Source organism: Sander lucioperca, chromosome 7 (genome assembly GCF_008315115.2).
Source record: "Sander lucioperca isolate FBNREF2018 chromosome 7, SLUC_FBN_1.2, whole genome shotgun sequence".
In the NCBI taxonomy this organism is placed as follows: domain Eukaryota; kingdom Metazoa; phylum Chordata; class Actinopteri; order Perciformes; family Percidae; genus Sander; species Sander lucioperca.
In genome coordinates this window covers 38219384-38363562 of record NC_050179.1, presented here as the reverse complement: position 1 = coordinate 38363562, position 144179 = coordinate 38219384, and the positions used below count along the sequence as shown (strand labels likewise).

Here is a 144179-nt window from a genome sequence, read left to right as displayed (position 1 = left end):
GTAACACAAGTTACAAATACCCTGGGGGCTAAGCCCCCCCTGTCTTTCAATCCTAGTGACGTCCCTGGTTGCTAGCAATGATGTGACGATTAGTGACGATTCTCTCTGACAAATCAGTCTGCAGGTTTTCCTTTTGGTATCGCCTCAGCTCGCTTGGAACCTCGACGGAGGTGATACTAAATAAAGTACCTGTTGGCAGGTACCAGGGACTTTTTTTCATAATGGAAAAACAGAAAAGACGAGTCGAGGCGAGTCGAGCAGGTACCATGTAATGGAAAAACGCCACTAGTGTCTGGAAGCGAATCAAGACTTATCAAGTTGACACAGAGATAAAGAAGGTAAAGTCAGCTTATGAGACTTTGGACATTTTGTGTAATTATGATAGAAAAGACAATATACAAGATTAACATTTAAAGATTAAAATTCAGTCTGTGTGTGATGTTAACTAGGACAAATATACTTATTGTATTCTCCACATAACATACAAAATCATTTCATTTCACAATGACCAAAATGTACATCCTAACAAACACATGAAGGCACTTTGAATATAATGGCAGTATCTTCTCCAGGTAGGGAATGAGTCTTTACCCCAAGTGAAGGAGTTCAAGTACCTTGGAGTCTTGTTCGCGAGTGAGGGAACAATGGAGCGGGAGATTGGTCGGAGAATCGGCGCAGCGGGTGCGGTATTACACTCAATTTATCGCACCGTTGTGACGAAAAGAGAGCTGAGCCAGAAGGCAAAGCTCTCAATCTACCGGTCAGTTTTCGTTCCTACCCTCACCTATGGTCATGAAGGCTGGGTCATGACCGAAAGAACGAGATCCAGGGTACAAGCGGCCGAAATGGGTTTCCTCAGGAGGGTGGCTGGCGTCTCCCTTAGAGATAGGGTGAGAAGCTCAGTCATCCGTGAGGAGCTCGGAGTAGAGCCGCTGCTCCTTCGCGTCGAAAGGAGCCAGTTGAGGTGGTTCGGGCATCTGGTAAGGATGCCCCCTGGGCGCCTCCCTAGGGAGGTTTTCCAGGCACGTCCAGCTGGGAGGAGGCCTCGGGGAAGACCCAGGACTAGGTGGAGGGATTATATCTCCAACCTGGCCTGGGAACGCCTCGGGATCCCCCAGTCGGAGCTGGTTAATGTGGCTCGGGAAAGGGAAGTTTGGGGTCCCCTGCTGGAGCTGCTACCCCCGCGACCCGTTACCGGATAAGTGGAAGAAGATGGATGGATGGATGGAAGTATCTGCTGATGTACTTGTTGACAAGATAATGAAATGTGACAAGATACTAAAATAACATCTTGATGGATAAAAAGAAATCATCAGACACGTAATAATAACAAAACATGCTCATAAGTCAATGTGAAAATAGAAAATAAACAAATAAACTACCCATTTTCTAGTATAGAAAGTTCTCTTAAATTAACGACACTCCTTCTTTCCTCCACAACCATCCTTTTAACCGTACCTTGAGATGTGTTAAAGAGGCTGCCTTCACAACACAATGACAGAAAACAGGTCATAACTAAACCAATGAGACAGGACTAGACCCCCCTGTGATGTGGCCAGATACACACATCCCCCCTCCCACCCATAAACATTTATACATTCATTCAGCAAGCAATATATCAAAGCATGTATAACATATTGTAGTTTTTTTCTTCTTTTTTTTCAGCCAAAGCAGTGAACCTCGTTGGACGTTTGTTTCTATGTGTTAACAGGTCACTTTACTGCAGCGCAAATAACCAGGCTTCAGATTATCCCACACTGAGCTGGACATGATTTTCACTTGGAAATGATGTGTCCACATGAGCATATTCAGGTTGCTTTTGTGAAGATTTAATCGACAATATATAATATTGGTTTGGTAGCAGAGTTATGGACGGACTTTCATTTCACAGATCCAGTAGTGTGACGAGTAACAGGGTGAATCATTCAAGCTGTTTTCTGAAGGGTAATGATATGTGTTACCACAGTTCTCCCTTTCCCCACCGTTAGGCTCCTCGGAATGCCAGTATCTGAAAAAAAGAGCTTTTATCAGAGAACACAACCCAAGAAGCACAAGATAGTGATTTAGTTTGAATGCACCAAATGGAAAAAATGTGTGAACCTTTTGGTCAGTGGAGTCCCATCCACCCATTTCCACGTCCCCTCTGTCTCTGAGTCAGTCAGGCCAATCCACAGTCTCTTCTGAAATGTTCTTGTGAAATCCTTGTTTAAAAAAGAGTTACAAACTTTAAACAATATAACAGAATCTTTACAACATTCACACCCATTAAACCAATGTCTATGTATCTGCCACCGCATTGATCTTTGCATTCATTCAACATTTTTACTCTTTATTATATATATATATATATATAAACTACATCTGACACACGCACGCACGCACACAGACACACACACGTACATGTTCTTCTTTGCTGTTGATAATCAGCAGGTCTGCACCCTTTTGAAGACAGTCATCTCTACTCTCTTGCCAGGTTTTCTTGATAGAAGAAATGTAGTAGAAACTACCGTTGAAATACTCCCATCTTTCTTGAGCTTAGTGAAAACAGAAAGAACCCAAGTGAACAACAAAACTAACAAATCTTTTTCATTGGACTTTTATTGGGACAACAAAAGGGCAATATATATTATTTAGGGGGAAATAAAAATGATTGTAAAGTCAACAAATGTAAATGTGACAGTGGTCATAAATGTTGCATGAGGCCAGTTTTATGAATTATATGAGAGCAAAACTGTTTACATTCGCAAAGCCAATATATAAATTATTAAAATCTATTGCACCATTCATTCTGTAGCTCGTAGTCTTCTTACTTTTGGACTTATGCTATAACTTACTAATGGAAGAATGAAAAAGGAAGGAAAATTGTTTACATATTTGAAATGCAGCACATTGTTTGTGACGGACTACATCTTTTGGCATTTACTGCATGATGATACTGAGAAGCACACTCTGTAATGTGCTGTTGAGTTATCATAATTTAGATCAGACAAGGGCATGATGATGATTTTGTTCCTCATTCACTTGAAACAGGAACTCTATTTATGTGTAGTATATCCGTCTTCTTCCCAGTAAAACATCAAAGTTCCACAGAAGTGATCAAAAAACAATCTTTTCATATATCAGTGTTTCCCATACATATTCAGACCCACCAAGGTAGATTAGGTCCGAATTACATTTTTTTTCCCCCATTTAACAATGTATTTTTATAATATAATATATATTTATTTCAGACTCACAAGTGAGTCCATAGCAGGAAATACACAAAAGAAATATCAAAAAATACATACATACATACAAAATACAACACGTGTCATTTAAAAAAAATGTGTGCAAGCTGTCATGCCAGTGTTTTCAGACCCAACAGAAATCTTTCAGGGGCGGGCAGTTTGAACATTTATGCGGTAGGGAGCAGGTGGTCCAAAAAACAAACAGCGGGTCCCAGCATTTAGGAGCTCTTCTCCTGATCAGTGCTTTAACCCACTGTTCATAGGTTGGCCTAGCTAGGTTTCATAAGAAAATCAGAAATCTTTATTAACACTCCTATATCTGTCTCTCTCATTTATTTCCCGACTTGGAAAGAAACTTTGGGACAATCATAATATTTACTGGGAACTTTACATGTAAAATGATCACCTGCATTTGCCAATTATTGGACTTGCACGCTTCTGGATCCAAACTCTGATTATTGAATTATTCATCATACTTACCTAAGTTATTCAGCTTCCTCTTCAGATCATCTCTCTCCTCAGTCAGGTTTTTGAAATCTCAACATCTGAAAAAGAATTCTCTATGAATGTTATCATAGCACAAGTTCTCTTTAGATAACAGAGTATCAGAAACTGCTGAATGTGACTGCTGTAAAGAAACTACAAGTGTGGATTACAATGTAGGTCCGTGTACGTTTTGATAGTTTGTTTTTTCGTTTGAACCACAAATCAAAATAAGGAGAAACCACCTGTTTTTCGTTTGTCGTTTCAAACCAAAAACAAAGAAATGGTAAAAAAAGATCCGTTCTCCCATTTTTGGTTTCTGAATCCAAAAACGAAAAACGACTAAACCAAATTCAAATAACGGTCCGATTTTGTTTTTTTGAAATTCCTTTTTTCATTTCTCCGTTTGAATATCTACATTAAAAGAAAGAGTTCTTAGGTTAACTATTACCAACTGTATTGAACCAAACAATGCGCTCATTAAACGTGACTGGTGATGTGTACGTGGATAGGCACGGTATTAAATCACTGTAATAAACTACTGTTGCTAACATATTTCTTTCGGTCCAGGTTTATATAAGCCTATTTATTGATTGATTTTTTTTTTTTCCCGTTCTGTTAGCTCAGAGCTCCACAGCCTAAGTCCACAGGTACAAATTAGTTTTGCACCAAATGTATCGTCAAGAGTGTTGTGAAAGTCGAGGTGCGCAGATTGGCCACTTTGTGATGCGAGAGAGCACATATGTGAAATTGCAGTGACAGATTCCAGAGGTTGTAATCACTGAGTTGTGGTTGTGATGGAAAATGAACCAGAATTAAAAAAAAGTATACGAGTAAATGTTGCATTATAAGTTTGCAGCTGTCATTGTGTTCATGTAAATATCAATCTACACATTTGTGAATATTTTTTCTGTAACTTCACATTCAGAATACAGGTGTGTGAACATTTTCTACAAGTGCAAATTTCAACTTACAAGTTCAGATTTTTTTTACAAGCTCTCATGTTTTTTTTATTTGTATGACTTCAAATTCAGATCACGTGTGTGAATATTTTTTACAAGTGCAAATTTTATTTTTACAAGTGCAAATTTTAACATACAAGTTCAGATTTTTTGTTCTGCAAGTTCTCACATTGTATTCTACAAGCTCTCCCTTTTTGCACCATATTTACCTTCATACAAACTCCCTACACGAAATTTAGGCGTAACATACTACTCACTAAACCCTGTGTAGCTGCTGCTCTCCCCAGTACGTTCTACAAACACGCTGAAGGGCGCTCTTTGTCATCTCTTCAGACGCTGACAGCCACTGTCCCAACGTCCGTATTTTACGAGTTCGGAGTGAGAACGGGTTGCCTCCTCCTGTTTCTATGTATCCCTTTCTGACTTTACCGTTTTCTATGGTTTATTCTTTCATCTTTTATGCCATGTTTTTTATTCTTGGTTCTTGATGTAAAGCACTTTGGATACCTGCTGGTTGCTGTGAAATGCTATATAAATAAATGTTTATTTATTGATTAATTGAACATTATCATCATTCATGTTTTAGGACGCTACCAATGAAAAGTCGAAAATTAGAATGGAAGTAGAGAGAGACTCATTGCTATGGAGTAGGGACGGGCGGATCGATACTGTGGTATTGATAGATCCATACATACTTACAACCTACTCATTTGGTATAGACTCATGTAAAAAAACATCGGTAATAAAATTACATTAAACAAAGCCGTGGTGTGTCCGCCCACTTCCTCATCAAACATGAGAGAGAGGCCAAAGAAACAACAGAGGAGAAAAGAAGTGTGGAGAAAAGACTGGTAGAAAGGAAACATAGCGTAGTGTGGTGCTAATTTTCACCTGAAGATAAAAAAACAGCAAGATGCACTATTTTTGACACTTTGAAAGTCATAAGGAGAATGTTAAAAGTGCACTTGTTTTTTACCGTGTAGGCTTAGAAGATTAAAACATCTTTACGATCAATCAAAATTAGGCAAATAAAAATGTAAAGATCTTTCTGTTTCGATTTCTGTAGAATGTAAGATTGTACTGTATTTATGAGGTCATTTGTATGTAGAAGTTGCTCTGGAAAAACTTGTGGTCTATGTTATAATTATTGGGCCTCATTCACCAACCGTTCTTACGAAGAAATGTGTTCTTAAACCCCACTTACGCACTTTTTACGAAGATTCTGACATTCACTAATGTTTTCTTTATCTTGGATTTGTTCTTAGCTAAGAACAAAATCTACGAACACTCAAGAGCACTCTTACGCACATTTTTGTGAGGACAATTTGCTCCACTGCAATTTACATCAGCAATTAAACTGATTAAATCCTGCGTTACTTGGTGATTGATCACGCTTTTTATAGGGCCAAAATGGAGTGGTTTTTACTTTGTTACATTTTGCAGCAATTATCTATACTTTCTACTCCACTACATTTCTACAACGTTCCGTTACATTTTCTGATCAGTTTTTCCCCCTGCCAAAACTTCTTCTTGATCGTGACACATTTGTCTCACCAGTGAAGTTTGGTTGCCATATATGGAGCACCGCTGATCCTTGCTTCCAAGCCGGCTCCGGTGCTCCAGAGCTGGGCGTAGCGCCGCTGACCCTCGGTAAGCCTCCGGTAAACGTGAAAATGAAAATGTTGTTTGTGTTTTTTATTATTCCCGTTTTTACATCATGGTGGCCTCTCCAAGGCGTCATTTACTCCTCCGCCAGGCAGCGTAAGACGCGTTAATATCTTATTTATTTGGCTGGACCTCTTCACATCTCCGCATTTTGCTGCTTCACACACTTTATTTGCTTACTTGCATGGTTAAAGAAAATAAAACCGTCTTAAAATACATCCATGAATAAAACCAACCGCATTCAGATTCTAACAACATATTTCTGTTTTATGCTGGTTAGGATAGGAACTTCTTTTAAAAGCCAGCTGGCCTTGTTTGTGGTAGTGGACATCTTCTACTTTTACTAAAGTAAATATGTCTCTGGTTATTTGAACTTGTACTTAAGTACTGAGATTCAGTACTTCCTCCACCACTGCAATGTACAAGTCATCTGCGACAATTATCTCCTGAACGGTGTCTCCCGCTTCCCAGGAGGTGCACAGGAAATGTCATGTCCTTATATGGGAATTTGCGGGGCGTTTTCTTATGCTAATTAGGAACAACTGGCACGCGCTATCAATTACGAAGAAAATTAGAAGAACATATTTAAGAGAAAACTTAGGAAGATATTGGCGAATGAGGCCCATTGTTTTTTTATTACTTCATCATAGTATTTCTTTAAAATACTGTACTATTGTTTACACTTATGAGCACCAACATTTTTATTTAATTGTACTCATATTTGTTTTTTTAATTAATTTGTCTTTATTAGCAAGTATGTGTAATGTGATTTGCCATTAAGTGTAATAATCTTTTTCTTCTAAAAAGGCCATTATGAAAAAAAATCACATACCCATTTAAGAAATGATCAGTCTCTGTATTGATATCGATGAGATTGTAATAAAAAGGATTGGTATCGTATCGAATTGAAAAAGTTTGGTATCGCCCATCCCTACTATGGAGATGATACGTCTCGTTTCATTGGTGTACACTACAGAATGCTGAAGACGGCTCATTGTTGTACACTACAGAACGCTGAAGACGGCTCATTGCAAGTAGCTGCAGGTTTTCACTCGTCTCATCATGAATCTTTGGTCTGAACTGGACTCCACAATCCAGTTCAGTACTGCAGTTTACTGGGTCTTTTCACACGTTTTCAAGAAGTATTTTCTTAAATGTAGAATGTGTTCAGAAAAATGTTACTGACTTTTTCTTTACCTGGACCTTAAAATAGAAACATTGCACTCCTATGAAAATGAAGTAAAACAAATAGGTAGTATGTTGGTTGTAAAAGGTAATACAAGATTAAGTTAAAATGCATAAATGGTTAATCAAAAGCAAAGATTTGAAAAGAAAATGACAAAAGCTATTTTCACATCTGTACTTAACCCTGAGATTGCTTTGCTACCACTGAATGTAGAAGATAAGATTACTACGGAGCCTCAGGAGGATCACAGATAGAAAATATATTATTGCATTGCCTCGATTCATTATTTCGTGGCCAAACGTTATTAGGCGTGGGAACGACAAAAGTGTATATAAAAAGAGCCAGCACAACAGACTTTTGATCTGAGTAAACCCATAGACGATGGTCACTAAATGTTTTAGAAGGGTAATTTCCTTCTTTTTTTTTTTTACTTGGCCCTTTTTTCCAATGTTTTGTGTGCAAGTGACTGAGGAACAACAATCTTTGAAATTGGTCCAGTGAGAAGCGTGAAAGCAGTGCCCAGCAGTCGCAGACCGGGCTGCAATGTAACCCTATGGGGCAAATGTGCTTCGTCAATTCCTTTCATTAAAAGTTTTGCCACTGACTCAGATTATTGTTAGATTATAAAGTGTGTGACAACATTATGGAAAGGATCCATACAGAGGTAGGCCTTTGTAAAACCTCATCTTTTTTTAAAGATAATTTTTTGGGCATTTCCGTCTTTAAAGGTCCCATGGCATGACAATTTCACTTTATAAGGTTTTTTAACATTAATATGAGTTCCCCCAGCCTGCCTATGGTCCCCCAGTGGCTGGAAATGGTGATAGGTGTTAACTGAGCCCTGGGTATCCTGCTCTGCCTTTGAGAAAAGGAAAGCTCAGATGGACCAATCTGGAATCTTGCAGAGCAAGGTTACCTGCCTATATGAAAGCATCATGTCATGTGACCTTTAACAGATAGGACAGCTAGGAAATTGTCACAGGTCAGACTCGAACCCTAGATCTTCTGCGTCGAGGAGTAAACCTATATGTGCGCTTGCTCTACCAACTGAGCTAACCCGGCCACACTTCCAAAACCTCTTTAAGAGACCAGAAACAGCTCTTTATTTACATGGAGTGTAGCGGACGCAATTTTGTGGATGTTTTTATGTTTAAAAAAGGATCTTACTCTTTAACAGAAAGGTCGACCGTCTTAGAAATCCTTTCCATAACGTTGTCAGACACTTAGAATAATAATCTGAGCACTTTTGTGAATGTAAAGAAGATACAATTGCCCTACAACTTTGTAGCATGTTTCGCTGTTAACAGCTGGCTCCTATCTTTAGCTCTAACGCTGTTATTGAATGAGTTGTGTGCGTCTTTACGCACGGTGGGTAGCCTTTACTTGGATTAAGACATATAGTAGTTGCTGTTGATAGTCTAACATCAATAACACATGACCACGACTTATTTATCTCATTCCCAGGCATTAATAACGCATGGCCACGCAATAATATTTTGTTCTATCTGTGATCCTTCCGGGGCTCCGTAGATTACTGTTAACATTGTTGCATTTTAAAACTGAACCTTATAATGGTGAAACAATAAGAATTTCTTTCTCACCAGACTCCGAATTCCTGTCTTCATCAGAGCAGATCTTTGATTCAACCCTCCTGGCTGAGAGATCAGGGACATTTCCGTATATATGATCCTCTTCATGGTAAACCATCTCCATATTTTAGCCACTGGAGAGTGATGAAGGTGTTGGTCAAAGTGTTGTCTTAAATGATGCTGATCTCTGATCAGACTCTTCTTTTATGTTTCTCTCTGCTTACACAGCAACTCTCTCTCTCTCTTTCTTTCTTTCTCTCTCTCTTTCTCTCTCTCTCTATCTTTCTCTCTCTTCTTCATTTTTTCAGTTCCTTTATCACTCAATTTACAACTTCAATTTATGACTGCCAGGGGCGGGGCTAGAAGGGGAGAACCGGCCCTCCCTGAAATATGACATACTTTTCTATTAACACAACAGTATCCCAACTAGAAAATAAAATAAATAAAAAATAATATATATATATATTTTATTTTATTTTATTTTATTTTATTTTATTTATTTCTTTTAATTTCTTTTCTAAGATTATTTTTGGGCATTTTAGGCCTTTATTATACAGGACAGCTGAATATTGAAAGGGAAAAGCAGGACAGAATCAAATCCACGACTGCTGCGTCAATGTCTGAGCCTTAGTCCATGGGATGCATGCTCAACCAGACTAGCAACGGGATATATTTATAGTCCACTCAGCTCAGACGAGCCAGGGAGCTAACGCTATGCTAGCAAGATTCATAGTCAAAAACATCGTGCACGGTTGGCAATCAGTAAATATAATTTGACAAGACAAGCTAGCTATCAGCTATGGCATTGTCCCAAAAATAATATAATGATTTTCCAACAATTATCCGCCATGTGTACTGTTGGTCGCAGCCTGAAGAAGCGACCTGAACAGGGAACGGGATGTGAGATAACGTTTTTCGCTGTGAAACAAAGTCAGTTCAGAGTGTAACTGACTTCCTGCAGCTGTGTGTTAGTGCCATCCTGTGGTGTTCAGAGGACACTCTTTTCGCTTGGATGTCCGTCACCTTCCTCTTCCTTTGTGTCCGGTGGATTCATGAGGACTATGGTTAACTGCTCCTCAGATCTCTGCAGGGTAAATCCAGACAGCTAGCTAGACTATCTGTCCAATCTGAGTTTAGATTTGCACCACCCATGACAATTGTGATTGGTTTGGACTAGCTAGACCCTCCTCTGCAGCACTGTGGAGGAAGGTCTGGCAATGCCAGACTACACTCAGTGTTGAAAATAACAGATTCACATTTTCCTTCTCTTGTAATGTAGCGCATTCATTTAGAATGGTAGACAGTCAGTTTCACCAGAACTCCTTTAGTAGGTGTCCTATAACACTTTTTATGGACACCCTGCAGCCAATCAGAATCAAGTATTCACCCAGACCATGGTTTAATGTTTTATAATCCCTAACCCTCTAATATGACCACCACCTTCTATAACTACATCACACACCACACCCACATTCAGTCTCTGCTGGTAGATCGTGATGCATAAATAACTTTTACAAATTGACATTATACTTTTGAACTGTATTTGTATAAATATTTGTACAAAAACAGTACAATGTCTTTTTCTTCCATGTCAGCAAAGTTAATCTGTACATACTGTTTCAGAGCAGCCACACTCAACAATAAGGTGTGAAATGTTGACCCTTTTTAGCTATGTCAACTTCTCGTTTTTGAAAATGTGTTTCAAGAGTTTCCTCTTTGTCAAATAGTAATGCTTGCTTTCAAACTTTGACAATAGCAGGGTACCGAAAAAGTGAAGGAAATATGAACAGACCTGGTAAAAATGGATCTCAGTTCGATCTGCACCTGTGTGGCTAGCTGCATCAAAAGTAATCATGTGAAAATTGCACTTTTCCAAACTGATGCCTGTGTTGTATCTGATGATTTATAACTTTGACTTATGTTTAATTATGCCTACATATATTCAATTCAAATGTATTCCATATTGTACTATGTTATTGAGGTTATGGTGAGAGAGTTGGGGCCCTGTGCATAAGAGAGGATGCAGATGCTGGGTCTGGAACAATGACAGGAAAGGGGTCCTGATAAGTATACGTCCTGGTAAATGTGTATTCTGTCATTCTATGGCGAATAACCAGTTTAGGCACAGTCAACTAATGACCTTGGAGAGGCCTACAGGAAACCCATATTTAACAGCGTATAGGAACATGTTTGTTATAAGATTATGCTATAAGGTTGATTACATTAGCAGAGGGGCCCCAGGAACACACATACACCCTCCCACTTTAGGTCATACAATGCATAGAATATATACCCTGTGTTAACAGCAGAACGGCAGAACGACTTTTTGGAAGATTGGGTTGGTCGTTCTCCAAGCTCTCTGCAGGAGTTTGTAAAATTGATGCTGAATCTTTGCTTGTAATAAACCTTTTTATAATCAAGAACAGTGTCGGCGGATTCCTCTTCATACCGCATCACAGCATTACTATTTAAGGCACCACACCTGCCAATGGCCCCTCACCACCAAGTGAAGCCATGAAGTAACACTTGTTAAGATGATGTTTTTGGGCATTTTCAGCCTTTATTTGGATAGGACAGTAGAAGACATGAAAGGAGAGAGAGGGGGAATGACATGCAGCAAAGGGCCGCAGTCGAACCCGGGCCCACTGCGTCGAAGAGTAAACCTCTGTATATGGGCGCCCACTCTACCAACTGAGCCTGACCACATTTATTCTCAATGCATTTTACAATTAAATAACGCACAGGAACAAAACAACTGAACAGCAGTAAAGCAGTAATAATAAACAATACAAAACCAGCAACATAAGACAATAACTGAAAAGGTTTGTCTGTGAAGGACGCAGAAAGGATGGTGTGCTATGATTGGCTGTAATATAATGAGTAGAGGTGGGTTTTCAATTTAGATTAAAAAATGTCAACATGTAGTGGGAGGCCATTCCAAAGATGAGGGGCACGGTAGGAGAATGCTCTATAACCAAAGATTTTTTGTTTACTAGGCGAATGACCAGGAGACCAGCAACAAGGAAGCGGAGAGAGCGTGCCGGTGTTCATGGTGTTATAAGCTCAGATAAATATCCTTATATGGGCCTTATATGTTTAAAGAAGAACAAAAATCAGCTCTAGCACTGGGAGCCAGTGAAGAGAGGCCACAACGGTTGTTATATGATCATATTTTCTAGTTTTTCTCAGGATCCTGGCTGCAGTGTTCTGAGCAAGTTGAAGGTCTGTAGTGGTACAGTTTGGAAAACCAGTAAAAAGGCGGGAAGACACAAATGCATGCATTACAGTTTCAGTGTCACAAAATTAAAAGATGGGTTGAATTTTTACAATGTTACTGATACAGAAAAGTGCTGTCTTGGTAATGGCCTTGATTTGAGACTGAAATGTCAGGTATGGATAACAAATTACACCAAGGGTTTTGATGCTTGAGCTTTCAGAGATAATACAGCCATCAATATTAATACACACATTCTTAAACAAGTGACAATGTTTGGCTGGTCTTACTACTAATAGCCCTGTTTTATCAGCATTTTACAGCAGAAAGTTCATACCCACCCATCTTTTAATGTCTGATACACATGCTTCTAAATGTATGAGTTGGGAAAGGTTGTTTGGCTCTATGGGTACACATAGCTGGGTATCATCAGCATAGTAGTGAAATTTAACATTGCATTTGCTAATAGCAAAGGGAAGCATATAAATAAAAAAAAAGAGCATTGGGCCAAGGACCGATCCCTGGGGTACACCATATTTCCCTCTAGAGGAGTCCGAGTTTTTATTGTTGTAGTTGACATGTTCAGTTGTGTTTGATAAATATGACTGAAACCATGAGAGGGCTGTCCCTTGTACACCAATATAATTCTCAAAACAGTGTAAGAGTATGCTGTGGTCCACAGTGTCAAAAACTGCACTCAGCTCAAGGAGCAACAGCAGAGATGTTGAGTCAGAGTCAGAAGTCATTAATAGATCATTAACTACTTTGGTCAAAGCTGTTTCAGTTGAGTGATAGAAACTGAAGCCAGATTGAAATTTATTGAAAAGATTGTTGTTGAATTAAGTAATTTGGCTCGCAACAGCCCGGTCAAGGAGTTTTGACACAAAAGGAAGAGATTGGCCTGTAATTGTTAAGAACTTGTGGTTCGGTATTTGTTTTTTTAAGCAGCGGTTTAATAACAGCGGTTTTAAAAGCTGAGGGCACAGAACCCACACAAAGCTTAGTACATATTCATGATATTTAGAATATATCTACTTAAAACAGGAAACAGCTCTTTAAAAGGTTAGACGATAATGGATCTAGTATGCAGGTTGTAGATTTAGAGGCAGTTACAGGACTGGCAAGGACCTCAGGGGAAATGGTTTGGAACCGTGAGAGAATGCAGTTGGTCTAGGTCGCAGTGCCAGGATCCACCAAAATACTGGAGAATTTGCAGCCTGGATTCTGAGATGAGTATGTGTCACGGGTCAAGTTGATTTTACTGAAGCATGCTTTTACTTTGGATTTGCTGTGTTTTTAGTATTTGCTGTGTTTTTATCTTATGTTGTTGCATGCTTTTATTTTGAAATGTGTGGTGTGTGTTTTTAAATGTTGGTTTTACTTCCGCCAGTGGACATTTAGTAATTATGATTTAAGGACTTGCACCTGGGAGCCAGAGAATGGATTGACTGGTTTTTAGATAAAAAAAAAGGACTGCCGCGCTAACTCGGTGGAGGTGTGGCTGTCTTCTTCCATGAATCCGTCATTTTTTTCCTCCTGCGTGCCGCCTCCCCTGCACACGCTCTGCATGCCAGCCCGCACGTGACTGTGTGCGCGCTCTGGTGCCGGCTCAACCAGGTGAATTGAATTGGGGTGATTAGTAGCTCGCGCCCAGTTAAAACAGTGTTTCAAATACGCACATCATTCATTTGACTGGAGTGCGATGGACAAAGAGGTCAGCAGAGGCACAAACGCATTCACTGTGAGGAACTGGGACTTTCTGATTATGACAGGCTATCGGTAAGCTCATGTGGACTCTTGTTTCATATAGATTTTCATTTGGATCCTTTGTCTGTTTTGTATTTAATGTGGTAAATGTGTTAAATGTTACAGGTAAAGTTTGAAATAAATTATTACTGCATGGTTTAAAGAGGTGTTAAACTGATAAGATCAAATGTTTAGATTGGTATAGTTTATATGGAAAATCTAGTAAAATGCAGGGTAAAAAACCAAGCTGTTGCCTGTAGGAGAAAAATGCATTTGACCTTTCCTGTGTTGGGAATATACCTGCTTATTTAAAATGCTTTTTGTGATTTCTTTTGTTTGTTTTTTTTCTCTTTAAAGGTTTTTCACCTGTTACTTCGAATCCTGATCCTATTACATTGCTACTTCAACTGATCAAAATAAATATTCTTCTGAGTGAAATCCCAAGTCTGGTCCTTTTCAAGTGTGGGCACCTTACAGTTAAAATACACTTGACAGTGAAAAACCGCCTTGACCAGTGAAGACTCCACAAAAAGCCCGCCACAAAGAGGGGAAGACTCCATCTGGGGGCCTGGAGAAAACTAACTATCTGCCGTCCACCTGTTCGTCCAACAGCCAGAAAAGCAACATGGCCGAGTTCAAGTCACTCGAAGAGCTGAAAATAGAGCGAACCACAGCAAAGAGACTTTTTTCCCGACTTACCAACCATATAATGAGGACCCACATGGAAATGTCTGTAGAGGAGCTTCAAACTAGCTTCAAAAGGCTCACAGCGGAGGGCACCAAAGTGATGGATGTAAATGAGGAGATTGAGGCTGCTTACATTGCGCAGTGCGAGAAGACTGATGGAGAGGATGCACCTGAGTTAAGCGACCAGCAGAGAGCCGACCTCGAGAAGACTGAGAAAGAGTGTGAGCAGAAGTTAAAAGAGGGAAAGCACCTAATCCAAGAGACGCTATGGACCTCATTTGGTGAGAGGGAACTGACCATCGCTCTAGAAACTGCAGAGGCAGAGTGCGAGAATGTCTCTTCCAATCAGCCTGACATGCCCCTGGAGGCATATGATTTTATGCTCCACCATTTAGAGGGGTTGGTACATAAAGCCAAGAAAGCGCACCAGACCTGGAATCGTTGGGCTCCACTACCCGAGAAGCAAGACTTCAATCATCGCCTAACGAAGCTAGAAACCCTCTTTCCCAAGCTGGTGTCAGGGAAGGCCACCCTGATTAGAGCAGAAAAAAATTAAAGAGGACACCAACAGAGTACCTGTTGCAGCCCACAGCGCAGCCCCTGTCGCTGCCATAAAGCTCAGAGCCACTGCTTTACCAAAGTTTACCGGCAGCCAGCGTGAGTACTACAGATGGAGGAAGGAATGGGAGGCTCTGCAGAAGCAAGGCGAACCAACCGGGTCCAGGGAGGTGAAGAAATTCCAACTGCTTGATAGCCTCGATGAAAGAGTGGCCAAAGATCTACGCCTGTCTACTTACACCTCAGCAGACGAGATCTTCAGAGTCCAGGAGAACCGTTATGGGAACCAAGCCACTATTGCCATCGAGATTGTCGAAGAGCTAAACGCTATCCCACCTGTCTGTGGTAACCAGCCGAGAAGAATTGTAGAGCTCATCCAGGCAATTGGAAAAGCCCTCTATGATTTAAATGAATTTAACAATGCAGATGCCATAAAAAACCCACTAGTAATAAAATCTATAGAAAGCAAATTGCCGGAGTCCCTGAAGAAAGACAGGCTAACCCACACTGCTGACCTGAACAACGCTGTGAACCACAAGAACCGCTTTGACAAGTTACTCGCATATCTCCAATCCCAAGAGTCCATCTATGAGCAGTTGGATCAGTTGAGAGACATTGACATTGCCAAGGAGAAGTTCAGGTTTCAAGCAAAGCACGCCCGAACAAAGACAACCAACTCCAGCAGTGGATCAGCAGGCTGCATTATCTGTGGAGACCCAAAGCACAAGAGAAAACTTTACATTTGCAGAAGGTTTAGAACCACCACAAAGCTTCGGGAGAAGAGGGACGCAGTGCAACAGCTCGGAGCCTGCAAGAGGTGCCTCGAAGTCCACGATGAACCCTGCAGAAAAACTACTTACCTGTGCGGAAATCCAGAGTGCAGAGACCAACACCACTACCTTCTCTGTCCCTTGCCCAGACATCTGTCCCAAAGACCCAAGTTCGGCCCAGTGAGAGCTGAGGGGAGAAGATGCACCGAGGCCCAGGAAGAGTTCCTCTCTAAACTTCCTCCTGAGCTAGCGCAGCAGGGTCGCGATGCCTTCTGCAACACCGCATCCCGAGCACACAACTCCACTGCAGCAAAGAGGGGCCATCTGGAGGAGGATGGTCTGCACGAGTACCCCGTGATCCTGATGCTTCTTGACGTCATCGCAAATGACAGGCGAAGAATAGGGACACTTATTGACCTGGCGTCTGACACAAATTATATAACTCATAAAGCTGCAAGCAAACTGAACCTCCGCAGTGAAGATGTCACATTGGTCGTCCATGGCGTTGGAGGGATGAAGGTGTCTGTTGCAACCAAGCGCTATCTCCTCAAGATCCGTATCAGCACTTCAAGAGGGACCCTCAAGTCTCACCAACTGATCTGCTACGGACTTGACAAAATTGCAGAAGTACACAGGCATGTTCCACCTAATAAGTTGCAGGAGATCTTCCCTGATGTTCCCCTCAAAGACCTCATTAGACCCAGAGAGATCCAGCTTCTGATCAGCCACAAAGAAGGCCAGCTGGTGCCCCAAAAAGTCCGCTCTATTGGCGACCTGGTGCTCTGGGATGGTCCACTCGGCAAGACAATCGGGGGCACGCATCCAGATCTCTTCGAGAAAGTCACCCTGATGGCTCACACGTCCAAGACTCACTTTGCGAGATCTATGAGAACTGCAGCAGTCAAATATCGAGAGCTTGCAACAAACTCAGCTTCCTGCCAGTATCGAGACCATACCGAAGCCCAGTCTAGCACAGCCATCAGCAGCAGAGACTTTCTGAAGTGGTGGAGGTGGGAAAGTATTGGAGCCGCTTGCCAGCCGAGATGTGAAGGGTGTCGCTGTGGGAACTGCCAGCCAGGGGGAAAAGAAATGACACTCACAGAAGAAAGGGAGATGGAGATCGTGAGAAATGGCTTGACGTACACAACTGGAGATGATCACAGCACAGAACCATACTGGCACGCTAAGTATCTGTGGGCAGAAGGCCCAGCAACTCTGCCAAACAACAAGAAAGCAGTAGAAGCAACATTCCTCAGAACTGAGAAGCAACTGTCGAAAGAACCTGAGTGGAAGATGGCTTATACTGCGCAAGTCCATGAGATGGTGAACCACAGAGCTGCAATAAAGCTATCCGAAGACGTCCTGCAGAGTTGGACCGGGCCAGTGTGGTACATAAGCTATCTCATTGCGCCAAATCCACACTCAGTCTCCGCCCCAGTCAGACTAGTGTGGAACAGCAGCCAAAAGTACAGAGGTCTCAGTTTGAACGACATCCTCATCAAAGGTCCTGACGTCCTGAACCTGATCAGAGCTGTTCTGCTGAGGTTCTGAGCCGGTGTCTATGCTGCCCTTGGTGACATCCGCAAGATGTATAACTCCATCTGGCTGGAAGATCGAGAGGTCCACCTGCACAGATTCTTGTGGCCTGACAAGAAGATACTGAAATAAAAGATTATGCTATCACAAGAGTCAACATCAGAGACAAACCTGCCGGTTGCATAGCCCAAGTCGCCATGCGAGAGACGGCAAACTTGCCTTCATTCAGTCACTTCAAAGAAGAGAGACGCGTGCTGGAGGAGGATGCCTACGTCGACGACATTCTGACTTCACACAACGACCTTGACCATCTGAAACGCCTCACAGCCAACATCGAGCACATCCTGAAAGCTGGAGGATTCTACATGAAAGCCTGGGTCTACTCTTTTCGGAATGGGAGGAAAGATCCCAAGAGTAAGATACCCAAAACAGGGCCAAATACTATGATCCTGCCAAACCAGCTGATGGAAGACGACAACAAAGCCCTTGGCCTTGGTTACACCATCGATGATGACAAGCTTCATGTCATGGTTGCAGTGAACTTTTCAAAGAAGAAGAGGAAGATGCGCCTTGGTCAAAACTTGTTAAGAGAAGAAGTTAGGAGTCAAACTCCTGATCCACTCACTAGAAGAGAGCTGCTAAGCCAAGTCTCTGGTCTGTACGACCCACTCTGCCCCAGGACCCCTGTCAAGCAAAAAGGTGCCATTCTGGTCAGGAGAGCTTTCCAGAAAGCCAAAGTAAAGTACCGCTTAGAAGACACGTGGGACGCTGCCTTGTCTGAAGGTCTCCGAGAAGACGCCATAAAGCTATTAGAAGAATATGCTGACCTGAGCCAACTTCGCTTCACCAGATCCCTGACTCCGCCAGATCACTGCGCAAAGCCCAGTGCCATCACGTTCTCTGATGGCAGTGAACATGCATACGGTGCGGTGATGTATCTACGATGGAGCTGTAGCCATGGTGTCGTTGTGAGACTGGTCGAATCCAAAGCCAACCTGACCCCTCTCGACCACAGAGGCGCTCCTGTAAAAGTTGAGATGTGCGGAGCCATATTTGCAGCCTGCCTCAAGACCTACTTCCTGAGACACTGCCGACTCCAGGTCGAGAAATGGTACCATCTTGTCGACAGTCAAACCGTCCTGGGCGCAATACAGCGTGAGAGTTATGGCTACCAGACCTTCTTCGCAAACCGTTTCGGCGAGATTCAGAGCTGCACCGACGTTCAGGATTGGTGGTGGATTCCAGGGCTAGTAAACATCGCAGACATCACCAGAGGGGCCAATCCAGATGCCCTAACTGAGGACTCCGACTGCCTGCCTGCCTCTCTCTGCGTTTGGGTTCACTATTCCCTGCCTCCTCGTAACATCTTGTTTCATATAGATTTTCGTTTGGATCCTTTGTCTGTTTTGTATTTAATGTGGTAAATGTGTTAAATGTTACAGGTAAAGTTTGAAAGAAATTATTACTGCATGGTTTAAAGAGGTGTTAAACTGATAAGATAAAATGTTTAGATTGGTCTAGTTTATATGGAAAATCTAGTAAAATGCAGGGTAAAAAACCAAGCTGTTGCCTGTAGGAAAAAATGCATTTGACCTTTCCTGTGCTGGGAATATACCTGCTTATTTAAAATGCTTTTTGTGATTTCTTTTTTTTTGTTTTTTTTTCACCTGTTACTTCGAATCCTGATCCTATTACATTGCTACTTCAACTGATCAAAATGAAGTGAAATCCCAAGTCTGGTCCTTTTCAAGTGTGGGCACCTCACAGTTAAAATACACTTGACAGAACAGCAACAGGACAGGAGCGAATGAGGGAGGACACAGAGTGCACAACAGAGACAGGCAGACAGAACGGACCAGAGAGGAGTGAGCGGTGATAGGGGGATGATGGGCTGGGGAGCAAAGCGGCCTGCGGTTGGTGAGTGTGATAGAGCTGTCTAATGTGTGAGCCTACCTTCCAGGGCATTCCTCTGGGCGCGCCACGACAGAGTTCATGGGGAAAAGGGAGGGTAAGGCCCCGTTCAACTACACCCTGGAGATTGCAGGCCGGCAACGCTCCCCAGTCCCCGCAACGGACTCGTCCCCCCTCAGGCCAGCCGTCACTCCGTATTTGCGTGTGTGTGGCACGGAGGACACAGAGAGCACAACAGCACACGAGGGAGGACGCAGAGCACAACGGACGGAACGGAGCAGACAGCGGGATGGGTGGTTGTCAAGCAGGACCACAGCAGCAGCTGCCAGTGCAGGGCGGGATGGGTGGTCGTCAAGCAGGACCACAGCAGCAGCTGCCAGTGCAGGGCGGGATGGGTGGTTGTCAAGCAGGACCACAACAGCTGCTGCCAAAAATGAACCACCTGAACTACCAAATCTGCGAGGCGAGAGAGTATAAGGACTCCGGGGAATATGCTTCCCAGAGCTAGGTTAGTAACATGCATTTATGGGACATGAATGCACACAGATGTAGAATGATAGGAGCTCAGTGTGTCATAGGAAGCTCCCGGGCAGTCTAAAACTATAGCAGCATAACTTAAGCTGGTCCAGGGTAAACCTGGCCAGCCCTAACTATAAGCTTTATCAAAGAGGAGTTTTAAGCTTACTCTTAAATGTGGAGATGGTGTCTGCCTCCAGAACCCAGACTGGGAGTTGGTTTCATAGGAGAAGAGCCTGATAGCTGAAGGCTCTGGCTCCCATTCTACTTTTAGAGACTAGGAACAAAAAGGTACTATGAACTCTTTAAGATATGTAGGTGCTTGACCATTTAGAGCTTTGTAGGTCAGGAGAAGATCAATCCTGGATTTTACAGGAAGCCAATACAGAGAAGCTAATACAGGAAAAATATTATCTCTTTTCTTAGTTCTTGTCAGCACACGGGCTCCAGCATTCTGGATCAGCTGGAGAGTCTCAATTGACTTGTATTGAGCAACCTGATAGTAAGGAATTGCAATAATCCAGCCTTGAAGTAACAAATGCATGGACTAGTTTTTCTGCATCATTTTGAGACAGGATGTACCTAATTTAGCAATGTTAGGGACTGTTCGTTATTTAATTAAGGAGCCACCAGAGGAGTTTTGTGGCCTCTAACCTAAAAAGACGTGACGTGATCAGTAACAATTTTCCTATGACCCTCCAAAATGATTTGAAAAAGAGGAATGACCCTCCCCTTGCGTGCAAGTTTGCACTTAGCAAAGAAGTATAGATACCATTTGATTTTTACATCCATGACATACAGGAGTTAACCTCTGCATTCTCATCTTACACATCACACTCACACGTGTGGTGGCCATTTCAGTAGATTTACTCACTAACATTGTTGTGGAAACACAGTAAGCACTGGAAACTAAATGCACACTTCATGCATTACTGCATTACTTCAGATACTAAGTTACTCCTCTAGTAAACTAGTATTCACATGAAATAAAACAAGAAAACATTGAGACCAGCAAAGGACACTGGGATATAGGCTAACCAATTCAACCAAGTGTATCTCGCTGCAGTCTGCGGGAAGGCACATCAAGCCCCGCCCACATCCAAGTCAGCCTTTTTTTTTTTGCTTACGTCATTCCCCATATGCTCGAACGGACCAAGACAGCCTGGTAGAATTTTTTTACTATGAAGAAAATTATTTGGATAAATGCCATGTTTTTTATTTTGAATCTTTTAATTTTATTTGAAAATGTTATATCTATAAATGTAAATGATCTGAAAGAAAACCTAATAGGCTAGTCACCAATTTAAAAATGACATGAAATTATATTTTAAAACTTTAAAAAAAGGACTGACAAATAAGAAAGCCATCCGGACTCTGAACATTTACAATGCCTTACAACCTCTTTAATGTAAATTTCATGCACCCCTTTTTCGTGTATGTATATATGCATTTAATGTTTTCAATGTGTTTATGGATCTGTACTTGAATGATAAAGTTTTTTGAAGAAAAAAAAAAAAAAAAAAAGACAGCCTGGTAGCGAAGCAGATATAGCCTCTTGATTGCTTGATTCACATTAGATAGAAACTGATGATGTAGGCAAAACACAAACGACATTTCATGCAACAGTGAAGTTTTCATGTAGTTACTACTGATTTCTGATTTTGAAATGATATCCAAATTTGAAAAATGGGTCATTTTAAACCTTGTTCATATTGATGACAATGTGTTCAAACGGCCAACGAGCCATATTTCATTTAATTTAGCCCTCAAAAGTAGAATGGTGTGTTGTTTCGTTATGGACTTTCATATTAACAGCAAGAATTCAGTCACAACCAAATGTACAAAGGGGCTATTTTGCTTTAACAATTAACAGGTGAACCAGAAGCATACAGGTGAAACTCGAAAAATTAGAATATTGTGCAAAAGTTCATTTATTTCAGTAATTCAACTTAAAAGGTAAAACTAATTATATAGACTTATTACATGCAAAGCGAGATATTTCGAGATATATTGCTCTTTTCTAACCCTAACCCTAACCCCCCCCACCCAGACTAAAAAATGTTGGATGACCCTCCCCTCAGCATAAAATAAAAAGACATGACCCTCCCCTATTTTCCTCCAGTGGTCTATTCCATAAATACCGAACGGTCCCTTATGAAGATGGAAGAAGGCGGTTTTTAAAATTGTTTTTTTGTGGGCGTTAAAGGATATATGCGGATCAAAAATAATTTGATTGATTGATTGAATGATTTCTGACAGTAGTGCTGGAGGCCAGGGCAATGCCATCCAGAGTAGCTATGTCTTTAGATAGTGAGCTTCGGAGATGTTTAGGGCCCAGCACAATAACTTCAGTTTTGTCTGATGTTATGTGCTCCCCGCCCTGCTCTCTTTTCCTCTCTGTTCCATCTCAGGTGTTCCTGATCTCTGATTGAGGGTGGCCTCGCCCCTGGATATAAGAGGCTGGGAGACAGGAATGCCTGAGGCAGTGACTGAAGCAGCTCGGATCGCCGTTGTTCCTTTTGTTACCTACTTTTGTCTTTCTTTTGTGTTTTATTGCTTTAAGGATGGAGTTCTGGGGTCCGTTTCAGAAAGCAGGTTTAGTGAAAACTCTGAGTTTATTAACCCTGAGATGAGGGAAAATCTGAGTTTTCCGTATCAGAAAGAGAGGTTATTCAAACCTGAGAGAGAGGGATAACTCCAGCCCGTTTCAGAAAGAGAGGTAACTTAACCTCAGAGTCAGTTATTATGGTAACTGAGTCTGTGAACCTAACCTGGTCGGGAGCAGGTTTTCTTCTCTCAGTCTCCTCCCTCTGACACAGCGCTCTTTCATTTCCTCATTCATTCATTCAGTCTGTATCAGGCACATTTTAGCACAGTTTGTTATCTGCATGAATAAAATAACAGGTTTATTAACCATGTTAGGCAGACTATAAAACATTTTTGTTCCGAACATGGCATTTCCTTTTGTCAACGATCCCGTTGATGAAGAAGCTGTATTACTTCGCAGGGAGTTAAACATACGTCGGGAGATGATATTGATGCCCCGACTATAGATGCATTTTCATTTCCAGATAACTACCTATTTGAGTGGTATGGTTTTTCTTCCCAGTTTATCAGTTATGTAGCCTACATAACCTTATCCATCCTCATATCACTAACGTCACCCATCGTGGACATGCTCAACATCCCAGCACATTATTTGTGTCGCATTATGTTTTTTTGCAAACGGCAGTTTTCTTTACAACACTGGTGATGTAAAGTAAAGCCACTGTATAGCAAAGGGCCGTCAGAAGAATGTGACTCACTCTGAAACGTATTTTAAACTTTTGTGTAGAGTTCCCTGCATGGACACAAACCAGTAAGAGACATTAAAAATAAATAAATTATTGTAAATCATAATTCTGTTAATGATGGTGCTGCAACCTCAGAATGGGATTAGTAGTAGTTTACTTTTTCGCCCGCAGGATTGCAGTTAAATGAAATTATAGGTGTACTATCATTCCAGTTTTCACCAGTAATATTATAGGTTACCTGTGATTAAATATGAAATTAATACACTATTAATACACTATTTCTCCCACACCAATTCTCGTTATTTTACGGCAGCCACTGTGTTGCTTGTTTTAACTAAATACATGTTCAACTTGCTGTATGTGCACATGAGTATTTCCGTTTGTTTGTGGTTGTTACCATGGTGAATCGTAGTATGATGGCTTCATTCATGCTGCCTTTTTATTGTGGTGGTGCACACGCTTAGCTCTGAGTCAACCTACTCCGTGTTGATTGAACCAACTCAAATCAGCTGTTCTGGAACCGAAAACTCAGAGTTTCCCATCTCAGGGTAAATCAACTCAGAGTTCAGGGTTAGACTCAGAGTTTGTTAAACCTCCTTCCTGAAACGGACCCCTGGTAGTCTAGTTTTCACGGCTTTGTTTCTGTTAGTTAGTTAGTTACTACTTTTTAGTTAGGTGGGGAAGTTCTGGGTCCGACGGCCCTTGATGGGTTGGCTCAGGCTTCTTCCCTTCTTTTGTTCTTTTTGGCCAGACCTCCAGACTCCCATAGTTTTGGTTTAATTAACTGTAGTTAAGTTGTAAATAAACTTTCATTTACTTTAATTATTCCTCGGGTTTGGTGTTGTTCAATATGTTGACGGTCACATTTAGCCTAAGTTGTGTTTGTTTGCTGTGGCCATAACACTGAGTTTAACATTAGAAAATTGTAGGTAATGTTGGGACCAGTAGTTGTGTTAAAACTGACCTCTGAGAGACAAGACACACGAGATCTGGGCCTAGGTGGAAAACCCACAGCCCTTTTCATCAAACTACTAGGAGAAGAAGAGTCACAAAATGGCTAGAGGGAGGGGGCTGCAGGAAAAGTTTGCACCTTCCTGTAACTTTGATTCTTCCCATTGGTTCAGAGGTTCCTCAAACACAGCATGGGGCCTTAAACTATAAAACCTTCTGACACACAGAAACCACTGTTCTTCTGTTTGATATTTTGTGTTTGACTAATGTAGCCTGGTTTAAAACTGAAAATGTTACATTGCTTTTCTCCCACTGGGAAGAAGTTAGCTAGCTAATGTACTGAATGAGAGGGAGATCACTGTCAGAACCTCGAAGATCAAGACTCTTTTCTTTTCTGTCTAAGTGTGTTTTTTTTCGCTCCTCTTTTACAGACTAACTAACACACACACACACACATGCCATTCTGTCCAGCGGGCCTTGCCAGCCGACATAGTCACGTACAGAGCGTAGCTTACACAGCTAGCACATAGCGAAGTAGCTTGTTGTGTATCCCCATTGTCTAGCTAACTGGCTAGCATAGCCCCATGGAGCTTGTAACGCAGCCCACTACCGCCCTCTTGAGGCTAAATAGTTTTGTGCAGCTCACAGAAGTAGCCATTTTGGTAGTCTTTGGGCTCCACGCACACTCACACACACACACTCACACACACAGACACAAAGCATGCTCACCACATGCCTGCTGTTTGTTTTTCTTTTGGTTGTAGTTTAAAAAAGGGTATATTGATTTTAATTGATCAAAAGATTATTGATTGGCCATTGATGATTTTGAAGTTAAATAAATTCTGTTATACCATAAATAGTAGTTGTCTGTGATTATTCAACCCAGTCTCACGGCAGTTCGTGAAATGGTCACGTTATTTTGATCTATTGATTCGTGTACAGGGAAACGATTTTCTACTTTGGTCTGGTCACCACGAAATTGGAACGTTACCATTTCACGAACTGCCATGCGACTGGGCTGCAGCTGGGGGAGATGGTGACAAGATGATCCGCGGTCTCTGGGGGACACAACAACGGGGAAATTAAATGCTGAACACCGGCGACAACTGCCATGACACTGGCCTGCTCTGGGGGATGCAAAACGGGGACGCCACACGCTGTAGACGGTGACAACAACGGCCGCCGGGACACAATCCGCGGTCTCTGGTGGACGCAACAACGTGGAAATTAAACGCTACACGCCAGCGACAACAACGGGACGTGCTACAACAACGGGACAGTTGTGGTTAGGAAAAAAAAGACTGGGAAAGGTTGTGGTTAGGAGAACAACAATGCGGAAAGGAACTTCCACACGCGGGACACGATCCCCGGTCTCCAGGGTGAAAGTCCTGTGTTGTTTGACCCATCCACCACCCTAACCAACCTCCTTACGAGGATTTTCGGCTTTTCAATACTACTTGCTACCATAATCGTGCTGTTATCACGTAATATGCTTCCTATTCAAATACATTACTTTAAAATTCATGCTCACCAACACGATAAAAAACAGAAAAACATGTCCCTGTACACGAATCAATAGATTAAATAATGTCACCATTTCACGAACTGCCATGAGACTGGGCTGGATTATTTGTGTACTTATTGTAATAACAAGCTGGTTGAACACAGGTCAGTGCTCGAATTCATCCTTCTTTCTGTTCCTTTAAAGAATACTCAGTAGATTAACCAAGTTAATTAAGATCTGTATTTTAAAGGGAACACCACCTAAATGAGACTGTTTCACAGTTTAATTATTGGTCCCTGGTTCCAGGGTGGTGCCCCGTTTTGATTGTTTGTCATTGTGGTGGAGTTATGAATACACATATTCATAACTTTATTAATATTGATAAAACATATTTCATAACTTGCCAATAATTGAATCTGTACCCTACCGATACCCGACAGTAATCTAGGATGTTATGTCCTTAATACATGTTTGAAATTTAACTAACTGATTGGTTTCATCTGGCTTGATAGGTATATTTGGGTGTCATCTGCATAACAGTGAAAGTTAATGAAGTGTTTCCTAATACTATTGCCTAGAGGAAGCATATATAAGGTGAAAAGAATTGTTCCAAGCACCGAGCCTTGTGGAACATCATGGCTAATGTTGGTGTGCCTGGAGGATTCCTCATTAACATTTACAAACTGAGATCGCTCTGATAAATAGGACTTAAACCAGCTTAGTGCGATTCCTTTAATGCCAATTAAATGTGCCAGTCTCTGTAATAGGATGCTATAGTAAATAGTGTTGAATGCAGCACTAAGATCTAGTAAGACAAGTATGGAGAAGTCCTTTGTCTGAAGCAATTAGAAGGTAATTTGTAATTTTCACCAGTGCCGTCTCTGTGCTATGATGCTCTCTAAATCCTGACTGAAATTCCTCAAATAAAATATTGTTATGTAGAAAGTCACATAACTTATTAGCGACTACCTTCTCAAGGATCTTGGAGAGAAAGGGGAGATTTGATATAGGTCTATAGTTGTCTAAGATCTCAGGATTGAGAGGGTTTTTTTAAGGAGAGGTTTTATCAAAGCTATTTTAAATGACTGTGGTACATAACCTGATAATAAAGACATATTGATCACATATAATGAAGTGTAAGTGAAGTAAGTAGCCTAGTTGGGAATTGGGTCTAAGCGACAGGTAGATGGCTTATCTGAAGAAATCTTTAGCGTCAATTGATGAAGGTCAATAGGGGAAAAGCAGTCTAAATATATTTAAGGTCTTAAAGCTGTTTCTAGTGGTCCTGTGTTTAAAGGTAAACCGGAACAAGTTGAGGGCAAGAGGTGACACATTTTATCTCTAATCGTTTAATCTAAATTTTATCATTAAAGAAGCTCATGAAGTCGTCACTACTCAGAGCTATAGGAATAGATGGCTCAATAGAGCTGTGATTCTCTGTCAGCATGGCTACAGTGCTGAAAAGAAACCTTGGGTTGTTCTTATTTTCTTCTATTAATGATGAGTAATAGGCTGCTCTGGCATTTCTGAGGCTCTTCTTATATGTTTTCAGACTGTCTTGCCAGTCTAATTGAGATTGTTCCAGATGGTTGGAACACCATTTACTTTCAAGTTTTTGCAAGGTTTGTTTTAATTTGTGGGTTTGGGAGTTATATCAAGGTGCTATTTTCCTTTTTTTCATCATCTTCTTTTTGAGAGGAGCCTAAGGAGTCTAAAGTCGTCCGTAGCAAGCACCTTCTCCAAAATGATCAATTTGGGAGGGACTAAAGTTAACATAGGAGTCCTCTGTTATATAAATGCATGGCATTGAATTAAATATCGTTGGAATCACTTCCATAAATTTAGAACTACCAGCTGGCACCTAGTGTAAAAACTTTTATCTAATGCCGTAAAGTTGGGTAATAAGAATTCAAAAGTTATTAAGAAATGGTCTGATAATAAAGGATTCTGTGGAAATATTGTCTTGACTTGACATTCATATGTGAAAAGAGATCTGTCAACAATTGTGTGGGCATTTCTTCTGTCTTCATCAGCTCTCTCCTGAGTCTTCAGATTGTCTGTCAGAAATCTTGCATTTTTTTTATTAAGTCCACCATGTCTTCACATTAATCAGGACAGTATCGGTTCTGTGTTTGCCACTGTTAATACAGTGCACAGTGAGCAGACAATTTTGAGTGCTGTGGTCTTTGGCAGAGTGTTTTGCAACCTGGCAAATATTACAAAATCCTTCAAACCTTTGCCTGCTGTTTTTCTGTTATAATTGACTGAGCGGCAGCTTTGAGAATGTGTGCAGAGCATGTGTAGCACTGTATAACTTCTGATTTCCTTCCATGTTTTCAGTTTTGAACAAAAGGCCGAAGCCCTGTTCAAGTAGCTGACACTGCTGTCCGTGTTCAATAACAGTAGAATAGTTTGAACTAGTGCCCAGCTGTAATCTGTTTTAACCTGATGTACTCCGAAGTTTCCGTAGGAACTGCATTAGCAAGAATGATATTGCTGGTGTAGAGTGTTGATGATTTGTCAGCATTTGACAGACTAGGAGGGGAGGTGCCATCTGACCACCTCCAGGAAGAGTCAGAGAGTAGTAAAGGTGTCTTTTGGTCTGAACAAGAACTTTGCATGCAACATTTCCGGAAGCATCTCGGTGTAAGGTCAATGGGATCTTCTTTCTCAGGTGTTGTACAACTATGCCTATTCCTATACCTGGCTACCACTGTCTCAACACAGCACAAGTTCATAAGCTGGAAAGTCCACCACAGTTGAACAGATATAGAATTTAGAAATCTGGTTTTAAACCTGCAAACTTCTACTTGTAACTGCTTTACATAATTGTATTTTCTTTTGCATCCCTATTATCCAAATGTATTTATCATATAATTTTCCAATTCTGAATGTTTTATTGTCTTTCTATATTTCTTATGATTGTGCTTTCTGTGTTGTTGTTCTGACTCAATGACACTGTAAATGAGGGTCAATGATCTCTCGAGGATAAATACAAGTTGAATGAAAAATGCATTCTGTATTTTGTATGGTATGACGTCATTTCCTTAATCACTTTGGTGACAAAACATAGTTTGGAGAGCAGGCAGTCTCATCTGAGATTCCTACTGGTGAACCATCTGGTAGTTAGTGAGTCCTGTCACCACTCAGTCATGTAGTCTAAACTTTAAGACTCACAATTACAACTGCAAGTTGTGTAGTGTGAACAGTACAGCAACCTGATAACTTAGTGGGAAGTTGTAGTAATATTGGTTCTTCAGTTTTCTGTTCCTTTTTTTGCATAGTGATGACTCACAATCAAATTAGCTAAGCTTCATTCATCTCTAATGACTTTTTCTGTTGTTTACTCATCAAATCCCTCACTCCAGTTCGATTTTTGGTTCATTTGATTCACAGTCAAAGTTATGATATAGTATAATTATAATGCCGACAACAGTTTAACAGTTGTACATATGGTGTAGTGTGGAAATATGGTAGGTTAAAGTCAAAGCTACTTCTTCAGCTAGGACCAGATGTACAAACCGCACGTAAACAGGAAACAATGCTTATGCCACTTCCTACTGATAAAGCGATCTTGATCTGACATTTATGAACAGAAATGCAACATGCATACTTCTATCATACTTAAGAAAATGTGCAAACACAAGAGAGTGAGCTGTGAGTGATATGATGCAGTGGATATTAAAAATTAAGTTGAGATATGTTGTATAATAAAAAAAAAACATGGTTCATTTCAGTTGTTAGCCAGTTTCACTGATTGTATGTTTTTTGTGTGGAGTTAACACAGTGATCTGTAACATTTTAATCCAAGGTTCATTTATATAGTCTACTGTACTCAACTTTCATCTCTTTTGTTTTATTCTTTATCCTCAGATTGGAGGCATTTTATTCTATCTATTCCGTATATTATGGTCTTTAGTTCGATTTAGTGTTTGTAAGGTACAATGTTGGTAACCAGGTTGTCCAGTACCAGTTTCCTGCGTAGTGTGTGTGACTGATGCTTTATTTGGTGATACACATATGTGGAAGTATCATGTATGAGTTTCTAATAGACACAGTTTCACCTAACACGATGTATATCATTACTCAGTTTGTTTTCTCTGTCTACAAATCCTTACACTCTGGCTCATGTCTGCTTTTATCAAATTTTTAAATATATATATTTTTAAGTATTTTATTATTATTAACGGGAGATGAAGTAATAGCATGATATAGAGCTTATTGTTTTCACGAAACAGATTTCAGTGTGAGTCAACTAGTTTCTTCTTTACTGTGGCATCACACACATTATGAAAGCCAATCACGGTCCAGTTTGCAAATAGAGATTGAAATACACAATCACCATGTGAGACTTCAAACCTCCAGGGACTTTTCAGTGCAGTTGGAGACATTTTTGAACATACTTTATCTGTACAGGTGAGATTATTAACTTTCAATTTACCAGTATTGACAAAATAATTAAATATTCTGGTCAATTTACTAATCTGTTAACTGTGAAGTAATGGGTTTTTAAGATCACGCTCGACGAAGACAGGGACCAAAAGAGGAATCTCAGGTCACTGCTAGACTGTGGTGGTTTGGGGTTTTTGTTTCCAGGTCTCTAGTTCTTTTGTGTGTTTCTCTGTTGGCCCTGCCTCTGTGTCTCCTGTGTTTTCCCTTCCTCCTGCCTGCTACTGCCAGCTGACTGCGCACACCTGGTCACCATTCCATATCACCGTTCTCCCGCCACGCATACCTGCCTGCCATCTACAATCCAGCTCAGTACTTCAACCCCGGCTCCACTCACCATCTTCGCTGGATCATTGTCTCTGCCGCTCTGGTGACACTAGATACAAGCTCACACTCTGAACATTTGTTGACATCTCTATCGTTGTCTTGTGCCTGTCCTCACCTCTCTCGTGTCTCTCCCCTGCAGCCATTGTCTCCATGCCTCATCCCCAGTCAAATGGCTTCACCACTCGGTTCTTTCCCCACGGCTCTCCACTTCATCCTACGCTCCCGCTTCCAGCCTTCCCTCCTTGGATTCTCCCTGTTCCCCAGACTTCTGTGTCTCCTCCTCGGTTTCCTCGGCCCCGGTTTCCCCTCGCTCCCCAAGATCCCTCGCCTTCCTATCCCAGTGAGTCCCTCGCCATCCTATCCCCTGTCTTCCCTCTCCATCCTAGCTTCTGCCCCTGAGTCCCTCGTCCTCCTAGGCTTTGCTCGAGTCCCCCTCGCCATCCTATCCCAGTGAGTCCCTCATCATTCTATTTCCTGCCCTCGTCATCCTTCCCCAGGCCTCTTGTCTCCGCTCCTGTTTTTTGGCATCCGCCTCCCCACACCTCCCCCCTTCCTTTGTTCAAAATAAACCTGATTTTGTTGTTGAACTTTGCGCTTGGGTCTGTTCTGTCCTTCCACACAACAGACCACACTGAACCTGACTTCTCACCAAATATCAAGCAGACACAGAGGATGCAGCAAATGGAGGTATCTGATTATGGTAATGAGTCACCGAGACCAAAGCAGAAAGGCAGTGGGGATGCAAATCAAACAGGTAATAAACTTTATCAGTTGATGGTTTATGTGTAGCCTACTGTTCAACAACACAGTTCTACTTATTGTACTCTATCAAGTGTTTTAAGCTGCACTAGTAGCATGGCCCAACAATCCTGTCCTTTAATACTGAAAAAGTTTTTACTGTTAAATATTTCATCAAAACCACGATCTTTGCCGAGTCTTAACCAAAGTGTTTTCATTGCATCATTTACATTAACACACACAAGGCTCAGGATGTGAACTCTAGGGCTAACTTACAATTATTTTCATTGTTGATTAATCTGTTGATTATTTCATCGATGAATCAATTCTTTGTTTGGTCTCTACAATGTCCAAAAATGGTGAAAATGTGGATCAGTGTTTCCCAAAGTCCAAGATGACGTCCTCAAATGTCTTGTTTTATCCAAAAGTCAAAGATATTCAGTTTACTGTTGCAGAGGAGAGAAGAAACTAGAAAATATTCACATTTAACAAGCAGGAATCAGAAGTTTTATTTTTTCATAAAAAAATTACTCAAACTGATTAATCGATTTTCAAAATAGTCGGCGATTGATTTAATAGTTGACAACTTAATGATTCACCATTGCAGCTCTAGTGAGCTCTAGTGTTAAAGTCCTGTGATGTACATAAATTGTTACATAACAGCAATCCTGTTTCTTGCCCTATTGGACGTCATTGTAGCGATGGCAACAATTATTTTGGGAGTAACTGACAGAGAAGATGGCCAAAGCTTGAAAAAAAAAAAAAGAGCCAAGATGTAATTATATGTAACTCTCCATTCAGCCAACCATTAGCATGCTAATGTAGGTTGGTTAGTTTGGTTAATTTATGTGATAATATTACTGAAAGTTGAATTAATTTATCATTATTTTAATGTGTCAACAGCACATGGCAGCTTCACATGGCTGCCAGAGTGGTTATACATTTTTGTTGGTGAGTCTGTGTTGGTTTTACAGAGAGAAGACTCTGCCAGGTGCTTCTCCTCAGCTTTGGGCTGCTGTGCGTCATACAAGCCATTCTCAATGTTTCTCTACGCCTGACATGTGAGTATGGTTTCTTTGTATTGTGTAAGTTAAAATGTGCTAATAATGTGGAATAAATAAACATTTTTTGAAAAGCTAATGCTAAATCTAAACTGGATTGCTGGTTAAAATGTGTAAGAAGGTGAAGTTGTAAGCAATGTGGAAAAGTGATAATTGTTTTAATTAATATATCTTTAAAAGTTGAATAATAGCCATATAGTATGACAGCCAATAGCAACTTCACAAAGTCATGGTTGTGTGTGTTATCATGTTCCAGAAGTCTTCCGCCCCCAAGTGGCCAGAAAATGAATAAAGGGAAATTAATGAATTAACCAGTCACATTTGTCAGCCAGTAAACTTTGAGTCCAGCACAAATTAGGTCTCAGGATGCTAGATGACATAGGGGCATATTAGAACCTGTAAAAGGTAACTGTTTACAAGTATTAAACTAACTACCTATAATTGATAGATGAATGAACTATGTAAATGATGTGTTAAAGTGAACTGTCTCTTTAGTTTCTAACTGGGATGTTTTGGGACCGATTGGTGGGGATTTGCCACTGCTTCATGTCAACATCCATCCATCTTCTTCCGCTTATCCGGTAACGGGTCGCGGGGGTAGCAGCTCCATCATGTCAACATCATGTTGTTCATGTCAACAGTTACCTTAATATAATACTGTATGAGGCATTTTCTTTTGCTGGGTGCAAATGTTTCACCAAAACAAGTTCCTTCCTGAGATGATTTTGCAGAGCCACGTTCCTCCAGAGTTTATCGCCTCCCAAGATGATTGTGATTGGTTTAAAGAAATGCAAACAACCCCTGACCATGTTTATTCCTATGTGTAGTGTATGTGTGGAGGGGCCAGACCTTCCTCCACAGTGCTGTAGAGATAGGTCTGACAATGAGAGACTAGGATTGATATGATAATCCACTGTTGGTGGTTTGAATTGATCAGATCATTTTAGACTATGAAGTGCAACTGGCTACTAAGCAGATTAAATAAGTGTATTAAGTGTAGATCACTTTATGAATGGTAACAAAGTGCCACATCATAATCCACACTTCTTTTTTACTTTGCAGTAACATTCAATGACACAGCAGTTTCAGTTCTCTGTTCCTACATTATGGAGAGGATGAGATCCAAAAACAAATCATCTCAGGATCACTAGTGATCACTGATATAGTTACAAGAAAGCTAATGATATGGTATTAGATGAAGAAGAGGAAAGAAACACCCTGTCATCTCTAGATTAATGCAACAGACAATGGGAATTCTGTTTCAGATGTTGAGGCTGGTTTCAAAAACCTGACTGAGGAGAGAGATGACCTGAAGAGGAAGATGAATAACTCAGGTATGTATTATGATAAATTCAATAATCAGAGTTTGGAACCAAAAGGGTGGTAGTCTTATAATGGGCAAATGCATGTGATCATTTTACATGGAAAGTTCCCGGTAAATATCATGATTGTCCTAAAGTTTCTTTTAAGTCAGCATCATTAAATCCCTAAAACCTAAAGCTTTAGAGCAATCATATGATAGAGCAAACATCCAGATGTGTCATTGACACCACCTTGGCTCTTTGTTTCTTAGAGAATACAAGAAGTTGAAATACATATTCGTCCTAGTTAACATCAGACTGAATTTTAATCTTTAAATGTTTAACTTGTATATTGTCTTTTCTATCATAATTACACAATGTTTCCAAAGTCTCATAAGCTGACTTTACCTTCTTTAACTCTGTGTCAACTTGATAAGTCTTAATTCGCTTTAAGACACTTTTTCCATTACATGGTACCTGCTCGCCTCGACTCGTCTTTTCTGTTTTTCCATTATGAAAAAAAGTCCCTGGTACCTGCCAACAGGTACTTTATTTAGTATCACCTCCGTCGAGGTTCCAAGCGAGCTGAGGCGATACCAAAAGGAAAACCTGCAGACTACTGATTGGTCAGAGAGAATCGTCACTAATCGTCACATCATTGCTAGCAACAGACGGGGGTGTCCTGAACAAACCCGCCATTTTTAAATAGTTTAGCCAGCTGTGTTTTTTTTGCTGCCTCCAGCTTCTTTTGAAACTAAATGTATCTTCTGTCTGTGGCAACAGCCACATGCCGAGAGTCAAAAACAACACACCTTCCACGTTCTGTGTGTCGCGTTAGGTCACGACAGTTTCCTGCGGCATCGCTATGACGACCAGCCACGCTCGCCTTACGCATGAGGTGCTACTAAATCTGCAATGGAAAATGGAGGACGGGGCACCGAGGACGGGGCACCACTCCGCTCTGCATCTGCCAACCTGCTTGCTGCCCCCTCACAACGAGGGACAACTAATCACTCAACGAAATCCCGACTGTTTGCTGTCCTGGCTCCTAAATGGTGGAATGAGCTCCCCATTGACATCAGGATACCTAAAAGCCTACGCATCTTCCGCCGAAGGCTAAAAGCACATCTCTTCCGACTGTACCTCAGATGAAAAAAATAAAAGAAATAATAATAAAAAACTGCACTTTCATATGGCTCTTTGAAGTTTTGTAGAGTTTGCACATTCAAGGTTGAATGCATTTACTTGAAAGTCGCTTTGGATAAAAGTATCAGCTAAGGCTACGTTCACACCGCAAGTTTTAATGCCTAATTTAGATTTTTTGCTCAGATCCGTTTTTTTTTTTTTTCTTTTTAGGCTGTTCACATGACCTTTTAAAATGTGGCCTATATCAGATTCCAGTGTGAACTGTTTGCAGTTTTGAAATGACCCGCATACGCAAAAGAACAATAACAATTTAAAATAAATAAAATCAGACGCAGCACGCTGTTACACTAAAGTTAGGGAGGTTATGGAGGAAGTCAGCATTTTCGCTTTTATTTCAAAATGTTTGTGTAATCGCAGCCATAACATTAATGAGCAGGTGCTGAGGAGGAGAAGAATGAAGAGAAAGAGAGCCAAATTGGCTATTTCGGCCTTTTGTGGAGTTATGGCTGCAAATTCATTACAGAGGTCTGTGTGACCGGACGACCGATTTGCACGTCAAGACCGCTACGGGCCTCCACCAGAGTTTCCTCTGGCTTCGCCCTTGCACGCGCTCACGCTCCACCTCCCCGACGGTGTGGGCGAGAGGGACCGGTGGTGCGCCCGACCCCGAGGGACCGGGATCCCACCTCAGCTGGCGCGCGCCGGACGTCACTTTCATTGCGCCACGGGGCGACCCACTGACTCGCGCGCACGTTAAACTCCTTGGTCCATATTTCAAAACGGGTCGGGTGGGTTGCCGACATCGCCTTTTTACGTGAGCCGATCCCCGCCCTGGTGACGCGACGCGGTTGGGGCACACTGAGGACAGTCCGCCCAGGTTGACAGCTGCACCGGGAGAAGGGGGCCCCGCCCCTCCCCGCGGGGAGAGACGGCGCAGCGAGGGTTATTGAGGTAAAAGTCGCATCAAATCCGCCTTGGTTGTTCACACTACGGCCGCATTGAAAAAAATAAGATCTGGGTCTGATTCAGGACCACATATGGAAGTGGCCTGAATCTGATTTGAAAAAATCAGATCTGGGCAAGATTTGAGTGTTCACACTACTTCTGAAGAAGTCTGACCTGGTCACACAAAAAATCGGATTTGTGCCACTTTTGCCTGCAGTCTGAACGTAGCCTAAATGACATGTAATGTAACCCAAATGAACAACAAAATTAACAAACTGTCTTTCAATGGGACAACAAAAGGGCAATTTGTTATTTGGGGAGAAAAAAACAATTGTAAATTCAGAAAATTTGAATGTGAAAGTAGTTATAAATGTCCTATGAGGCCAGTGTTAGGAATTATATGTGAGAAAGACAATTATTTGAGAGAAGAACAGGAGAGACAGTGACCTCTGGTGGACAGTGGACAGTGAACAGCAGCAGTAACAAGATGGAAGAGTTTGGGTTAGTTAAAAGGTTGCATGAGTTGTTGAGCTGCTGATCTCATGAAACAGAACAACAGAACATTGTTATAGCCTAGATCTTCTCATGACACAGCTACATCAGGATCGCCACCACCTCTACCAAACAAAGAGCCAAGGTGGTGTCATGACAAATCTGTATATTGGCTGTATCATATGAGGGATCACAGGCTTAGTAGGTTTTAAGGGTTTAATTTTACAATCAAGAACACAAAGCAGGAATTCCAAACAATAATGTCTGATCTTCTTCTACATTGTCAAATGAACTGTAATCTTTTGCTGAAACTTGATAATATTTACCGGGAAATGTTCATGTACAATGATCACTTTTATTTGCCCATTATTAGACTACCACCCTTTTGGTTCCAAACTCAACAAATTCATCATCATACTTACCTAAATTATTCAGTTTCCTCTTCAGGTCATCTCTCTCCTCAGTCAGGTTGTTATAACCAGCCTCAACATCTGAAACAGAATTCCCATTGTCTGTTGCATTAATCTATAAAATGGTGTTTCTTTCCTCTTATTCATGTAATACCATATCATTAGCTTCCTTGTAACTGCAACAGTGATGATTAATGGACTAGACAGGAAAGGTGGGAGAGAGATGGGGGATGACACGCAGCTAAGGGCCACAGGTCGGATTCGAACCCAAGCCACTGCAAAGGCTTCAGCCTACATGGGGCACACGCTCTTACTAGGGTGTTTCTTTCCTCTTCTTCATCTAATTCCGTATCATTAGCTTTCTTGTAACTATATCAGTGATGACTAGTGATCCTGAGATGATTGTTTTTGGATCTTATACTCTGCTCTTATACTTGTCGTCTTAAAATGATCTGATGTCACTGAAGCTGGAGCCAAACATAGTCATAATTACTTTTCTGCCTAAATCAATCTGATCTAATTTAGGTAATATAGTAAGTGCACTTTTTTTAAATAATTTTTTGGCGGCTTTTTTCCATTTATTTCAGAGTGACAGTGGATAGGAAATGAAAGGTGGGAGAGAGATGGGGGATGACATACAGCAAAGGGCCACAGGTTGGATTCGAACCCGAGCCGCTGCAAAGGCCTCAGCCTACATGGGGCGCACGCTCTTAATGGGTGAGCTAGAGGTCGCCCCGTCAGTGCACCTTTGCCACCAAATCAAACCACCAACAGTGGGTTATCATACAATCCTGTCTTCCCTGAGTGCCATATCTAACACTTTTAAGGATTGGATTTCCATCCCTTTGGATCCAAGTCAAGATTTAATAGTATTTCCATATAATCCTTTATTATCAGACCATGCAGGTCTATGCTAGATGGAAAAACATACATATACATACTATATTTATTTCAGACTCACAAGTAGGTCCAAAACAGGAAATACATAAAGGTAATATGAGTACTTGGGATTTAGTTGTGTTTAGTCATTACCACTTTGTATTTGTGATGTGCTTCTTTTTCCAAGAAACGCATATGACGATTGTGGAATCTGAAAAATTGTGTGGAGGATGGGTTGGATATTTGTTTCATAGTGTGGGGTCTAGCAGGAGTAAAGGGGTCATTACACTGATTATCAATGTCACAAGTCTGAAGTCACTGTGTGTGTGTGTGTGTGTGTGTGTGTGTGTGTGTGTGTGTGTGTGTGTGTAAGTGTGACTCGAGTCAGAGTCTGGAACTCGAGTCTCCGTCTCTGGTAGGGTAGGTTGCTCTGGGGTCCTTCTGGGAGTAATCTCGGGGTACAGGGGTTCTGGAGAAAGCTGCGAGCAGCAACACCAGGCCGAGCAGTGGCCCGTTCTGAATCATGCATCCAAAGTTCCTGTTCAGACCAAAAGACACCTTTACTACTCTCTGACTCTTCCTGAAGGTGGTCAGATGGCACCTCCCCTCCTAGTCTGTCAAATGCTGACAAATGAACTTTAATGTTGTTACCTCTCCTGGAGAGTCCTTTCTTAAGATTATTTTTAATGTTCAGGCTCCAACTTTGAGATGTATTCAGGATCTACTTTTTTGCAGCTTCATAGAATCTCTCTCTCCCTCTTCTTCCTCGTTTTTCAGTAAATGTTTCTTCTTATCCTGGAAAATGGAAGACTACAAACTAAGGGTGTTTTCACACATGAAAGTCCGAACCAAGGTCCGGACCAAGGTTCATGTTTTTGTTACATTGTATACATTTGATCCGGTAAGTTTTGGTTTCACACTGCAGTTATGCAAGCGCGCTAAAGATCTAAACGTGACAAAACTACGTCCTGCCGTCATCACATACGTGAGCTGCGTCTCCAGATACTTATAATTGATTGGTTTGTAGACGGGCTTCCCCGTCCTCTCGTCTCCTCTCTCTGTGTCAGAGTTTTTTCAGCTGACTGCTGCTCTCCCCTACTACCGCGGCTCGTTTTGTTTTGTTGTGATGTTGAGAAGCGAGACCCGGAAACTTTCTTTCTGGAGAATTTATTCAGAGACAAACGGAAACCTACACTGTACATTTACTACCACTTAACAAATAAACTGCTGATGTATTCTCTGCTCTGATAGCCGACAGCTGTCTGCTCTGAGCGCATCCACCGTCACTCTCACTCTCTCATGTAGCCTACACACTAAGCACCGAGCTATTCCTTAAAGGAGCTTCCCCGGTCTTGTAACACAAGGAGAGCCTGCCAGAGCTCCTTGTGTTTGGTCCGAAAGTCCGAACCATCCAAAAAATGCTTTCACACTATAAACGAACCGGACCATGGTTCTGTTTGGTCCGGACCAAGACCACCTCTTTTTATCGGACCAAAATTTGGTCTTTTGATCCGGACCGTGGTCCGGGGGAGGTTTCACACCTCTAATTTTGGTTCGGATCAAACAAAAAAGTCCAAAAGTGCGGGGCGGGGCAGGACAATCAGACAAGGCGGGAAAACACAGGATGCAAAACTAGACAAGACAAAACAGAAAACAGACTATCAAAATAAAACAGGAGACAAGGGAGGAAAACATGGGCTACAACAGAAAACAGAACAAATACACAACAATAACAGGAAACAAGAACAGAACCTCAAAACCAAACAGAAACTCAAACTCAAAACCATGACATTATGATAGAAAAGACAATATACAAGTTAAACATTTAAAGATTAAAATTCAGTCTGTGTGTGATGTTAACTAGGACAAATATATTTATTGTATTCTCCACATAACATACAAAAACATTTCATTTCACAATGACCAAAATGTACATCCTAACAAACACATGAAGGCACTTTGAATATAATGGAAGTATCTGCTGACGTACTTGTTGACAAGATAATGAAATGTGACAAGATACTAAAATAACATCTTGATAGATAAAAAGAAATCATCAGACATGTAATAATAACAAAAAATGCTCATAAGGGAATGTGAAAATAGAAAATAAACAAATAAACTACCCATTTTCTAGTATAGACATTCTCTTGAATTAACGACACCCCTTCTTTCCTCCACAACCATCCTTTTAACTGTACCTTGAGATGTGTTAAAGAGGCTGCCTTCACAACATAATGACAAAGAAAACAGGTCATAACTAAACCAATGAGACAGGACTAGACCCCCCTGTGATGTGGCCAGATACACACATCCCCCCTCCCACCCATAAACATTTATACATTCATTCAGCAAGCAATAAATCAAAGCATGTATAACATATTGCAGTTCTTTTCATTTTTTTTTCAGCCAAAGCAGTGGACCTCGTTGGACATTTGTTTCTATGTGTTAACAGGTCACTTTACTGCAGCGCAAATAACCAGGCTTCAGATTATCCCACACTGAGCTGGAAATGATTTTCACTTGGAAATGATGTGTCCATATGAGTATATTCAGGTTGATTTTGTGACGATTTAATCAGCAATATATAATATTGGTTTGGTAGCAGAGTTATGGACTGATTTTCATTTCACAGATCCAGTAGTGTGACGAGTAACAGGGTGAATCATTCAAGCTGTTTTCTGAAGGGTAATGATATGTGTTACCACAGTTCTCCCTTTCCCCACCGTTAGGCTCCTCGGAATGCCAGTATCTGAAAAAAAGAGCTTTTATCAGAGAACACAACCCAAGAAGCACAAGATAGTGATTTAGTTTGAATGGACCAAATGGAAAAAATGTGTGAACCTTTTGGTCAGTGGAGTCCCATCCACCCATTTCCACGTCCCCTCTGTCTCTGAGTCAGTCAGGCCAATCCACATGGACTTCTTGAATTTTGTTGTGAAATTCTTGTTTACAAAAGAGTAACAAACTTTAAACAATATAACAGAATCATTCCAACATTCACACATATTGAACTAATTTCAATGTATCAGCAACAACATTGACCTTTACATTCATTCAACATTTGTATTCTTTATTCTAAACTACGTCTGACACGCACACACACACACACACACACACACACACACACACACATACACATACCTGTTCTTCTTTGCTGTTGATAATCACCAGGTCTGCACCCTTTTGAAGACAGTCATCTCTACTCTCTTGCCAGTTTTTCTTGGTAGAAGAAATGTAGTAGAAACTACCGTTGAAATACTCCCATCCTTTTTGAGATTAGTGAAAACAGAAAGAACCCAAATGAAAAACAAAATTAACAAATCTTTTTCATTGGACTTTCATTGGGACAACAAAAGGGCAATATATATTATATGGGGGGAAATAAAAATGATTGTAAAGTCAATAAATGTAAATGTGACAGTAGTTATAAATGTTGCATGAGGCCAGTTTTATGAATTATATGTGAGCAAAAGTGTTTACATTCGCAAAACCAATACATAAATTCTTAAAATCTATTGCACCATTCATTCTGTAGCTCGTAGTCTTCTTACTTTTGGACTTATGCTATAACTTACTAATGGAAGAATGAAAAAGGAAGGAAAATTGTTTACATATTTGAAATGCAGCACATTGTTTGTGACAGACTATGTATTTTTATAATATAATATATATTTATTTCAGACTCACAAGTAGGTCCATAGCAGGAAATACACAAAGGACATATCTATACATAACACTCCAATCCAAAACACTTTATTAATGCTCCTATATCTGTCTCTCTCATTTATTTCCTGACTTGGAAAGAAACTTTAGGACAATCTTTACCGGGAACTTTACATGTAAGATGATCACTTGCATTTGCACATTATTAGACTACCACCCTTTTGGTTCCAAACTCTGATTATTGAAATCATCATCATACTTACCTAAGTTATTCATCTTCCTCTTCAGGTCATCTCTCTCATCAGTCAGGTTTTTTAAACCAGCCTCAACATCTGAAACAGAATTCCCATTGTCTGTTGCATTAATCTATAGATGACTGGGTGTTTCTGTCCTCTTCTTCATCTAATACCATATCATTAGCTTTCTTGTAACTATATCAGTGATCACTAGTGATCCTGAGATGATTGTTTTTGGATCTCATCCTCTCCATAATGTAGGAACACAGAACTGAAACTGTTGTGTCATTGAATGTTACTGCAAAGTAAAAAAGAAGTGTGGATTATGATGTGGCACTTTGTTACCATTCATAAAGTGATCTACACTTAATACACTTATTTAATCTGCGTAGTAGCCAGTTGCACTTCATAGTCTAAAATGATCTGATCAATTCAAACCACCAACAGTGGATTATCATATCAATCCTGGTCTCTCATTGTCAGACCTATCTCTACAGCACTGTGGAGGAAGGTCTGGCCCCTCCACACATACACTACACATAGGAAAAAACGTGGTCAGGGGTTGTTTGCATTTCTTTAAACCAATCACAATCGTCTTGGGCGGCGCTAAACTCTGGAGGCAGCGAACATGGCTCTGCAAAATCATCTCAGGAAGGAACTTGTTTTGGTGAAACATTTTCACCCAGCAAAAGAAAACACATCATACAGTATTATATTAAGGTAACTGTTGACATGAAGCAGTGGCAAATCCCCACCAATCGGTCCCAAAATGTCCCAGTTAGAAACTAAAGAGACAGTTCACTTTAACACATAATTTACATAGTTCATTCATCTATCAGTTATAGGTAGTTAGTTTAATACTTGTAAACAGTTACCTTTTACAGGTTCTAATATGCCCCTATGTCATCTAGCATCCTGAGACCTAATTTGTGCTGGACTCAAAGTTTACTGGCTGACAAATGTGACTGCTTAATTCTTGGGCTGTCAATCGATTAAAAAATGTAATCTAATTAATTACATACTCTGTGATTAATTAATCGAAATTAATCGCATACATAATTAATGGTGCCTGAACCGATACTTTTTAAGGAAGTAAAAAAAGAAAAGAAAAAAAAGGGTACTAAACAACAGTTGGTGACATTAAAGAATGGCTTGTTTATTGCTAAGGCCATATGGTCAAAATTAAATGATTTAATAATAATGTATAACAATAACTTATTTCACTAGTAAATTGCTGTTAAACAACAAAAACAACCACCAAATGGGAAAAGGACATTTACAATAACTTCAAATGCACCACGAAGCTGTAGTTTACCAGTTTCATTGAACGCACCGTCTGTGTTGTTTTTCCAACAGCAGCTGCAGATTGTTACATACTGGTGTTAAATCCTCTACAGTAAAACACAGTCACACTTTACACCGTTTAGCGTTAGCTGTCAGCATTTTAAGCGTGTTTAATCCAGCTACTAGCTAGCAGTAGGCTAACGTTAGCTGCTGTCGAGTATAGTGTTAACTAGCGTCACGTGCAGCTGTGTTTTTTGTTGCCTGTACCCTCCTTTATTTTACAGTCCAATGGTGGCTAGAACGGCTCGGGGTCAAACGTCAATATGGAATGGATTAATCTGCGTTATTTTTTCTCAGATTAATTAATCGAAATGAACGCATTATTTTGACAGCCCTAGTTAATTCATTAATTTCCCTTTATTCATTTTCTGGCCACTTGGGGACGGAAGACTTCTGGAACATGATAACACACACAACCATGACTTTGTGAAGTTGTTATTGGCTGATGTGTTAGCAAACAATTTCCTTTATAGATATGCAACAGACACAGAGCAGCATAACATTGATGGAGAGTAATGTATCTGTCCACATGATGAATCAAAGTCCCTGTTATCCACTCTTCTTTAGCTTTTTTCTGCTCCTGTTTATCACTTCAGTGTTCTGCCTGAGAAATCATCTCATCAGTCCTCACTGACAGGATTTAACTGGGATATTTCACATTATATTTAACACGCGTAACACAATTATTTACCTTGCTTGTACTTCCTGTGTACCCGTTAAGATCTAAACTCTGATTATTGGAGAAGTTTCATCATCGTACTTACCAAGGTTGGTTCTCTTAAACTCGTCTCTCTCTGAAACTGTCATTATGAGAGGAGAGGTTATCATTATTTTCAACAGAATCAGATTAATAGTAGTTTGTTTAGTTTAACTTTGGGAAGACAAACTTCTTGTATTCTCTAAGAAACAAAGAGCCAAGGTGGTGTCAATGACACATCTGGATGTTGTCTTTATCATATGAGGGATCACAGACTTTAGTGTTTAAGGGATTAATTTCATTTTAACAACCAAGAACACAAAACAGGAACTCCAAACAATAATGTCTGATCTTCTTCTACAGCGTCACAAACAACTTTAATCTTTAGTTACTTAATGTTGCTGATTTGGAAAGAAACTTTAAGACACTGGTATTTAACTAGGAACTTTACAGGTACATTTGCCCAATATTGGACTCTCAGTCTCTCTTCAGTTGGATTATGTGATTAAAGAGATCAAGAAATGTAAAACAAAATTTCCAAGATGGCTTTCTTGAATAAAATCTAATAAATTATTGTTCAGGACTAAAAATGATTAAATGGTTTACTGTAAGAATACGATGAGTAACTTTCCTGTTACAGAAGTGAGATGCTAAATTAGTAACAAATTCAGAATACTCACAGAGAGAAATAAGAAGGAAAATGATGAGAGCAGCTTGTAGCATACACAGGAGTCCAAGGATCACAGCAGCCAGCCTGTACCGTTTTATACCTGTATGTAGAACACACACACACACACACACACACACACACACACACACACACACACACACACACACTTAATAGAATCCAAGCAACTTTACTAATGTTCCTGCTATAAACATACATTTCTTAAAGTCCGCAGACAGGGGCACCACCAATATCCCAAAATGGTTGGTTGCTTGGTTCACGTCAACACTGCGTTATCGCTCAATACGGGACCAATTTCAAACATAAAAGGTTAATCAAATGAAAATATTTTTTAATAAAATGACAAAAGCTATTTTCACATCTGCACTTAGCACTGAGATTGCTTTGCTTTCTTTGGAGGACTTATTTCTAAAACATTTTTTTAATAATGCTTTGTATGGCCTGAAAGTTTCCAACTGAATGTAGAAGATAAGATTACTGTTAACATTGTTGTCCATGTCGCTTTTTAAAACAGTACCTCGTCTTTGTTTAACTGTAGGATTTGTGTCTCACCGAGCTCTGCAGCAGCCACTTTCCTGTCTTCATCAGAGCAGATCTTTGATTCAACAGTCCTGACTGAGGCATAATGGACGTTTTCATATGAATTATCCTCTTCATGGTAAACCATCTCCATATTTTAGCCACTGGAGTGTGATGAAGGTGTTGGTCGAAGTATTTTCTTTAAATGATGCTGATCTCTGATCAGATTCTTCTTTTATGTTTCTCTCTGCTTACACAGCAACACTTTCTCTCTCTCTCTCTCTCTCTCTCTCTCTCTCTCTCTCTCTCTCTCTCTCTCTCTCTGTGTCTCTCTCTCTCTCTCTCTCTCTCTCTTTCTCTCTCTCTCTCTCTCTCTCTCTCTCTCTCTCTCTGTGTCTCTCTCTCTCTCTCTTTCTCTCTCTCTCTCTCTCTCTCTCTCTTTCTCTCTCTCTCTCTTTCTCTCTCTCTCCTTTCTAATTTTTTTTTTTTTACTCAACTTATAAGTTGAAGTTTGGACTAATGCTCCAGTTAAAACCACTGAAGATCTGATCTTTGGGTAACAGGAAATCCTCACATAGAAGAGAGCAAACGTCCTCTCAGCGTTATCATTCATGTTGCGTGTTAGTGACACAAACTTCATGATTATATGAGTTTTCTACTTTCATCACAGAAAACAAACTTGTAAACTCACCATGAGCAACCTCTAAATTCATTCTACACTTTAGTCTGCAATGTGTTTGTTACCCACCATCTTTATTAAACCAGCATTCTTAAATTATACATACTGTAATGGAAAATTAAATAATGCATTTACTTTGATAAACTGATGAAACTGATGAGGTCCAGGAATTTTGGACCGGGATACATGATAACATATGTCGGACTGCAGGGACCCAGGTTCCATTCAGCCCAAGAGTATTAGTTCTGGGAAATGGATCAATTCTAAGAGGGATGGATAAGGACATAAGAAGCTGGGTCCAGACTAGTTCAATGGTAGCCAGAGAGATTATTTTAAGAGGATGGAAGAATGAAGGGGTGTCGTCTATCCAGGAGTGGGCTTGTGAGATGACTAGGGTGGGGGAGTTTGAAAAGATGTCATATAAACGGTTTGACAGATTGGATGTCTATACTAGAAAATGGGTAAAGTAGCTGAACTTTCTGGAGGGCTCCTAAGAAGCTTTGTTCTGGGGAGAGACGTGTATGATGGGCTTATGGTGTTGTCATTTAAACACATCTTCATTTGGTTTATAGTTTATTGTCTATTTTGTTGAATGGTCTGGAATGTTGTAGTTACTGTGTCTGTTAGGGTTGTATGTTTCTGTTTCCTGGTTTATTTTGTAGTAGTCTGTTGTTCCCTTGTCTTGTCTAGTTTTACTTCCTGTCTGTTGTTTTTTCCCGCCTGTTTGATTGTCTGATGTCTTTCACCTGTTCCCCAGCCCTAGTGTCCCCTGTTCCCTGTTACCTCATTACCCTGTGTATTTAGTCTCTGGGCATTTCTCAATCTGTGTTCTTCTATGGACTTGTGTTCTTGTGTCCCTGTGAAACGTCATCTTGTGTCGCCAAAGTACTGTCCCAATACACAAGTTCGCATTTCACCAAGAACAGTTAAGATTCCCGGATATATTCTTGACACGCCCATTTAACCGAGGATGCATTGGTTGGTTACTTGTATGAACTTCGCAGCACCCGTATCCCAACATTCATTTCGGCATTCAATGAGGTTCTGGTTTCCGGTACATAGACAGACCAAAAACAAAATTCACTTCTGAGAACGTTTTAGGCGAGAAATCAGTCTTGCATAAATCTTTGCCGAATTGACAATTTGCTCCAAAGTTTTCGGAGTTGAGAAGCTCCATAAAGTGACGCGGCAGCCAGCTTGCGCCTGCCGGGGCCGCTAGCTCGTCGCTCAGACAGTCACGCTCAGAGACCCTGCTGTAAGCCGGAAGTCTTTTAGACCGGTCTCGTAAATAAGAGGCTTTTATTTCGCCGTTGACTAATCGTTTGTTTAAATATCACAACACATGTCCATCATAAGATTAACGGGAACCTGTGGTTAACTGCCTTTTCGGAGTTAAACTCCACATGCACACACACACACACACACACACACACACACACACACACACACACACACATACGCACGGCCACAGCGCAGACCTCTGATACTCTCTGACCCATGTCACAACGTCACAACCAACTCCTCAGTTTGTGAAAAAAATGCCAAAACACATGTTGTGTATGTACACAAACAAAGCTACGTCTCTGTAAACAAAAACCTCAGCAAAAATCTGCTTATCCTTTTAATTTCCTGAAATGCTTCCTAAAACTAGTCCCTTCTTAATTTTGAAGGCTATATGGCTACAAGCTGTAACCATGGTGATTGATATGAGGATCATCTTCTGAATATAATAATTTATATGTTAGGCCTACCATAAATTGATATTTCAAAAAGTCAGTTATTTTCTCATTTTGTGTTTCTCTGTTCTGTGCACCATCCAGTATTACCAGGTTCATATTGTGGAATCTGTCCTGTATGTCTGAATGATAAATGGTGCTAATGAAAAATTTAACTAAAAAAAAGTTGTTTATTTAAAACAACTAATAATGCAGTGTGATGTTAAATCAAAGTAAGTCCCACACATACATATGCTCATGTTTTTTTTCCCTTTAGTCTTTGTTATTAATATTCATCAACCAGAAAATTAGAAAATTGCGTTTTTAAATAACGATGCATGGAAAATAAAATAAAAAATGCTTCTCTTTGTAAGTAGTTTATTTTTAAGAACAAGTCAAAACAAATGCTAATAGGTCAAACATAAGCATAAAACACTATTTTTTCATTATTGGTATATTTATTGTACAAATTCTCATGTAGGCTACAACGTGCAGCAAGCTTTCACAGACGCCGTGCGGTAATTACTGCGTCACTTCCGGAGTCTTCAGCTGATTTGATTTGTTGTCACAATACATGAGACAAATACATGAAACTGTATTTTATTATTATTAATATCTTCATTGTTTACATCCTCAAATACATTGTTAGACAAAAACATCAATATTACGAATATTATGTATTTTTTATCTTCTTATCCGCCGAGCGGCACGTACCACGTCACTTCCGGAGTTTTCCGCGGATTTTTTAAAACGTTATTACGGTGCATAACCTACTAGAACAAAGCTGAGCAACGTGTTGTTGCTGGTGACTAAACCACTGACTGTATACATGTATATTACATGTCGTTAAAGACCAGCAGATCGCTGCCCGATTCTGTGAATGAATGCTCGCATTGCATTGTGGGATATCGGCTTTGAATGCGTGTCAGTAGCTCGGATCATATTGTAATGTTCTGTATTACAGCATACTGTAATATTTCACCGGTAATAAGACAGAAATAATATTATTAAAATAAAGAAATGTATACTATGATAACATCTAAATAAATGTTGATAGATAGGTAGCGTTATAGTTTTAAAAATACCAATAAACAACAAAGCAATCCAGCTTCCCTGGCCGAAATAGACCGAAATAATAACATTAAAAGAAATAGAAATAAACCGTGATAAGATCTGGTGATTAAATGTTGATTAAAACAGCGGTTATTGGGCTAAAAATACCAATAATAGCAAATCTATACCGCTTCTCTGCTGCAGCCCAACTGGCAGAAAGAAATGTGCTGTGACCAGGGAATCTGTGCGTAGACCACGGATGATGCCTGTCATTGACTTACATAGGCATCGGATCCGTGGGCCCGTCACGGAATTTTCGGCGATTCCGTGAAACTGTCACAGATTTTGAGTTAAGGGGCCGTGTTCATTTCATGGAATTCTGTGAGACCAGGTTGAATTTTAAGCGTAGCCAATGGAGAAAGTCCTGTCCACATCTGTATCTTCCACTTAGTCATGTAAAACTGACATACGACACAGATTATGTTATATCTACCACATGATCTTCAATATCTGCATCTTCAACCCAGTCTCACGGCAGTTCATGAAATGTTCACATCATTTAATCTATTGATTATTGTACACGGACACGTTTAGCTCGTTTTTTTCGTGATGGTCAGCACGTTTTTAAAATAATGTATTTCATTGGGAAACATCTTTCGTGATCACAGCAATAAATTAAATAATGTTGCTTGAGGCTGCAGAGGTTGCGCAATAGCTTCATGATATGCATATAGGGTTGTGTGTAGGTTGCTCTTGTCACTGTTTGTGAAAGATGAGCAATAGATTGTGGCTGTGATGTGTCAGTCTGGCTACATTTCACTTTGTTTATGTTGTTTTTTATTGTATTGTCAGTTGTATGATAAAACAATATGTCAAGTGTTATGTGTGAAGCATTTGAGCTCAAGGCAAATATCCCTCTGGGGACAATAAAGTATCGCCTGCAAAGTGGGCTCCGTGATATGTACAAATTAAAACGTTGTCGTAGGACTATAGCAAACACATTGTTGCAACTAGATCATTTATTATAATTAGATCATTCCAGCTGTTTTCTGAATCAAAATAACGTATTTCCACAGAGTTTTCACTGTTATCATCATTAGGCTACTTGGAATCCCAGTAGCTGAAAAAAGAGCTTTTATCAAAGAACACAACCCAAGAAGCACAAGATAGTGATTTAGTTTGAATGGACCAAATGGGAAAAAATGTGTGAACCTTTTGGTCAGTGGAGTCCCATCCACCCATTTCCACGTCCCCTCTGTCTCTGAGTCAGTCAGGCCAATCCAGTCTCTTCTGAACTTTTCTTGTGAAATCTTTGTTTAAAAAATCGAGGTTAAGCCACCAGAGGCAGCCACACCACATCCAGCAGCCCACAGCGACACCATCCTCATGGTAGAGGAGCTCGAGGTGAGGCGTACGCTGCAGGCAGTCAACCTGAAGGTGGCTGGCCCTGATGGTGTCTGCGGACGCGCACTGAAGGACTGTGCGGACCAGCTGGTGGGGGTATACTAAGAACTTCAACCAGTCACTCTCCCAGCTCACTTTCCCATCCTGCCTGAAGTCCTCCATCATAGTCCCCCTGCCCAAAAAACAAACATCACCACTCTCAACGACTACCGACCAGTAGCAATCACTCCTGTGGTGATGAAGTGCTTTGAGAAACTGGTCCGTAGTCACATCATGTCATTCTATCCTCCCACCTTTGATCCACACCAGTTTGCCTACAGGGCTAATAGATCTACTGAGGATGCAGTGGTTACAGCCCTTCATGCTGCACTGTCCCACCTGGAGCAGCAGGGGAGCTATGCCCGGCTGTTCTTCATATACTTTAGCTCTGCTTTCAACACCATCCTCCCCCACAGACTGGTGTCCAAACTATCCGACATTGGAATACCACACTCCACCTGCCTCTGGATTAAGGACTTTCCAACAGACCGCACAGTGGGCCCCCATACATCCACGGTCCTCAGCCTCAGCACAGGTTCCCCGCAGGGGAGGCTGCGTCCCCTGCTCTATACTCTCTACACCTACGACTGCACCCCTGCTCACCACAGCAACAAATTCGTTAAATTCGCTGATGACGAGGGGGGATGAGTCCAGCTACAGAGACGAGGTGGAGAGATTGGTGGGGTGGTGCAGAGTTAACAACTTGCTCCTCAACAGATCAAAGACAAAGGAGCTAATCGTGGACTTCAGGAGGAAGAAAACGGACATCCAGCCGCTGCTCATAGGCGGGACCTGTGTAGAGAGGGTCTCTGACTTCCGCTTCCTGGGAGTCAACATCATGGAGGACCTGACCTGGGGCGCCCACACCACTGAGCTAGTGAAGAAGGCCCAGCAGAGACTCTACTTCTTGAGAGTTCTCAGGAGGAACAACATTCCCCAAAAACTGCTGGTGTCCTTCTATCGCTGCTCAATTGAGAGCATCATGTCATGCTGTCTCTGTGTGTGGTTTTCAAGCTGCACTGTGGCACGGAGGAAAAAGCTGCAGGGGGTCACAAAGGCAGCACAGAAAATCATTGGCTGCCCTCTCCCCTCTCTGGAAGAACTTCACAGCTCCTGCTGCCTCAAAAAGGCCAAAACCATCCTACAGAACTCATCACACCCCGGTCACATACTATTCAAACTACTGCCGTCAGGCAGGAGATACTGGTCCATTAGTAAAGTGGCTTAGATTCTATTATGTCTCCACAAAATGAATGTAAGTCAATGTAACCAAGGTTAAAAAGTTTGATCTGATTGTGTGTGTGTGTGTGTGTGTGTGTGTGTGTGTGTGTGTGTGTGTGTGTGTGTGTGTGTGTGTGTGTGTGTGTGTGTGTGTGTGTGTGTGTTCTACATAGTACAGGCTAGCTGCTGTGATTCTTGGACTCCTGTGTATGCTGTTATGGGCAGCTCTCTCTCCGCCCTGTTTTGGGTGTTTTTGTTCTCTGTTTCCATCTGGAGTGCTGGAGGTGTGTTCAAAGGAATGTAGGTCAAGGGGCGTAGCCGATTCAACACTGCACAGCGTTCTTCACAGCTGTAGCTCATCTGCAAGATCCAATCCAGCAATACTTAAACCCGGGTTGATCACCTCTTCTGCGCCAGTTCGTTATCTACCAACGTTTTATGGTGTGACTGCGCTTGGTTTCTGCGTTTGGAGAGGCATCTCAACAGACTGGAGGTCCAACACTGATTGTTCACTGTTACATTTTAGTTGAATTTAAGTGTCGGGGCATTACGCCAATGTCTGTATTGCGTTCCAAGACAGCTGTGCCGCGATTGGATTTCATAAGATCACACAAACAATTAAAGATGGCGCCGCTGTGTGTGTCTCGCCGCTTACCTCTGCTGGGATTATTGTTGATTTGCCTGTTTCTATTGCTTGTCACTCGAAATGTATCACCGCTGCTGGTGTATGACCGCCTGACTCTTTTAACTATATGTAAGTCTGCGGAGAAAGTTCCAATCTACGGCTCTGACGGTCAGTCAGGTACGCCGCCGCCGCCCTTCCTGGCGTCCATTCCTGCCTTTCTACGGCGTCAGCCCTGTCTGCCGCTCCGCAACAATCGCCGCAGGAGACGCGGCAAGAGAGGAGGAGTACGTGTCAGGCTCAGAGCGTACCAGGCATCATCCTCCACCTGCGATCTGGGCCATCCATATGTCGGGTTTCCCGCGGAGTTCATCGGTTGCAATCTGCGGCTTTCTCCGGTCCACAGTTACCGGTGGCTCCGGCCGACTGTACCGGACTCCGAGTGCCCGTCTTCTCTCAGTCCGAGTGCCCGTCTTCTCTCAGTCTAGCAGCATACCAGAAGGCTGTGAAGGTGGCAAAGATGCACCATCTCTCTTCCGTCATAGCTAGCAGCTGCCATGAACCTAGAGTGTTATTTAATACTATTAACTCTGTTGTAAATCCATGCACCTCTGCTCCGACAGATGTTTCAATCAGTACATGTGAGAAATTTCTCTGTTATTTTATCAAAAAAGTAGCATCTGTCAGGAAAAATGCCAGTGCTAATTTTAAAGTGTTTGTACCTGCTTCTCCTGCACACTTAGCTGTGTTTGAGGAATTTAAACCACTTTCACTGACGTTACTTAGTGAGGTTGTACAACAAATGAAACCCACTAATGGTCCCCTAGACATTGTTCCCGCCAGAATGGTGAAGGAGGTTTTTAATAGCACCATTGGGTCGAGTCTTCTTACTTTTTTTAATTCTTGTCTTAGTTTAGGTTCTGTCCCAGCTGCCTTCAAACATGCTGTGGTCAGGCCCCTACTTAAGAAGCCTAATCTTGACCCCACAGTGTTGTCAAATTTTAGACCAGTCTCTCATCTGCCTTTTCTTTCTAAGGTTTTGGAAAAAGTTGTTTTCATACAGTTAGAAGCCTTTCTACAGCAGAACTCTGTATTTGAAAAATTTCAATCTGGTTTCAGATCACGCCACAGTACTGAGTCTGCACTGTTGAGAGTACATAATGACATTGCCTTGTCTGTAGATGCCGGGAATCCTACTGTTTTAGTGCTCTTGGACCTCACAGCGGCTTTTGACACTGTGGACCATGCAGTCCTCCTCTCTCGCCTTGAGCATTGTGTAGGCATCAGAGGCACGGCACTTGAATGGTTTAGCTCCTATTTGGCTAATAGGAGCTTTTCTATCATGATTGGTGACCTCTTCTCGTCAGCTGCTCCTCTCTCTTGTGGGGTTCCCCAGGGCTCAATTCTTGGCCCCATTCTGTTCTCTTTATATATGCTGCCTTTAGGGGCTATTATAGGAAAGCATAAACTGTCATTTCATTGTTACGCAGATGATTTGCAAATCTATTTGCCTATTAAAGCAAATGACAGTGTCGCACTAAACTCCCTGCTTAGTTGCATCACTGATATTAAGCTGTGGCTTTCAGAAAACTTTCTTAATTTGAATGAAGATAAAACGGAGTGTATTATTTTCAGTACTTCAGGCACGCAAAATGGTCCAGCTTTGAGTTTGGGAGCTCTAGCATCCTACACTAGGTCAGCTGTCAAAAATTTGGGGGTTAGTTTTGATTGCAGCATGAAATTTGACAAGCAGATCAGTGATGTTGTTAGAATGAGCTTTTTCCAGCTTCGTCTCCTGGCTAAAGTTAAGCCTTTCCTCAACAGGCACGATCTAGAAAAGGCAATTCATGCCTTTATTAGTTCTAGGTTGGATTATTGTAATGCTCTTTACGTTGGTCTGAATCAGACCTCCATCGCACGTCTTCAACTTGTGCAAAATGCAGCTGCTCGCTTTTTAACAAACACATCTAGACGAGCACATATCACTCCTGTTCTCTACACCCTTCATTGGCTCCCTGTGCGTTTTAGAATCGATTTTAAGATTTTATTGTTTGCTTTCAAGGCCTTAAATGGTCTGGCCCCGGAGTATTTGTCCGAAATTTTAATTTTGCGGGAGCACAACCGGTCATTGCGGTCTTCAAACCCCTGATATCCGCACTATTACAGATGTAGCTCTTTTTAGGTCCAAACTTAAAACGCATCTGTTTAGTCAGGCTTTTAATACGTAGCAGTGGTGTGACGATTTCATTCTTCTGTTTCTCTGTAACTATTTCTGATTTTACATGTTCTTTCTTTATATTGTATGATATGTGTTTTTATTCTTGGTTTCGATGTTAAGCACTTTGGATACCTGCTGGTTGCTGTAAAGTGCTATATAAATAAAGTTTGATTGATTGATTGATTGATAAGGGCGAATTGTTAAATTGTTACAATGTAATTTAAAATCTGCTTTAAAAATAAACATGTGTTTTGGAATATAATGTTCAGCTTCGGCAGCTTTACCTATGTGCTAAAATATACAATGACTGAGGAAGCCTAGTGTCGTCACTAGGCTTCCTCAGTCAAAGGACACTGGGAAATAACAATTCACTGGGAAATAACAATTCAACACTGGTTGCTATGGACATGACACACTTTGGGGTTAAGGGGCTTGCTCAACAGCACCTCAGTGGTGGTAATGAGGGAGGGGTAAGCGCTGCTCTTTCACTTTCCCCACCCAGAATTTATCCTATCGGTCTGGGGATTGAACCAACAGCCCCCCGGTCACAAGCTTACTTCTTTAACCTTTAGGCCACCGCTGCCCAGAATGAACTATGTCAATGATGTGTGAACTGTCTCTTTAGTTTCTAACTTGGACATTTTGGGACCGATTGGTGGGGATTTGCCACTGCTTCATGTCAACAGTTACCTTAATATAATACTGTATGATGTGTTTTCTTTTGCTGGGTGCAAATGTTTCACCAAAACAAGTTCCTTCCCGAGATGATTTTGCAGAGCCACGTTCGCTGCCTCCAGAGTTTAGCGCCGCCCAAGACGATTGTGATTGGTTTAAAGAAATGCAAACAACCCCTGACCGTGTGTTTTCCTATGTGTAGTGTATGTGTGGAGGGGCCAGACCTTCCTCCACAGCGCTGTAGAGATAGGTCTGACAAAGAGAGACCAGGATTGATATGATAATCCACTGTTGGTGGTTTGAATTGATCAGAGCATTTTAGACTATGAAGTGCAACTGGCTACTACGCAGATTAAATAAGTGTATTAAGTGTAGATCACTTTATGAATGGTAACAAAGTGCCACATCATAATCCACACTTCTTTTTTACTTTGCAGTAACATTCAATGACACAGCAGTTTCAGTTCTCTGTTCCTACATTCATGGAGAGGATGAGATCCAAAAACAATCATCTCAGGATCACTAGTGATCACTGATATAGTTACAAGAAAGCTAATGATACGGTATTAGATGAAGAAGAGGAAAGAAACAGAAATGAAAGACCGTCCATAACTCTGCAACCAAACCCACCAGACAGAAAACTAAGGACGATAAATATATTGCTGATACAATTTAAATCTTCACAAAAGCAACCTGAATATACTCATGTGGACACATCATTTCCAAGTGAAAATCATTTCCAGCTCAGTGTGGGATAATCTGAAGCCTGGTTATTTGCGCTGCAGTAAAGTGACCTGTTAACACATAGAAACAAACGTCCAACGAGGTTCACTGCTTTGGCTGAAAAAAGAGAAGAAAAAAACTGTTATATGTTATACATGCTTTGATTTATTGCTTGCTGAATGAATGTATAAATGTTTATGGGTGGGAGGGGGGATGTGTGTATCTGGCCACATCACAGGGGGGTCTAGTCCTGTCTCATTGGTTTAGTTATGACCTGTTTTCTTTGTCATTATGTTGTGAAGGCAGCCTCTTTAACACATCTCAAGGTACAGTTAAAAGGATGGTTGTGGAGGAAATTTATTTTCTATTTTCACATTGACTTATGAGCATTTTTTGTTATTATTACGTGTCTGATGATTTCTTTTTATCCATCAAGATGTTATTTTAGTATCTTGTCACATTTCATTATCTTGTCAACAAGTACGTCAGCAGATACTTCCATTATATTCAAAGTGCCTTCATGTGTTTGTTAGGATGTACATTTTGGTCATTGTGAAATTAAATGTTTTTGTATGTTATGTGGAGAATACAATAAATATATTTGTCCTAGTTAACATCACACACAGACTGAATTTTAATCTTTAAATGTTTATCTTATATATTGTCTTTTTTATCTATTTATTACTTAGGCTGCTAACTTATTATGAATGTGCAATACGTAATCTGTTATCTTTAATGTGCATTGTAATGTGCAAGTAATTTTTTATTATTTGTACATTTTTAGTGTTTGTTGTGATTGTTGTGTTTTTTAAAAGTAGATCTGTCAACAATTGTGTGGGCATTTCTTCTGTCTTCATCAACTCTCTCCTGAGCTAAGAGGCTGTCTTCTAACTTTTCTATCTGTCAGAAATCTTGCATTTCTTTTATTAAATCCGCATGTCTTCACATTAATCAGGACAGTATTGGTTCTGTGTTTGCCACTGTTAATACAATGGACAGTGAGCAGATGATTTTGAGTGCTGTGGTCATTGACAGAGTGTTTTGCAACCTGGCAAATATAACAAAATTCAAACCTTTGCCAGCTGTTTTTCTATTCTATAATTGACTGAGCGACAGCTTTGAGCATGTGTGCAGAGCATGTTTAGCACTGTAAAACTTCTGATTTCCTTCCATGTTTTCAGTTTTGAACAAAAGGCCGAAGCCCTGCCCAAGTAGCTGACATTGCTCTCCCTGTTCAATAACAGTAGAACACTTTGAACTAGTGCCCAGCTGTAATCTGTTTCAACCTGATGTACTCTTAGTTTTGTGTGCTGTGGAAGTTTCCGTAGGAACTGCATTAGCAAGAATGATATTGGTGGTGTAGAGTGTTGATGATTTGTCAGCATTTGTGAAGGGAATGTAAAAACTGCACTGATGTTTAAATAAGGACTATTTATTATTTGGCTGTTAGTTTTAATATGTTAGCTCTTGAAGGCAAGGGTACAACAGGGATTCTTCTTTCTGAAACTGTACAACACTTTGGTCCATGGTTGCCTCAGTTTTGTTGAATCGTGCAGTGGAACAGTTTTTTGTCATTTCTTTCTATTCAGGGTAGTTGTACCCCTACTCTGGCCAGCGGTGCTCTTTCCCCACGCCACTGCTGTCCACTTCCCCAGCTCGGTCCCTGGAGTCTCGCCCACGGAGCACAACCACACTGCAATCTCAGCACGGACAGTATGTGTTATGTGTTTACTTCCTCCATGACCTTGGCTGGATGAGGCAGCACTGTGTTATCATCCAGCTGTTACGTCTCCCGTCATCTATGGAGACACAGAGTGGAAGTACTCCTCTGCCTGAAAAGGTTAGAGGTTATGTTGGTCACTGACCTGAATGAGACCTGGCTATCACTGTCTCAACACAGCACAAGTTCGTAAGATGGAAATCCCGCCTTCCGTCATCACCACCCACCCCGACAAAAGTCAAGAAAAGATGACACATTAACTATAGTATTCCAGATACCGTAATTCTACAAAATAGTAACAAAATAGTCAATAAACCATAAACCAAATAAACATATGTATAAATGACAACTCCATAAGCCCATCATACACGTCTCTCCCCAGCACAAAGCTTCTTAGGAGCCCTCCAGAAAGTTCAGCTACTTTACCCATTTTCTAGTATAGACATCCAGACTGGCAATCCGTTTATACGGCATTTTTTCAAACGCCTTTGTAGTCAATGAACCCGAGTAGACAGGGTATTGATCTGATAGGTTCGGAAACAAAAAGTAATATATCATCCGCATAAAGCATAAGTTTGTGCACTACACTTCCTGCCCACAACACCTGGGAAGTTAGTCTCCCCCTTTATGGCTGCTGCCAAAGGCTCGATGACTAAACAAAACTATCTTGCTTGCTAATCAGTGTAATGACCCCTTTACTCCTGCTAGACCCCACACTATGAAACAAATATCCAACCCATCCTCCACACAATTTTTCAGATTCCACAATCGTCATATGCGTTTCTTGGAAAAAATATCACATCATGTTTTGTTTTCTTAAGACTGGACATAACCTTCCTCCTCTTCATGGGATTCCCCATTGCATAAGTATACCAGGTGGAGAAACGTACAGAGCTTAAGTTACACAACATAACTAAATAATAAAATATCACAGCCATCTTCTGAGCACAAATACAAAGTGGTAATGACTAAACACAACCAAATCCCAAATACTCATATTTCCTTTGTGTATTTCCTGTTTTGGACCTACTTGTGAGTCTGAAATAAATATAGTATGTATATGTATGTTTTTCCATCTAGCATCATGTCATTATTTAATACAAAGTGTTTCCTACAGGTTGAGAATATACTTGTGGTGGTGGGTGGAGCAGGATGTGATGGCGCGGCGTGTGATGGCTGGGTTCAGTAATAAACTAGTCAAACAAAGGTTCATTAACTATTTATTGAAAACAATGACTACATAACATTAACAGATATTTAAAAAAAATACATAACTATTAACATGTTAAACAAACCAGACTAGAAGATGATACAGATGAAGTTACTAGCAACCTTAAAACTATGATCCATTCAGAAAGTTACATGTTATTATAAATCTCAACACTGTCTCCTCCTAACTCCTGTTCACTTCCTTAAATTTAGCTATAGCACTACCAGCTGGCATTTAATGTAAACACGTTTATCTAATGCCATAAAGTTGGGTAATAAGAATTTGAAAGTTGTTAAGAAAAGGTCTGATAATAAAGGATTCTGTGGAAATACTATTAAATCTTGACTTGGATCCAAAGGGATGGAAATCCAATCCTGGTTCTTTTAATTCTTAAAAGTGTTAGATATGGCACTCAGGGAAGACAGGATTGTATGATAACCCACTGTTGGTGGTTTGATTTGGTGGCAAAGGTGCACTGATGGGGTGACCTCTAGCTCACGTAGTAAGAGCGTGCGCCCCATGTAGGCTGAGGTCTGGAATCCGACCTGTGGCCCTTTGCTGTATGTCATCCCCCATCTCTCTCCCACCTTTCCTTTCCTATCCACTGTCACTCTGAAATAAAGGGAAAAAAGCCCCAAAAATAATCTTAAAAAAAGGTGCATCTACTATATTACCTGAATTAGAGAAGATTGATTTAGGCAGAAAAGTAATTATGACTATGTTTGGCTCCAGCTTCAGTGACATCAGATCATTTTAAGACGACAAGTATAAGAGCAGAGTATAAGATCCAAAAACAATCATCTCAGGATCACTAGTCATCACTGATATAGTTACAAGAAAGCTATTGATACGGTATTAGATGAAGAAGAGGAAAGAAACACCCTGTCATCTCTAGATTAATGCAACAGATAATGGGAATTCTGTTTCAGATGTTGAGGCTGGTTGTAAAACCCTGACTGATGAGAGAGATGACCTGAAGAGGAAACTGAATAACTCAGGTAAGTATGATGATAAATTCAATAATCAGAGTTTGGAACCAAAAGGGTGGTAGTCTAATAATGGGCAAATAAAAGTGATAATTTTACATGGAAAGTTCCCGGTAAATATTATGATTGTCCTAAAGTTTCTTTTTAAGTCAGCAACATTAAGTAACACAAAAGATTACACGCTGTAGAAGAAGATCAGACATTATTGTTCCTGCTTTGTGTTCTTGATTGTAAAATTAAACCCTTAAAACCTACTAAGCCTGTGATCCCTCATATGATACAGCCAACATACAGATTTGTCATGACACCACCTTGGCTCTTTGTTTGGTAGAGGTGGTGGCGATCCTGATGTAGCTGTGTCATGAGAAGATCTAGGCTATAACAATGTTCTGTTGTTCTGTTTCATGAGATCAGCAGCTCAACAACTCATGCAACCTTTTAACTAACCCAAACTCTTCCATCTTGTTACTGCTGCTGTTCACTGTCCACTGTCCACCAGAGGTCACTGTCTCTCCTGTTCTTCTCTCAAATAATTGTCTTTCTCACATATAATTCCTAACACTGGCCTCATGGGACATTTATAACTACTGTCACATTCACATTTTCTGAATTTACAATCGTTTTTATTTTCTCCCCAAATAACAAATTGCCATTTTGTTGTCCCAATGAAAGACAGTTTGTTAATTTTGTTGTTCATTTGGGTTATATTACATGTCATTTAGCTGATACTTTTACCCAAAGCGACTTTCCAAAGTGCTTTCAACCCTGAAGGTGCAAACACCAGACAACAAGTAGTAAGTGCAAGTACATTAGCTTTAAATAAGCAAAACTACAAAGAGCCATAGGAAAGATCAGTTTTTTATTATTATTTCTTTTATTTTTTTCATCTGAGGTGCAGTCGGAAGAGATGTGTTTTTAGCCTTCTGCGGAAGATACGTAGGCTTTTGGCTGTCCTGATGTCAACGGGGAGCTCATTCCACCATTTAGGAGCCAGGACAGCAAACAGTCAGGATTTCATTGAGTGATTAGTTGTCCCTCGTTGTGAGGGGGCAGCAAGCAGGTTGGCAGATGCAGAGCGGAGTGGTGCCCCGTCCTCGGTGCCCCGTCCTCCATTTTCCATTGCAGATTTAGTACTCATGCGTGAGGTGAGCGTGGCTGGTCGTCATAGCGACGCCGCAGGAAACTGCCATGACGTAACGTGACACACAGAACGTTGAAAGTGTGTTGTTTTTGATTCTCGGCATGTGGCTGTTGCCAGAAGACACATTTTGTTTCAAAAGAAGCTGGAAGCAGCAAAAAAACCCACCACTGACTGGGTTTTAAAAGCTGAGGGCACAGAACCCACGCAAAGCATAGTACATACTGATGATATTAAGAATATATCTACTTAAAAGGTTAGATGGTAATGAATCTAGTATGCAGGTTGTAGATTTAGAGGCAGTTACCAGACTGGCAAGGACCTCAGAGCAGTGTTGCCAGATCTTGTGAGATAAATAAGCAACCAGGCCTGTGAAAACAAGCCCAAAACAAGTGACTTTTTCTACGGAGCCCCCCCTAGGTTCCGGGAAGCGAAAAATAAATAAACTGTGTGCACGGTTTTACAATTACAGATTGTCAATTTACATCCATGTGGACAGATTGGTAAACTGTGCACAGTTTTGCAAAACTGTACTCATGGTTTTCCCCCCCCTGAGCTTCAGGACAATGACCACAAGAGGGAGTTAAACCACCTTTTAACATTTAACATTAGAAAACTGATGGAATATCAAATAAAGTTCATTGTGGAGAACAGTGCTGCATTTTTATTAATGTTTTTCTGTGCTAGATTGTTGTACAAGGTCTGCATGGTGTGCACGTATTTCACACTTACATACTCAGCACAGTGCTTTTGAGTCGTCCCCCACGACGGGTTGAATCCATTCTTTTACTCCTTTCTCTTTCTCCCAGTCTTTGTTATATTTCTTCCAGTATTTCGCCCACTTTGTCCCGGGCATTTGTTCCTCCAAAAACTCTCCTAGAGTCCAGTCACCATCAGTCGCGACTCGCGCGTATTTTCATTTAAACGTCACTCACTGACGTTTTCCTAAACAGAAAAAAAACAGATTGCCCTGCTCTGCCTCTGATTGGCTAGTACTCGTTGCCATCTGGGTCAGAGCCAATTAGAAGCAGGATGTGGGTGGGAAAAGACTCTGCTGTCTCCTGTGTGTATGGGGAAAGGGGAGGGCCCACAGTTCTTCAAGACTTGGAATGTAAGTATTCAGTATATTCACAGAACTATTAGTATCTCTAGCAGCCACTTAACTATATCTAGTTACCCCTTAGTAAACCTTGTGTGTAGGTGTCATTGTAATGGTAAATGGACTGTACTTAGAGTGCACATGGATATACAGTATGTGCATATAAGCATACATACATATATGTAAAAGCCCTAACCTCATGTAATCCCAAACCTTAATCTCTCACAAAGCCCTGGCCTAACTTTACCCAGACCTGGAGAAGGCTAATCATTTGATTGACCTTTTGGCTTAACCTCTCATGAAATAACACACACACTCACTCTCTCTCTGTACAAATTACTTAAAAACAGTGTTGTAATGTAACGGAGTACAAATACTTCGTTACTGTACTTAAGTAGAAATTTCACGTATCTGTACTTTACTTCGCTATTTAAATTTATGTCAACTTTCACTTTTACTCCACTACATTTCCTAGATAAAATGTATACTTTTACTCCGTTATATTTCCACTAAGCATCTTCGTTACTCGTTACTAAAAAAATAAAATTAAAAGAAATGTGTGCGACTGCAATAAGGGAGGTTTGGCAAATCACTGCTCCTAGATTGCATTACGCACGCTCCCGCATGCCGCACGCTCTATTTCAGCGCTTGTTTGTTGCTAAAGGAGGAGGAGGACGCACAACTGAAACCGCCATGGAAGCACGAGCACCTACTGGAGGACCTCCCGTTACCGTAGACGACCACCCTGACGATAATGGTGAACTCGGTGAACAGGGTAGTGGTGAAGATAACGTCATACACCCGTGGCCGTATTTGCAAGAAATGTTTCTGTACATTGGAATGAAAGATTCTTCCTACCAGATGATTAAGATATGGGAACCCTGAATATGCTTTATGCTTTACTATAAGAAAGCCACAATAAAGTTCACAATAAAAGTTCTAACCGCTTGCTTTTTAAAAAAAAACAAAAAAAAAAACTTTTTACTTTTACTTCAAATACTTAAGTACATTAAATATCAGAAAATTACTTTTGATACTTAAGTACAGTATATATCAGATACTTTAAGACTTTTACTTAAGTAATATTCTAAAAGGTAACTTTCACTTCTACCAATGTCTTTTTCTAGTACAATACTTGTACTTTTACTCAAGTATTGCTTTCTAGTACTTTATACAACACTGCTTAAAAATACCTTTTATGAGATGCTGTACATTACATATCACAATACAGCACCCACTATCTAATACCTACCTGCATATTTATAGCCTGTTGAATACTCAGCTGTAAAATACCTACCTGGGTACACTTACCTATTAAATAACAACCTGTATGATATTAAAATGTAAAATACCTGCTGCTACACTTACTTCTTTTATGATGGCTGTAGAATAGACAGCTGTAAAATACTTACCTGTATTCCTACCTGTGGGTTGTTGGCCTGTAGAATAGTTACTTGAGATATACCTACTATATACTGTACTTACCTGTTGAGTAATCACCTGTAATATACACTCACTGGCCTTTTCATTAGGTACACCTGTGCAATCTAATTCAATCCATTACAACAACTCTGATATAAATTCTACATCTATAAAGTTTATATATTTTCAGTTTTTGTTGACATTGTTAGAAAGCTGAAAATTCTACTATGTTTATTATTGAGTTCATAGTGGGTGAAAATGATGTATTAGGGTACATTATATTGAATGGGTTTCCTAATATTTTGTCCACTGCACTAACATACAAGAAAGGGGCAAAATATTAGGAACACCATTCAATATAATTCACCCCACTATGACACCACCACGTATTACAACCTCAGTAATAAATATAAAGTAGAACTATCACCTTTCTGACAATGTCAACAAAAACTGAAAATGTATAAAATTCATAAACGTAGAATTTAAAGGAGAGCTGTTGTATTGGATTGAATTGGGTTACACACGTGCACCTGATGAAGTGGCCAGTGAGTGTACATGCAGTTGTTGTGTTTCTTCAAGTTAACCTAACAGTTGCACCCTCTATGTGTCTTTCAGGTGGAGGAATCAGATGAGCCAGGCATCACTGACACTCCTGTTGCTCTTGTCACAGAGGACACTGCAGATCCAGTTCATTTCAGCCCTGCAAGCATTTCTATTGTTGTGGAAGACGATGTTGTGATGAGTGATATCCCTAACTTGGCTGATGCATTTGCATTGTTGTTTGGGTTGATGTATGCATTGCATTTGGACTATCCCAAGAAACGTATTCACACTTTTACATTCATCCAGAAAATCTAAACGTAGTTTAAACCAAATCTAACGTAGTTGCTGTTGTTTATACTTATCGGTTGTACACCAACTTGGTGCTCTGAATCCTAAAATGATGTGAGATGTGCCTTGTTTATATTTTGTTTTTATAGGTTTTTACAAACAGGATAGATTTGATGTCTTGATTTCATGTTTTGATAAGTTTATTTTTTATTTAATTACTTAAAAAAAAAAAAAAAAGTATTTCATTTGCACTTTGATGGTCATGGCTGTTACTAATGCTGTTTAAAGAAATCAGGCCATACTTTTTATATTAAGCACTTTAAGATGCTCAGTTCCTGATTATCTTGTTCCTGTTTGATATGTAGAGATACATATGTTCACACACAATCACAGACACACACGCAGACACACACGCAGACACACACGCAGACACACACACACACACACACACACACACACACAGAAAAATGCACAACCATACACTAAATGAGTTTAACAAGATGTTAGTTATATTTGTAGCTAGAGCAGAGGTGTTTAATTGTGCTGTGTCTATGTATGTTTTCATTCCAACTAAATACTTCACCAGGTAATTTCACTGGTTAACACACTTACAGCTATTGGGTAGGTGGTGAAACTAGTATGTGACTTGAGTCACTTAGCGCATCATGGCATATGGTTAGACACCTCTGAGCTACAGAGTTTTAAAAAATGACTGCTGTTGATGGTCTGACATGTTTGCATAAAACAATTTTAAGACTGAATAAAAGAAAAAAGAAAATGTACAGCTAAAGTTATTTTTTTTGTAGTTTTAACTTTAACTAAAAATAAAATTTAAACGTTTAAATTTGACTAGATTGTAACTTTAAAAAAAATCTTACTTACCTGAACTACCAAATCTGCAAGGCGAGAGAGTATAAGGACTCCGGGGAATATGCTTCCCAAAGCTAGGTTAGTAACATGCATTTATGGGACATATTTATGGGACATGAATGCACACAGATGTAGAGAGATAGGAGCTCAGTGTATCATAGGAAGCCCCCCAGCAACTAAAAGCTGGTCTGGGGCAAACCTAACTATAAGCTTTATCAAAGAGGAGAGTTTTAAGCTTACTCTCTCGAACCCAGACTGGGAGCTGGTTCCATAGGAAAGGAGCATGATAGCTGAAGGCTCTGGCTCCTACCTCCCCCGCTTCTACTTTTAGAGACTCTAGGAACCAAAAGTAACTCTGCATTCTGGGAACACAGTGCTCTAGTGGGACAATAAGCTACTATGAGTTCTTTAAGATATGATGGTGCCTGACCATTTAGAGCTTTGTAGGTCAGGAGAAGAATTTTAAATTCAATCCTGGATTTTACAGGAAGCCAATGCAGAGAAGCTAATACAGGAGAAATATGATCTCTTTTCTTAGTTCGTGGCAGCACACGGGCTCCAGCATTCTGGATCAGCTGGAGAGTCTCAAGGGACTTGTTTGAGCAACCTGATAGTAAGGAATTGGCTAATGTTAGTGTGCCTGGAGGATTCCTCATTAACATCTACAAACTGAGATCGCCCTGATAAATAGGACTTAAACCAGCTTAGTGCAATTTATTTAATGCCAATTAAATGTGCCAGTCTCTGTAATAGGATGCTATGGTAATAGTGTTGAATGCAGCACTAAGATCTAGACAAGTAGGGAAAAGTACTTTGTCTGAAGCACTTAGAAGGTCATTTGTAATTTTCACCAGTGCCGTCTCTGTGCTATGATGCTCTCTAAATCCTGACTGAAATTCCTCAAATAAACTATTGTTATGTAGAAAGTCAAATAACTTATTAGCGACTACCTTCTCAAGGATCTTGGGGAGAAAGGTGAGATTTGATATAGGTCTATAGTTGTCTAAGATCTCAGGATCGAGAGGGTTTTTTAAGGAGAGGTTTTAAATGACTGTGGTACATAACCTGATAATAAAGACATATTGATCACATCTAATGAAGTGTAAGTGAAGTAAGTAGCCTAGTTGGGAATTGGATCTAAGCGACAGGTAGATGGCTTATCTGAAGAAATCTTTAGCATCAATTGATGAAGGTCAATAGGGGAAAAGCAGTCTAAATATATTTAAGGTCTTAAAGCTGTTTCTAGTGGTCCTGTGTTTAAAGGTAAACCAGAACAAGTTGAGGGCAAGAGGTGATACATTTTATCTCTAATCGTTATAATTTTATCATTAAAGAAGCTCATGAAGTCATCACTACTCAGAGCTATAGGAATAGATGGCTCAAAAGAGCTGTGATTCTCTGTCAGCATGGCTACAGTGACGAAAAGAAACCTTGAGTTGTTCTTATTTTCTTCTATTAATGATGAGTAATAGGCTGCTCTGGCATTTCTGAGGCTCTTTCTATACGTTTTCAGACTGTCTTGCCAGTCTAATCGAGATTCTTCCAGATGGTTGGAACACCATTTACTTTCAAGTTTTTGCGAGGTTTGTTTTAATTTGTGGGTTTGGGAGTTATACCAAGGTGCTATTTTCCTTTTTATAATCCCTAACCCTCTAATATGACCACCACCTTCTATAACTACATCACACACCACACCCGCATTCAGTCTCTGCTGGTAGATCGTGATGTATAAATAACTTTTACAAATTGACATTATACTTTAGATCTGTATTTGTATGAATATTTGTACAAAAACAATACGATGATTTTTTCTTCCATGTCAGGAAAGCTAAGCTGTACGTACTATTTCAGAGCAGCCACACTAAACAATAAGGTGTGAAATGTTGACCCTTTTTCAGCTGTCAACTTCTCATTTTTGAAAATATGTTTCAAGAGTTTCCTCTTTGTCAAATAGTAATGCTTGGTTTCAAACTTTGACCATGGCAGGGTACTGAAGAAGTGAAGGAAATATGAACAGACCTGGTAAAAATGGATCTCAGTTTGATCTGCATCTGTGTGGTTAGCTGCATCAAAAGTAACCATGTGAAAAACGCACTTTTCCAAACTGATGCCTGCCAGCGGCTCCTCACCACCAAGTGACTCTGCATGAAGTAACACTTGTGACAGGACACTCAGCACTATGGGGGATGGTATAAATCAATCAAACAATCAAATTTTTTTTTAAGTGTAAAATGACCATTATACATGGTCTCAATGCATTTTGCAATTAAATAAATGCACAGCAACAAAACAATTGAACAGCATTAAAGCAGTAATAATAATCAATACAAAACCAGCAACATAAGACAATAACTGAAAAGGTTTGTTTGTGAAGGACGCAGAAAGGATGGTGTGCTATGATTGGCTGTAATATAATGAGTAGAGGTGGGTTCTCAATTTAGATAAAAAAATGTCAACATCTCACATGCTCTATAACCAACAGATTTTTTTGTTTACTAGGGGAATGACCAGGAGACCAGCATCAAGGAAGCGGAAAGAGCGTGCCAATGTTCATGGTGTTATAAGCTCAGATAAATAAGGTGATGTGAGTCCATGCAGGGCCTTATATGTTTAAAGAAGAACCTTAAAATCAGCTCTAGCACCGGGAGCCAGTGAAGACAGCCCACAACGGGTGTTATGTGATCATATTTTCTAGTTTTTCTCAGGATCCTGGCTGCAGTGTTCTGAGCAAGTTGAAGGTCTGTAGTGGTACAATTTGGAAGACCAGTAAAAAGGCAGGAAGACACAAATGCATGCATTACAGTTTCAGTATCACAAAATTAAAAGATGGTTTGAATGTTTGCAATGTTACTGAGACAGAACATTGCTTGGTAATGGCCTTGATTTGAGACTGAAATGTCAGGCATGGATAACAAATGACACCAAGGGTTTTGATGCTTGAGCTTTCAGAGATAATACAACCATCAATATTAATACACACATTCTTAAACAAGTGACCATGTTTGGCAGGTCTTACTACTAATAGCCCTGTTTTATCAGCATTTTACAGCAGAAAGTTCATACCCACCCATCTTTTAATGTCTGATACACATGCATTTAGGAGTTGGGAAAGGTTGTTTGGCTCTACGGATATATATAGCTGCATATCATCAGCATAGCAGTGCAATTTAACATTGTATAGTGCTAATAATGTTAGCAAGGGGAAGCATATAGATAAAAAAAAGAGCATTGGGCCAAGGACCGATCCCTGAGGTACACCAGATTTCACTCTAGAGGAGTCTGAGTTTTTATTGTTGTAGTTGTTGTAACCCTGTTGTAGAGAGACAGACAGAACGGACCAGAAGAGAGGAGTGAACGGTGATAGGGTGACGATGGGCTGGGGAGCAGAGCTGCATGCAGTTGGTGAGTGTGATAGAGCTGTCTAATGTGTGAGCCTACCTTCCAGGGCGTTCCTCTGGGCGCGCCATGACAGAGTTCATGGGGAAAAGGGAGGGTAAGGCCCCGTTCGACTACACCCTGGAGATCGCAGGCCGGCAACGCTCCCCAGTCCCCACAATGGACTTGTCCCCCCTCAGGCCAGCCGTCACTCAGTGTGTGCATGTGTGTGGCACGGAGGACACAGAGAGCACAACGGCACAACGGGGCGTACAGGACGGAGGAGATGGACAGAACGTGATTCCAGTGAGAACAGCATCGTACTCGGTCTGGAGAAGGCCTGGGAATACACCGAGGAAAATGGAAACACCGAACGCTAGCGGCTAGGGTTAGGTGAAGGTGAAACTTCTCCTTTCCACTTAAGTCTCTTTTAAGACCGGTGTTTGTTGTAGTGTGTAGTGTACAAAGCTGTGGTAGTTTAAAGGATGAGAAATACAATCATTAATGCAGAGACTCCTACTAGAGAGTGATCTAATCAGTCCCTCCAGGATTTTGCAATGTCGCGATCTCGCCAATTCACGCAAATTCAACCATTCACCGCGAATTTGGTGCGACTTGCAATTTTGACCAATCACCGCAACTTTTCTGCACATTTGACCAATAACCTGAAGTTTCCTGCGACTTCAACCAATCACAGCAGTCCCACATTCACTCTGAGAGCCAATGACCAATTGGGAGTGAGAACGGGTTGATCATTTCCTTGTTTTTGATATGAAGACGAGACGTGTGTGTGACTCATTTACCAACAAAACGTACAGCGAAAGACACACAGAAACATTTCAGACCATCCCGCCAACCTGTATACATTTTAATATCAATGTAGACTTTAACGATTTAAAAGTAGCTGAAGTTGCTGCCGTTTCCATCCTGGCTGTCGGCTCTCTGCAGCGGGTGGGGCTATTGCTCCGTTCCCCCCGCGACTGATGCTTGCACACACACAGACACGCACACAAACAACACACACACGGTGGATGCAGGAGGTAAAAGGAGATGAGACGACAAGATGACCTAAATTGAGGACAGCTACGCTCGTTATTGTAAGTGCAATGATAAGTTAAAGTCAGTACTTTATCAAACCGTGTGAATGTGTGTCCCAGCCCAGGCCAGGTTAGGAAATTAACTAACAATGTAAAGATCAACAAGCCACTGACAGATATGTTCAAATTTGATTCATTCAATAAATTATTATTTTTTGTCTTAAATCCACCAGCCATTTTCATATTATACCAACATTTACAGCATCCTGAGCCTTTTTGGTAAGGTTACTAGGAAAACTCAGCACAGAGTAGTTTTATTCTCCTCAAAACAAGTTTCCTTTTTATGTTGAAAGAACTATACAAAAAAAAAAATCGCAACTTTTTTGCAACTTTCACTGTCTTCATTGCAACAAACATACAAAAGACATTGCAACTTTTATCGCAATTTTTTACAAAAGCTCCCGCGAAATTAGGCATTTTGGGCTGCAACAATCTCAGAAAAAGGCTGCGAAATCCTGGAGGGACTGTCTAATGTTTAATAACTAATAACAAATTTAAATCACCAGAGGAGGACATGAGAGAATATAATGTGTCCAGTTTCGACATTGTCTGTTTGCGAGGAACAGCAGTTAGGTTTGATAGTTGTGCAAACTGAGTTAGTACACCAAAGTGAACTCTGAAACAAGTACCTTTTGTTACATGAAAAATGGTAAACAAAAACGTGTCACATACACACAGTACAATGTTGTGAAATTAAATTACTGCATTTAACCATCCTTTCATCCCTAATGCTCCTTTAATATTACACAAATAGGCTACACTACAACCCTTACTGCATTACTCTCTAATATCTTTAGTACTAATGACAATGTATTTAAATAGAGATTACAATAGTGATTTATATTTGATCACCAATATACAGATTACATGACATTATACACTGAACATACAATAGAAACTAAAGACAAAGGTACACATTTAAATTACTGATAAAACCTTAAATAAGTCTTTACAGTGAAACACAGCACACATGGCTTTGAGGGGGATTTAGATACAGAATCTCAACAATATGTACAGATGTTGAGACGCAGAATGTCTTCTCTAAGAGATCTTAATGTGATAAATCCAAACTTTCAATACTGCTGTCAAAGCTGGGACCGGTTTTCTGATGAAAAGCAGAGGTGTGCCACAACAGAGTGAAATCTCTTTTAAATGGTTATTTTAAATGATGGTTATGAGTTATGAAAATGTTGCCAAAACTGTTTTCATCTGGTCTTTTGAACTAGTTCTTTTCCTCTCCTCATCTGTCTCCTGCCGGGGTCATTAATCATAACTAAGACAAGCAGAAATAGAAAGAGGAAGTTTTCAAATCTAATGTTCAGAGTTAGGCGTGAGGCTAACAGTGTGGAAGGAAGTGACACCATAATGAATTTACTGCATTTGAAACCACGAGAACATCTCACACCCAACACAACCAACTTGTATCTATGTAGCTCGACAAAGATTCACTCTGTACAGGAACATACAGTATAATGGCAACAACAGTTTAACAGTTGTACATATGGTGTAGTGTGTAAATATGGTAGGTTAAAGTCAAAGCTACTTCTTCAGCTAGGACCAGATGTACAAACAGCACGTAAACAGGAAACAATGCTTACCTTCCTACAGATAAAGTGATCTTGATCTGACATTTATAAACAGAAATGCAACATGCATACTTCTATCATACTTAATAAAATGTGCAAACACAAGAGAGTGAGCTGTGAGTGATATGATGCAGTGGAAATTAAAAAGTAAGATCAGATATGTTGTATAATTAAAAAAAAAAAAACATGAATCATTTGAGTTGTTAGTCAGTTTCTCTGATTGTATGTTTTTTGTGTGGAGTTAACAGTGATCTGTAAAATGTTAATCCAAGGTTCATTTATATAGTCTACTGTACTCAACTTTCATCTTTTTTGTTTTATTCTTTGTCCTCAGATTGGAGGCATTTTATTCCATATTTTAAAATCTGATGTTTAAAAAAAACAAACAAAACAAAACTGTATATTATGGTCTTTAGTTCGATTTAGTGTTTGTAAGGTACAATGTTGGTAACCAGGTTGTCCAGTACCAGTTTCCTGCGTAGTGTGTGTGACTGATGCTTTATTTGGTGATACACATATGTGGAAGTATCATGTATGAGTTTCTAATAGACACAGTTTCACCTAACACGATGTATATCATTACTCAGTTTGTTTTCTCTGTCTACAAATCCTTACACACATATATATATTCCAAATTACGATAACTCAACAGCACATTACAGAGTGTGCTTCTCAGTATCATCATGCAGTAAATGTCAAGAGATGTAGTCTGTCACAAACAATCTGCTGCATTTCAAATATGTAAAGAATTTTCCTTCCTTTTTCATTCTTCCATTAGTAAGTTATAGTATAAGTCCAAAAGTAAGAAGACTACGAGCTACAGAATGAATGGTGCAATAGATTTTAATAATTTATATATTGGCTTTGTGGATGTAAACAGTTTTGCTCTCATATAATTCATAATACTGGCCTCATGCAACATTTATAAATACTGTCACATTTACATTTGTTGACTTTACAATCATTTTAATTTTTTCCTAAAATAACAAATTGCCCTTTTGTTATCCCATTGAAAGACCATTTGTTAATGTTGTTGTTAATTTGGGTTCTTTCTGTTTTCACTAAGCTCAAAAAGGATGGGAGTATTTCAGCGGTAGTTTCTACTACATTTCTTGTATCGCGAAAACCTGGCAAGAGAGTAGAGATGACTGTCTTCAAAAGGGTGCAGACCTGCTGATTATCAACAGCAAAGAAGAACAGGTATGTGTGTGTGTGTGTGTGTGTGTGTGTGTGTTTGCGTGTGTGTGTGTGTGTGTGTGTGCGTGTGTGTGTGTGTGTGTGTGTGTGTGTTTGCGTGTGTGTGTGTGTGTGCGTGTGTGTGTGTGTGTGTGTGTGTGTTTGCGTGTGTGTGTGTGTGTGTGTGTGTGTGTGTGTGTGTGTGTGCGTGTGTGTGTGTGTGTTTGTGTGTGTGTGTGTGTGTGTCAGACAGTTTAGAATAAAGAATACAAATGTTGAATGAATGTAAAGGTCAATATGGTGGCTGATACATTGAAATTAGTTCAGTAGGTGTGAATGTTGTAATGATTCTGTGATATTGTTTAAAGTTTGTAATTCTTTTTTAAACAAGGATTTCACGACAAAATTAAAGATGAGACTGTGGATTGGCCTGACTGACTCAGAGACAGAGGGGACGTGGAAATGGGTGGATGGGACTCCACTGACCAAAAGGTTCACACATTTTTTCCATTTGGTCCATTCAAACTAAATCACTATCTTGTGCTTCTTGGGTTGTGTTCTCTGATAAAAGCTCTTTTTTTCAGCTACTGGCATTCCGAGGAGCCTAACGGTGGGGAAAGGGAGAACTGTGTGGAAATACATTTTTTGGATTCAGAAAACAGCTGGAATGATGTAAAATGTTCCACTCCAAACAACTGGATCTGTGAAAGGAAAGACCGTCCGTAACTCTGCAACCAAACCCACCAGACAGAAAACTAAGGACGATAAATATATTGCTGATACAATTTAAATCTTCACAAAATCAACCTGAATATACTCATGTGGACACATCATTTCCAAGTGAAAATCATGTCCAGCTCAGTGTGGGATAATCTGAAGCCTGGTTATTTGCGCTGCAGTAAAGTGACCTGTTAACACATAGAAACAAATGTCCAACGAGGTTCACTGCTTTGGCTGAAAAAAAGAAGAAAAAAACTACAATATGTTATACATGCTTTGATCTATTGCTTGCTGAATGAATGTATAAATGTTTATGGGTGGGAGGGGGGATGTGTGCATCTGGCCACATCACAGGGGGGTCTAGTCCTGTCTCATTGGTTTAGTTATGACCTGTTTTCTTTGTCATTATGTTGTGAAGGCAGCCTCTTTAACACATCTCAAGGTACAGTTAAAAGGATGGTTGTGGAGGAAAGAATGGGAAGTCGTTAATTTAAGAGAATGTTTATACTAGAAAATGGGTAATTTATTTGTTTATTTTCTATTTTCACATTGACTTATTATAACTTTTTGTTATTATTACGTGTCTGATGATTTCTTTTAATCCATCAAGATGTTATTTTAGTATCTTGTCACATTTCATTATCTTGTCAACAAGTACGTCAGCAGATACTTCCATTATATTCAAAGTGCCTTCATGTGTTTGTTAGGATGTACATTTTGGTCATTGTGAAATGAAATGTTTTTGTATGTTATGTGGAGAATACAATAAATATATTTGTCCTGGTTAACATCACACACAGACTGAATTTTAATCTTTAAATGTTTAACTTGTATATTGTCTTTTCTATCATAATTACACAATGTTTCCAAAGTCTCATAAGCTGACTTTACCTTCTTTAACTCTGTGTCAACTTGATAAGTCTTAGTTTGTAGTCTGACATTTTCCAGGATAAGAAGAAACATTTACTGAAAAACGAGGAAGAAGAGGGAGAGAGAGATTCTATGAAGCTGCAAAAAAGTAGCTCCTGAATACATCTCAAAGTTGGAGCCTGAACATTAAAAATAATCTTAAGAAAGGACTCTCCAGGAGAGGTAACAACATTAAAGTTCATTGTCAGCATTTGACAGACTAGGAGGGGAGGTGCCATCTGACCACCTTCAGGAAGAGTCAGAGAGTAGTAAAGGTGTCTTTTGGTCTGAACAGGAACTTTGGATGCATGATTCAGAACGGGCCACTGCTCGGCCTGGTGTTGCTGCTCGCAGCTTTCTCCAGAACCCCTGTACCCCGAGATTACTCCCAGAAGGACCCCAGAGCAACCTACCCTACCAGAGACGGCGACTCGAGTTCCAGACTCTGACTCGAGTCACACTTAAGTCACACACACACACACACACACACACACACACACACACACACACACACACACACACACACACACACACACACACACACACACACACAGTGACTTCAGACTTGTTACATTGATTAGTTAAACTTAAAGAAAACTGACATTTACATTTTTCACTTGGTAACAAAGTGCTTGCTGTAAACGTAACATAGGGCATATCGTTATTCCCTACACTAGGAGGTGGCTGTGGCTCAGAGGTAGAGTGGTTGCCTTTCAACCACAAGGTTTGTGTATCAATCCCAGGCTCCTCCGGCCACATGTCAAAGTGTCCCTGAGCAAGACACTGAACCTTAAGTTGCTCCCTGGATGCTTTATATATAGCTGTCCACTGCTCCTAATACCTAGGATGGGTTAAATGCAGTAATAGAATTTCACTACATTGTACTGTGTGTATGTGACGATTAAGAATAAAGTTTGATCCTTGATCCTTTTGGTTAGTTTAGTGTCTTTCCATTCTCTCTGCTGATTCCTCACGTCCGTATCAACTTCCACTTTTGTCTTTATAAAAGCTCAGTTTTTCGGGTCGGCAGCTTATAGAAACTTAAGTTATTGTTCTCTTGTGTTTACACCTCTGAGTTATTTATTTATCTATTTATTACTTAGGCTGCTAACTTATTATGAATGTGCAATACGTAATCTGTTATCTCTAATGTGCAAGTCATTTTTTATTAGTTGTACATTTTTTGTGTTTGTTGTGATTGCTGTTGTGTTTTTTTAATACTCAGGGAGTACCAATGTATTTTTGTTGTAATACTGCCAGACAGTGGTGCAATGACAATAAAGCCTCTTACAGTATGTCTTATTTGGGGCAGCTGTGGCTCATGTGGTAGAGTGGTCGCCTGCCAATCAGAAGGCTGGTGGTTAGATCCCTGGCCCTGCAGTCCCATGTCGAAGTGTCCTTGGGCAAGACATTGAACCCTGAACTGTGTAGGGCAGTCTAAGGCCTTTATGCATACATTTTTAGTGCATAGAATATCAAGCTATAACAATAATAATTGTTGAAACAAATGATTTTATAAACCATGTTTTAATCTTAAACATACATTCTTAGGATTAACTGTATCTGTAGATTTCTACCTGAGTGACTGCCTTACCTATGGGCCAGTGAGCCTATCATCAGTGTTGTTGTTATTTTTTACAGTCTATCCCATCCATGTTGCATGGATATACAATGATTGAGAACATTCTTGATTCACTCTCCCCCCACCCCAAAGATCTCAGGAATAATTGAAGCATTACAGCATCATACATTACTTACATAAAGCAAAGACAGAAAACAAACAGCGACCTCATTCCGTTAGCTCCTTTACCTTATCGACAGTTCTGAGCTTCAGCTGAATGTCTTTGGGTTTTGGACTGTTGGTCAGACACAACAAGCCATTTAAAGCCCTCACCTTCTTCCACTGTTTACTGATGTTAATAGACTCAATGATTGATTAATGGAAAACTATAATTGGTAGCTTCATCAGAGCCCTTCCCCCACAAACCAAAAAGTCCTTTGTTCAAGCAGCAATTGTGTCTCCTATTTAGGTTTATAGGGACGGTGCCACAGAGTGGCTTCCCATAATTATTATGGGAGAAAAGCAGGAAGTAAAGTGATGGAGTATAACGCCTCTGCATTTCTTGTCGTATAAAGCCCCTATCAGACCTTTTGCGTTCATTGGTATCGTCCCAGAGGGGCACTTTGTGGTGCAGCAAGGCATACATGAGACAATCAGGCACACAGCACAACAAAAGGAAATCCACATTACTGTAAGTGGAGCACTGAACATAAGCACATGGAATACATACAACACGTAATTTGAAGTGGTTAAGGTCCTATAATCCCTCATTAAGGTGCCAGTTATTCCATCAAAAAATGCTAGTGCGACACAATCCAGATAAATAAATAAGAGCTCTATTAAAACAATCATCCATCACTAATACAAATCTGAGCAACAAGTACCATCTGAAACTCGGAGAGAAAGGGGTTGGACACTGACTGACAGGACGGATTTGGCTTTTTGAATCAATCTATTGTAAAGGTCAGTGAGGTAACTTTGTTATATGCCGAAGATTTTGCTGCTAATCTTCACTATTTTAGACAGAGAGTTTCCATACTAACAGAGCATAGAATAGGATACGTCAAACTCTATGATTTATAGAAAATGGTCTTGAGGGTCATGTTCACATTAAACTTTGAAGGTTTCTGCGGGGGATGAAAAACTTTGTTTCCAGAGCAGAGGTTACGTCAGGAGGTTTGTGGGGTGAGTATGTAGCTTTTTGAAGTAGGGAGGGGCATTACCATGGATGCACTGATGGCTGAGTAGGGATATTATGAACTCAATCCTGTATGAGACAGGAAGCCAGTGGAGTGAGTGAATGATGGGTGTGATATGCTCGTACTTTGGTATCTTCATTAGGATCCTAGCTGCGCTGTTTTGGATGTGTTGTAATTTGTGATGTCTCTTGCTAGGAGTCCCGGTACGACACCAAGCCACACAAAGTCCACTCCTTACATCTGAGATTAGATTAGCAAGCATACAGATGGAATGAGTGCTTGCTCATTCCATGTTTTTTTCACTCAATTTGTGAAAAGACATTTCAGACCATTTCAATCAGAGGAAGTGTTGGTTATTCAAAGAACAAACACTAGAAATGTGACTTTGTGAAATACAACAATGGCCCACAATGCAAAACAATATTCAAATAAAACCATGGATGTATTACATTGACAGTTATAGACAATTAGACATTTATTTATATGGTCCCAGTACTCATAAAGCCCATGTGTCTAACAAAAATGGTTCACCAAAAAGTGAACTGCTCTCCCTTTTCGTGATCACTTAAAAGGTTTCGTAATTTCGACAGTTTTGATAGTACTTGAAGGCACCAGTCCGTTTGTGTTGCTTAGCAACAGAGTCTGCGACCAGCGACGTGCATACAAATTGTCCAACGTAATAACCGTTCTCTTAATACATCCATGGTAACAACACGTAACGTAAACGTTTTTAGTTTACATCGCGGCATAGCTAGCTAGCTAACTAAAAAAGCCGAAACTTCAGTTTATTTGAGTTAACTTTAGTTATCCGAGCTTCTTTCATGTTCCAATAAGACAGCACACAGCACCACTGGTACCGTAAGTCTCACCTTAGTTAAAGTTAATACATTTGAATTGATTCACTCACCAACAAGCAAGATACATTTGGCTAACGTTACGTTCCGTTAGCTAACGGTACGTAACGTTAAGTTAACATAACGAATATCAAAGCCGGTTTACGTTAGTAAACGTTATCCAACTAAGATTAATGTAGAAGGGGCAGCTCCGGAGAAAAGAATTCAAGATGTTTGGAAAATAAAAATGTTGGTTTAATTATTAGAAACGTTTGTTACCACAGGATAACAATGAGAGGTTAACGTTAACACAGTGACTCCCAAAGAGGGGTCCGGGGACCCCCGGGGGTCCTTGAAGAGAGGTGTTCCAGGGGGTCCCCAGCACGACAAGGAAATCATTAATGTTCACTATAACTCCATCCATAAATAACACAATGACAGAGTGTATGACCATTTCCTGTAATAAAACGGCTCCGTGGTCTAATTTGTGTCAGTTTAGGGGTTCTTCACGTGAAAAAGATAGGGAACCACGTCGTTAACATACTGAGTGATTTCACTAGACTCAAAGGTAACTTCCATTAAAGTAAAAAAAACATGTACAATCAAAGATGGTTCAGTGATACGACAAGTTAACCCCAGTGAAAAGTTCAGTTTTATTAACTTCATCAACCATGTTTCCATCCAAATGTTTTTTATGTAAATTAAGTAAAATGTGATTGAATTTCATGAATATCGCCACAAAGTGTGTACGTTCTGTCTCATCGGATTTTCTCTTAACCGGTTAACAGCTTATGCGATAAACGCTGATGGAAATGTTATTTGCCGAATAAATAATGAATTGCGATTACATTTTAGGGCATTTTATGGTTGCATCCCGCCATAAAAAGAAGGAAAAGTTTAAGGTAATTTCCGCTTTCTTTGCAGTCATGGCTGGTGTCAACAAAGACAGATATAAGTGGACGAACGAGGAGACGAAAGACTTTTTACATTTAATTTGGGGTCGAAAATCAAGCTGTTCCACTTAGCGCTCCCCCTAGAGGCCTGGAGAACTTCCGTTGTGTAATATGCTGCGTTTTTTTTGTTGCATTAGTTTTCGGGGATTGCGTGCTTTTCAGTTTGCTTCGTTTCTGTATTTGCAGCGCGTTTGTGTATTTGGTTGTGTTGTGTGTATTTGCAGCACGTTTGCTAAATGCTGCGCATGTGTTGTCAAATTTATGAAGAATGTTTTCTTAATTTGCTTGTGTTTTGTCTATTTGCGTGACTCCAAAAGAGCATGTGACGTCATTATGCACAGGTTTTTATTCACTTTAAAGCCGTTGGATGGAAACACACCTGCTTTATTCGTATTCATGGTTTTAGTGAACTTCATATAATCGATTAAAAAGTGGATGGACAGTTAAAGCACTTTGTGTCCCTGAGACTATTTGTTAGTTTGTTTACGTATGCACCTTTCACAAAGGCAAATTCAACATAACTAACTTATTGTGACAATAAAACCTTTTCTGATTCTGATTCTCACTAACATCTTGATATTTCACCAGTGTGTGACTGAAGCAGCTGGCAGGATGAGTGGCTCTATGGCCGAGCTGGACACAGCGCAGAACAAGCTGGAATATATCGACACTGATGACCATTCTTCCAAGGATTGTGGTGGTTTTGAAAACGACAGTAATGCCCACCGTGGCCCTGCAGGGGCTCCTGTATGGGGGGCCGGGGCCCCTTCAGATGCCAGTCTGCTAGTTCCTCACCCTCACCAGCCAGGAATGGTCGACTCTCTCACCCTAAGGTGTAACGTTCATTCATTCACTAAACACTTTTTAAATTCATTATTTGAAACGATACAATCCTCAGAGAATACTGTACCCGGCTGCACGATATGAGGAATATATCATTGGGATTATTTTGACTGATACTGTGATTGCGATATGATTCACGATATTCGAGGGAATGATTGAAAAATATTAAAATTAAAAAAGTGAAAATGTTTATAGTGTGATTTCTGCGAGGATGTGTACCAAACATAGATGTTTTCAGCACCACAATACTTCATTCAGAATGGTTTGACACATATTTTGCCTTTAACAAATATTAAACTAGTGGACTAGTGCAATTTGAAAATTGCACTAGTCCTTTATTGCCATTTTTCTTTTTTATAAAATTGGGATTAATTGTGCAGCCCTGATGTACTGTCTCAATTGTTTTTACATGACTTTACACAAATCTTAACATTGGATGTCTCTAAAATGTCAGAAAATGGTGAAAATGTGGATCAGTGTTTACTGACTCACTACCAACTTAAACCAATGAATCGATTATCAAAATAGTAAGGCATTCATTTAATTTATTAATCGACAAGTAATGGATGAATCTCTGCAGCTCTAGACTAATATTAATGAATGCCTTGCAGGTTCCACTGTCCATGTCAGTCCCCTCAGTGTCAGCTGACGTACCCCGACTTCCTGCTGGAGCCCCAGGCCAGTCAGTACCAGCTCTTCAGCGGGTGAGTCCACCCTGTCTGGGTTCCCCTGGAGCACGCTGGAGTACTTTCACTGAATAACTTACACAAAATGGCACGTACCAAGTGAACATGTGGTCTCCAACAAAAGATCAAATGTGGGTTCAAAATGATCTTTTCGTCCACCAGCCAAATGGCAAGTGAATGTTCACATGTTACCAACGGGGTCAGCCCAATGGTCCCACAGCCCTATGTTAGGGTTAGGATTAGGGTTAGTGTTAATGTGGGAACATAGGGCTGTGGGAACATAGGGCCACTCGATAGATTAACATTGTTTTTTTGGAGGCTGAGTGAAGCAAATTCACCAGCCACTTGTGTATTTTACCAGCATTTGGCTGGTAGTTGGTGATCATTTCAAACCCTGAATGTGCCCATCAGCAACTTTTGAACCCCATTCATTTATTTTTCTCGAGATTTTTCTTTTGAGATTTTGCTCTGCCTCCACTCAGTCTGCTGATCAAGACCTACCTTTTTAGACAGGTGTTTGGCTGACCTGTCTTTTTATTTTAACATGTCATTTTAATTGTGTAATGTTTTTAACGTAATAAGCTCTCTTGTATTGTCTTTTTTTATGTCATTGTCAAGCACTTTGTGATTTTATCTGTGAAAAGCGCTTCATAAATACACTTTACTGACTTTTTGACTTACTTACTTTACTTTTGCACCATCTGGTGGCAGTATTAGGGGGGCCCAGGGGCACTGAGACGACAGGGCTAAAAGCAGCATAAATCCACTTTTCACTGGGAGTGTTTACATTGCCATCAGAATAAGTTTGAAAGATGCTATTATCACATACACAATCCTACACAATCACTTTAATATATACAAACTTAGTCAAAATCAAGTAAAGGAACAGACTCTAGTATGTTTTCTGTATTAAAATGATACCAGTGTTGCCGGAGCATCAGCCATGTAAGAGTTACTGCCACTGAGGTCTGACCCAGGCCTGAGGATGTACAGACCTGTGTGGGAGGGAAATGAAAGTAAAGCGAGTTTGTTTCCTCAGGCCTGTGGCTGCTCCGGCAGACAGCAGCCATCCCAGCTCAGCGTCGGCTCCTTGGTTTGCTAACGAACCCATTCTCTGCAGCATGATGCCGGTGAGTGTTCACAATCATTCAACCGTTTTCATGGAGTAATACAGAACATATTCATTGCTCATTTGTTTTTACCTGTGTGAGTGTGTCTCGTGTGTTCTTAGGGAGACTTACATGGCCCTTTATTCAGCATCTGTGTACCCCCAGGCATGGACCATCAGCCGTTTCAGGATGGGCTGACTGAGTTTACATCCCATATCCCACAGCCTGTGAGTTCCACTGTCAGCACAGGAGAAAACACATTCTTATTTCAGTGCACTTAACATAAAGAAACAATAGATCTTGTTTGTTTCCATGTGTTTCAATAGAGAAATAGAACGTCTGCCCATCTCCTAGTTTTTGAATCTGAGGGATTTTGAAGAATAATTGTTTGTTAGACTGAATAGACTGAAAGGGAAGCAGACCTAGCCCGGGTATAAACTGAATAAGCCTACATGTTAGAATATAACAAGTACAAGATGCCTGTTACAGGTGAGCTTTTCAAATGTCTTTAAGAGTCAGTTTTCTATCATACATGGGACAAAAAAACTGCCGCTTGTCACATTTGAAAATCTGGAACCAGCGAACGTTTTGGTCGTTCTGCTAATATTGACTTCAACAGTAAATCTATTATCATAGCTGCTGATTGATGAGATGAACTTCATACTCTATATTGATTGCTAATGAACCAGCTGTGGTCTGTGTAGGTGGTGTGTAATGTGAGTGCGGATGGCCAGGTCGTGCTGGTTAACCCCTGTGAGCCCGGACCCGTGTTTATGACCATGACTTCTGCACCAACACACAGAGACAACGGTGAGGACACCTTTACTGAGGTTACAAGCTCATTTCTCTTTGGTTTTGTGCCAGGTATGAAATGTAATAAAAGAATAAAGAACGTGGTTTTGTTTATCTTCCCTGAGACTCTTCACTTTAACGGAAACGTCACAGAGGAGATAGTCCTACCTGAGATTAAAGTGCTCATATTATGCTCATTTTCAGGTTCATAATTGTATTTAGAGGTTGTACCAGAATATTACATTGTTTAATTTTCAAAAAACACCATATTTTTGTTGTTGTGCACATTGCTGCAGCTCCTCTTTTCACCCTGTGTGTTGAGCCCTCTGTTTTAGCTACAGAGTGAGACCTCTCACTTCTGTTCCATCTTTGTTGGGAGTTGCACATGCTCAGTACCTAGGTAAGGACTACTAGCCAGTCAGAAGCAGAGTATGAGGGCGTGCCCTGACAGTACCTAGGTAAGGACTACTAGCCAGTCAGAAGCAGAGTATGAGGGCGTGCCCTGACAGTAGCTAGGTAAGGACTACTAGCCAGTCAGAAGCAGAGTATGAGGGCGTGCCCTGACAGTACCTAGGTAAGGACTACTAGCCAGTCAGAAGCAGAGTATGAGGGTGTGCCCTGACAGTACCTAGGTAAGGACTACTAGCCAGTCAGAAGCAGAGTATGAGGGCGTGTCCTGACAGTACCTAGGTAAGGACTACTAGCCAGTCAGAAGCAGAGTATGAGGGCGTGCCATGCTAGCAGCTAGGAGAGCATTATAACGTGTGTTCCAAAGTGACCACGTTTGTCTCTGAAGTAAAGGCTGGACTACAATAGAGCTGTTTGGAGCAGTTTGTGAACAGTGTTTTCTGTTGGAGATGGTAAGTCCCTTTGGGGTGGACTCTGGTCTTTTTCACTTTGTAAACCTATAACATGCACAAAAAAGATATATAACACAATAAAGGAAAGGGAAAAAACCAAAAAGCATAATATGAGCACTTTAAATGATGAGTACAGGAAGATAATGCATTGTTTTATCTTGACCTGGAATTAAGAAAAAGGCTGGGGGGTGATAGTTCTGAGTTTATGTAGCACAGACACGCAGTATACTGTAGCTGCCTACAATCTCCAGAAATGCCATACAGGAATGATGGAATCGCTCAAGGGGATTAAACCGCAATGGGATGCTTTAGCACAAGATTAAAGGGTAACTTTGGTATTCATCAACCTGGACCTTATTTTCCCATGTTTATGTGTCTAAGAGACTGATGGATACATCAATCTTTGAAATAAGTTGAGTATTAAGAAAGACCGCTGCAGTCGCCAGCCGTGAAACAAGCTGCAATGTAACGTGAATTGAAAATTGCGCACCTTCTATTGCCCTCCACTAAAAGTTCTATTTTTGCCGCTGACAGACTCAGATTATTATTCTAAGTGTCTGACAACATTATGGAAAGGATCCCTACAGAGATAGGCCTTTTAGTTAAAGAGTAAGATCCTTTTAGTTTAACGTGAAACAGCCCCAAAATCACCATCACCAAACCCACCAGACTCCATGTAAATAATTCCCACTGTTCCAACAGTCCTCACTCTGGTTTGGTTGAGCACTACAGGCGGCCTCTGTGCTGGGAGTGTTGCTCAATAACAGCAAGAACGCATAGTCTTAAACTGTCAGCAGCGTTCTGTGTGCTTGTGAACTTGCAAATTCATGCTTCCCAGAACAACTAGCAAGAACATTCTCCCCAAGGACACAAGTTCTGTTCTTTGCAGTCTTGAGATTGAGAAACAGTTCACCACTACTGTGTACCAGTACCACTACTGTGGTGAACTGTGTGTAATATCTTAAGTTCATTTGTATTGACATGTTATGACAACACAGCTGTCACCCATAAATGGCTCACCCAAACTGTAACACTGTTTGGAGGTTTTTGCATTTGTTCATTGATTTTGGGCTTCTGTAGTAATCCTTTTTTCTTTGTGTTTCCCAGATGTGAGTGTGTTGAGGACTCCTAGCCAGGTAGGAAAACAAAGTTTGTTCCATTTCTAACCACAAGTCAGCTTTCTCTGTGGGCCATTTGCGGACTTGGGTTTATTGTTCCCAACTCCATCTTTACCATGACTGAGCCATAGACTCATAAATGTGATTGATTGTTATTCATGTATATAATCATCACTCATATATAGCTTCCCCAGTACCACAAGACAGCGTGTCCCCTGTACGAGTCCAGAGATCAGACAACCAGCATGCAGCCACCACCCCCCCCAGCACAGTAAGAGCTGTGGAACTGAAGCCAAAATGGGATTGTTGCCTCCGCATATATAATAACTTAATAAAACAACTAAACATCTACTGTATATGCAAAGGGTCTTAAGCTTTGCCAAGCATGTGCTCAGCCTTGGTATCATGACACCCTTATAAACTCCAGCAGGATGATTTACTTGGACTCATTTACATTCATATGGCAGTATATTGCACATCCTATTTTTTCCAAAGATACAACCTGTTTCCCTAAGACACAGGGAACAAAGGCCAAAGGTTTTTTTTGGGAAAAGAGATTCATATTTTTGTCTTTTCAATATCAACTTTATTTCCAGTACACATGAAAAAAGTTCTTTTAGTGAAAAATAAAACAGTTACTGCAATGCTTTGGTTCCAAGACCTTTGTGGGGAGAATCAACCCGCAATTACTTCCTTAAATGCTGAGAAAACTCAGCAGTCATCAGTAGTGTAATGGATCTGGCGATATGTGTGTCCATTGTCCGACATATCAGAAAACAATGCACCCTGCAGGCCACACTGTGGTTTTTTCAAGCTGATTACGGGTGTTGTACATTGAGCTTTATGTAATGTAAAACACAGTTAAGTATAATCTCTCCTTTTACCCCCTGCAGAACTGCTGGAACGTGTCAATCAAAGTCCAGGAAGCCCTGCCACTGCACCAGATCCCAGTGCCTCAAACTGTGAGTATGCCATCTTATTATTACTCCATTTTTAGCAGGCTGCGTGCTTTATCTGATGCAGAATGCATTTTAACGGGATCCTGTTCAGAGGCTCAAAAATATGGCACTAGGTCAAGGCCAAGGTAGTCTTCAATATCCCCGAGGGGCAATTTGTGATACAGCCAGCAGCCAACACAATACAGTCAGTATTAATCATTGAAAGCACGTATAGCAGCAGCAACAAATTAGTTTTTTTATCTGTTAGTCCGGTACCTACGGCCAGACGGGAGCAACTGAAACGCCTGGGACAGAGGGTGAATGTGATCTGCTAAGATTGACACCGCCTTCTTAAAAACTCTCGCTTTAAATGCTCTGGAGTGATCGGTCACTTTCACAATCCCCTGATGTCGGTTTTTATCCTTTTGGTTCAGTAAACCGTACTGACTTACAAAGGTAAAAGTAAGAAGTGACTCAATAAAACAGCAATAAAATATTCTCATCAGAGTCACATCAACGTTAAAGTTCCCGAGCTTACAAAAGAAGAACAAGCGCTGGCTCGCTTTCTTACGCATCGTGTCAACATGAGACCCAAAGGTCAGTTTGTCGTCCAAGACGGTCCCTAAATATTAATGCGACTGAACACACTCCACCACCTGATCACTGATTAAGACAGGAGGGCTGACAGTAGGAGTTATTCTAAAATCTATTGCCCTTTCTTTGGTTTTTGCCGCATTTATGGTTCAAAATGAGGCTTTACACCAGCTAGTAAACAGGACCATGATCAGGATCAAATTGCTGCTATACCTGATTTACTACCACAGACAGGCCACTGCAGCACAACAACATGTGTCTGATATTTACCATGTAAGGAAAACAGGTGTAAAGATGTGTGGCACTGTTTTCAGAGAGGATGAGAGACTATAGCCAGGTCTAAACAGTGATGTAGACAGAGCGAGAGAGAGAGACACTTACCAAAAATGTCCCACACTGACCTTTTTGTTGACAACATCAGGATAATATTTTCTCATGTAGTGCCTTCCTCTTCCGGGATGATGACGACTGAACAAATGTCTTCTCTTCAACCAGTGTTCCAAACACTTTGTTTTCTCCATCTTTGTTCTCCAGATGACACGCATCAGCCTGATATCACATCTTATTTAGTGACACTTTATGCAAATCAGATGAACTGCTGCTGGACTCATTTACATGTTTAGTTTTTGTTAACACTGTGTTACATTGACATTAACGTTAACTGTACATGTCCCCATTTGTCTCCTTGTCTCAAATTGACAAGAGAGGCAGACAAACATGTTTGTGTGTTTTTAATATATGTATCTGTGTGTGTTTGTCTCTTCCAGCTACTGTGAGTGTTTTGCTAACGGAGTGATGTGCAGCGACTGTGACTGCTCTAACTGCCACAACAATGCAGAGCATGAAACCAAGCGTCTCAAGGCAATAAAGGTTGGCAATGCTTTTTGGTAAACATGTAACTGTAGGTCTGTTTACTGAAGTACTTCACAGTAAGCCCTTAAGTCAGAAAATATCTGAATAGAATAAAAGAAGCCACTAATAAATGGAAAGAGACACAAATAAAACTGCAAGTGGAACACACTAATATATAAAATGACCAATCATAACATTGGAAATTAGGCAGACTAAGACCCCATTTATGACTCACATCATTAAAAACCTTAATCCTTAATCCTGTGTTTAGTTTCAGATTGCCACAGATAAAAATGTGTTGAACCGTTGCATGTCCATCATTCAGACCAGACAATGGCTCGGTGTACCCACTGTGGAGTGGAGTGCACCTTAATCAAAGAGTAAACTGAACATGTACGTATCTTACGTCTGTAAGATAAGATAATTACTTTGTGTTTTCTCCCAATATTTCAGTGTAGAATAAAAGTAATACTAAACAATACCTAATAACAGAATAATAATCATAGGGCTGTGTATTTTCGATACCGGTACATATTCCAATACCGTGACTTAGATACTGGTTCCTGAATGATACTTTTTTTGATTCCAATTTTATAAAATCAATTTTAACAAAAACAAATGACAACATTACACATTACAGCACAGACCCTTGTATTTATGTTCCAGCTCCTACTGCGTGAGCTCCGTCTCTGTGGAACGTAGAGTTTTTCCTGCGTGTCTCTACAACATGTAACGTCAGACAGCCAATCACAGACATCATTAGATCTTGGTAGAAGCATGTCTATCTAGCAGGCCTATCCACAAGTCAACAAAACATGCTTAACATGTGTTATGATGGGGGGGGGCGGGTCAACCCCCTGAACATTTTGAGCATTAAACACTTCATTTCCTGCATTCTGGTGAATTTGTATGCACCTATTTCTACCTTTTTCTGAATCAATTTATGCTGGAAATATCTTTATGTAAAGGGAAACATAGATTACAATCAAAATCTAAAAACATAATGGAATATTTAGCAGTAAGGCTCTGAGGCATTCTGTATTGCTTTATCTATTTATTCTCCTGTAGATCGACTTTTCTAATTATATCTGAGTCAGCACACATGTAGCCTAGCATCATTTACTCCTCCCTCCTCTTTTGCTTCTTTTGTTGGGGAAGTAACCTCCTTAAATGTGCATATGACCTCAATGATACATTATTCATTTTAATTTATTAATAAACTCCTGGACTGTAATATTTCAGATGTTTGAGCAAGATTTCTGCTCATGTCCAAAACTTTGTGCACATTCACATTCAAATATATCTCATCCCATCTGTGTTCTCTGAGATTTGGAGGAGTTGTGATATTTTGAGAAAAATAGTTATAATAGGCTATTACAAGAATACAGTCACTATATTTCTGAAAATAATGCACCTGCACCGTAGCCTGCTGTGCATTACGTGATTTCTCTGCTGATACGGTAGATCTCAGACCTCCTGACAGACTCAGAGCCCCGTTTGGGTCTCTGGTCTCTGAATGAGACAAAGTTTAGGGAAGTGGCTGAACGCTGCTCTACATCGGAGGTTGAAACCCGAAACTACGGCAGAAATACACGGAGCACAAACGCGACACATCTACCGCAGCATGTCGACAGCAGAGCGCATCCATAAACCTGAACCTGCACAGCTTTTTACAGCGAGAGTGAAAGGGATTAGGACTTTCATAGCCTTAGTGGAGATCTGGGGGAACTCGCTCTCCACAGACAACCGTAACGCGTGATGGACATTTCTCCCGGTCTCTGTCACACCGCAGCAGAGGACCCCGACCAGGTGAAACCTAACTTGAACTCAGGATCGTATTTCCTTTCCTCATATTTTTTTGCTGGGTCCTGTCTCCTCCCTTAATGCTGACTTCTGTTGACTTGGGACAAGGAAACGATGCACTTTAAAGCTAATACACGCACGCACAATTACAGATATCAATAGAGCTGCATACAGTTATTTTTTCTTCACGTGTCGCGCCTCCCCTGTAGCTCTTTGGCGCCCCCCAGGGGAGGCGCGCCTCACCTATTGAGAACCCCTGCTTTAGAGGCAATTCAGTCGGTGCCTACAAAGTCTTGAAATCGGAACCCAGCCCGAAATAATCAATACACAGGGACATCTTTATTGAACATGTGCAGCAGTCAGTGAATGGTGGTATGAATAAATGACAGACCAAGGCACCAGGGAAAAGTCTTTCACAAAATGAAATAGGCTGTTATATATATATATATATATATATATATATATATATATATATATATATATATATATAATTGTAGAAGTAAACCCTTAGACAACGGAGATCCTTCCCGGGGAAGATTGTTGTTTACATGTTTAAATGGATGTAAAATAAAAACCAGAACAGCTGAAGGCTTCGTTCGTTTGCGTCATCACGTTATACGCTCGTGATGATGTCATCACATTACGTGACATCCGGTGCAAAATCATTATTTTGCGGATGAAACTACCAACACTTTCTGCTCATAAAAATGAGCATATCTCAAAAACTGAAAAAAAATGTTCAAATAACTTCTGGAGTGTTAAGAAATAGTTTGTTCATGTTTCTACATATAGGAATCTTTTGGATCAATATGTTTTTTGTGTTATATATATTTAGTCAAATGCGATGATAACACAGATGTACGATTTTATTCATTTATTTATGACACAATTACAATACTTTTATTAATTATTATGGTTTATTGACTTCCATAACCTTTTAGCTTAGGTTGTAGTGATATTAGGGATATGAAGCATTTGAAGATACTGCAGGAAATGACATCACAAAAAGCAAAAAAACAAAACAATGTACAGTAGGCTCTGGTGGACCGTTTCTATGGCAGAGTTCAAATGGTTAAAGGATGGTTAGTAAGATTATGTTTTTCACTAGGGCTGGGACGATCTGCTTTTGTCTCGATTTAATTCTTTCCAGATACATGGGTGCTGATTGGATTTGTATTGTGATTTTCATTTATTGTGAAGTATTGTGATTCGATAGTGTTGAGTATTGGGATTTTCTGTTCCTTCTTTAACAGAAACAACAGTTGAATAAAACACTTCTAGAGACAGTACATGATGAGACATTTCAAAAATGTCTCATCTCTCTTGTTTCCAAGAAGAATGACATCACATGTCAGTCTGACATTTATTTACTTTGTAAAGAAGAACATAACATGGATTTTCTGCTTTCCCTCTGTTCTGCTGGAAACTGATATGATGTAGTCGCCGTCAGCAGTACCATAGAAACAGAAAACATTTAGCTCATTCATTAGTCAAAACAATACATTTAAAAAGATCAATTCTAGGTAAAGGATTGATTTTAAAAAGTGTAGCAAAAAAAGTCAGGATACACACGATTTTCTTTCCCACCCCTAGTCAATTTTTCAGTGACATCAGACATAGTGGCTGCTCGGCTCAGTGTGGAGCACTGCTGGCTGCTGGCTGCTGGCTGAGCTGCAGTAAACGGAGAGACGTGCTGAGGACGGCCGGCAGCATCGATTGGTCTAATTGGTGTTTGAGCCGGAGAGAGGTGTGTCACACTATCAGCGGATCTGATCCATCAGCGCTGTTACTGGAGACGTGCTGTCAAACCACACATTGTGTTGCCACTTGTGGGGACAGTGTATCGACTTACATTTACTACACGGAGGCTTAACCATAAGCACCGCATGACAAACACAACCATCACCCTAACCTGAATCTAATCCCGCTTTAACCCAAAAATACAAGAGGGGATATTACTAAACCAAGAGGGGATATTACTTATTTATTCCAATGTGCAACATGTTTCTCAAACAACAAACCCCAAACGTGTCTCTAATCCATCCATCTATTTTCTAGAAGGCTTAGCATGGTACAGACCTTTATGATTTACTGGGACAAACTGCAAGAAAACCCATGCTATATTTATCTATATGTAATCAAAGCTCTCAAACAAAAAAGTCTCAGTGGCTGAGATGCAATTCAAATGTACAACAGAGCGATAGGACAATGACGAGGATAAAGAAACAAATGTGCTTCCGAAGGAGATGAAAGTTCTCAGGTCTCGCCCCCGGAGAAGTCAGGCTCTGGGGTCAGAGGTGAGGTGACCTGACTCGTCCACACTGTTGAAATCAGTAAAATATTAGAAACACTTTCTGTACTCTACCACGACAAACCCTTTTCTTTTGGCCGAATGGCAACAGATAATTTCTCGTGAGATTTCAGGACGAGACTTCTCCGTGAACAAGACTATGTTAGACACAAAAACAAACAGAGCAGATAAAACTTAAGGTAAAGACAAAATGTCTTATTTCTCTGTAGGGATCCTTTCCATGAAGTTGTTAGACACTTATAATAACAATCTGAGCATGCCAGTGGCAAAAACAGCACTTTTAGTGGACGTACGTTGACGGTGCGTATTTGCCCGGAAGGATCACATTGCAGCCCGTTTCCCTGCTGCCGGCTGCAAAATAGTTTCCCCATTAGTCACTAAGACACCCAAAAACATGTGAAAATAGGGTCCAGGTTTAAAACTGCCAAAGTTTTCCTTAAATGTAAACCATAGCTGGTGTTGTCGTTATGTAGTCCTGCTTAGGTCGTAACCCAGATGCCTTCAGGTCTAAGATTGCTGCTGGGAAGTCCGGAGAGGTCAAAGGTTGGCACAACAAAGGCTGCAACTGTAAACGCTCGGGCTGCCTCAAGAACTACTGCGAGTGCTATGAGGTACACACACACACACACACACACACACACACACACACACGCACACACGCACGCTGACCCTAGTCTGACGTTCAAGCCTGGAAGTCCAGAGGTTGAAGACTTACTAAAAAAGAGGCTGTGCTTTGTACTCCTTCGAGGCATTATTTTGTAAATTTTTTTAAAGCTGCAAAGATGAATCGATTAGTTGTGAACTATTAAATTAATCGGCAGCTATTTTGATAATCGTTTAATCATTTTGAGTAATTGTTTTTATGATAACAGGTAAACTTGTGTGATGTCAGCTTGTTAAATGTGAATATTTTCTAGTTTCTTCTCTCCTCTGTGACAGTAAACTGAATATCTTTGAGTTGTGGACAAAACAAGACATTTGAGGATGTCATCTTGGGCTTTGGGAAACATTTTAGAGACCAAACAACTAATCCATTCATTCAGAAAACAATCCACACATTATTCCACGATGAAAATAATCATCAGTTGCCCCCCTGGAATTTTTTTGCCAGACTTTGAAATGAATGAGGATGCAATGCTGGTGTTGATGTGAAAGCGGCTGTATGCTACACATCTTCTAATGGCTCCTAGATGCTGCCACCAACTACGCTAAAACTCAATTAAAGTATGTGGAAAACAAACCACTTCTTTTTCTGAGAACAATGTGAGTACATTGTCCTCATACACCGAATATTCGATGCTTCGATCGAAGGAGCCTGATTTGACTGCTAATCAGTCATTTCTTTCTTTCTTTTTTACACATGCTTGTATTTATTTTCTTCGGTGTAATGTCAGAAGAGACTTATGTAATACTATTTACATTTATTTTGGAATGAATACTTGTGACTACAAATCACATGCAATTGTTTGTACAAAATGACTGATTTCAGCCCGTTTTTCCCCGAGTGAGTTTGACTGTTCTGTCTGCATGCAGGCCAACATCATGTGTACCTCCAGCTGTAAATGTGTTGACTGTAGAAACTATGACGACGGCTCAGAAATGCACTCCAAAGAGAAGAACAAGTGAGTCAGTCAACTTTGACACGGCTGCTTTTGTAATACATTCAGCGATACAGCTTCATACCAATGTAATCAGAATCAAAATACTTTATTGATCCGCTCAGGGAAAATGTTATGTTGCAGTTGCTCACAGTCAGATTTAAAGAGTAAGTAATAACTAGTGAATAAAGAAACATAGTAAGTGCAAGAAATAAAAAATGTAAATTAAAAAGATTGTTGCTTAAACAATGGATTGTACAAATGCTATTGGAGTACAGTACATAGCAGCAGTGAACAAGTGGCAGAAACATGTCAGACTACAATAATGTCAGGTATTGCACATGTAACTAATTAATTAATTCACTGAGTAACTATTGCACATGATTGTCCTAGAATATTTACATAATGGAGAAAGAAATGTCTAAAATTGAAAAAAATGTAGTTATAGTTGCTTGTTTGCATTTTGTGTGTGTGTGTGTGTGTGTGTGTGTGTGTGTGTCTGTGTCTGTGTCTGTGTGTGTGTGTGTGTGTGTGTGTGTGTGTGTGTGTGTGTGTGTGTGTGTGTGTGTGTGTGTGTGTTTTTGTGTTTAGATGGCCTGTGTCAGTGATAACCCCGGCTGTGGTGGAGGCTGTGTGTAGCTGCCTGCTGGCCCAGGCTGAGGAGGCTGAGAGGGAGGCCCATAGCCCCCGCCGGGCTGAGCACATGGTTCTGGACGAGTTTGGACACTGTCTCACACAGATTGTCAAGGCCATGTTCAAAGACAACACACCCTGACACTTCGGAGTCACACTGCGGAGACATCGCTGGATCTTACTTCAGAACCCCACCCGCTTAGCAGAAAAACAGCTGGACCAACAGGGATATTTGAACCCATGCATTGTGGTTTGGAAGGCTTCACAGATTACTTCTACTTTTTAATGTGTGTAGTTTGCAAGCTGTCATGTGACAACAGCATGAAACGAAACAATGACCACAGCTTACAAAATTGCTTAATTTTACATCAGCCGCCGTACTGGTAATGTCATACTCAGGTTCATATTGTAGAGTATTATTTTCAATATAATGTAGTATTATTTGTGCTGTTAAAGGGATAGATCAGATGTGTTGATGTGTGGTTGTATGAGGCACTTCCCCATAGTGAGTGTATTACCTACAGTAGATGGCGATCGGCATCAAGCTTAGCAAATGTCCTGCTGTGGGCGGGGGCAGCAGCTAAATGGATTTTACACACCTAAAACATCTGTACCAGTTTAAGTGTACGCTATTATTTTGAATATTTTCACTGCTTCACCTCGCTGTCAGACCTTGACATAAGTTTCTCTCCTCTCTGTTATTCGGCCATTCAGTCTCCCTCTGCAAAAGTTTCTCTTCTGTATACTCGGCACAGTCGTGCTTCTGTGCAGGAATACAGAAGTTCTACAGTTGAGAAAATGTAGTGCCAAAGGAAAGGGCTGTTTGACATCAAGGTGAAGCTGTAATTATATTCTAAATATAGCGTCCACTTATATATATATATATATATATATATATATATATATATATATATATATAGATATATAGATATATTGTAGATTTTAGGTGTCTAAAATGCGTTTAGCTGCTGCCCCTGCCCATAGCAGGATATGCTTAGCTTCTGTGTCGGTACTCCTGCCTGCTTCTCCAAACTATGGACTTACCGACTAATACACTGACTCTTGAGATGTAGCTCATACAACCAGAATGAACAAACATCTCAACTGTTCCTTTAATTTTTGTATTAGTGTGTGCAATGTTGCTGTTCTGGCTCTGATTTAAATTCTGTTCATAGTGTGTGGAGTGTGGATGGACAGTTTCAGTGGTTTATAAATACTATAAACATTGTAAAACATTGTTATAATTCACTGTCACATTTCTGTTCTTTAGAAATAACAACAAAAAAAATGCACTGACCAATCTTTAACGTATTCAATTTATTTATTATTTTGTATTCAGTTTTGTTGTTGTTGCAGTTGTTACGTGTTTTTTGATTTTAAAGTATATTTATTTATTTATTTATTTACTTTTGGATAAGCCTTGAGAACAATTTTATTTAAGGCTAAACAGGTTCCAAAATAAAATGAATTTTAAAGAGATCTGTGTTTGACTGGCCACTGTCTTTAAGGGTACTATAGGAAGAGACATTTAATTTGAGCTGGATCTTTTATAGAGCTACAGAACCATATCCATTTTACCCGCCATCTTAAAGATTCTCGAAAAGCTTTCCTAAAACAGATTGCTTAATTATCTTGATGACAATGACATACTATATCAACATCAATATGGTTTCAGGATAGTCGCTCTTCTTACATGGCTATTATCATCTTTTAAATGCACCAAGTAAACCAAAGGATATGAAAGAATCCACAGTATGAATCTTTTTAGACTTGTCAAAAGCATTTGACACCATTGATCATCTACTAGTAAAACCTAAACACTTGGGGCTTGATGATCAGGCATTAGTTATCGGGAACACAGACTACAGTTTGTTGCATTTAAAGTAGTAGTTTTCTCCTCCTCTTGTGTTGTCCCTCAGGGATTAATCCTTGGGCCACTGCTGTTTAATATACATTATTGATTTGGGCAATGCATCAGATCAGCAATCTAATTTTATTTGCTGATGTTTGTTTCATTCACACACAAATCCTATCATCATGGACGACCAGAGATTCATCTTGGAGGTGGAAAAACATGATAGACACCACACATCCTTTTTAAGGACAAAACCAGAAAAGAGAAGGCATGGAGTTTAATTCCAGTGAATTGTTCATGTCCATGTGAATGTGTTCAAATATGTTTGTTTTCCTTCATATCTAGTCCAGTTATTAAATACATGGAGTGGATGATGTAGGCTGTGGAAGACAATCAGTGATGCTCAACTGATACGGGGAAAGCTCTAATGGAAACAAAAAACAGCAACAACATGAAAATACTCCCTGAGACAACATCACACACACACACACACACACACACACACACACACACAGAGCAGGTCCATACTATTGATGTTCCACGCTGCAGATCACGGTCCTGACGTCAGACGTGTGTTTGTGCCGTTTTTTTGAACCTCTAGTAAACAGGAGTCCTGCCAGGCCTCACAGGGAGCGGGATCGAACATGCTGCTGATATAAGCAGCCTGAACACCGGCACAGACACACACACATGCTGCGACTGGAGCGGCTGCTCACACCGCAGCAGACATGGTGAGTGGAAACAGCTTTTACCTTCAGTCTTGATGTGTTGGGTGTTCTCTTTCCAAGCTGTGCCGGTGCAGATTTATGTCTGCTTTCTCTAACTTTTATCATAGCTCTGTACAAGTTAATTTCATGCAATTATATAACAATCTATTGGTTGAATTTGTTGTAGAAAATGATGAATATATTTATTTGTTCAACTACTCTTAAGCAATCATTACAGTTAAGATAATTGCATTTATTTGTATACTGATTAGTAGTTAACGGTCACACTGATGCTAATACTCCTAATACACTCTGCGTTGCTTCAATGCACACAATTACTTAAGTAGTAATTAATCTAACAATTTCTTTATTGATTCATAGTTTATTACTACTATTTTATTACATATAATATAATTGACCACAGCTTGAACATGTTTTGTCCAAAGAAAGTATTGTGATTATGACATGAAGCAAAGCAAGCAACTGCTCTAATTAGAAAAGCTGCGACCATTAATATTAATTTATAGTTATATATGATATAATAATAGTTTGATCTAATGTATAAATATAATTATCTAACAATAATTTAATAAACACTTCCATACACAGGATGCTGCTGTATATGCTTTGCAAAACAGAAAAGAAATTTAAACAACAGCTGCAATTTTAAAAATATATTTAATACAAGGCAGACAGTAAAATAATAAACAGTTTAAACCAGATCAAATCCAATAATAATGCCATCATAATGAGAACTACATAAGCACTAACACATCACTGTCCTCGGTGTAAACAAACGGCAGGTTGTTGTTGTTGTTGTCCTCATACTCAGACACATTTACACATCCCTCTCAAACACCAGCACCACGGAAACCATGACTCAGCACAAATCACTCATTCAGCCTCCCTATATAATGGACACTTGATAATTTATAGTGAGCAGTATAGTGGACATTTCAGAATCTAATCATCATAATTTACACACGCGTACTTAGGGTCACTGTTGAATGTTTTGTCTACTTGCAGTACATTTACTAGAGGTGTGGAAATTAATCAGAAATCGTATGTATCGTGATTCTTTTGCAAAGATTTTTAACCCTCATGTTGTCTTCCCGTCGACCATGCAACTTTTAGTTTTTCTGGGTCAACATTTTAATAAAAACTTTCCTTTCAACGTTGTGTTGTTCTTTTTCGACACTTGATTTCCCCGCTGTTTTGTCACCTTTCACAACAATTTTTTTGAAGTTGTTCCCGACGTTTTTTGTACACTTATTTTTTGTCTGTTTTTGTTTGTCACTTTTTCCGATGATTTTGTTGATTCTTTTCCGAAGTATTTTGACGTTTTTGTTGTTTTTACCAACATTTTTGTTACTTTTTTTCAACGTTCTTTTGTCATTTTCTCCAAATGCTTTAAAATTGAATATAACACCCAAATTCAATGAAAGTAGGGGACTGATCATTTATTTGACTTGTGAAGAGCATTGTGGAACCATCCACGTTACTTTCTTTGACATTTTGGTTGAAAGAAACTCAAATTTCTGATATAGAAACTTTTTGAAAATGGGTCAAATTTGACCCGAGGACAACAGGAGGGTTAAAATCGATTCTTTTATGTTCTTCTTTACAAAGTAACTAAATGTCAGGCTGACTGACTGACGTGATGTCATCCTTCTTAGAAAACTATCAGTTTTTAGAAATGCCCCATGATATATTGTCTCTAGAAGTGTTTTATTCAACTGTTGTTTCTGTTAAAGAAGGAACTATCAAATAGCAATTCTTTCATAATGAAAATCGCAGCACCCATGTTTTGGAAAAGAACCCAATTGGGACAAAAGCAGATCGGCCGAGCCCTAATATTTACATTAATGGGTTTGGACACAATAGGATATGATATACTACCATCTACGTGACTCCAGTACTTTATAATGTGATGTATGTGGAGAGCGATAAATGATCATTAGAAGTGATTGTTCAGTGGTTCAGTCTGAAGATGTGTGTTCCCTGTCACACTAGTGATATGAGGCTAACATGTTCAAAGCAGCTCATTCATTCATTCATTCATTCAATCTGTATTCATTCTCGAGAGATCATTGAGGGGCGGCCCTCATTTACAACAACATCGAGTCAAATTACAATGATCATGTTTCTCTGAGTGGAAGTTTCCCAACAAGAGCCTTATAGATAAAGAGATACCAGTGAGTGTTAGGTCTCTCTTGGAGAGAAGACCACCCAACCCTGTCATATAATATACAATGATGTGTACCATAGTCTTGACTGATTATGAATCTCAAGGCAGAGTGATAGACTGAGTCCAGAGATTTAAGAGTTGAGGTTGATGCATGTCTATAAATCACATCAGCGTAGTCCTTACCCTGCCAGGTCCCTCTTCCAACTACTGCCCTCTGGAAAGAGAGGTCAAAGTCTCAGAGGCAAAACATCCCGCTTTTGTAACAGTACTTACCCCGCCACTATTAGGCTCCTTAATGCTCAGGCACCTTGCAGAGTAAACCTGGACCAAATGCACCTTATTCAAATGCACTTTATACACTGCACAAGCCACTTTATGGGAAGTTGCAATAGCACAAGGTCTTTACAGCTTTTTACTGGTTTGAATGATTGTCTATGTGATTGTCTTTTATGTATTGTATGTTCCTGTGTATGTATTGCCTTTTTTTTTAAACCTGATTGGCACCAAGACAATTTACAATCAACTGTGTTGACATGGCAATAAAGTATTGAACTTGAACTTATGATATGTGTATTCAAACCACGTACAGTAGAAGTGTGTCCCTTTTTAACCCGACAACCAAAAGTATGTTGAGATGATTTGTGTTGTTTGCATGTTCTTGTTCCAGAAGATAAAAGCCACAGCTGTCTGGACGTGTACGTTAGTCTTCTCCCTGTTCCTAGAGTCCTGTCATGCACACAAGGTAAAACTCAGCGACTCCTCCCATTTCCATTGTTTCCTGTATCGCTCCCCCTAACCAAAGCTAACTCTCTCTCTCCACTCAGCTCAACGTCCACTGGGGGCCGCACTCCATGATGTACTTGAAGGGCAAACGTGAGTTGAAGCACAAAGCCCACTCTGTGCTGTCGCTTTGATTTAATATTTAAACACTGAAGGGAGCTGAAGCTCATCAGGTGCATTTGTGTGCATTTATAAACTCTGGAATCTCCACAAGAAGTCTGTGAACTTAAACAAAGTGTAACCCTCTTGTTGTCCTCGGGTCAAATTTGACCCATTTTCTAGAAGTTTCTATATCAGAAATTTGGGTTTCTATCAACCAAAATAACCCAAAAAATAACATGGATGGTTCCATACAACGCTCTTTACAAGTAAAATAAATGATCGGTTCACTACTTTCCTTGAATTTGGGTGTTTTATTCAATTTTATAGCATTTGAAAAAAGTGACAAACATGACGGAAAAAGTTTAACAAACGTAGGGGAAAAAAACAACAAAAATGTCAAACAAAGCGCAGAAGAAAAGTGACAAAAACATTGCGAAAAGGGAAAAAAAACTTGAAAAAGAGTAACAAAAACGACGAAAGAAGTGACAAAAACATCGGAAAAGTTTTTTTTTTTGTTATTTGGACCGAGAAAAACCAAACGTTGCATAGTGGGCGGGAGGACAAGTAAAGGTTAATGCCCTCCGAGGTGTTTGTCAGGTAATAATGGACGACGGCGAGCCGTGAACCGTACGACCTGACTCAAAGGGATAACATTGTTTGAAACCATTATTTTATTTTTGAAAGCGTTTTACAATCAAAATCTAAAGTGTTTCCAAACAATAACTCTGTTCCCTGGTAGGGCTTCGTATGAAGAGCTGATTCACACCATGATTCACAGCTGTTCAAAATCCACCCACACCCACTCTGAATGGTCACAAAGCAGATGTTCAGATCTGCAGGGGACGCACGCAGTTTGTGTACCATGTTTTATGACAACCACACAAATGAAATAGTTGGACAAGAAGTACAGCACCCACATCCGGCCAGTTGGGGCTTTGTCTTCTTTCTCTTTTATTTACGACAATAAAATTATGAGGCATTTGTCCTCTGGAACCCTGGAACCCTTAACCTTTGTGCTGTCTTCCCATCGACCATGCAAGTTGTCCTCCCAGGTCAAAAAATTGAAAATTCTGCTTTTGTCAACGTTTTGTCCCATTTTTTTTATGTTTTTCACGGGGTTTTTTTATGCTTTTCCCAATGCTTTTGGCACTTTTTATCATTTGTATCGCTTTTGCCAAAGCTTTTCACACTTTTTTCGACATTTGTGGCTTTTCCCCCCCTGACGTTTTTGACGCTTTTTTCCAACATTTCCTGATCATTAATTTGACTTGTGAAGAGCAATGTTTGGAACTATCCATGTTATTTTTGAGCAATTTGGTTAAAAAGAAACCCATATTTCTTATATAGAAACTTGGAAAACAGGAGGGTTAATAAATGTGCAACACGTGTGAAATCCAAAAATAATGTGTCAGTGAAACGTGAAGAATTCCCCCTTCAAGTCTGGGATAAAACAGTCATCATACTATATATCATCATATCATGTATCATATATTCATCATCAGTCAGATGGTAACACATCTGTGTTAGACCTTACACTGCCTGAATAATCCTTCAGAAAAAGTACAATATTGATACCAGTGCACCAGTCTCACCCTGTTTCCTGCTGCGTTGACTGCAGACGGCCGGAGGTTTGTGTCGGAGGAGGGCGGCAGTGTTTTGAAGCGAGGTCTGCAGGGCTGGTACGCCGTGCTCACAGGTACAGAACGCCTTCGCTTCATCTTAGACTCTCATTCACACTCGCTGCCATCAGCTCCTTAAGCCCTACAAGTACAGTAGGGGCTCTATATATGTCAAGCCCAGTTCAGACCAGAGACTCACGACGAGACAAAACCGTTTTAGGACGTTGCAGGGACAAGTATTAGGGGCTCTATAGTATTTTTTTAACCAATTAATTCAATTAATGTGTGTGTGTGTGTGTGTGTGTGTGTGTGTGTGCAGGCATCCGGAGGCTGCAGTCCCGGGGCTTCAGTGAGCCCGGTCACATTGTGCGCTCAGAGAAAGTCCTGGTCCACTACGTCCAGCAGGACAGATGACTGAGACTGTGTGCACACGAACAACTCCCCTCAGAAGACGCCAGCGTTGATATCACAGCGGCCGCTTTGTGTTGAGTGGGACGGACACAAGTGGTGCTACAACCCAACCAGCCCCCCACCTCTGGATATGTTGTTACAGTCTATAAATAACTCAATATGTCACTCAGTTTCACAGTTTCCTCAGTGAATTGTTATGTTTGTATTTTTCATGCATGAATAATATATGTGTGTGTGTGTGTGTGTGTGTGTGTGTGTGTGTGTGTGTGTGTGTGTGTGTGTATGTGTGTGTGTGTGTGTGTGTGTGCGCACGAGCGTGTGTGCGTGTGCGTGCGTGTGTGTGTGTGCGTGCGTGCGAGTGTGTGCATGCGTGTGTGCATGTGTGTAAATGTGTGTGTGTGTGTGTGTGTGTGTGTGTGTGTGTACATGGGTGCGTGCGAGCGTGTGCATGTGTGTGTGTGTGTGCATGTGTGCGCGCGTGTGTGTGTGCGTGTGCGTGCGAGTGTGTGCATGCGTGTGAATGCGTGTGTGTGTGCGCGCGCGCGCGCGTGTGTGTGTGTGTGTGTGTGTGTACATGGGTGCGTGCGAGCGTGTGCATGCGTGTGTGTGTGTGTGTGTGTGTATACTGTGTGTCCTGCTTGCTGTATGTAAAGCAACAGAAAAAGACTAAATGCTCTGAATAAAAGATGGAAGATGGTGTTCACATCTCTGCGTCTGGATCTTTGGCTGCAGTATGTCGTCCTCCTGACCACCAGAGGGCAGCGTTGACTCTTGGATGGGATGGAAAGGTTACAGTCATTGCTTCCACTCTGATGAAGGGCATTTGGGAGGAAAAGAGGGATGTTAGGAGAAATAATGAGGAGCATCTGAATGAAATATTTCTATACTCATACCCCTGTATGTGGCTGCTGACTGAGCAGATGTAATTAGATGTAGGAGAGTAAATCATAAGATATAGTTTTTATTTATTTAATGTTTAATTTACCAGGAATAGAATGTTGAAAAAAGTCAGTTTATTATGTCAAAAACTAGTTACTATTTCACTAAATTATGACATTATTAAAAAAAGTATGTTGAATAAATGTTCATAGTTTCATATGTCGAAGAAAGTCATAGTATAGTTTTTCCATATAGTACTCTGAAAAAGTCACAAAATATCATGGTATAGTACGTTGAATATTTCATAAAAAGTCATGGTATAGTATGTCGAAAAAAATAATTAAAAAGTCATACAATAATATGTTGATAAAAGTCATAGCATAGTATGTCATAAATAGTCATAAAAAGTCATAGTACATTAAAAAAAGTCACAAAATGCCATAGTATAATGTCATAAAAAGTCATAGTATAGTAGTATCATTAGTATAATATTGACTTTTTCATGACTTTTTATGCCATACTACTCTATGACTTTAATGACATAAGTATGAAAAACTAACATTTCCTCTTTACCACTTCTATATGTGCACAGGTACCCAGAGCTCAGGTTGGCTCCAGGGTAGTCTCTCATGTCCAGACCGTCCTCCACAGCGCTGTGGACTGTCTGGTCTGGTTAGTTCACGCAACACTCGGGGATGGGAGAAAAATGTGCTCTGGTTTATTGGCCTTCCCTCCTGATGTCCTCGGGTCATTTTTGACCCATTTTCTAAAAGTTTCTATATCAGAATTTTGGGTTTCTTTCAACCAACTTTTCCAAAAAAATAACATGGATGGTTCCATACAACGCTCTTCACAGGTAAAAAAAAAAAAATCAGTTCACTACTTTCATTGAATTTGAGGGTTCAATTTGATTTTGATTTGAAAAAAAAGAATTATAAAAGAACATTGAAAAAAGTGACAAAAATGTCGTAAAGAGCTTCTAAAAAGAGGGGGGAAAAATACCCTATCTGAGGAGCAGTTAACCATAGTCCTCACAAATCCACCAGAGTTTAGAACGCCAACACAGAGACAGAGGAAGGGGACGAACATTTTCATTTTTTTCAGAAAGAATTACAGGGAAAAATAAAATAAAAATTGAAATCAATCATTTTATTTAAAATTTTAAATGTTATGAACATTTCTTTGTTATTATGTTTATGATGTTGAGAGGAAAAATTATGGGGGTAAATTCTTTTTCCGACATACTATCCAAACATTTTGATGACGTTTTTCAACATATCTTTTTTTGACTTTTTAAGGTTGTTTTTTTATATACTATCCCAATACTTTTTTTTTTCAAAATACTATATACCCAATACTTTTTAATTTTTTTTTTACTCTTTTTGACATACTATACTATGACTTTTTAAAGATTTTTTCCTGACATACTATACTGACTTTTGTATTTTTTTCAAAATATTATACTATTTGTTTGAGATTTTCTTCAACACACTATACTATGACTTTTTAATGACTTTTCTCTCTGTCCTCCCCCCCACCCCCCAGCACTCAGAGCCCCGTTTCCTGCAGCAAGATGAACTTCTCTCTCGGCCTCTGTTGGACAAACAGCAGCGCTGCTTGCTTTAGTTAATCCTGTAATGGATATTAGCTCTGCTCACAGTCACACTGATCACATGTCAGACCAGACCCATCCTGCCTCGGTTCATCACGCACACAGCTTCCTTTCTTCCTCAGCTGGAAGGCTGAGAGAGCGACTGCATCAACATGTCGGAGAACAGTTGCTGCTCTGCTCACTGTACACGCTCGTCTCACCACCCCCACAGACGCCGGCGCTACTCTGTACCGACTGTGCAGTGATCGGGAGGGAGTACACTTTCTCTGTAAACGGTCAAAGAAAAACACGTGGATTCCAATACAGGGAAGCAAAGAAAGAATGGAAAGAAAAGATACTGCCGTTAAAAGAAAGGGTAACACTTTACTTGAAGGTATCTACATAAGAGTGACATGACACTGTCATGAACACATGACAGTGTCATGAAGACATGACAGTGTCATGAAGACATGAACGCTAACCCTAACTGTAACCCTAATCCTAACCATAACTTGTCATAACAAAAACTGAATGACACTTTGACAGAAGTGTTATGTCATAAACGTTTATGACTTGTTTATAATATTTATGACACGTTCATGACACTGTCATGTCACTCTTATGTAGATACCTTTAAGTAAAGTGTAACCAAAGAAAGTCATAGTATAGAATGTCAAAAAAGTCACAGCATATTATGTCGAAAGTCACAAACAGTCATAGTATATTATGTCATAATAATGAGAAGTGGAAAGAATGGAAGAAAGGAGGGAAAAGAAAGAAAACCAAGACTGACAGGAAGGAAAAGGAGACTGGATGAAAGGAACAAAGAGGAGGACTTTGCTTAAGTTAAATGGAAACAGGAAGTGAAATAAAAACAAACCTTTTAATAATACTTTATTTTGATAATCATCATATTTGATCTCCAAATGACATTCACAGTGAAGTTACAGACTCGTACAGAAACAGCTGTGTGTTCAGCGCAGGGCACGTGTCCAATGAGAACCCTCTATCCGGCCGATACAGGAAGTGCTGCTGTCCTCCGTCCTCTGACACTAGCGGCTGCAGTGACATCACACACAACATGACATCATCGGAAACACGAGTATCCTCACTCAGAAAGGCACTTCCTTTGTTTTCTACAGTCAGGGGAGGACTTCCTCATGTTTTGCTTAGCCACACGAGTGTCCATCATCATCATCATCATCATCATCATCATCATCATCATCATCATCATCATCATCATCATCATGTTAGCAGCGACACAGAGTTAAACAGTGACATGACATGGAGGGGTTTGGCATCATGAACACAGATGTCCTTTTGTCTTGATCTTTCTTCCATTAAGTACCATTTTGCATCCCAAGAATGCACCGTGCGGGCGTCCGTGTCACACGTGCTTCATCACAGTAACTCGTACCACTCTGATCGTCGCGGTAACAGGAGCTCAGGCTGCTTTATGACCTTTAAGTGTGATATATGCTTCTGCCTTCAATCTACACCGTTGCTACGTACGTAGCTACGTGGTGACACCGACCCCGCGGCGTAGCCTGACGTGCACCTCTCGAAAAATGGAACTACGTGTCGCGGCGACGCACGTCGCTCGGCCGTGGCTTGGTAGCGTTGCATTTCTCCCGACTCATTTCCTGGTTCTCCTTCTCCATCAACATGAAATCAAGGAGAGGGTTAACTTCTCCTGCTCCAGATTTCCCACCGTGGTCAGAAAGAACAGAGGAGACACTTTGTTTCTCTCACTATGACTCTAGAGTCACTACTCACTCTGAAGATAATCACACACACACACACACACACACACACACACGCCCTGCTATTCTCATAAAGAAATCGGCGCACACACCAACGCATACGTATAAACTTCAGGCCACGGAGAAAGCTCTGCGTGGACTGCGTCTCTGCGTCTGACGAGTCAAACGGGTCTCTGCTCCTCCAGTACAGAGAGGGTTTAGCCTAGCTTAGCACAAAGACTGGAAGCAGGGGGAAACCTGCTAGCCTAGCTCTGCAGGAAAATGGGAAATAAATGCACCTTCCAAAAAACTCCAAAGCTGTCTGTTTTAGGGCCTACACCACGTATAAAGAGTGGTTTGCAAACCATACGTATTGGGACTGTTTGAACCAGCAGGTAAACTACTCAACATTTATCAATCCTGTCAGAAGTCTCTCACACTGGACTCTCCGCGTGGTTCAGCAAACATGTTTAGTGTCTCTGAACCCAACACAACTGTTAGACACTTAAAGTCACAGAGTTGGGAGTGTGACAGTGGCTGGTCCATGAGATCTCAGCAGATCCAGGGTCAGTTTCCATCAATACATTATTGACGTAATCAGAATCAGTAATCCAAATCAGAAGCATACCATTTTTAAGGAAATCAAGCTGAAACTAGGTCTTAAAGTGCTCATATTATGCTCATTTTCAGGTTCATAATTGTATTTAGAGGTTGTACCAGAATAGGTTTATGTGGTTTAATTTTCAGAAAACACCATATTTTTGTTGTACTGCACATTGCTGCAGCTCCTCTTTTCACCCTGTGTGTTGAGCTCTCTGTTTTAGCTACAGAGTGAGACCTCTCACTTCTGTTCCATCTTTGTTGGGAGTAGCTAGGTAAGGACTACTAGCCAGTCAGAAGCAGAGTATGAGGGCGTGCCCTGACAGTACCTAGGTAAGGACTACTAGCCAGTCAGAAGCAGAGTATGAGGGTGTGCCATGCTAGCAGCTAGGAGAGCATTATAACGTGTGTTCCAAAGTGACCACGTTTGTCTCTGAAGTAAAGGCTGGACTACAATAGAGCTGTTTGGAGCAGTTTGTGAACAGTGTTTTCTGTTGGAGATGGTAAGTCCCTTTGGGGTGGACTCTGGTCTTTTTCACTTTGTAAATCTATAACATGCACAAAAAGATATATAACACAATAAAGGAAAGGGGAAAAGCCAAAAAGCATGATATGAGCACTTTAATGATCACGCATTCAGGGTTTGTTAGTATAAAAACCATAATTATTGCGCATGGCGTCACACGACTGTGGTTGGTTGAGAAATAGCTCCGAACTAACGGCTCATTTCTTGTTTTTACGACCACGATGTGACTGTGAGATATGAGTTTTGGAGTGAGACGGTAGTGATGGCCAGATGAAGCTTCGTGAACACCTTTTTTTCTGAGCTCACTAGATGGCGCTCTCTCTTCTACAAAGGGTTGAAAACTCACTGAATTGCCATTCCTTTAACCGTTTTCTTTGAACAGAGAGCGCCATCTAGTGAGTTCTGAAAATTAAGACAGTGGTTCACAAAGCTTCATCTGACCATCACTATGAGGCGGAGTAGGAGCTACGCTAACAGTTTCCCCCTGCTTCTGTTGTTTGTGCTAAGCTAGGAGACATTGAACTCTGGGTAAGAATATTGGACTCCATCTTCAAGGCTGGCATATACTCCCGGCTGAATTAGCCTGCTCGGGGCAGAAAAACAGCTGTGGGCACCTCCCCAAGTTAGCTCGTGATCATTTCACTACACACAGATTAATATAGAATAAACTCCATGTAAGTACAATATCAAGTGAAATAGTGCTGGGACAGATGGCCCCGGGCCATTTCACTTTATATTGTGCATTAGTGGAGCACATTGGTCTGGTCCAATCAACCCAGCTGGAACGTGACTCCATTATTTCAAACACTGTGCGTGTTGACAGGGACACCCAACACAACATGTTAATCATCCAACAGCAAGGAGAAATGATCCATACAGTTATGGATTAAGTTATAAGCCACGACGAGCACCGAACATATGAATCTTGGAATGACCGATGGTACTTGATTTTGGAGAATATTCAAGGATTTCCACCGTTAAAACATGGGACATTTAGGCATGCATTCATTACAAATTCAAGTTGGAGACTTGGAAACAAGTTTCAAGTCTCTGAAAAGACATCCTTCATCTTGAATAAGTTCGTAGAAGCACGTCTGCTAAACACAGACAGACAAGCAGCAACAAGCTTCCACACACAGCTCAGCCCGTCTCCACTCAGAAACTATTTCAAAGTACAAGAATAAGAAAAATACTCTCCTCATATTTTACACCTAATATAAAATGTTCTCCGACATAAAAACGTTTCCCAGGCAATAAAAAGCTCCCGTTTCATAATCTGACATTTACATTTATATTTTACAATAACATACATCAAAAGGGAAAAAAGTGGCTGTGTGTGCGTATGTGTGTGTGTGTGTGTTTGCAGTGTTGTTGACATCAAACTTTGATAGAATATATCCGAGTCAGCATCAGTGGACTTGGACCATAAATTAAAGCACTCGTCATAATTTCCTCCAGCTGTTTGCGTCTGGATTGCAACATGTTCAGCAGGAACCTGTGTCTTATTATTATTATTATTATTATTATTACCTACTGACCACAGTTGATTAAGTTGGTGTTGAGGGGTAATAAGCAGCCAGGGTTTGGTTGGAGATGCTACATCTTCTGCCTCCAGCGGAGCTTGATCTACAGTTAAATAACATTTTTTCGCAGGGTTCGGGTTACATCCAGCTGTGCAGCACTGGGATCAGGACCGTCTGCTACAGGGAAACACAACGGCCAACCAAACCTTTATTTTGGTAATCAATGGAATTCTGTGTCATGTTATGGTTAAGCTTAGCTAACGTGGACAGCTACTGTAGCTACTGTAAGATGGAAATCAAGTCTTTTTCCCTGTCAGAGGTGTTGATCCCTTCACCTGTGGCGGGGAGATAACTCAATGAGCTGCTTCATGCCGTCACACGCTAACAGACGACTAAAGGAATATGTTGATCGTCATCTCTTCGATGCTTGTCTACATTTTCCTGTCAGTGCGTCTCGTACATGTACACATTTGTAATCCCTCCTACATCTAAGCTCTGATTGGTCAATTCTCTGTGGATGGGAGCAAACAGCCATCAGTGAGCATCAGACCTGATTGAATAACTGACTAGTTAGTTCGTACTCACAGTAAAGGTGAAAATGCTACTTAAAAAATGACAACTAGTGATGATTATAGTTGCTTCTAACCAGTTAAAGCTCTCAGTTCTTTAGCTGAGTGTATTAAATAAGGTTGTCTGCCAGGGGTTTGGGACTGAGGACTGTTGTGAGCTGGACCGGCCCAACGTGGCTCTTGGAGAGGACACTAAACACAGGCAGACTATGGAACTCTCCTGTTGCCCATCAGCTGATAATATTCTGTAAAGATAAATCTATGACATTAATTCAGCTTGACAGTCAGAGCAGAATTATTCAGGTAGATTATATGACTACACGCACACGCACACGCACACGCACACACACACAGTTTAAACATGACAGGAACTCTCTTATTCTGCCCCCTGATGGTTAACAGTGGGTTTGTGTCTCTGCTTTAGTTTATAAATGTAGTGTGAAAACCATAAAAATAGTCCCCATGTACTATGAGACTGACACTTTGACTTTGATACCAATACCAAGTTTAGTATCACGATACTGGACACTGATTGGATCCTGGATATCTCACAGATCAGAATAGTATATCATGTATTATAGAGCCGCCCTGCACAATGCCCATGTATTATTCTATCAATACTTGTTGTACAACAGGCCATATCCACTGAAACATTACTCCAGCGACTAAAATCCCAGTTTGTTTTAGTTACATTTAAGTTGGGAGAGTTCCGCTGACACTACGGAGCCGTGTAGCATGTAGCGCTATGCTCGGTGTCTGTCCGTCACTGCGTCGCCCACTGAGGGTCAAAGCGTTTCCGCCCTCGCACCACACAGTTTTCTGGCCCCAGGCTTGGTTCTGCCGACGGGGCGTGGAGGTAATCTTTCTGTCTGCCTGTCTATTAGTGGAGATCCAGACAAACTCTGCATGTCATCCATCACTAGTATCGCCCCGGACGGAGCAACGGTGCCTCTGCTAAATGGTCTCAGGAAGGAACTTGTTTTGGTGGAACATGTGTACGTTTAAAAGTAGTTTTAGTCATGCAACAGAAAACTCAGATTGGACAGATAGTCTAGCTAGCTGTCTGGATTTACCCTGCAGAGATCTGAGGAGCAGTTAACCATAGTCCTCACAAATCCACCAGAGGTTAGAACGCCAACACAGAGAAAGAGTAAGGTAAGGGACATCCGGCCAAAATGAGGGACATCTGGCGGAATTTCCGGTGGCACCGGAACAATCCTGGAAGCGAAACGTCGTGGATGTAGACTACTCAATCACTTACAGCCGAAACCCATTTCACCTACAACAAGTACCAGACGTTGGGAAATTCCAATACCGAACCGCTTTTAACAAAAAAAGTACCTAAATGTTGGCCCACTGTGCAACAACACTGTATATCTCTATCAGCCATCTCCTCCCTGTCCCATCCTCTGAATATCTGTTGATGAAATTATTTAAAACATCACAATAATGTGACTATATGATAATATAGTAATGTGTATGACACAATTGCGTTTCCATATTTTGAAATGCCAGAATGTAAAAGCTATAACTTAGCCTAACAACACCGAAGAGCTGACACCTTTTCAAAGTGTTATTTCTTTTATTTATACACATTTTAAAAAAAAAGAAAGAAAACCCTATGTCAAATATAAGCCTTGAATTAAACCAGTGAGATGAATCATGACTATGGTTTGATATCTGATTTAGTGAAGAAAAAAGTATTGCAAATATTATTTAATCCCTTTATTAAATCCCCTTCTTCAATATATTATGTGATTTATAATAATACAATTAGGGCTCTATTCTGCTGTTGAGTCTATAGTAATACACTCTCAGCCAATCCCATCACTGCTCTCATAGCTCTGAAACAGCTGAGTACCACTTCCTCCAATCAAAGGCTGCAGATGTGTCAACATGTGTCCTGCTGCCTTCACGTCTGCAGGGATTTAGACTTTCCTTTTACAACTGAGTTGTTAAAAAGCAAGTAGTAGTTAGTTTGATTCTTAAAGATGACTCCATTATTGCTGAGCATTTGCTACAAGTACCGTACTGACTTTGCTCCTGTTGATGAAATCCCCAGACTAGCAGCTCTAGAAACAGACGTGAGCAGAGAGAGTTTCAGAGTCAGGGAAATAGCAAACTCTCGTCATGCTGCTGCCACTGGCTGTTGTGCTGCCAAGAACATAGAGCCATTAATGTTTCACTGGATATTGTTCTTTCATTGTCTCGTTGTAGTCAACGAGTCAGCCATCCTGCAGTTAACGGGATGTTTGTGACTGGTGCAACCCTGGGATAGAGATCATCTCTTTAACACTCTGACATTTCTCAAAGTCTACATCGATCGTTTCTGATGTCTACATGAAGCTTCATGAAGCATTCCCTTTACTTCCTGAGCTCACTAGATGGCGCTCTCTGTTCAACAAACGGTTAAAGCACACTGAGTGGCCATTTGTTAAACCTTTTTTCTTTAACCCAAGAGCGCCCCCTAGTGGGCTCAGAAGATACTTCATGAAACTGATGGTTCATGAAGCTTCATTTGCACATCAGCAGGGCCACACGGCATCTGCAGAATCAAATTTAAAAAAACAAAAACACATCTCCACCCCAAGCAGAAAAACAGTCCGCTAAATTCTGCAGATTTTCATTCTGAGTCACAGCTGAAGAGATTGTGTTCAAACATGATGGCATTGGAATCATTTCCCTCTGGCAACTCTAAATCCTTGTTTGGAACCTGACAGCTGACCTCATAAACCACATAAAGAGTCAGTGTTGTTACACCGTAGACTGGGAAACCCCCATGATGCACCAGGGCTGACAGAGCCTCACCTGTCCACAGGAACGGTCTGTGAGTCTTTAAAAGGAAACGTGCTGACGGGAGCACGGCCATCCGCGGTTGTCATGGTGACAGCCCATCCCATAGTCCCAGCCGTGTCACAGTGTGATGACGTTGCCGTCCTCTCTCATGCTCTCCTGACTGCTGCTGGGTGTGTGGGCGGGGTTTCCGTTCTGATTGGACACGAGCGAGCTTTCGCTCAGGGACGCTCCGACGCTATTGGGCAAGGAGACGCTCTGTGGGAGGGGCCTGACCCCCGGGGAGTCCCTGTTAAGGTTGGTGTTGTTGCCGTTGGCGACCCGCTGGGAGTCGTAGGGCGTCAGGCAGTCACTCTCCAGAATCAGGTCGCCGTCGTCATCGTCGTCGTCACTGTCGCCCTCGGCAATGCTGTTGCTGTGGTAACAACAAACGACACGGAAAATAATAATTAAAGAACTGGTTGTTTTTTTTTGTTTATTTTAGTGTGCAGCTGATGGAGGTCAGTCCAATATTCTCTCTCTGAGCGGGGTGGTTTCTCTGTAGATGCTAGGGCTGTTGAAATGATACAGATACAATAAAAAACAAACGTGTTGATGAAAAGGTCCGTGTACTTGGTGGCCAACGGATTTTCGTTTTGAAAGGAAAAAAACAAAAACGAAAAACGGCCAGTTTCCCAATTACCATTAGTAAATAGGAAAACAAAAAACGGAAAACAACCCATTATTCGTTTTTTGTTTTGATATTAAAAAACGGAAAACGAAAAACAATCTCGTTATCCGATTGTCTTTGATGTATTTGTAGATGGAACTCGGAAATTAAAATACGTGTGTATAAGTCGTATTCCTTAATTTTGCATTGGTATTTTTTTCGTGACCCGGAAGTTACTCCCGCCACGCAAAGACCCGCCCTTCAATAGCATTTATTGGCCAGTACCGCCTGTAAGATCCGTTCTGTGCATGCGCATAATTACATAGTAGAAAACTAACAATGTCCCTGTGCGATTTGTAACTGTCGGTACACGATCCGTTCTGCCTGCACGATAGACTGTATATAAGTAACATGTGTCAACACTTTACGACCAAACATTACAACTTTTTTATTAAATCTTTTTTTATTAAATCTTTATTATACAATAGTCATAGCTAGAAACATTCGAAACTTGTCACTGATCCAAAACCGTGTAGCGACGTCGTTGTTGTGTTGTTTACGTTAATGTTTTTACCTAATACTTCGTCTTGACTAATAACCATAGACTGTCTATTATTAATGCGATGAAGTGTAAACGTACATAAGTGTCCTTTTGAAGATGGGATGACAGCTCTTCCAGCCACCACTGCTGTATACCACTATAGTAGCTACATGCTAACGGCAGTAAACACTATAGTAGCTACATGCTAACGGTCATCTTAGCTGGCAATGTTGTTAAATTCTCCCCATTTCCGGGTCACATTCCTGCTGAAACATGTCCGATTGTGTAGTGTTTGGTCTGCGATTTTTGACGTTAGAAAGTGCTGCTTCGTTCCACTACAATCTAACGTTAGCATACTCATAGCTAACTATTGTAGCTGCATGCTAATGCGACATAGCGGAGCATATATAGCTAGCTATGTACGTATGTAGCAGGACTTTGTACCGTAAAAAAATCACCAATAAAGGCTTCTAAACCAAATACTAAACAAATACAAATACAGTAAAGTGACCGGAATTAGGGGTGAAATGTCCAGCATTGAGCTACATAATAGTTTGCTAGGAGTATGCTGGTCTCTCACAGAGATCTCATTTGTAGCCCTGTTTTTACCTGATACTTTCATAAAAGTACAAACACAGTGAGAGGTATACACATGCTTAAACTTTATTTAAAACATGGTTAACCTGAAGCAGGACGGAGTCATGACTTATAACACCAAAGCAAGGCTTCTAGCTCAGGCTAGCTAGCGTTAGCAAATTACCTTCAAAGTTGCAAAGAAATGACGAAACGTAAAATTTGAAGCCTTTATTTAATTTGCTACATGGTGTTGTACTGGATGGCCAGACGACCCTCCGTATATCATTAACAGATACTTTAGGCAACTCCAGCAAACACCTTGTAAACTTCATCTTTGCCATCATAACGGTCTACTGTCACTGTCTAATGTTTTCTTCCGGTAACCGGGAATGTCCAAACATCCTTACGCCAATGCGTGCATAGAGCTGTGAAGTTTGCCGGTGTTCGCGCAAGCGTAGAACTGATCAGGCAGTGCACAGAACGGATTTTACAGGCGGTACGGATCGGGTACTGACAAAGGAATAAGATTTATACACAGATTTTAATTTCCCAGTTCCATCTACAAATACATCAAAGAAAATCGGATAACGAGATTGTTTTTCGTTTTCCGTTTTTTAATATCAAAACAAAAAACGAATAATGGGTTGTTTTCCGTTTTTTGTTTTCCTATTTACTAATGGTAATTGGGAAACTGGCCATTTTTCGTTTTTGTTTTTTTCCTTTCAAAACGAAAATCCGTTGGCCACCAAGTACACGGACCTGAAAAGCATACGTAGCAATGGAACCGGTTCCTACGCAAGCGGTAATATTCGGACCGGATTAGAACGCAAATTTCGGTTCCTCATTTCTGTTCTGACTGAAATAGTGGCGCACGTGCCCGCTCGCGGTGTGAAGCGCGTGTCCGCGCTATTCCCCCGACGTGCACTCTACAATCACAGCTGATAGACGGCTTTTTGTACACGCTCCGAAACGGACGTAAAAATATCACACTTTCTCTGTAGTATACCGTTAGCTAGCTATCGTAAATGTAGGCTACTTTTGAAATGCCATATTTTCCCTCTGGGCTCACCAAAACGGACGTAAAGGCATATTAACCATTCACTGCATCGTTCAGGATAAGACCCTGTAGCCTGGTGGTGGGGGAGGCGGAACAGAATCCCCAAATTGTCTGCCCTTTCAAACTGCTCCCTGTGTGTCCAGGCCTCTTGGACACCATCTGAGAGAGGTTTCTCCTGTGCATAAGTCAGGAGAGGTATGTTTCTTGCCAGAGAAACAAATATGGTCATTTTTCTGCAAAAGAACTGCTAAAGTTTGAAGCTGGTTGGCATACCAACTTAACAACATTTATTTAGTTCTTACTTGTTAATAGTGGAACTGTTATTTGTTAAATTATTGTAGTTATGTGTTAGGTATTGTAATTTCCCTTTGCGGGATTAATAAATTATACATTATTATTATTATTATTATTATTATTAGGTGACTTAGGTTTACTTATTATATATTTAAGTACTTTAAAATGTTAATATATTGTTAAATTTAAATAATTTTAAATTTTAAAAAAAACTCCATAAAAGAGCCTTTCTTTGATGTCATTTTTCAGTTTTTCAAGAATCGGTTTAGGAATCGGTTTAGGAATCGAAATCGTTTTAAAAGTACCGGTTTGGCATCAGAATCGTAAAAATCCAAACGGTACCCAACCCTAGTCACGAGTCACAGCCAATCAACAGCGCTGTTGCCGACGGGGCGTGGAGGTGTGCTGTGTGTGGAACGAAGGCAGCAGAGATTACTGAAGTGTTTCTTCTGAAGCAGAGAAGAGTCCACATGTTTGCATCACGTCTGCACTTCAGTTTATACTCTGATGGTGTGAAATAGAAGAATAGTTGTTGTAAAGTAGTTGACATGGTTTAGACTGGTTTGTAAAAGCTTCAGTCAGTTGACTTTAGGTGCTACAGTGAAGTGCTGTGTGTGTGTGTGTGTGTGTGTGTGTGTGTGTGTACCTCGCAGTGATGGGGTTGCTCTGAGAGGCGGGGCTTGGCGAGTCGTGTGACAGAGCTGAGCCGCTCGATCCGGCTGAGCCCACAGAACCTGAGTTGCCCATTGAGGTTTTGCTCCCACGATGCACCACGTTGTTCCTCTGGTTGGCGGGTTTGACCGTCACTATGAGGTTGTGGCTGTTGGCCACCATCATGTCTGTAACCTGAAATCACAGATAGATGCTCTTAGTCCTGAAGAAAGAGGAAAACAACACTCCCAAGATGTCAAAGACAAAGGAATATCAGTTCCTTCTCCTTCAACTCTGAAAAATTGAAGACATTTTATTTAGATATTTGACTTCCTGCTGCTCTTTTCTCCTCTTTTGATGCTGTATTGAGATCACAGCACTTGTAAGAGCATCAGTTAACGCCGTGTTGGATCTTCGACCAGTTTCATTCATTTCATCAGCCTGCTGTACCTAAGGGCTCCAAAGCTATGTACAGTAGTCCCACTGTTAAACATGACTGCACCTTTAATACTTCACATTCTGGGTCAAAACTCTAAAGCCCAGTTCAGACCAAAGATTAGCAACGAGACAAAACCGTTTTGGAATGTCGCAGAGAAAAGTTCCAGCGGTCTGAACCGGCCCGACTCAGCTCGACTCAAACAGCTGATGATGTGGCTGCGACTCAGCTGGTCGAGTCTCTAGAGGCTGGTTTTAAACGCAAGAATCTCCTGTTTCAACAGCCAATAGAGAAGTCAGCTGGTCGAGTCAGCTACAAACTATAGAAATAAAATGCTCCAGAATCCATTTTATTTCTGAGTTACAAACTGTAAACTGGTGGAAATGGCAGTTTCAGACCGAGCGACCGAACGACAGTATGTGGTGGAGCGAGCTAGAGAGTGACTGAAGAGAGCGAGCGGTTATAGAATGAAAACATGGATCACATAAATAAAACGTTGTTTTCGCAGATTCATCCCTAGAAATGCAACTGTAGCAAACATCTCACTATCACTGACTACTGTGTTATCCACGTTCATATTCAGACGCAACAAATGATATAGTTAGCTACAAAAAGCCTGGAAAGTCGGAAGTTAGAAGAAGGTACAGAGAGTCGTTGCTATGGAGATTATACAATGTCTCGTCTCGTCGCATTGGAACGAACTGGCAGCTTTCAGAACGTTGCAGACCGGCGTGATGCGAGTGGTTGCATGTTTCAACTCGTCTCGCCCAGAATCTTTGGTCTGAACTGGGCTAAGGATTTGCACACACATCCAGTAAATCTACATTTTGTATTTTACAGGCAAACTACATTTGGTCTTAGGATAAATTAGATAGGTAGGTAGGTAGGTAGATAGATAGATAGATGGATAGATGGATAGATACTTTATTCATCCCGAGGGAAATTTTAGGCATCCAGTACCTTAGACAACCATAACACAACAAACACACATGCACACATATCTCACATACATAAAAAAATCACTCACAGAAATGTCAAGAGTTAACAATTTGTGAAGTGGTTACAAAGGTCTGGTATGGACCGACCATGTGATGCAATGACCATGATAAGGTGCTATGATAGAGTGTGTGCAATGGTGGTAGTGCAAAAGTGAACAGTGCAGGGATTGAACGGTGCAATAGCTTATTGTTAAATATTAACTATGACTATGAAAAGACAAGAATTAGTGTCTGATATCCCTTCATTAGGATCATCATTAAATCAACCTTAGATCAGTCTGCCATTATCTGCTAGGGCTGCATGATAATGGGCATCATGATAATCACGATTATTTTGATCAATATTGAGATCACGATCATTTACCACGATTATTCACTGACATTCACAACATTTTTGTAACCTTAGATCAATGCTGCAGGTTTTAGATTGGTTGAATTAAGATGGAACAATGGATTGTTTTAGTTTAAAGTAATGGGACAGATTTACGTCATAAGAACACTGCGTGTTACTGTATGAACTATGCTGAGCTGGTTTCACAATAACAGATTCTCAGCTTTTGGTAACCCTGCAGAAAAACAGCCAATCCTCTTAAATATGTTGGCAGGTCTCCAGGAGGTCATTTACCTGATCCAAAGATTTCCCTGCCACATCGATGCCGTTGACCTCCAGGATCTCGTCATTAACTCCCAGCAGCCCCGTGCTCTCTGCCAGCCCCCCCCGCACCAGACGGGATATGAACACCCCCGGGACCTACAGCAGGACGGAGAGAATATTACATCTATACACCAAATCTATGACACATACAACATGTTATTTTTATATTCGCTATACTTTTATATCAATAACCTTATTTTATAACCTATTATGTAAGCATGTTGTCTGCACTGGTTTAATATACTGTACAACTGCAGAAACACTAAGTGTTCATAGTCCTTCCATTAGAGATTATACTGATACATGATCCCAGGGATGAGCTGGTCTACTCAGGGTTGTGTTTAGGGGTGTCACCATTCTCCAAATCCACGATTGGATTTGACTTTTGATTTAAACATTTTAGAATAGAATAGAATACACTTTGTTGTCCCCGAGGGGAAATTTGTCTTGGGCATAGTGCTACAATCTGCTTCACAACAGAAACATGTAACAGGAATCTCAACATCAACTAAAAAATGAAAATAAAATAAAATCAACATAAACATAAGATCAACAATGCATCTTAGGACATACAAGAAGGACACACATGACTGTACAGACAATACGACATCTTAAAATAGTGACTGTAATTATTAAAGTGTGATGTGCAAAACGTGCTGGTGTATTTATTTCACTTTTGCTCTGTTGTGATAAGATTTACTGTTGGAGTTCAGCAGCGTGATAGACGATCGAACAAATGATAACTTTAGTCTGTTTGTTTTACATCTCGGCACATGGAATCTTCTTCCTGATGGCAGAAGTTCGTAGTCAGGAAAGAGGGGGGGGGACGGTAAAATATAGCCATTCTGATCATTCTGAGCAGGGACGGCAACGTCACAATAGGAGCCACTAGATGGCAGAAGGGTTCTTTACAACAACACTTTGAGTTTCTCAGAGTTTACAAGGTGCAGTTGAATGCACCATGAGTTTAACAAGGTGCACTGAATGCACCATGGAGTCCCCGTCGGAGCCCACACGTTTTACTTTGGTTGCTTGTTTCTATAACTCACTAACTGAGTGACTGAGTTGCCACACAGTGACTTCAGGGAAGAAGGAGGGTTTTCTGTTCTGTTGTTTCTCCGTCATTTCCGACTCCGGCAGAGGCCTACCGCTAAGCTAACCATGTGTCTTTAGCTGCATGCTGCCAGCCGCTAAGCTATGCTGTGTCTGTTGTTGTTTTCTTCAGCTGTGCGCAGGTAGGCGGGGTGGAGAGATATAATATGTTGGGGGAATCGCAAATGATGCTTTTGATTTCGATAGTGGAAATCGAAAGCTCATTTCGATCGATTTTAGATCTAAAATCAAAACCGTGACACCGCGGATTGTGCTGTATTTTTCAGTTGTTGCCTTTTTTACAATACATTTCTACTGTATACAGTGAGGAAAATAAGTATTTGAACATCCTGCTATTTTGCAAGTTCTCCCACTTAGAAATCATGGAGGGGTCTGAAATTGTCATTGTAGGTGCATGTCCACTGTGAGAGACATAATCTAAAAAAAAAAATCCAGAAATCACAATGTATGATTTTTTAACTATTTATTTGTATGATACAGCTGCAAATAAGTATTTGAACACCTGTCTATCAGCTAGAATTCTGACCCTCAAAGACCTGTTAGTCTGCCTTTAAAATGTCCACCTCCACTCCATTTATTACCCTAAATTAGATGCACCTGTTTGAGGTCGTTAGCTGCATAAAGACACCTGTCCACCCCATACAATCAGTAAGAATCCAACTACTAACATGGCCAAGACCAAAGAGCTGTCCAAAGACACTAGAGACAAAATTGTACACCTCCACAAGGCTGGAAAGGGCTACGGGGAAATTGCCAAGCAGCTTGGTGAAAAAAGGTCCACTGTTGGAGCAATCATTAGAAAATGGAAGAAGCTAAACATGACTGTCAATCTCCCTCGGACTGGGGCTCCATGCAAGATCTCACCTCGTGGGGTCTCAGTGATCCTAAGAAAGGTGAGAAATCAGCCCAGAACTACACGGGAGGAGCTGGTCAATGACCTGAAAAGAGCTGGGACCACCGTTTCCAAGGTTACTGTTGGTAATACACTAAGACGTCATGGTTTGAAATCATGCATGGCACGGAAGGTTCCCCTGCTTAAACCAGCACATGTCAAGGCCTGTCTTAAGTTTGCCAATGACCATTTGGATGATCCAGAGGAGTCATGGGAGAAAGTCATGTGGTCAGATGAGACCAAAATAGAACTTTTTGGTCATAATTCCACTAACCGTGTTTGGAGGAAGAAGAATGATGAGTACCATCCCAAGAACACCATCCCTACTGTGAAGCATGGGGGTGGTAGCATCATGCTTTGGGGGTGTTTTTCTGCACATGGGACAGGGCGACTGCACTGTATTAAGGAGAGGATGACCGGGGCCATGTATTGCGAGATTTTGGGGAACAACCTCCTTCCCTCTGTTAGAGCATTGAAGATGGGTCGAGGCTGGGTCTTCCAACATGACAATGACCCGAAGCACACAGCCAGGATAACCAAGGAGTGGCTCTGTAAGAAGCATATCAAGGTTCTGGCGTGGCCTAGCCAGTCTCCAGACCTAAACCCAATAGAGAATCTTTGGAGGGAGCTCAAACTCCGTGTTTCTCAGCGACAGCCCAGAAACCTGACTGATCTAGAGAAGATCTGTGTGGAGGAGTGGGCCAAAATCCCTCCTGCAGTGTGTGCAAACCTGTTGAAAAACTACAGGAAACGTTTGACCTCTGTAATTGCGAACAAAGGCTACTGTACCAAATATTAACATTGATTTTCTCAGGTGTTCAAATACTTATTTGCAGCTGTATCATACAAATAAATAGTTAAAAAATCATATTTTTATTTTTTTTTTTTTTTTTAGATTATGTCTCTCACAGTGGACATGCACCTACGATGACAATTTCAGACCCCTCCATGATTTCTAAGTGGGAGAACTTGCAAAATAGCAGGGTGTTCAAATACTTATTTTCCTCACTATAAGTATTATTAACCCCCATTTATTGCTTTGAATGCTGTGTTGTATGTTTTAACTACTACTACTTTAATTATTGTCCTGTATGACAACACCAACATTCCAGGTCACTTTTCATGCTTATTAAGAATTATTACAACTTCTAAAGTGTTAATCTTGTATTCTTTACTGTAATGAAGTCATTTGTCTCACCTTCTCGACGCCCTGCTGTGTGACCCGCATGCTCACGCCGTCCCGGATGTAGAAGCCCAGGGGTTTGTGGGTACCGTGCTTGTGCAGTCGTACCCGCCGATGTGTCTCGGGTAAGATGTCCACGTCGATGATGGAGGAGATCTGTCGGAAGTTCTGCGGCAGACCTATCATAAGGCCCGGTCTGTTCTTGGAGTGGGTGGAGCCTGAGCCGGGGGTGCGCAGGCCGGTCAAGCCCAGCCCCTTTTTACGCCTCTGCAGGGAGTTGGTGGCAAAAACTACCGGTTCATCTTCTTAAAGAAGACACAGAAGGATGGAGGCAACAGTTAATTATTTGTATAAAAACATTTCAACATTTACACTTTTACATTAAAGGGATATTTCAACAGTACACATATGATAGAAACTTCAAAATCCTGCTTGTGTACCTGTAGATCCTGGACTTACAGTACAGTAGTGATCGCACCCCCAATGGTGAAACTTTAATGTAGGTTACATGTATGTTGGGTGTTAGCAGCAGCAACGCTAACTAGAGATGATCCCAAATAATTTTTTGCTTCCTGATAACCATTCCCATACTTGAACTTGCGTATCGGCCAATACAGAGTACTGATCCGATACCAGCGTGTTAAAAAAAAATAAATAAATAAAATATATATATATATATATTTCATTACATTATATTTCATTATGTTTCAACAGCTGTATACTACTATCTCTGTATGGATGTGATAGGATTTCTCTCTTAGTTCTTAACACAAACAATGAACGCCACAGAACTTTCTTTTATTATCCAGTTTGACAGCGAGTCATAACGGAAAAAGAACAGAAATAAAGTACTTTAAATAGATCTTCTTCTGGGCTACATTATGTGGTATTGGATCGGTGCATTAAGTCCAGTACTCACAGATACCAGCGTTTTAGGCTTTTCTGATACTGGTCCAACTCTAATGCTATCACAGCATACACCATGCACATAGTTTAGTAATTGATTGTTAGTGCAGGCCTCATGGCAGTGGACTTTCAAACCCTTTACTGAATGCAGTGATCAGATCAGGTTGTGGGAAGCTGCATCTGCTGTGGGACAGACTCACACCTTTCTCTCTATAATCAAATCAGGTGGAATAGCACATTTTAATGTTTTCCTTCGTTCTTGTTTTGGAGGAACATTAACACAGTTCAGTCCAAAAATATTATTTTCTGTATCAAATTTCATATCTGGATCCATATCTCTGAGCGTATGTGCACAGGGATATTTATGTATCCACATCCTTTTCTAATCCCACACTTTACCCTGTGTGCACATCTCTTTCCTTCTTTCTCTTGTTTGTTTTCCATATCTCTCTCTGCGCAGCTACATCAGTGATGACTTCACCAAAAACATATCAGATGACCAGAGAGGTCAATACATGAATATAACTCACTTCTTCCTCCACTACTTCATCTCTTAAGAACATTTTCCTGGCTACTGCTAAAGTTTTATCAGTACAACTACACTTAGTACTACTAGTACAGTTTTTGCTCAAACAGAAACTGTTTCTCAAACTACTATAATAACTGACAGTTAAACTACACAATCTAGTTCTACTTGTACAAATGCTGCTACTAAGTGACACGTATTATTTTAAGGTGAACTTCTGGATTATTTTTGATAGAAGCCTGAATCACTTTGTCTGTTAATAGCCAAATTCCAATCACATATTAAAATATAAGGCTTTGGGGTGGAACGCTCTCTTCTCTCATGGCTCACATGGTAAATTCAGTTTAATGAACTAATCATGTCATCCTCACTATCCGGCTGCTCGCACTCTCTTTCTAACAGAGATACTGTTTCTATTCTGCTCCACACTGCTGATAACCAACTGGCATTGGTGCATAATACCCCCTTCCTTTCTGTTCCACATAAAAAATACACCAGCACTTTTTGCAATTTGCACTTTAATTATGATGTCGTAAGATGCTTCGCTTCGTTATTTAAGTTTGATTTTATGTCGATTTTAGAATGTTCTTTCTGTTACATGTTTGTGTTGTAAAGCAAAAGATTGTAGCACTATAACCAAGACAAATTTTCACTCGGGGACAATAAAGTGTATTGTATTCTATTCTAAAAGCCACTGGAACATCTGTACGGCAGGACAAGTTCAGTTTGACTGACAGCAGTTTGAGAAAAGCCAAAGTGGAAGTGACTGGAAATAATTACTGAACTAAAACAGTATTTCTGTAAAATAGAAATTGAGAGCAGCACATTGATTAGTTCATTAATGTTGTGCAAATGTACAGTGTACTGAATTTATCAAGACGACGCGGACGTGTTGAGTTTGCATCAACAGCAAGTTTAAAAAAGATCTTAAAACATAGAATGATCAAATCTACTAATAGAACAGGCCTGTCTGGTAATAAAGGTCAGTGTCTGGCTTACTAAGGATTAAATGCATCATATGACAAACTCTTGCATGCATGTAAAACCATTTAATCATATTTTCACAGCAATATTAGATAATTTTTGTATCATCCGCTCTGAATGTGGGACTGTGGAAGATTTCTAGAAAGCTCCGTGTCTGAGTGAGCCGTGGAGAGGTTCAGACTCTGAAGCAGATTAAACAAACACACACACACACACACACACACACACACACACACACACACACGAGTGATCTCTGGGACTGCTGTGTGCTCTACTGACGGGGATGATCGGGGCCAGACTGAAAGGTTTAAAGGGTTAATCCATTCCAGATGTGACTTGGATGTGATCCAATCATCCACTGATATCTGTATGGATCCAATGTCTTATTTTTTTTTCAAACATTCACAGCTTCTATTAAAATTAAGCTTCAATTGTCTGTCGTGATATTTTATAACGTCACCACACACAAAAAGAAAATCCTCAATTTGAACAAAGTGATTCATCGGATTAAACGAGTTAGTCTTAATCGGAGCCTTATAGCAACATTATGCTACGACAGAAACAACGCTCTGGAGTTATTGGAAATGTTCGCAGCCAGCACTGGAATCTAACTCTACTAATAGTATAATACTAATAATGGTAGTGTAGCGGCATCTTTATGTGCAACTGTGCAGAAAGACCGGCTTTAAACAAAATAGATAGACATGCAAAAAAAAAAATCCTTGTTGATGTAAAATTTGAAAGTCAACGTTATGAATGAAGCTTCGAACTATACGGTACATCACACATATATAACATCTGACTCACACAGGGGTGAAAAGCACATGTTGAAGAGGAGACAGGACTACCGCGGTACCCACTAATCACTGAGAACATGCAGACTGGGCAGAGCCATTTAATAGCTATAAATGGAACACCTTTCTGTTTCTCTGCAGGCACTGAGCCAGGCCCGTCACATGACTAGGTGACAGCTCTCACACCCTCTGAAGCTCTGTGCCAGACAGTGGCATTACACCTCACTTATGTTGCTGTTGTGAAAACCAATCTTTGCACATGCTTTGTATCTGGTTTCTGTAGAAGTCAAACCTTCCAATGTTTTCCTGTGAGCAGTGATACGAAAAGAAAAATACTTTGCACATCTATAGCATGAGAATTAGGTCAGAAGTGGCAATATAAAAATAATAGCTGGTAACGTTTTGGTACGAGACCTTCATCAGGCAAATGGTGTTACATACTATGAAGCTGTCTTTTGTAGGAGGTGGCTGCACCAATCACCTGCTCCATGTGAAAAAAAGGCATACATACTTAACATTCATTTACATTTCTGTAGGTAAAGCTTAAATACAACACTTTATATAGTAACGATAAGATACCATCCCAAAGAAATATATGAATAGATTCTGATGTGGCTAAGCAGTGGGGGCCACATCACAACCTCCACATGTTCCTGCATCGATCCAGGTCAAAAACATGTAACGCCACAGAGACTGGGGTTACCATCCTCCCCCATGTACAGCCATCTGTTCTCACATCATCCACATCCATACTGAAGCCTGGCTGAGACACACTGGACAGCCACACATGGCATGCATGAAATACAGTAAGACTTTGTAACAGCTTTACAAAACATTTTTTTTTGTTTATATCATTATTGTACTAATTAACTGTTAAAACCTCACACAGTATGTGTGCCAAACATCTACCACTCTGTCATTGTGCTTGCATGGTGAAAACACAGACATCTGTCTGCTGTTTGCCTGTGTTGCTAGGAATCCTGAGCCAAACAAACCAAGCTGTCAGGCATTCGCCTCCTCGCCAGCCTTTGCAAACGATTTGGGTAAAAGCTGCGTGTGCCAGCTGAGGGAGAACACCTGCTGTGATGTCAGAGATCAGGGCGGGGTCAACAGCACAGGTGGCTCACCTTCACACCAGGGAGAGCACTGAGGGACTGTCAGACAGGCTGCTGAGAGAGAGAGAACATCCTGAGAGCCACGAGCGTGTTACTAATCGTGTACTTATTTTCTGATTCTGATTCTAATGGACTTAAGAAATCCTAGTTGACTGAGACCAAAACGATCATCAGTGGACTAATGGACTCAGAGATCAGAACATGCTAAACAAAGAACAAGTCGTACATATCACATATTCATTCGAAGATAGAAAATACAAGACAGCCTTCTGTGGTGCTGTATTGTATGTCAGGAATCAAAATGATTTACGCTGTGAGCCGACCAGTGAGCATTAAAGTGCAGGCTGCTGCTGGCAGCCAGACTGCAGATGGGAACAGCTAACTGTTAGCGTCTGCAGCACGCCAGCACAAATGCATTCTATCAGCACGTTGTATGACCGCATTCCATAATGCTGAAGGGAATATGACAAACAACTTCATGTCATTACATCATCTGTTTACCAATGATCAACACACGCACCGACCAATTTCAATTATGCTGATTAAAGGTCATTGTAAATTATATTTTCAATGGCTTCTGTGTGCTAACATTTACTCTGCTTTTGGTCTTTATGTCCTTTGTGTTTTATCTGGGACCTTCTTTGTAAACTCTCTTTTGATATACATTAAGTACTATCAACTCATTACAGATGGCATTGGCAAACAGAATAGTTTGTAGATGCATGTTTAAATTTGAATTTACATTTTGACACAATATGCAACATCAATAAGTGCAGTGGTGTGTAGGGATGGGGGCTGTGGCCCTGTTGAAGGACCTAGGACTGCAGTTCTTTTCATTTGGCGCTTTTCCATTACATGGTACCTGCTCGACTCGCCTCGACTCCACTCGCCTTTTTTTGTTTTCCATTACGAAAAAAAGTACCTGGTACCTGCTAACAGGTACTTTTTTTAGTACCTCCTCAGTCGAGGTTCCAAGCGAGCTGAGGCGAGCCGAAAAGGTGACGTGAAAGCGACAGACGGGGGTGTCCTGAACAAACCCGCTATTTTTAAACAGTTTAGCCAGCTGTTTTTTTTTTTTTGCTGCCTCCAGCTTCTTTAGAAACTAAATGTGTCTTCTGGCAACAACACACACCTTCAACGTTCTATGTGTGTCGCGTTAGGTCATGGCAGTTTACTGCGGCGCCGCTTGTTTACAGTTCTGCGGAGGCTCCAGGCAGAGCTTTCGCCGTATCCTACGTACACACACACATGCTGGCTCGACGCACACACCAGCTGACAAATGTATACATCAGGCCACATATTACACAGGCTACGGTGAAAGCTCTGCGTGGAGCCTCCACAGAACTGTGAAACAAGCTCAAGTGGCCTGATGTTATACTTGTGCGCTGGTGTGTGCGTCGAGCCGGCAAGACGACCAGCCACGCTGAGGCCGTACTAAAATCTGCAATGGAAAACGGACGCACAGTGTGCCGAGTCGAGTCGAGGCGCGGCGAGTAGAGTCGAGGGGAGTCGAGCAGGTACCATGTAATGGAAAAACGCCAATTGAGAGAGTCGTGGAGCAGACAGACGCCTTCATATGAAAATTGTTTGAGTCATTGATGGGAGTGGGCATCAGGCTCTTGTATGTGCATGTATGTATGTTACTCTCCCCAGTTTGTTGTCACAATGAATGAGAATATGACAAGAAAAAGCACGTCAGTGAAGCATGTCACACATTAATTGCCCATTCTCAGACTGGGCTTTTGTTGAGTCAGAAAGGAAGAAGAGCAGACAAAGTGAAGGCGGCTCTCTGCTGGAGACAAATACCTGACCTGCTGCATTCCTCATACCACATTCTTCCTGTCTGTCTGTGTGTCTGTGTGTCTGTGTGTCTGTGTGTGTGTGTGTGTGTGTGTGTGTGTCTCTGTCTGTCTGTCTGTCTGTCTGTCTGTCTGTCTGTCTGTCTGTGTGTAACACACTGTTTCTCTCACTGCATGTGAGTGTGTTTATAAGGCCACTCTATGAGAGCAGTATCCACCACTAATATAAGAGCAAACACACACAATCGACCCACACACACACACACACACACAGTCTGCATTTAGAGAGTGTGTGCATTTCTGGACAGAAGCTCAGCATGAAGGACCAGACTAAAGCCTGGAGGCACAGACACTGCTGAGCGCACACACACACACACACACACACACACACACACACACACACACACACACACACACACACACACAGTGATACAGACTGAATCTGATTAACATTATAATCCATGTAAATCCTACTGTACAGCATCATCCAAAACAAAGGCAAAGTCCAAACCCAAACTATTCTGTAAACCATCCTGATATACACAACTGGTGTACAGCGAGGCACATAAAGATAGTATTTTGTGTTGCGTGGGATTTCCTCCCACTGTCCAAAGACCTAATGCAGGCCAGGTTCACTGCTGACTCTAAACTGCTGTAGGTGTAAATGGTTGTCTGTCTCTATCGCTGCTTTCCCGAGGGACAAGGGACCCCTGAAAAGTCCCTGATCAGAGGGTAGTACTTCCTGAAAGTACAGGGAGCTACAGGGTGGGGTTTTGTAGGGCTGACCGTTGCTGATTGGTCAAAAACACACACAGCCCGGCTGCTTCAACTCACCAACCGCTTCATTCATAAAATAAGGAAGTACTCTGATATCGATTTAAGACCAATTCAGACAAAGGGAGAACATTTCTCTTTGTTTGAAAACTTTAAAAGTAAAGTTAGGCGCTGCTGTCCGCTTCTAGACTAATTTTTAAAAAGAGAGATTGCGCAGCAGTGCTGTGAATAAGAGACAATTGTTAATTGACTTCACAGATTACATATTGAAATGTGGTCCAATCCGAGCTATAAAGTAGAGGATATCTGTTGCATTAGTCTGTCCGTGTGGCCTACAGTCAGCCAAAACAAGCTGCTCCATGTGTGTTTTATGTGAAACTGGATTCTGTATGTTTAAAGAGTAAAATGCAATTAGATCAGCTTGTATTCATGTTAGCGTGTGTGTGTCTGTGGGAACCAATCAGAGGATTATAGTGAAGACAATCTTGCTGGTTTTCACATTTTCAGAAGCTGCTGTGTTGATTTTGTTGATTTTAAACCTACATTTAAAATTAGGTTATAGTAAGGGTCAAAATTATGAAGGTATAGTTGGTGGTTAGCTTTAGAGGATAGCTAGTGAATGCTAACCGTGAAGGACTCCTATAGAGATACACATAGAACATGTGAGTAAAGCCACATTCAGTTATATATTTATGCACTGCGGACCCAAAAAGCTTGACAATGTAATGTCAATAAAGATCTGTATTGCATAAGCCCAAAGCATATTAAAGTAAACATAATGAAATGTGTATATGTTATAACTGTCGGGGCTCAGTTTATTGATATGAAGGCCGTTCTTCCCTGGCAGACTCTGAGAACAATAAATAGCTGCTGCCTGACAGAAAGTTAGTTAGGTCCTTAGTCCTGCAGCTCACAGAGAGAGAGACTCAGTGATGGATGACACGTTAATAGTTATAGATAATCATTCACAATATATAATTTGAATATCATCATGTTATCATCTGCCTCTGTGTTTGTCTGTCCCAGATGCATCATGTGTCTGTGATCTGCAGATAAGCTTGTGTGTGTGTGTGTGTGTGTGTGTGTGTGTGTGTGTGTGCGTGCGTGCGTGCAACCTGTGTGTGTGTAACAGTGACCTCCCTCTGTAGTGCCCACCATCTGGAGCCCAACAGGCTGCCATATGGCTGATCCAGTGCAGGTCTACGATGGGCTGGTGTACAATGGAGAGAGACAGAGAGGGCGCGACATGAAACACAGAGCACCCTTCATGCTAAGAGGGGGAGATATTAACCCTTACCACCTACTCACAACAACAACAACAACTGGGAAATGCAATCTCACGCTTCCCTTTGAGAGATGAAAGTGTATTTTTCTCCCCACAGGTTACCAAACCTTTATAAAGCCTCTTCACTGAGTGTCATTGTGCTATAGTTCATTAGGGAGAGCTGGGTGATACAATGATACATATCTTCAGAAAGATATAAACATTTCTGTTAAATTAATTTTCCTGTATCGTTTCTATCGCAATGTCATAACGGACCGCGTTTCCACAATATTGACTTCATTCGCACGGAGCTATAGTGAAGGCCAGGTGGACACTCATTAACCTGTCCTGCGTGCAACACACAGCAGGACGAGTGGTGCTGTTCTTTATTGCTTCATTCATATTGAATATATAACATATAACATATCAGCCCGCCACACACTATATATTATAGCAGGACATGCTGAAAGTACCATAAACAGTGTTAAAGATGAATTTTACATGAAGATGATTGTAGTATTTTCATTAGTGGTGTTTTCTGCAGCTGTGACCATCATGTTGTTACTGTGTGACATACATAACTACAGTTCAACTAGTTTAGTATTTCCTGGTTCACACCTGTCAGGTACCGTGCTCGGATCCAACCTGGTAACCGCTCAGGGCCACAGCAGCAGCAGAACTGTGACACATATCAGGTCAATTCAAATATCAACAATTTAAAACACACCTCCGTTTAGAAAGGATGCGTTGTACTGACAAGCATGATTATCCCCAGACGATGCATTTCACCAACAGGGAAGGATAGGAGCTAAGTTTCTCTTTTCTTTGCATCATTACATCTCCTCCTCTTTGCTACTCTCCAGTCAGTGTGATGAGTGCCAACCAGAGGTGTCCAAAGTATTCACATTCATTACTCAGGTAGAAGTAATAGATACTAGGGTTTAAAAAGACTTCTGTAGAAGTTGAAGTATCAACCAAGCTTTTTACTCAAGAATGTAAAAGTACTGGTTTCAAAACTACTTAAAGTATAAAAGTAAAAGTAATGTAAGGGGAAAAAAAATAATATCAATATGCTTTTTCAAATTAGACGGCGAGTTTTGGAAACAATTAGCTCGTGGTACTTGGGTGCGCAGAGCTTGCAGCGCATTCGAAAGGAGTTGTTTTTGCATCCAACCATTTTGAAAACTTCTTCCAGGTACAGCCAGGGATGTAGAAGGGTTGGCTGGTCTTCCTGGCTACCAACCTCCTCGCTGGTGATTGGTCGGGACATTTCACTCGAGTTCTCGAGTCTCTGCCACGGACATCTTCGCACTAGGCTACATACGCTAGGGTGTCGGAATGGTATATTTATACTTCTCATTCAACCACAATCAAATTCACTCTATCCTGATGGCGCGATTTATTTGGATAGGTTTTTGTTTTTTTGGGGGGTTTTTTTGAACGATGACAAGCCGGAATGAAAACAAGCCGAACTGAAATAGGAGTAACGAGGCTATTTTTAAAATGTAAGGAGTAGAAAGTACAGATAATTGCATGAAAATGTAAGGAGTAGAAGTAAAAAGTCTGCTGTAAAATAATTACTCCAGTAAAGTATAGATACCCAAAATTTCTACTTAAGTAAGGTAACAAAGTATTTGTACTTGAGTACAAAGTATTTGTACTTTGTTACTTGACACCTCTGGTGCCAGCACTTCCTGTCTTCCTTATGTCCTACTGTATCAACTCATTCCAGTTTGACTCATTTCCTCTCACGGTGATGGCAGAGCACCAAGACAGAAAACCTCTTCGTCTCTGCTCTCTGATTCTCTCCGTCTGTCTCTCTCCTCCCTCCGCCCCTGCATCTCACTGCTTGTGTATAAATATTTGATTTCCTCGTCCTCTCGTCGTGCTGTACACAGATATTTTCAGCCAGCTCTCTATCTACCGGAGAGATACTTGTAGATTTCAGTCAGGGGACTGGGGGAGCCTCTCACAGCTGGAACATCATATAAATACATCTCTACACACATTTATAGACACCAGCATGTTAGCCGTATTCTGTGTGTTTCTTTGTCTGTGCGTTGGTCCTATTTCTGTGGCACCCTCTGCCCACCCCCCCCGCTTTTCCTTCTGTATCTCCACCTGCTCATTTCCTATTTCTGTCTTTCTCGATTTTTCTTTTACTTTTCACACACAACACACACACACACAGACGTTTGTTTCACTATCTTTGTGGGCACCCGTCATTGACATAATGCATTCCCTAACCCCTTACCCTAACCTTAACCATCACAACTAAATGCCTAACCTTAACCCTTACCCTCACCCTAACCATAACCTAATTCTAACCCTAATCCTAAAACCAAGTCTTAACCCTCAAACAGCCCTTTAAACTTGTGGGGTCCACCATTTTGGGCCCCACAAGGCTGTGCAGACCCCACAAGTATACTGTATTCACACACACACACACACACACACACACACACACACACACACACACACACACACACACACACACACACACACACACACACACACACACACACACACACACACACACACACACACACACACACACACACACTTTCCCCAACAGGATGAAGCACTAATCTGCCGTCAGCTTAAGAACTGAACTGACTAAAAATACTTCACCAGCGACATCATTGATTATTACACCAAACATTACTGCTACTGGTAGTTTTGTGTTTGCATGTTCATCTTCAGCCTCATGCTAACATTACACACAGACTCTCATCCAAGCAGCAGGCTGTTCTCATGAACCATTCATACTGTAAATATAGCGACGAGTAGTAATGCACCGTAATTCCGTGAGATATCTTACAAATTGTTGTGCATACGTTTTTCTACGATATCATACGAACCCATTGCATGCACCCATGACAATGGGTTTGTGTGATCCAGGACAGCCGTTTTCCTTTTTTGACTTCATAAATAATTGCATTAACAAATTCTGTCAGCAAGATAACCAATACATTAAAGTTACTGTCCTCAGTCAGTCAGCAGCAGGGCAGCACTGTGTGGGCTTCTGGATGTTTCTACCTGCAAAACTACCACTGTAGTAAAAAAATGTTACCATGGCTACCACTGTACAGTAACACTAACACACGATGAGACGGTTACCCGGGATACCACTGCAGTCCTGATGCAGGTAGACGTGATTCCCATACTGTATCCACACACACACACACACACACACACACACACACACCTGATATGATTGATGAAGTCTTTTAGAGTTAGATAATCCCACTCAGTGGCTAATAGCTAACACCAGATGGGCTGCTATCACACACACACACACACACACACACACACACACACACACAGACACACACACACACACACACACACACACACACACACACACACACACACACATACACATACACATACACATACACACACATTCACAGAGAATGAAGGAAAGTGGAAATATGAATTTAAGGACTAACACAGAAAGAGAGGAAATCTGCTGTTCAGGGAGCAGAATAAAGCCCCTGCAGAGCCCTGACAAACAGGAACAGAGGATAATGATGTCAGCAAGCTTCTACAACCAGGGCAGTCTAACATTTTCCATACCGATACCGTACATTCAATACCGGTTTCTAAACGGTACTTTGTTTTCATAAAATCCGTTTTAACAAAAAGAAATTACAACATTACAGTAGAACTGTTTTTTGTCAGCCCCTTTACACCTATGTGACGCACACTGTAGTCAAGCCTCTCAAAACACAACACAACTCACAACACACACACACACACACACACACACACACACACACACACACACACACACACACACACACACACACAGCACTTCACTGTAGCACCTAAAGTCAACTGACTGAAGCTTTTACAAACCAGTCTAAACCATGTCAACTACTTTACAACAACTATTCTTCTATTTCACACCATCAGAGTATAAACTGAAGTGCAGACGTGAGCCCTGTCTCTGTGTAATGTCGAGTTTTTCCTGCGTGTCTCTACGACGTGTAACGACAGCCAATTATTAGATCTTGGTAGAAGCATGCTTATTGGCTCACTGACACTGCTGAGATTTACTCCTTAGGTATTGAAATCTGGTGTTAAATGACGAGGCATTTTTCGATACTTTGAAGGCAACTGGGTCGGTGCCTGAAAGTATCTAAGTTCGGTACCAAGTCCTATTTACAACCTCATAGATGTACACATTCACTTCACACAGCAATACGTCCTGATGCAGTGCAATATATTATAACAGAGACACTATATTTTGCAATGACTTCTAGAGCTAAATCTAGAAAAAGCTGACAACTTTCAAAAGAACTGTATCATCACCACTAAATGCCTCAGAGAGTCCTGCTGCATGACTTCAGCTGTGGGACGTGGCCTATATACAGGAGGACTGCAGGGAGGGAACAGAAAGGGATTGGGTGAGTAGATTGTTTTGTTCCAACTAATATGGTGCAGGCTAGCTTCTGAAACACAATGATTAAATGATGCCATTCCTAATACAACATGTGTGTGTGTTTAAGATTGGACTGTTTTGGATTTGATGCAGTTAAATGAAACAGGATGTTAAAACTAAACTGTATAATCTTTCCGTCAGACTGCAGTAACTCGGCCTGTGTGATGCTGTCTGTGAACGGATTTTTAGCTTTTTAGCTATGGGAACTCAACCATAGTTATTGAAAGCATTCTCAGGCTACATCTAAACTGCTGCATTTCGGTTTTTAAGCTCTGTGCGATCTCCGTGCACCAAGTGTTTTTATCTCCAGTAGAAGAACTAATCTCTTTAAACTAACACCCCCAAACCTCATATCTCATCAACATTCTGGTATACTGGGCATAAACAGGAGGCAGCATGGAGACTCCGCCCGCTGCTGGTAGTCGCCATGGTAACATTAGTAGCTTTAGTCTCAGAGAACGAGACGTCGTGACCGATAAGACCCAATCAGAAGGAGAAACGCTGGCGTCAGTGTTGGTGTTGCCAAAGGTCTCCGGGCTCGGAAACACCAGAGCAGGGGGAATGAGAGGGGGAAACGCCAGAGCAGGGGGAATGAGAGGGGGAAACGCCAGAGCAGGGGGAATAAGAGGGGGAATTGCCAGAGCAGGGGGAATGAGAGGGGGGATTGCCAGAGCAGGGGGAATGACAAGGGGAACTGCCAGAGTAGGGGAAATGAGAGGGGGAAATGCCAGAGCAGGGGGAATGAGAGGGGGAAACATCAGAGCAGGGGGAATGAGAGGGGGAAACGCCAGAGCAGGGGGAATGAGAGGGGGACATGCCAGAGCAGGGGGAATGAGAGGGGGACATGCCAGAGCAGGGGGAATGAGAGGGGAAATTGCCAGAGCAGGGGGAATGAGAGGGGGAAACGTAGCCAAAGATATTCCTTTTTAAACCAAAACATAGCAAAATGTAGCCTTAGCAGCTCCTGGACAGTATGGTTTGGTAATCTTACTGTCCAAAAGGGAAATCTTTGAACAGCATTCAACCTGAGCGGTCTCAATCTGCCGCCCCTAGAAGATATCTAAGGTTCTAGGCTTGGTGCCTCTGGCGTTGGCAGTGACTCTGGTTTTGCTCTCCTTCCTCCGGGCAGACGCTACCGCTTCATAAACCGTTCCACCACTCCTTTCTTCCCCAGTGCAGTGCTCAGCTTCAATAACAACTCCAAATGTTAAATGTATGGCTGTTGTCAGGTTACATATTTTTCATCATGAGTTATTTCTCACATGCTGTTTCAGAGGTGTCATCTATGCACATGCATTTCAAAACTGAATTAACTGGATCAGGCGGTTGTCGGTCCTATCCTTGTGTGGGCATTTGTCTCTTTTTTATTTATCTTAACTGATAATGTTTATACTGTTTTTACTGTGCTCTAACTTCTACACTCTGTTCTTTAACATACTGTTTCATAGGCTGTCCGTCTGATCTGTTAGGGTTAGTACGGTGTGTTTAAGTCTAATGTGGTTGCGACTGCATATGGCAAATAACCTTGACCTGGTTGATTTCCTCTCGTTCTCTCCGTCCCAAACATCTTCCCCTCCCTCTCTCTCTCAGACCACTCCGTTCATCTGATTAAACTAGCAGCTGGCTGTGATTCGGTAGCAACAATAGCGGCCTGCTAAGCAGCAGATTAGCATCATTACATCATGGGTTATGCAAGATACAAAGCCACAGCATGAGAAGGTGTGCTGGGAGACAACAACGCGTCATCATTCATACAATAATACAGTATTCAGTCAGATAATACATGATGGAGGAACTAAGCACGAGTAGAAGTTTGTTTTATCCCAGCCAACAGAAACATCCTTCATGTGCCACAGAAATCATTCCTGACTCTGATATGAATTCTTTATTATATCCAACTCACAATATTTCAGAGTGATAAATAATAGAGCCAGCTAACATATTTATCTGCCGCAAGTGTAAATGACTTAAACGTCTCAAAAAGCAAAGTGTTTTTTTTAAAAGCGGTTCCTGCCGTCCGGCGGTTAGCGCCAGAAGATCAGCGCGGTAAACTCTGATCAGCAGCAGAGTCTGTGCATGTTCATAGCCCTACTGACGTGATCCAAACCGCTTCCCCCCCATTTAAATGACTGGAGGCGGTGAGTTACCGTGCGGTGCTGTGAAAGCCCCTTCAGAGCCTAACATTTATTTGGCTGGTGATACACAGATAGCCCAAACCCTGAAAGAAACTTCAGGTTTGACCAAAATCTAAGACTGGCATATTCAGATTCCTTTCCTCATTATGTAAGCTGCCACAGCATCAGTCATCAACATTCACCGAGAACAAAATCACCAGCCCTACCGTCAGTTAGGGGTGTAACGATCGACATAACATCGATCTGGATCGTCTTATATTGATCGCAGGTTCCTGAATCGAATCAAAATCGTATCGTGACAGACTTTAAGTAACTTTCAGTAAGTATCATATAAGTGTCCAAAGAATCGATATGATATCGTTTTGTGATAAAACTTGTGATTTACATCCCTACTGTCAGTTAGCACAGCACACTATCATCAGAAAACCTGCGTTGATTATTCCTCTCTTACTAATCAATGTTCTGGTTCCTGTGTCATGCTGTGCTTAAGCCAACAAGTCCTGAATGTTCTCAGAATAATGGAAAGCTTCAATATCTACAGTTCTGTCAACTGACACAAATCCATCTACGTTTAGTTGATATTGTTTAGTCAACTGCTGTTCCCAAGGTTAAGCGTGAATTAGTTAAGCCTAACAGAATGAGAATGTATCCCTCCGACACTCTGAAGTGATGCAGTGTCTGAGAGCGTCTCTGTTCCGTCTCTCTTTGCCTTCCTGACAGCAGTGTTTGATCAAGTAGACAGAAAGAAAACATACACAACAACCCACCTGAGCCAGAGGGAGAAGTGCATGAACGCATGCGGGCAGAGAATCATCAGGTGGCTCAGTGTATAAAGAATAGAACATGTTTGATGTGGAGAACAAGCAACTTCCCTGCAGCTGTGCACGGCATCTGACTCACACGTATATATATTCTGTGAAGATATCAAAACGCTCAATCCAAACAGAAATGCACACAGCCCGTATTCAGAAACTGTGCCTTTAAACGAGCCGTCAGGACTTCTGTACACTGTGATGTCACAACAATCCTATATATAGGTAGAAACAGTTACGTTACAGTCATTCCCCGGCTGCAATGAAGCAGCAGAGACTCAGACATGGAAATGTTGACCAGTCAGAGCAGACTGGGCTTTTTCAGGAGGGGGTCTAAAAGAGAGGTGCTAAAACGGAGCGTTTCAGACAGAGGAAGAATACAGGTATATTCAGACACACAGTATGGGACCTTTAAGAGAAAGAGGAGCAGACTGCTCCTGAAAGCCACTTTCCCCCACCTTTTCTTCTTTACTAATGCAGTTAGTCCTGTTAAAAACTCACCTGTTTGCAGCTCTCTAAAACATTTTCTCTATAGGGGTCCCTCAGTCTGTCTCTAACGGTCTTACCTCTCTTGGTTATGATAATGCGGAGCAGCGGATTGGCTGACGAGACAGCTTTGTGGAAGTTGTCGTCATTGTTGATGGGAAGGAGGTCTCCGTGGACGTCGGCGTATCCCAGCAGCACGTCCACACCGGGGATGCGATGGATGGTTTGGAGGAGGCGGTAGAACTCCTGAAAGCCGGCCGGGCCGTTCCTCTTCAGGGCAAAGCGGCGGTATTCTGCCTCAAACTGAAGAAGATAAGGAACTCAAGTTAACACGCTGTCAGCTGAGACACACTAGATCATATCGCTGTTTACAGGTCACAGTTTCACTCACACATGCTGTGCTGAATGTGTGTGTCTGGCTGCTACCACTAACATAAAGAAAGAAATACTCTCAGATACATACAGTCAGATAACACTGCAGTAAGATCATGTGGCCGTGGTTAGAAACCCTGCTGACCCCCCAGGCCTCATGGTTGCACAATTCTTCACAACATTTCTGAGAGAACACACATTTTAATGGCTGACTAATAATAAATCTTGCACATGGTGGTCCTGAAATAACATTACAGTAAGTAAGGCATTACACATACCTAATGACAAATTTTCAATAGAAAGTAAAATACATCTTCCCACACAGAAACAGATACAGTCTGTCTCATAAATAGCTACTTTACATGTTGAGTATGTTCAATGGTATAGCCGATAATAGACCTGAATACCTTTTTTCAATGCCTTTGCATTACTTTGGAAAATGTAAAAAGTTTTTTTCTACAAATCTTTTTTTAATTATTGAACAAAGAAGCCAGATGTTAAAAAAACAAGCAGCTCCAGTGTACATTTGGAAATTTTGATTTAAAGTGCTCATATTATGCTTCTTGGCTTTTTCCCTTTCCTTTATTGTGTTATATATTTTTTTTGTGCACGTTATAAGTTTACAAAGTGAAAAAGCCCAAAGTCCCCCCCAAAGGGACTTACCATCTCCAACAGAAAACACTGTTCACAAACTGCTCCAAACAGCTCTATTGTAGTCCAGCCTTTACTTCAGAGACAAACGTGGTCACTTTGGAACACACGTTATAATGCTCTCCTAGCTGCTAGCATGGCACGCCCTCATACTCTGCAACTGACTAGCTAGCAATGCTTACCTAGGTACTGCGCATGTGCAACAGAGTGCGGATCAGGCCGCATTTTTCTGTCCGAGCCCGGTCCGCGTCCGACAGAGCAGTAATCGGACCCGACCCGAGCCCGACAGGCATTAAGATATTTCTGTCCGAGCCCGACACAGTTAAAATCTTGTTTTTTTTCTCATACTAATGAGAAAAAGCCCGTTTTTATTAAGCAACTGTAGGAAGACATTCGGAAATGTCAACAGATGAGTGCATCAGCGCACATGGGGCAAGAAGCGCATATTAACAAAGGCGCGCACCTACATAATAAGCTTTTTTAAATTTAAAATGTTCAATGTCTTATCGCGCTGATGTGACCGAGCCCGACCCGAACCCCAACATCATTTCTAAATATCTGTCTGAACTCGGCCCGTCGGATCCCAGGTTCGGGTATCCATCCTCTAATGTGCAACTCCCAACAAAGAACAGAAGTGTGATGCCTCACTTTGTAGGTAAAACAGAGAGCTCAACTGAAAAGAGGAGCTGCAACAATGTGTAGTACAACAAAAATATGGTGTTTTTTGAATTAAATTAATTAAACCACATAAATCTATTCTGGTACAACCTCTAAATACAATTATGAACCTGAAAATGAGCATAATATGAGCACTTTAAATCAGGTCAAAGAACACCTAAGATATTTGATGCAAGGTTTCGGTTTTTCTTGACAGCTTTCTAAGAACTTGTTGTGTCTTTCACTTAAGGCCCAGACACACTGAGCCGACGTTGGACTGATCAGTCTCCCCAAATTGGTCAAAAAAATGCCTCGGAACACACCAAAGCTAAGAGACAAAATACATCTCCATAACAGCAGGCGTCGCTAATCTGTATTGTCGCCCAAAAATTAAAACTGGAAGCTGATTGGACGAATGCGTCACGTGGGTCTTTTTTCTCCGGAAATTCACAGCCAGACTGTCATGGCGACTCATTCAGAATACAATCTCATATTGAACTAAAATAGTCCACTGAAACGTGTTTCTGAAAACATTTTAAGAGAGAAATAGGCCGTGCAGTTGCTGAATCTTCATTTCAGATCGACAAAGGTCAGTTTAAAAGATTTTCGTCAGATTTTTAGAGACTCTAGTCACGCTCATTCTGCTCCCCGTTTCCTGGTTAGCTCTCCACCAATCAGATGGGTCATTTGAGTCCGACTGCCGGCAGTGCCCGCCCCGCCGATTATACATGTCAAATCGGCCAAAATGAAGGACGACGGCTCCTCGTACGGACGACGGCACGGAACACACCGAACAGACTCGAGTCACCGACCTCGCCAGACTGTCAGACGGCCGATTATCAGCTCTGTGTGTCCGGGCCTTAAGACGGAAACTTTACTGAAGCTTGTACTGATGGTGTAGGTGTCATCTCTCCTAACAAAGCTTTGGGTGTCAAGGCTAACCCTAACCTTACATTTTCACACACTTTGTTTTTCACCCTAAGCCTAACATCTGAACTGGTAATTAGTCTTAGGTGTTTCACCTTCTTCTCTATAATTTGAGGTCAGTTTGCTTCCATCAGTAAGGAAGTACAGCATCGAGGTACCTATCTTTACAAACAACCAGTCAGTTTGCCATCTATCCTCTTCAGAGCCTGTAATCACCATTCTTTGTTTTACCTGTCGTACAGCCATGCCGTGCTCACTGCTGCTGTATTAGGTATTTAAGTTTATTCACTATTTTGTCAGCGAATCTTAAAGCATTCTCCAAACAGTACAGAGAAGAAGCATTATGTTGGCGAGCCTTGTCACATACCTCATGTGGATGTAATTATGGTGAACACTTGTTGTGACAGCATTCAGTGACATCAGGGCCTGAAGCACGGCCACAGTTTTTACATTTTAAACATATCTCCTCTTGGCACACAATCCCGACCTGCAGCGACGCTACAGCTACCGTGATCAATGCAGAGATAGGAGCGCTGCTTGCGTTGTAGGCCTGAGCTTTGGGCACGAAGGGGAGAAGTTGGACCTGACCCAAAAAGATGTGTATCCTGAGGCTGAGCCACTGTGCTTGTGCTCAGGTTCAGTCAAAGGCACTTGCAGTAAATGAAAGAATTGGCTCGTAACAAGTAGTTAGACAGTTATCTCTGGTGGAAAAGGTTCTGCTTAGTTAAATCTAAATGACCCAACGCTGTGCCCTCAGCAGAGTGATAGTGAGCAGTGTCAGGTTATACTGGCTACACTCTACACCTGTATACATGTGATTGGATGTTATTAGTGAGCTGGTGAGCCAAGCAGCTGCTAAATGAGCCACGGATGGTGAAGCATGAAGGAAACAGTTGAATGTTTACATTGAGAATTAGGAAAGGTACGTTTTACTGAACAGGACTAAAATAATATATTGCAGCTGTAGACTACAGCCGGACTACAGTTGAGTTTAGCCGACAAAAGTTGAGCATCATATGGCGATGACCGTTAAGACACCAAAACAACTAGTTTGGTTTGGGTTAAAACAGCGGTACCTGTAATTAGTACTCCCAGGACACGAACACCCTATGTGTGCCCCGTGATGCCCTTATCCATCTATGGTGAAAAGATATGTATTAAAAGATTGATATCTGGATTTTATTCATGTATCAGATTACTCAAAAAAGACAGATTTTAATTGAATAATTGATTATTTTAACACAGCCCTACTAAGCAGCTAATGCAAGCATGACTTCCATGCTCCGTGTGAACTAATGCAATTCTCTGTTCAAAGAGACCTAAAGCTGCTCTGCATCCGTCTGGTCCTGCTACAGAGTCACAACACAGTCTACAGTAGGCTTTCAGGTGGAGTAAATTATATGAAGCTAGCAAAACATTGAAATGTATTCATACTGAAATTCCGCAATGTTTAGCAATGTTTAGTGCTGTAGGGAAAACTGTTAAACAGAGGACAGCCAGCTTTATACACACCACTTCAGACACCTTTGTTTCTTGACATTTTATTCAAGCAGTGATTGGTCAGGGACTAGAGCCCAACCGATATATCCGATTTCCAAACTATCGGTATCGGCATTTATAATGGCCAATAAATTAATATTTAAAAAATAAAATAAAAACGGATGAAACACCCTTCAACCATGTTCTGAGTGTTGGCGTTGCATAGTTTGTCCACCAGAGGGCGCTCTACAATGTCGCTGTTGGCAACACTTTGATTTTTTTTTGTTATTGTGTTTTTGTTCAAAGGACTTTAAGTTTCATATCTTAAGTTTATATTTTTATACATTTTATTTATCAGAACTTTAATATATTTTGATGTTCCTCTGTTCTGTTGTGACAATAAAACAGTTTATTTATTTTTTTATTTTTAGTTTATTTTTAAACTGCATTACATTATTTTAGTGAGGACTCATAAATAACTACAAATAACTCATGTTAGGGACATCTGTTTATGTTTTGTTACGCGTTTCTGGATTTAAAAAAAAAAGATATATTGGCCGATATATCGGAATATCACCAAATATTTGTATCGATATTGGCCTTAAAAATCCTTTATCGGTCGGGCTCTATTGTGGACCAACGTGTAGTCTGTCATGTCTCTGACACAGTGACCATGGTAAGGCCGTGTTTAGACAGCCTGCGTCGGCAGTCCGACGGTTCGGCAAAAACGCAGGTCTTTCCATTCATTTTAAACAGGGGTAGTGCGTTTAGGCTGCGGCGGGGGTTGCCGCAGGGGGACACTCAAAAAAACGCTGCAGGCCTCAGGCGAAAAGTTGAGACCTACTTAACTTTTGGGGAAGTATAACCAGGGATCAGACTTGTCAGTGTGTTTTGAGGCGGTGTGAGAGTCCCGTACAGGAAACAGGAAACATCACTGCCTCTATCGCTGCCACAAGAAAGTTTTAAAACACCAAACAAGCACAGAGTATGTGTAATAGCTGAATGTTTCAACAAAGCACTCGCTATGTCTCGCACGTCTCTTTTCGTTCTCTCTCTCCTGTGAAATGAAGCTGCCTTCAAGTGCAGTCGGAAACGCAAGATCTATAAACGGTCTGACAGAAAACACTAACTGTGAAATATAAAGTCTACTTGTGCTACATTAAAGAACACAACAGGACGTCACACAAAAGGGCCGTTTCATTGACACACAACCCTGCTGCAAATCGCCCGAGCGCTTTTTTTTGTCTGAATGCATCGTAACAGACAAGAAGATTGTGTAGGCTGAATCCCAGCATCTGAAATGCGTTCAGGTTGGACCTGTTCTCAGCTCATCTGTTCTGTCGTTTCAGGAGACAAAATGTCTATTGTTGTGTGGAGCTGGCAGGACAGGTACTGCATGTGTGCTCCTACATCACACAGTGTTTCACAATCTCACATGCCTCATCTCTGATCCATTCCTGTGCACCGTGCTCAGTCTTCTTTAAGGTACATTCTGGAAATGTAACTCACACAGCTCCATTCTAACTTTCTTCAGTCTACATATCTGATCTCTCTCTGGACTACCCGGCCTTGTCACTCCTCGTGCAAAGTGCCTGGACGCTGGGATGCATCAGATGCAGGAATTGCTTAAAAAAATTATAGCATTTAGTAATTTAAGAGAGAGGCCTTACGTGATCAACAACATGACGTGACGTTAGTGCAGACACATGCGTATGATTGTTTGACAAAGTGTATGATTGTAGCTCACAGTCAACATGTTGGTTTGGGCGGGCGAGATGCATACCGGTCGGTCCTTTAAACCCTGGAAATACTTTAGGCAGGCTTATATAATTATGTAAATGGATTAACAGGACTGTTGCATAAACTCACTGTGTTGGTGTGCATTAAACAAGTAAATCAAGCCATTCTTAATGCTACAAAGGAACAGTAGCACCCTGTATAATTCAGATTAAGATGAAAACATGGATATGAATCACTAGTGTGATATGCTGCTGATCAGTTTAACAATGTTAAAAGCATGACTTGCTGCCTAACTGTGTAAATAAATCTGTTTTGGTCCAAATGATTAGAGTATAACACAGCCTAAGTACGGCTGTGTGCCGGAGGAAGGCAGGACAGGCTCTGACTCCAACTCATTTCATCACAACTTAGACTTGATGTGAAAGTGGTGGATGAATTCCACTAATCAAACACTAGAAACCTGTATACCCGTACCTATAAACTGCTGCTACAGCCAAATGCAGCACAAATGTGCTTGATTCCAAAATATTTACTTCAGTCACCACTCACCTCCACCCGAGTAAAGTTATGACACTGTGTTCAGCCTTATGCGGCTAATTATATGTATTAATAGTTTACTGACAGCAATGACAAAGATGACACGTGTTTGACAGTAAGTCATCTCCACGCTGACTCACATATGAGACACACCAACAGACAGTGTGCACAAACATAGCTTTTAGTCAGGACCTATAGTGTTTGGATCAAATGGCCTGGGAAAGTCTGCACTCCAGTTATTTCCACATGATATTTAATCCATATGTAGGTAAATATAAGACTGGGATCAGACTTGGTTTAGGCAAATAGGACTCGAATCAGGATTGGGGCCAAAACAACATCCAAAAAACAAGTGTTTTTGTTTTGGGAACATCATTTTCTTCTCTTCCAGATGTTTGTTACATAGAGAGGCAGAGATGCTCGTTAGCAGTTCAGATTATAGAGAGAGAGACCGTAACAGACTGTGTGTGTGTGTGTGTGTGTGTGTGTGTGTGTGTGTGTGTGTGTGTGTGTGTGTGTGTGTGTGTGTGTGTGTGTGTGAGAATGCTGCCCTATCCTGTCACCTTTAGTGACCTAAAGCTGCAAAACATCCTGACATGTTTGTTTTGATCATTATGTTTTATTTTGCGCCACAGAAATGACAAACGTGTTATTACGCTACATTTAACATATGTTAAACACATAATCTAAAAATATAATTTAGGCCTGAAGCACAGTAGCGAGTTTTAACTCCCTAACTACAAATCCTGCTGATCATATTTATTCTCGCTCATTAACTGTAGTCGACTCAAAAGTGACAGTAGGCCTGCTTCCTTCCACAGTGGCACATTATTAATGCATTCCTCTGTAATAAGTCTGTTGATGCTGGAGCTGCTCCAAATACTCTATATAGCCCGCTGCTGGTGTTCGCACCAAGGGAAATGTAGTCAAAGGACATAGGGACGGGGCGGCCTCTAGCTCACCCAGTAAGAGCGTTCGCCCCATGTTGGCTGAGTCCTGCAGCGGCGCAGGGTTCGAATCTGACCTGCTGCCCTTTGCTGCATGTCATCCCCCATCTCTCTCCCCCTTTCATATCTATCCACTTTCGAATAAAGGGAAAAGCCCAAAAAAATAATCTTAAAAAAAAAAAAAGGACATAGGGACACGATGGCTGTGCTGTCGTGTCTGAGTTCGTGCTGATGGAACTCCAGGGCCCAGCATTAGCAATGAAAATACAATGAATAACATCCTTATTCACATAAGGATAATAACTGACTGCATATTATCCCTTGCCTATAGTGATTTAGGTGTATATTTATTATAATTATATGAAAATGAAAACTCTATTGATGTCAACATAGTTTTCTGTAGGCCTGCCCTCTTTTGGTCTCTGTCGACTAAGATTTCTGTAGTCCATTTAGTCATTTTTTTATGCTTTTTCATGCTGAATGATTTATTAAAGAAACTTGTAAGCACATATCTGGTAAACACAAGATTTTAAGTGGTGCTTTTGCATGATTCTTTGTGGAGAAACTCAGTTTTAGATCTGTCCATTAAATCAACTCATCTAGTCGACAAAATGATGAGTGTTAGACGACTGAGACTTTCTTTAATCCAGGACAGCCCTATTTATCTATCTGTCACACTCAAACAAACGTATCTATGTTTTGAATGTTATAATGCACCTTAATATGCAAAGTTACAGCTGTCACACATATTTCCTCCATTAGTTCCTCCAAATTAGCCTTACAAAATGAAAATATTCTGATAAAGTACCATTACTTCCAACCAATTGCACCACTTCAGTAGGCTACAGACACTGCGTAGGCCTGCTTGTAGTTACAAAGTAAATATAGCCTGCACTTAACACCTGGCCCACTGTATATTGTCTGTATACTGTGGTATGTATGTCGACAGTAGCTACACATCACTGAAAGTACAGTAGGCCATTAGAGTAACAGGCTGGCGGGACATGCAGAATAACTGAACGGGACAGAAGACAGCGAGACAGACAGAGGCTGTTTGGACACAGAGAAGAGACGGAATATTTCGGAATTAAAACCGTGGTGGGGGTAGCCTGTAGGCCGCCTGTCGTGTCAGCACACCCATCGCTTTTCATCTGCTACAGAATATATTCCTCTGATTAGCAGCGTCGAGCGGTGAGTTTAAAGAGACATCATCCGAGCCTCTCTGAACGACAGCAGAGGGTTAATATGTTGCTGTAGTCGGTGCAGCGTTACCGTATCCTCTCATTATTAGCCTACCGCTTACATTATCAGTCGAACACCCCAATTACCCCCGACTCACTTTGCTCTTGACCTCCACCACACTGTCGGTGAACTTGAACGGCGTCCGGTGCTGCTGCTGCGGCTGCGGCGGTCTGGACATGGTGCTCCCCGCTCGGCCGCTCTTCTGCTCGGCTCAGGCACTGCGGATAAAACCCATCCACCGGGGTTATGCTTCTGTTTCCTCTTCGGTCCTCGGGCAAATGGAACAATCCTTCAGAGAACTGCAGCGCTCATTATTTCACCTGTTTATGTTCTTTTCGGTTTTCCCAGCTCTCGTTCCTGTGTTTGTGTCTCGTGCCGTGCCGTGCTGTGTCAGAGCGTTTACGACACGGACAGGAAAAACAACAGAGCGCTCGCGACAGGTGGAGTCCGGTAAATCCAGTGTGGGATGTGAGTGTCAGTGCCAGTGTAACCCGTCCTCCTGCTGCTGCTGACGGCACTGTGGACAGCAGAGGGGGCGGGGCGGGGCCTGGCGCTGAAGACACTAGAGGGGCGGGGTAACGCATTTGGGGGCGGGGCCTGTCGACACCTAAGCCAAAGAGCACTGCTGCTGCTGAAGCACTCACTAACACTATAGGCTACACCTTCAACATAAACGTGTATAATGTACCGATTGGCAGAGGGCAAGGCTGTCACCATATCAGTTCTGTATTACCAATAAGATTTAGGAAGTGCACATTAAAACTTCACACACAATATTTCCTACAAAT

General features: G+C 40.9%; 6 protein-coding genes and 1 long non-coding RNA gene across 12 annotated transcripts; 4 read left to right on the top strand and 3 right to left on the bottom strand.

The window, feature by feature from the left end:
* Positions 1-1379: 1379 nt before the first annotated feature.
* Positions 1380-9230, bottom strand: LOC116040186 (CD209 antigen-like). Its single transcript, XM_031285453.2, has 4 exons — positions 9125-9230; positions 2401-2534; positions 2101-2201; positions 1380-2008 (listed from the first exon to the last, which is right to left on the bottom strand). Exons 1-4 carry the CDS (start codon positions 9228-9230, stop codon positions 1867-1869), a joined length of 483 nt encoding a protein of 160 aa, XP_031141313.1. The 3' UTR covers positions 1380-1866.
* Positions 9231-31207: 21977 nt separating this feature from the next.
* LOC116040112 (CD209 antigen-like protein A) lies at positions 31208-72541 on the top strand. 2 transcript variants are annotated; one of them, XM_031285335.2, is made up of 6 exons: positions 31208-31328; positions 32287-32373; positions 33639-33707; positions 71446-71579; positions 71947-72047; positions 72140-72541. In XM_031285335.2, the coding sequence occupies exons 1-6, from the start codon at positions 31247-31249 to the stop codon at positions 72279-72281; spliced, it is 615 nt and encodes a 204-aa protein (XP_031141195.1). In that variant the 5' UTR covers positions 31208-31246; the 3' UTR covers positions 72282-72541. The 2 variants fall into 2 exon arrangements, with proteins under 2 accessions (XP_031141195.1, XP_031141194.1); XM_031285334.2 differs by having other exon boundaries at positions 33633-33707.
* LOC116040118 (C-type lectin domain family 4 member M-like) lies at positions 40157-44959 on the bottom strand. Its single transcript, XM_036003063.1, has 7 exons — positions 44730-44959; positions 44170-44259; positions 43557-43592; positions 41476-41544; positions 40691-40824; positions 40391-40491; positions 40157-40298 (listed from the first exon to the last, which is right to left on the bottom strand). The coding sequence occupies exons 1-7, from the start codon at positions 44848-44850 to the stop codon at positions 40157-40159; spliced, it is 693 nt and encodes a 230-aa protein (XP_035858956.1). The 5' UTR covers positions 44851-44959.
* On the top strand, positions 60469-61142 carry LOC118495431. Its single transcript, XR_004897843.1, has 2 exons — positions 60469-60742; positions 60840-61142. It is a non-coding gene; the product is annotated as an uncharacterized LOC118495431 (long non-coding RNA).
* Positions 72542-76596: 4055 nt separating the features above from the next.
* On the top strand, positions 76597-92746 carry tesmin (testis expressed metallothionein like protein). 4 transcript variants are annotated; one of them, XM_036003059.1, is made up of 13 exons: positions 76597-76624; positions 78332-78563; positions 79185-79277; positions 80299-80389; positions 80491-80595; positions 81073-81178; positions 83128-83156; positions 83324-83409; positions 84032-84100; positions 85438-85540; positions 90110-90247; positions 91170-91258; positions 91826-92746. In XM_036003059.1, exons 2-13 carry the CDS (start codon positions 78343-78345, stop codon positions 92007-92009), a joined length of 1314 nt encoding a protein of 437 aa, XP_035858952.1. In that variant the 5' UTR covers positions 76597-76624; positions 78332-78342; the 3' UTR covers positions 92010-92746. The 4 variants fall into 4 exon arrangements, with proteins under 4 accessions (XP_035858952.1, XP_035858954.1, XP_035858953.1 ...); XM_036003061.1 differs by lacking the exon at positions 76597-76624 and adding an exon at positions 76650-76797 and having other exon boundaries at positions 78335-78563; XM_036003060.1 differs by lacking the exon at positions 76597-76624 and adding an exon at positions 76650-76802 and having other exon boundaries at positions 78335-78563.
* A 1461-nt stretch (positions 92747-94207) lies between these two features.
* LOC118495453 (spexin prohormone 2-like) lies at positions 94208-99788 on the top strand. 2 transcript variants are annotated; one of them, XM_036003263.1, is made up of 5 exons: positions 94208-94453; positions 97285-97359; positions 97442-97490; positions 99118-99195; positions 99438-99788. In XM_036003263.1, the coding sequence occupies exons 1-5, from the start codon at positions 94451-94453 to the stop codon at positions 99530-99532; spliced, it is 300 nt and encodes a 99-aa protein (XP_035859156.1). In that variant the 5' UTR covers positions 94208-94450; the 3' UTR covers positions 99533-99788. The 2 variants fall into 2 exon arrangements, with proteins under 2 accessions (XP_035859156.1, XP_035859155.1); XM_036003262.1 differs by lacking the exon at positions 94208-94453 and having other exon boundaries at positions 97182-97359.
* Positions 99789-108669: 8881 nt separating this feature from the next.
* Positions 108670-143904, bottom strand: pard6a (par-6 family cell polarity regulator alpha). Its single transcript, XM_031285499.2, has 6 exons — positions 143489-143904; positions 134920-135142; positions 118813-119102; positions 115580-115705; positions 113516-113715; positions 108670-110167 (listed from the first exon to the last, which is right to left on the bottom strand). Exons 1-6 carry the CDS (start codon positions 143567-143569, stop codon positions 109873-109875), a joined length of 1215 nt encoding a protein of 404 aa, XP_031141359.1. The 5' UTR covers positions 143570-143904; the 3' UTR covers positions 108670-109872.
* Between the last annotated feature and the right edge of the window lie 275 nt (positions 143905-144179).

What these genes read in the sequence shown, in the direction of transcription:
- LOC116040186 (XM_031285453.2), bottom strand. Translation starts at nt 9,230, where the DNA reads ATGGTTTACCATGAAGAGGATCATATATACGGAAATGTCCCTGATCTC. An exon ending in TCAACAGCAAAGAAGAACAT is followed by an intron (nt 2,202 to 2,400) that starts GTACGTGTGTGT and finishes TTTTTAAACAAG; the next exon opens with GATTTCACAAGAACATTTCA. An exon ending in GGGACTCCACTGACCAAAAG is followed by an intron (nt 2,009 to 2,100) that starts GTTCACACATTT and finishes TCTTTTTTTCAG; the next exon opens with ATACTGGCATTCCGAGGAGC.
- LOC118495453 (XM_036003262.1), top strand. Translation starts at nt 97,252, where the DNA reads ATGATTTGTGTTGTTTGCATGTTCTTGTTCCAGAAGATAAAAGCCACA. An exon ending in GATGTACTTGAAGGGCAAAC is followed by an intron (nt 97,491 to 99,117) that starts GTGAGTTGAAGC and finishes CGTTGACTGCAG; the next exon opens with ACGGCCGGAGGTTTGTGTCG. An exon ending in CTGGTACGCCGTGCTCACAG is followed by an intron (nt 99,196 to 99,437) that starts GTACAGAACGCC and finishes GTGTGTGTGCAG; the next exon opens with GCATCCGGAGGCTGCAGTCC.
- tesmin (XM_036003059.1), top strand. Translation starts at nt 78,343, where the DNA reads ATGAGTGGCTCTATGGCCGAGCTGGACACAGCGCAGAACAAGCTGGAA. An exon ending in ACCAACACACAGAGACAACG is followed by an intron (nt 81,179 to 83,127) that starts GTGAGGACACCT and finishes TGTGTTTCCCAG; the next exon opens with ATGTGAGTGTGTTGAGGACT. An exon ending in AGCGTCTCAAGGCAATAAAG is followed by an intron (nt 85,541 to 90,109) that starts GTTGGCAATGCT and finishes GTCGTTATGTAG; the next exon opens with TCCTGCTTAGGTCGTAACCC.
- LOC116040118 (XM_036003063.1), bottom strand. Translation starts at nt 44,850, where the DNA reads ATGGAGATGGTTTACCATGAAGAGGATAATTCATATGAAAACGTCCAT. An exon ending in AGTGGCTGCTGCAGAGCTCG is followed by an intron (nt 44,260 to 44,729) that starts GTGAGACACAAA and finishes TTCTACATACAG; the next exon opens with GTATAAAACGGTACAGGCTG. An exon ending in GGGACTCCACTGACCAAAAG is followed by an intron (nt 40,299 to 40,390) that starts GTTCACACATTT and finishes TCTTTTTTTCAG; the next exon opens with ATACTGGCATTCCGAGGAGC.
- pard6a (XM_031285499.2), bottom strand. Translation starts at nt 143,569, where the DNA reads ATGTCCAGACCGCCGCAGCCGCAGCAGCAGCACCGGACGCCGTTCAAG. An exon ending in TGGTGGAGGTCAAGAGCAAA is followed by an intron (nt 135,143 to 143,488) that starts GTGAGTCGGGGG and finishes TATCTTCTTCAG; the next exon opens with TTTGAGGCAGAATACCGCCG. An exon ending in AGCAACCCCATCACTGCGAG is followed by an intron (nt 110,168 to 113,515) that starts GTACACACACAC and finishes TTGTTACCACAG; the next exon opens with CAACAGCATTGCCGAGGGCG.
- LOC116040112 (XM_031285334.2), top strand. Translation starts at nt 31,247, where the DNA reads ATGCAGCAAATGGAGGTATCTGATTATGGTAATGAGTCACCGAGACCA. An exon ending in GAGGAAGATGAATAACTCAG is followed by an intron (nt 33,708 to 71,445) that starts GTATGTATTATG and finishes GTTTTCACTAAG; the next exon opens with CTCAAAAAGGATGGGAGTAT. An exon ending in GGGACTCCACTGACCAAAAG is followed by an intron (nt 72,048 to 72,139) that starts GTTCACACATTT and finishes TCTTTTTTTCAG; the next exon opens with CTACTGGCATTCCGAGGAGC.